The sequence below is a fragment of the Gambusia affinis genome, linkage group LG09, assembly GCF_019740435.1.
Source record: "Gambusia affinis linkage group LG09, SWU_Gaff_1.0, whole genome shotgun sequence".
NCBI classification, from domain to species: domain Eukaryota; kingdom Metazoa; phylum Chordata; class Actinopteri; order Cyprinodontiformes; family Poeciliidae; genus Gambusia; species Gambusia affinis.
In genome coordinates this window covers 19,888,898-20,016,771 of record NC_057876.1, presented here as the reverse complement: position 1 = coordinate 20,016,771, position 127,874 = coordinate 19,888,898, and the positions used below count along the sequence as shown (strand labels likewise).

Genomic DNA, 127,874 nt, shown 5'->3' with positions numbered 1-127,874 from the left:
AGTAAAATATTTAGTTTATCAATGTAAACTAAATACAAATACAAGACACACTTTTCAACTTTAACTGTAAAATAATTGATAACCATAAATCCTTTTTTTCGACTTTACAGTTATGCGCTGCTTTGTGCTGTTTTTTGCATGGATCCGATTCAAGTACTTTAAAGCCTGTGATTAAAACTTTCAAAGTGTATAGATACTTCTGCAAAGAACTGCACTGTGCAATATTTTTGAATGAAAAGGTTTTTAAAAAGAACTTCTGTGACAATTTAAAATATCAAATAACTTAGTTCTCTAAGAGTGTATTTAACAGATGACAAATAATTTTAGACAAATCCTTTAATATAAAACATTAAGAGTTTTTCCCCTGACGCAGATTTCAATTCAGATGGACAATTTCTTCTTGTCTCCAAAAATGTTTATTTTCTGTTTTGTTTTCTACAAGTTTACGTGGTTTTGTTAGGGTTGTTTGTTGAATGAGAAATAAATATGGACAATTTAATTAAGATTGGCATCTTCTTAATAATGTGTTTTAATTTTCATGTTAACAGTAGCTGAAACAGTTTCTGAATAAAGGAAGTGCTTCCGTACACCCACATTTTTTTGCACAAGAAGAAGTAGCAGTATATTTATTTCTTTTAAGTAAAATAAATTGTATGGTGGCTTTGCATTTGTTTTTAGATACCAGAGCAGCTAAAAAATAGAAAAACTAATTCGAATCATGACAGTGATTGAATGCCAGTAATATTCATCCGGAATATCTATTACTATGCCACAGCAGGAGCCCATGTATTACGAGACCCAAATCTGCCTATGGAACACCTCAGAGATTTATTAGATAACACCTAGATTCACTATCTGTAGCTGTTATATATCATCATTTATACAAGTCATGTGATCGAGCTTACTATGTGCTTATGTGATTTTGTGAGTGTGTGTGGCTAAATGCGACAAGGAAAAATTGAGAACATCTGCTGTGCTCAATTTACATGAGTATCAAACTCTGCAGTTGCTCAACCTGCACAACTACAGCACAATACTTAGGTATGTGTGCATGACAAATATGTACTTTTAAGTGTGCATCTGTATGCTTTCTGTCAACTTATTTGGAGAGCAAGAAGGCTTTATATTTTAATAGAAAGTAATTTTATCAAAAAAAAAAATCAGCTTATATTAAAGACCACTGGACAAAAAAGCTTGTTAAAACCAACATTTAAATTCAATATTTAATTGCTTAGATCAAGGCTCGTCTTCTGACAGTGCTTCCATCTGCCATTCAACGACACATAATTAAAGGCATTTAGATGTTTCTTCTTGTTTTTTTATTTATTTTAAAAAAATATTTTTTCAGAATTATGCACACCATTACTAAATATCTTTGGACATTGTCTGACCTGCTAAGATGTTTTTCTCCCTCCATCTGTTTGCAGAATTTCACAATAATAAAGCATACAGTCTTAGTTCATTTATTTCCATTGTTGTTGATTTGGGCTTTTATTTTATTAGTTTAATGAAGATAGTATCTTCACAGATGCATCTCATTTTTTTATTTTGCCGACTAGAATAATTATTGGGCCATATCTTGTGATATTTTCAGTCACCAAATAGAGGCTTAAAATGCTGATTCAGTCGGGGTTTCTTGCTGTCAGTCTTGGTGGTGGGATATTTTTACAAGTATTCTTGTCTTGGTTGCATCTACAGCACACACTTTCCCTCCTACATAATTTCCCATTCACTTAGTGTTACACTTGGGTAGAAGGTGCAATCAGGCATGCCATGCTGCTATAATTCCCAGGGCTCTCTGCAGCTCTATTACAAGTTGCTGATCAATGCTCAGTATATCAAAAGCTCAAAACCCTTTTGATGTAAATATCTCCAGTCCAGGTATTTTCACACGTATGCTCACTCAATCATTTAAAGCGCTTTTCTCTTCTACTTTTCACTTTGTCACAAACAAATGTTTGATTATCAGTAGCAATAAAGACAGAGGTTTTGAATCAGTTTACCTAGCTTTTCTCAAATTTCACATTTTAAGTTACAGTACATAGCTGATTTTATTTCTTGATGATTTTCTTCTTGTAAAGCATGTTTCTTTAGACCAAAATATTTTGATTGATATATTAAGAAGATATGTCAATGAATACATTGACATTTATTCATTGGAACATAAAATTAACCTCTGTTGATTTGATGTTAATTTTCCTGTATCATCTTTTTTTCTCCAGTCACATTTTAACATTCATTCTGATGTTTCCCTCTCTTCAAAAGTTATCCACATTCACAACAGCGATTTATATAAACATGTATTTCTATTCATGAGTTTGTCCTGCTCTTCTTGTAGTTTCATCCATGAAAATGTCAACATCACAATTGCACCCATCAGACGTGTTTTACTCAGCACACCTGTGAACAAAACACAAATCCATATTTACCAGGCTAGTCTTTTGTCAGTGCTTTCGCTTGCCATTCAACAGCACATAATTAAAGGCATTTACATGTTTCTTCTTGTTTTTTTTAATTTAATTTTTAAAAATATTTTTTCAGAATTATGCACACCATTACTAAATACCTTTGGACATTGTCTGACCTGCTAAGATGTTTTTCTCCCTCTATTTGTTTGCAGAAATTCACAATAATAAAAACATAGTCCATCTAATTACAAGCCATGACACATTTTTAAATGTTTTCTTAATATGTTTTTAACAACAAAAAAGCCGCTGCCCCTCTCATTTGGTTGAATTACAGGTGCAAATCAGGAACATGATGCTCCTACATAATTTCTTCAAATTACACATTTTGTTGCAGGAATCTAGTGTGGTCAGTTTTTCTTACTTTATTTAAAGTGTTCTTTCTGCACATTAATTTGTTGATTTTCTGTAAAATATTGTTTAGCATTGTTTAGGATAAAACAATAAGCAAACAGTATCAGAATAGAATGGGGGGAAATTTAGGTGTTGATTTTAGCAGTGTGGTGTTGTGGCAGCTGTTCCATATGAAAGCTAAGACCAATCCAGTGTTGGTAAGAGAAATTTGTTTTAGCATAGGGAACCTTCTTCCCAAAATTCCCAAAAGCAGTACTTTTTTGCAGTTTCCTGCCCAAAATGACTGCCTCATTTTGGGGCGGTTTTCAGTAAAGAATCTGAAAATGTCATAGACTTTGACAAACTGCAATCAATACCTTTCTTTGTTTCTCCATAGACATTGAAGTACTCTTGTCTACTTATATTATTTATGTTGAAACTTGATGCCCACAGACATACATTAAGTTAACGTTAATCTGCACTGTCCAACAGAAGGATGCCCTGTTTACAGATATGCTATAAAAACAAAAAATCTTGCAAGCAAATGGCAGTGTCAAAACAGCATATTAAGCACGGAGCATATTGGGTGTAAAATGCATGTGTGGTGATGAGAAGATGCTTTCAGTTCAAAAGTGTGTTTGTTCTTTTGATCAGCTGTGATTAGGAGCTACTGTCCATATTAAAATATACTTCATTTGTGACTGTATATTAGCAAAAAGTTGTCAAAATACCTGCAGTTAGCATCAAATATTCAAGTTTGGAGTGGCACTGAATCATGAGCCACTTTATCAGGGTTACTGAGCTAACACCAGGTCAAACTTCCTTTTCCTTCAGAACCATCTTAATTTTTCATGGCAAAGATTCAGTGAGAAAATATTCTTTTAAGGCTGAGGTCCATATGGACTTACTAGCACTAAAAAAGTGGCTGCAGATTCATCACCTTCACTTCCATGATGCAAATCCATTTTTAAGTCGTTCTACTAGATTACGATTTGGTCAATATGGAGGTTGTTAGAGTACAGTGAATTAATTTTCATATTAAAGAAATGTGTTAGTAATGATTTGAGCTATGAGAAATGGTAGTGTGCTGGCAGCAGCCATCAGAAGAAGGATACACTGTAGTTACATTAACAACACTCAGGTTGACGGCATTAATAAAATTGATGGTAAATCTATGTGAACAGTATATTTAAATCTGTTTTTCTTGCTCCTTTTAGTAAAGGAATATCCCCCCCTCCCATCTTTTTATTTCAAAATCAATTCAGGAAGAAAAAAACATAAATTTGTTAGTTGAAGCTTTGATCTTGATAAAACAGCAGTTTCATGTGCTCAGTATTTACATCCATTTGAGCAAATAAGCACTATGATGATATCCTGTTGGACAAGATAATAATTAGTGTCACGTACCAGTTCACAGATACAGTTCATAAAGCTCTGCATGTCCAAGGATGGTATAAAGGATAGAACCCAGCTATAGTAAAACATGCTGGTTGTTGTTGCCCCCACAGCATTAATATCTTACTTGTCTGTAAATTATTCACTGTCATTAAACTTTAAATGAAGAAAGAAAAAAAAACCTCTTGTAGTTTCTTATGTTTTTGATCTTGTGCATCAGTCAGGACATCTTTTTTGTATGTGTATATTTTACTATGGAAGCTTCAAAAGCTCATTTAATGTTTCTAGGCAAAAATTAAGAGTGGGATATCTTAAAATGAAGATATATAGTGACGTGGAATTTATTTTGTCATGGAATCAAATGAGATTAAAATTGCATTGCTGTCATTTTGCACAATCTTGTGAAGCGCATAAGAGACTTCAAAAGTCTTAAAAGTTATCACTGAAAATCAGAATGTTTTCAGTAATTGAAACAGTGTGTGACGTCAGTTTCTGATGATGATGTGCAGCTACATTTCCTGCAGCTTCGGAGGAAAGCTGCAATTTGGGACTTTGAAGAATTACATAAGACGACACCAAAGACACATGATTCTTGAAAAGGAATTTTCAGCTAAGTTGTGCCTAGGGTCTGCAAACCAGGAAATTTCAATGAGGCCTACTATTTCTGATAAGGAGAATTTCCGCCGAGGATGCTAAAAGCTTTTGATGGCTATTCAAAGCCTGTGGACTCTCTACGGTTTTTTTTAGGGATGTTTATCCAAATATTGGTGAGGCTGTACTTATACATAACGTTTAAGGTTGTATTTACAGTCATATTCTATGATTTAGATTATGGTTTCAGATGAGGCTTGTTAGTCGAAGTATGTTTAAAACCATTTCAAAAGTAAATTTGACATAAGATGGTGAAACAGTCATGTCAAAACAGTTTTCTGTCAACTGACGGTAAAAAAAAGGTTACAATTGATCCAATTGGACCTAATATAAGTGAAAAGTTACGTGAGTTATTTTCATATGTTATAGAGAACATAAAAATGTCTAATACAATCCAGTCAACTGTGAAAACTGCATAAAACAAAATATTTGGTTGTCATGGGTATTGAGAGTTTCAGTTTATGTGCAGTATGTTTTTTTTTGAGTTTGTAAGGATTTTTTTGTCCTGAATAAGTCCACTGTTTTGTGGTCACCATTATCTGGATGAAAATTAATAACAGTTTTTGCACTTGGAAAGGAAGTTGAGGTCATCCATCTCATTATCTGACAACACATTGCTCTTCTCATAACAATTTCTTCTCAGTGAAGCCTACTTTAACTATAGCAAATTCTTCTGATTAATGGGCTCTCTCGTCACTTTAATTGCTGGTGGAGCGTCCTTTGTTTGTTCAATCAACTTAGGGTTTTAAAATGAAGTTCTTGTAAAATAAATCTAACCCATAAAACAAGACAGGAAGATGTTGTATGCCCTAATTAAAGTGGGGGTCCATTTGTAGATCTCTAAACTACATATTTATATTTTCCCAAAAGCAGAAGGTTTATGATTTGACCTATAAAAACATATAAAACTCACATCATCACAACTCCAGCTATCTCACAGTATTTGGCTGAAAATGTCAGTGTTTGTAAATATTCATGTAAAGTATTAAAAGTGAACAACTTTCAGTCTGTCCTTTCCCCATCTTAGCTGGGAAAATGCTAATAAATTCCCCAAAATAGATCTACGACATTAACAAGCATTCACAATCACTACTGGGAGCTATCAACTTTGAAGCTGACACATTAATCATACTTTACACTTTAACCCACAAATATTGATTTGTTGTTAGTTGGAACACAGTGGTTCTACACACAGCTACAACTCTCCAGTGTATTGTTGGTAGCCTTTGCATTAGAGGGCATGGTCTGTAGGACTGAGCGCATTTTAAATCTGGCCGTTTGGTAGAACTGCTGCTGAAAATCCTCTTGTGTTTAACAAAATGTAAATCAGCAGCTGGGACATTTTTACTGTCTGAGCCTATAGCTTGTCTGTGACAAAACACTCTGCCAGATTATCTATGTACTACAAACTGCAACCAAAATATAAATAAAGCACAATCACATGTAAAACTATCCAAAGACGCCGTTAGCTAAAACTTTGCAAGTCTTCTGGCTGGGAATTTTGATATTTAACAAATGCATGATTAATACATACTGTAGTTTTCAGATTGTATGCTAGATCATTTTTATGGGCCTGGCATTGTTTTTCCCTACATTCTGACTTTTCTCTCTTTCCTTAACGCACACAATATATCTGTATTTGTCAAGTAGAAGAACTGGACAGAAAATGAGTAAAAGAGAAGCTTGATTGCAAAAAAACCCAACAAAAAAACAAAACAAAACAAACCTATACCCGCATTCAGAAATCTAAAGCTGTACTTTTTTTTTTCACCAAAAAGAGTACATCAAATTTTGGGTCATGGAAATAAATTAATGATGGCTTAAAATGTTTGCACAATACCAGCGAGATTGTTTGCTCCATCATCTCCTAAGTCCACTAGTTTTCAGGTAAAATTCAAGTGATTAAGATGAGTAGCTGCCAACTGGAGCAACTAGCAATTTTCATTGTTAGACTTTATCTTACTTCAATAACAAAACATTTTTTTATAATGTTAAATTTCTTTCTTGCACTTTAGTTTCAACAAAGCTTTATTATTTACATGTAATTGCACCAGCAGGTCTCAAGCAGTCATACCCCCTTCCTGCCACAAACAAACAGCATGTAAACCCAAGAAGGTTTTTGTACCAGCAAAACACAAAGAATGTTAAAACATTAATGACATTATTAAATCAAACACAGAGAACATTTGAAAAAGATGGATACATCATGCATTTCAATAAATGCATGATGTATCCATCTTTTTTAACTTCACAGTGTGAACCGTTTGTTCAACTTCAGCTCATTAGCATTGCTTTTATAGTGTGTCATAATCCCACCTTTTTATTTCAAGTTTTTTTTTTTTTTTTTGCCTTGACTTAAAATCTTATAATTGTTCTTTTCAAAAACAGGAAAAATGTCAACACTATCCATTGAAAAATAAATGTAATTGCTTTGAAACAATGTAGGACTGTATTTGCTTTAAATACAGGATTTAATAACCATATATATATATAAATATATGTTTTTGTTTTTTTTATTTAATTTATTTTGTCTTTGATGTATACTTCTTAACTCTGCTCCATAACCTGATTTACTTCTTGTTCTTGTTTTTTAGGTGTTGGTTTCTTTGTGCTTTTGTATGTAGCCTTAAACAGAAGAAAGAAGAGAGAAACTGAATCTACAAAACTCAGTTGCCCTAATAGACACAAACATTTGTGTGTGTGTGTGTGTGTGTGTACAAGGGATTAACTGTTAGGAAAACCTTAAGACTAACAGTGCCCAAAGGGAAGGTCATGGTATTTTCATGTTATTCAAAATGATTTTATATTTCTTACTAAACCAGTGATTATGAGCTCAGTTCTTGTCTCTGAGGCAAATTAACTCCTTTAGCACAGTTGCCTCAAAAATGTAAAGGACAAAAGGACCTTATTTGTAATAGAAAATTATTTAATGAGGAAAAAGTACCATTTTAATTGCAGAGCAAGGGGTTTTTCCTTGTTAAAATGTATCAACTTCATGTTGTTCTCAAACATGATGTTTTTGTGATACTGATTTTGGAAATTCAAGATGGCTTTAAAGCTGAAATACACATCTCTTACAAAAATATGCTGTTTATTCAATCTGCCACCATGTTGTGACAGTATTTTCTTTATAGGTGTTTTCATTTTTAAGAATGTCTTCTAAGGAAGCTGTTCTTTTCTTATGTGCTTCATGTGTAGATTCTGACCCAATGTTTCAACAAAAAAAAAATGGTTTCATTATGACAATAAATAATCTTGATTCTTGATTTGTCTTTTTATAGACCAAATATAAGAACTCATTTGTAGTTTTTATCATGCAATGTTGTCTCTGCCATATACTTGCACACATGCAATTTCATGCACATGGTCAATTATGCCAGTATGATAACATTGTTTACAGACTTTGAGCAACTTATTGGACAACCGGTATTTATTTTTCTTACTGAGAAGTTGGAAGTACAGTTTGCATTGACTGATAGTTAAAGATGTTGTCACACCCATTTACAACACTTTGTCGAAATAATGCTAAAAAGGCTAGTACAACTTTCAGACTTTCTGGTCTGTAGACAAAAATGTTGATAGAACTTATTAATATTCTAAGATTTCCAATATTGATCATTTCTGTCAGAACCTTTGCATGTCTGTTTTTTTTTGTTTTTAGTTGTTTGTGTTTTGACAGTTTCTTGATTATTTATTTATACTTATTAGGTGTTGCCATATTTCAGTTAGGTGTTGCCATATTTCGTAATAGCGCTCGAATGGACTTTCTATTTGAAAATTTCTGTTTACTTTCTTAGTGCATTCTTGTGTTCTGTTCTTTGTGCAACTGGATTTAGTTCTCTTCTCTCAGTGGTGGTGTTTTTCCCTGGTTTGTTTCTTGAGTTTTAGCTCAGCTCTCCTTTGTTAATTAGTTTGCCCCCTGAGTTTTCCTACCTTCATTCTGCTACAGCTGTTTTTCTTTGCCTCTGATTAGCTCATTTGGTTCCTTTGTCATTTTCCACCTCTGCCTCTGTGTTTTAGCTTCTGGTTTTTGCCATGGTTCTTTCTAGATTCCTCCGTTACTTGCTTCATTCACTGTCTGCATTCAATGACCTGCTCTCCCTGCATAATTTTTGTCTATAATTCTGGGCTTGCTCTTTTTGGTGATTTCTCCACTAATACGTTTATCGTATTTAGTTTCACTATCAAAGTGCTCAACTTTGCCATAGTTTGTTTCTGCACTTGGACTCTCTTCATGCCTCAAACGTGAGGTTTTAAAAAGTCCTGATTCTGGACTACATTTGATCACCTTTTGTGGAAAATCTTAATCTGAACGCTATCATACTACATTGTAGAGCGATTAAAGCATTTTGAGATTTATATTTGTCAAAACAAAAAAGGGCGCATTAGTTTTATGGTGTATTAGACAAGCATATTGATCACAATATATGTACTATTCTCATTATGTTCTTTGCTTTGTTTGCTAAAGCAAAAACAAAAAATAAAAATGTTTTCCTCAAAATTGTTAAAATGCTCCCATAACATCTCAACTAATGATGGTGTAATAGTAGAAGCTGAGGAAACTTTTACCTGGTTTCACCATGTGCTTTACTGGGAAATGGAAGCCATAAACTACCATACTGAGGAACATTGTGCTATTATTTGGGATAATGATTACTTTTTCCCCCGTTTGTTAAAAAATAGAAATAGTTTACACTTTCACTTAGATTTTTGTCTGACTCTTCTCATTTCTTCATGTCATTTTTTTCCCTAAGTGGTGTCAGTGCATAATACTCCACTTACAAACCATGTTGTTGATTTAGGTAATTTTTCACATTTTTAACAGATTAAAAGGATATGTGATTTGATTGAAGTTAGTAAAATGTAACTAATATTGTGGAGAGAATATTAGTAGAGAGAAACTGTAAAGAAATTATAGGCATTTAATAGCTTAAGAATTAAATGCCTCTGTGTTTTAATGACAATTTTGTTTTAACCATAGGGATTTAGTGCTTTTCTCTGTGCATGACTTTGCTCTCTGTACCATTTCTCACTGGACCAAAGAGTAAACGAAGGGGTATACTGGTCACAATCTGGTCCAAGCATTTTCTTTTCTTTAATAAGTCTGATTAAATATCAACCTCTCCTCTTCCTGACTATCAGTGGGACAAACACCCTGTGGCTCAAAAGCTAGAACTCCCGCATTCATCACTGAATGTCCGGGTTAGTAGTAAAATCATGTTTACAGATGTTTTTCTGCAGTCAGAACAACACACATTATTATATCAAACATTTGCTTTCAAATTAAATATCTTAATATAATTTGTGTACTAATTATGAGGAGCAACAATTCCCAAACATGTGACAATGAAAATAACAGCTGAGACTCATGGCCACAGCAGATTTGCAAGGAGCCAAAATGTTAACTATAAATTTATTATAAAATGACTTTATTATTTTAAAACTCAACATAAAGAAATCAAAATTAAATTTTTTTTTAATACATTCCCAAGTGTCTTAATATTTCAATAACTGATTAAATATTTAAAAATAAAATATCAAATCATTTAAAAAGATGAAACGATGTATTATATCATTATCTGTTGATTTTTTTTTTTTTTATAGTTTTTGTCAAAGTGTCTCATCAAATAGATTTTGCTTGGCTAATCAGCTCTGCAAGTGCTCTTTTCACCAAATGTCTTGATGTCAGCTCCGCCCACTAACTGTGATGTTTGACTAAGTTTGACAATTAAAAAATATCATAATGTATTGCAGCACACGAATGTGAATTAGAAAAAAAATAGCTATGAATAGATACATTAGGGTATTCATTAATTAATGATACATTTGGTAAATTATATATACAAAAATATTTCTGCATTTGTTTTTCGAACTTAATCAAATGTAAGTAATTACATATTTTGTTGTACTGAACTGTCCTTATTCGGATCCTCATAAGCTCAGAGCATTGGTTAATTAAGGAAGCATTTCCACAAGATTAGTTAAGAAATTTTCTGAAAAAACATTAAGGTACACATTATTTCTGAATTTTTACATTACATTTTACACATGAACACTTTATATCTGGTTTTTGTCTGAGAAAAGTTTCAAAATACTTTTAACGATTTTAGCAATTCTTCATATGGTCTTTTTCAAAGATACAAGTGTAATGTTTTTATTAATCCGTTCTTTCACAAATACAAGAAGTTTACTCTGAACCCATAGAAAGCATTCCACCTTTTCACAAGTCAAGAACCATACGGCAAACCAGCTTGAGAACCCTGCTCCATTTTACCATTGAATGTCTCTTGTCAGGGTTAATTCTGTTCTTTTTTGTTAGTCTGTTCTGCCCTTAGTTTTACCTGTCTCTTGTCACCTTGTCAACTCTGTTTGAGTGTACAGTACACATAGTCTTGTCTCAATGCCTTTTAAGCTGTCAGCTGTCCTTTTACCCTATCCATGTTTTTCTTCTATGTTTTTCCCCTGGGTTCCATACCAATGCTTGCTCTCCATTATTGATTTAAACTGGTAAACATTTTACCCTTTCTGTTTTTTTGTAAATTGTATTTCTGTTTTTAGTCCTTGAAAACTTATTTGAAGTTATCCTCTAACTGTGTTATATTCATCACTGTCTAGAGGCATAATTTTCACAGTGCAGTGGGCAAAGGTTATTTTAGGGTGCAGTAGGCAATCCTTGTGCTCCTTTCCCTCAGTGAGTTTTTATTCTGTTGCACTCAAACCAGCAGTGTTTAAGTCTGCTCTTCAAGAGCCAATCCTCTGCAAGTTTAATGTGCTGACAGACACATATGTACTGCTAGTCACCACATAATGTAATTCAGTTCAGGTTATTTATGTCATTTCAAGCCACGTTTCAAACATAAATTAATTGTGGTTTTGTCGCACACAAACAAAAGGATGGACTGACAAGTAATTTCTATGGGAAAGAGAAAGTTAGTGACACCACAACTTAATAGGTAAGTGGTCCTATGAAGGAGATACAGTTCAACACAGTAGGAAACAGAGGAGAACATTATCTCAATAGTATAAGCTCAGTCAACGGCCTCTAGAAGCAGAGAAAATGAACTCAAATGTGGTAAAATTTGAAATATTATGTAAAATTTTGGGTGGCCCTGCTGTGATTTAAAATGTGTAAAGTTATTTTGGATCCAGTTTAGTGAGTCTTTTGTCCCATGTGTTTCTGGTGCCCTGTTGAACTATTTAGGGTGTTTCCTGCCTTTCACTGGATGACTGTTGAGACTAATCAGAATTAAGTGGGTCGGACAAAATTAATTTTATCCTACCCACTGTTTGGAGAAGAACTGGCTGAAGGGTACAGTTCTAAATAAATAATCACTGTCATCCACATGCAAATGTATTCAGAGTTATTAGAGAAAGGGGAACTGCTTGTTTAGTAGTGTAAAGTGTAGGAGATGAGCTTCCTTCCTTAAGCTGATTTGTCATATCGCTTCATAGTCACAGTAATTTATGGTTTAGAAGAAAGCTACCCCATTATTATGACCTTAGTGCTAATATTAGATCAAGTGTTTATTTGGAATCAGTCAGTTTGCTTTTTTGTTTAATTGAATATTAGTTGTTTTCACTAGAACAGAAGAATTGCAGTCTTTAAAGACTTCTAACAAATAAAAAATACGATGAACTAAATCTTTCTGAACAACATGCCCTTGCCAAGGATGAATATAGCTCATGCACAAAATTAGTTGCAATTCCGAAAACCTGTATGCATACAAGACAATGAGATAATCATGGTTACCTGCTCACATTCTGTGTGAAAGCCTTTTGAGACACTCTTGTCGTCAGTGGGCCATAGTTCATCAGAACCAAAATCTTAATGCCTCATCAGTGCTGAGCACCAAGCTCCCTGCTTCTCAAAATGAACAAAACTGATTGTGATGAAAAAACAAAATCTTATTTTAGATTTCTTCTAGCAGTAAATTTTGTGTCTAAATCCACTTTCTTTTCTCATTCAGCTGCTTACATGTGGTGACAGATTGCTGAATTTCCACAGTCACCATACTTCCTACATGCCATCTTTACATCCCAAAGAGCAAAATCAGATTACTTAATTATGCAGGAAATAGGCTCTAATTGGACATTAAATCCGTCTAGATAGCATTCACAAGAAATATACTTGGTGGGAATAAATTCCTTGACATGCAGAGCAGCTCATTAGACACATGGCTACTTTACTGACCAGCTAAATCACCGCTGACTCCCCATTCCCTGACCAGGGCTCAATTTTCTCCTCACTTGACATGTACTGCACATCATCACTGTAATTGATGACTTGCTCAGTACTGCTGTGAAAGAAGCTGATGAAGGAGCCCATATGGTAGACTTTGTTTTGTTCTCTTTCTGTTCAACTTTTTAATTCAACCTAAATGAAGACCAAAGTCTTTAAACTTTCAATCACTCTTACTTATTCTGCCTTTGTTGCAGAGGAGATCAGCACAGGGTGAGGCAATGCTGTGAACATCAATAAGTTACCAATCTTCTTCTTTAATTATCAGCTCCTGAGAGTGAGGGGTGGATTGATGGAGCAAGAGGCAGGACTCGAGAGGAGTGTGGAGGGCAAACAGCAGCTGAAGAACCAAATCTATACACTAAGGGCAGCAAAGCACGACCGGCTGAATTCAAATGCTTAGATGGCAAACGAGAACACAAAGTAAGCAAAATAACTTTTTCTTCCAGAACTCTCAAACTCTTAATTAGTTTCACTTTACATTTTAGAGACAAAACACAAAGCAACCACTTAGATAATATTTTGATGCATTTCTGATCATGTCAAGTAACTTAAATTCACTCAGACTGATAAAAGAACATTAGAAAATTCTCCAAAAGGCCACTATTCCAAGCATCTTAATGAAAACTCAAAAAAGTCATGAGATAACACACAAACTCACTGCAATATATATATATATATTTACAATTATTGTCTATGAACTGTAGAAGAAAAGAACAGTACAGAAGAATAGCTTCAGATTTTAGTCCTGGTTGATTTGGGGACACTTGTGGTTACCATGGGAACAGCCATTGAGGCTTAATAATATGGGTTTTCAGCAGACAGCTACATTTTCTCCTGAAATGCAACAAAAGAGAAGCTGATGAAGGCTTTGAATTCAGCCAAACAAACTAATGCATATTTAATGATGGGGTCAGTTAAAAAGTCCTGCTTCATGTTTTATGCACATTTTGAAGTATCTCATTAGCAAAGTTAGATGGCAATGTCAAAGTCAAACAAAAAAAGGAAACTTTAACTAGACAAGATTAATTGAAAAGCACACTGTATTCCTAATTAACATTTCACGTTTTCAAAACAAAATAGTTACCATAGATAAAAGAAACACATTTGTACAACCAATAAACTCTAGCTATACATAACACACAAACTAGATTTATGTTTAATTATCTAACCCATATACATATAGGCCTACTGTACATAATTGCATATTTTATTTTGCTTGGCTTATCTTTAATAACTTTGTTACTGACATTTATGAAGATAAACAGATTCACTTCGTTTTGTACACAAATCTAGATCCCCTCTTTTTTTTTAAGTGTGTGAAACTACAGACTGAAACCTCTTTTTGTTTTTTTTATGCTGTGAAGTTCCCTGCTTACTACATTAGTTACTACATACAAATTTGATGTGATTTTACAAGAGAATATTTTCATCAGTAAACTTCAGAGAAAACTTTTTGATTCTAGTATTCTTGTTTTATCCTGAGGTTACAGGGAAGTTATTGTTTCCTCTGTGCCTTACCAGAGGCTTTATTAGCTTTATAACAGCGGTGAAAACGTTTTTGGGGATTAAAACTTTTTTCTGTGTTAGAGTATAAGGATGTTTTGTATATCCATGCCTCTTCTCATTTTTTATACTTTCTCAAAGCTATAAACCTTTTAGATTAATCACAAACCCTAAACCTTGATTTTACTTTGAAAAGGTAAATTCTACTTTTAGAAAGTATGGTCCAATTAGCAAATTTTCTCACTAAATAATCAGAATAAATTGGTTTAACACTTACTTTTGCTTTTCTCTTCCATCATGCTGGTGGATGGAAATATCTGCCTGGATTGTCTACTAGAATGTTGAAAAAAATCTGTCAATAAACATTTACACCTCTGTATTGGTGTGTGAAACAGAAAAATCTGTCTGCATATCTTTAGAAAAAACTAAATCAATACCCACACAAATCTTTCATTTATTTTCTACTAAGATTTGTATTAACGTAAAACATTGTGAACAAGAGCAGAAAAGTCATTTTTTGACTGATTTTTATCCATAAAGTCCATTCAGAGTGTAAATGATTTTTAAAACTTTAGGGCTGAATATAGTTCATAACTCTTTGACAACATTTTATCATGTAAAAAACTGAGAAGTTTTTGTTGGGATTTTCAAACAAAGAAGATGGTATAATCTCTGAACAGGCTACAGTAATATTGTTCTACTTTATACATTAATTTATTGTTGACAACAAAATTATACCGTTTTTTTTAATAGCATCTGTTATATGTAAAGTGTTTCAATTTCCTCTTTTCTTTGAAATATGAGTTGGTAAATACCAAAGTTGCTTGCCTGTGATCAAAATTCACAGGAAAAAAACACAAATCTACAAAAAGTGAATTTTAATGTTTTTAAAGGATGTTTTTTAGCAACCTTTATATGGCATAAATTCTCTCTCCACAGTTTGTGTAATATCTTGGATTGTGTTTGGATATTTCCTCAGGTGATGTTAAGAAGCTGACAGGCCACATGGCTATTCCTGTACTTTTCCAGGAGACAGTTGTCCAACTACAAGCTGTTCATTTCACTGGAGCAGTTTTCATGACACAAAAAACATTGCTTACTGTAACTGTCAGTATTTAATTTTAATCAGGCCCTCCCTAAAATACTACAAACTTTCCTACCACAATCAATCCCTGTCAAAATGTGGTGTAGTTTTGACCAAATAAAAATATGATCGAAGCTGCAGTTTTTGATAAAGTTTTTAAGAAAAATAACCAAATTTATGATTAAAACTGAAAGCTAAAACCTCACTGTAGGGCACTACTGGAAGCATGCAAGAAAGCTCTGTTGTCCCATCTTGTCATTTTATGTTTATGGCAAGTGGAAATGTTTTCACACACCTGCTTGAAAACATGACTCAAAATGTTATGAAAAGTGTGCATTTGATGTGCTTTCCAAACTTATCAATATTTAAAAGGCTTTTTTAATTTACTCTTCAGGTTAATTAAAATCGGGTGTGTGGTGAAAAAATGCTGGGAGAAGATTTTAAGTTTTAACCAGATGTTCATATTTAACTTCTGATGCTGTCATTTGTGAGACTTGCTACTAACTGTGAAAAAAACAAAACCAAAAAAAAAAAACACATTTTGGATGGAACTGAAGGTGGTGACTGGTGAAAGTTTGATGCTTCAGTATGGCTTTATTTAGGTGTAGATAGGAGAGTCTCTTCATAGTAATCTTAAATAAAAACATGACAATTTCACAGTATGACAGTATTTATAAAACATTTTGAAATTATTACATTAATTTCAAAATATTGAAAGTTGTATTCCTTTGGATTTTGTCATCGTATTCAAATGTTAAAAAGAAAAGTCTTGCTGAAACCAGGATTCATTGATGTTGCTCCAGATGGGGCTTGTTTTTTATGTATATTCATTGGTGTGTGTCTGAAGGAACCATGGAAGGATACGGAGTGAGTTTTGGCGTGTCTGATTGCATTAGTGGGTGACTTGTTTCTCATTGACATTTCCTCTCATTTTTCTAATGAACTCCAGCTTGAGATGTTAAAGCAGGATGACAGCAGGAGCGAACGGAGTGCTAATCAAGTCAGTGGAAGCAGGAAGAAAAAAAAAATCAGAGTCTTGCATAACGTTTGTCTTTCCTTTTTCTTTGCATATTTCTCTTCTTGTTCCCTCTCCTCTGCTCCCTGTATTGCTCCACTGACATGACATATCATTGGTGGCCAGTCATCACAAAGCACTGGCTGCACTGGTCACTGAATAAATCACTTAGACACAATTGGGTTAGGAAATGGAGGACTTTTAGTGCAGCGTAGACAGATAGGCATAGAGTAAATCTTCACACCTAAATGGGAACTTGCTCAGACTCTCTTTGTAGAACAAAACCACTCTGACCTGATTAGACAGCAACAAGAAAAGCAGACATCTTGATTTACTATTATGTTAGGCACATTGGCTATTCAAAACACATACTGAGGGTTTTCTTCTTTTCAAAGAGTACTTCTTATACCCTAGTGTCTGTATATCAGACTTTCACAAGATCTTATAAACAGCAGCTCGATTTAACATTGCTCTCTCACTTGTCTTGCCTTTTTGAATATAACCTTTTGCTATTTCATTATCTTTTTTATGTTTAACATATTTTCTTGCATTTTTTAATGTTATATATTTTCCATTTTTATTGTTACCTGCAGCAGCCCAGCTTGCATGACTGCTGTAATTTATACATGTGTTGCATGTCCATGAAGTCACCATCTGAATTTACAGACCAGACAGGTATCAATAATTCAGACTGGTGGCTACGTTTCAGCTCACAACAAGTTATCCAACACTGGCTGATTTAGTAAATAGCTTGTTATTTCTTAAACCACCATACTGTGGTCGAGGAGAAGATATAGATCTATTATAGAATGGTAAAATTATTAGCAACTATCAAATAAATAAAATATATACAAAAATTTTTGCATATCTTTTATTTGTTTGATAGTTGCTAATAATTGTTAGAGTTGCTTTAAACATTGGTAAAACCAAATTATGAAATGACATAACAACTATAGAAATCATAACATTGCTTAGTAATCAAAGTTGATGTGTCTGTCATGCCTCATATCTACCTCATAAGCTTGTGTGGTCAGTGTTATGATTACAGATTGCTGCAGTAGGTCAGGCGATAAAGAAGAATTTGCACAATGGTCCAACTCTCCCATCAACTCTACAAGATATTGGCAAAAAAATTAATAAAACTCTGGATGGGAAAAAATGTTGTGACCTTGCAGAAGCTTATTGAGCTGATGCAACCATCGGTGTGTACCACAATCAGAACTATAGTCAGTCCATTTTAAAATGATGACTTCATTAAATGAAGGGAAAAAGCTCACCAAACCAGCCTGATCCTATGACAATTACCCCTTGTTGTTTTATCATAAATTCACTGTCGTAAAAATTTAGCGATTCAGTTTCCGAGGCTAAAATCAGGCCAGATTACTGCTTGAATTGCAGAATCAAGAAATCACTTGTATAGAAGCATGTCAAACAACATAAAATCAGTCAAAAGATCTTAAAAGAGGAACAGATCATGTCACTGATATTTAGGAATAGATAAGCAAACTCAATGACATCTATCAGCATGGATAGATGTTATACTGATAATATAAATAGTACTATCAGTACTGTCGATATTATTATTTGCAGGTACTGTAAAGGGAAAAATACTTGTTCACAGTACTATAAATTAGCAATGTATAGTACTGTATAGTAATGTGATGTATAGTACATTTTATTAATCTTGGTTAATCCCATGGCTCCATTTTAATGCTTTATTTATTACCAAAGTTTTAAATTTTTTTAATTGTGTTTTGTGGCTGCTTTAGCTGTTTTTGAGTGTAAGTTCTTCCAAGGACAAAATTTAATCAACTATAAAAAATAACTTTATATCAAGTAGGTTGCAGAAATATAAAGGACTTCTCTTTGCTTTTTTAACTATGAAAACTACCTTAATGAATTTTATTTATTATTGTTTAGCAATATTTAGTCATTAATAAAAAATTATTGCCTCAGTTTCATGCTTTTGCAGTTGTCACCTGACTCTTGTCAGTCCTCACATTTATAGTTCCTTCCTACCTGTTTTGATAATTTGTTATCTCAGTCTCTTGAACTGTCCAGTCACTCACTCCCCCACTTGGACGTTGTGTGGTAGAGAGCTTGCCAGAAGAAAAGGGTAGACAGTTGTTGATCTTTTTTTTTTACATTGCATGAATGCAGTGCTGCATTCTAATTATTCAGTGAATATTCACAGTTACTTGTCACATAAACAGTGGAAAGATGTGGACATGCTAAATCTAAGGGGATGGAAAGTGCAAGATGTTGCTTTTTGGGGAGAGAAAATGTCATAGTGGCTATGTCTCCTCGTGATAGCAACACAAAACTTAGAACAAATTTGCAAATGCTTTTTAGACTTTTCTTTACATTGTTTTATATAAACTTGTACAAGATGTAATCAAAATACCTAACTAATAATAACTAAAGCAACTAAAAGTGTCACACTACCAAATAAAACCAGGTGGAAAACACGTTTAACATTTAAATAATTTGAACAGATTAGTCTTATTGGCAATATGAATTTTGAAGGCACACAGTGCCGTTCTGTAACACAAATACCATATTTCCTACACTATAAGTAAGACTGTAGAATGTGTGTTATCTTGACATTTTTGTAATAATCCAGAAAGTCAAAACAAAGGAACCTTGAAGGAAAGCTTCCCACAACACTGGGCTTTGCCTTGGGAGAAAATGAAAGTTACTGCTCTGAAAGATTGCCTGAAACATTTTCTTTTTGTGGATGAAATTGGATAATTATTAGTTTGTTCATAATTATTTTATGGTGAATGTTTTGAAGGCAAATACTGAAATGTGTAGCACTAATTAGATTGTTGATTATGCCACCCACTGCTGCATGGTTTAATTACTGAGTAATGAACTTAAACCAAAAAAATCCCACCTTGATAAATCCAATAAAGTTTAATTCTACAAAAGAATGCTTTAAAAAATATTGAATTCAATTTACTTCATAGCCGCAATTCACAACACATCAACAATGCATCCAATACTGGATGAGTATTGATGTATTGTATTGAGTATTAGATTATTAGATATGAGTATTAGATTTTGAGAACTTCTGTCAGCATAGTGGGTTTTTTAAAATTATTTTTGCCTTTTTCTTTTCCAAACTTAACTCTTAATTAGTCTAAAAAGAGTTAATGATGGTTACAGCCTCTTTAAAAGATGTGCATACTAACTCATGTCAGACTTAGATACTCTTCTTGTTTGATATAAACGTTTAGGGAACACTGTGATAAAAAGGTGTTCCAGAGACACTCTATATCCCAGAGACACTCTATGTCATTAAGTAGTGTCACTGGGACACAGACACTCTATGTCCCAGTGACATAGAGTGTCTGTGGGAAAATATTTCTTTTCTCAGGAAAAAGAGGGAGGAAGTTTGGACTCTACAGCTTTCCTTTACACCCTAACAGTGAATGCAAATGAACTGTTTCATATTCCTTTAACTTTTCTCTTCAACACAAAATGAAAGGAGAAGTGAAAAGGAAAGATGAAAGAGCTTTTTTTTTTTCCTTTGGTCGGATGACGGCAGTGGGTTTGAAAGTGCTGTTCATACATTTTAACATTGTTTTTAGCATCCTTTAGAATTTGATCTGATAATACCAATTCATATCCAGTCAACAAGAAAACATATTACAATAGCAAAAGAGCTGTGCCCATCAGCAGTGGCCATGGGTTAATACTAGATAAAACGTGTTTTTTCATAATAATTTTGAGGAAAACTATTCTAGTTGAGCAGGAAAAAGTGTTTTTCCCACCCATCAATTTGCAATGATTGGCAGTGAGTTTTAATATCACTGTAGAGGAATTTTGACCCACTATTCTTAGCAAAATTGTTTTATTTCAGCCATGCCAGATGGTTTTTGAGCATGAACTGTCTTTTGAAGGACATGCTAATGCAGTTCAATTGCATACATGCCTAGACTTTGACTACTCCAAAACGTTTATTTTTATTTTGGCCTAGAAACACTCCCACAGATTTGTCTTTTGCTCAGTCTTTCTCTTATAATACTGTTCTTTATTTCACCAGATAAAAGCCTTGTTGAGGTTTACAATCTCTATTTCAGAAAGGACCTGGCAAAATAGATGCATCATTTGGCATCATTACCATTCATACAGTTGACATGCATTGAGTCTTGAACACTGATCCTACATGAGGAAAGTGAGCTCTGCAGCGCTCTTAGATGATGTTCTGGATGAGCTTTTAGTGGTCCATTGTACTGATAATGGTAGGTTTGGCTCCGATGGAATGTTTACCACTGTTCTGTCTTTTCCCTAATGGTGAATAATGGCTCCCAGTGTGGTTCACTGGCATCCCAAACATTACAAAGTACTTTGTAAACTTTTCTGGACTGATATGTTAGTGACTACATGTTGCTAGTGAAGTTGAACCAAAATGTTGGAGTTGAACACCACAGCAGGAGAGTAAGAGTTTATGGTCAATTCATCAAGGGAAGAAATAAACAGGTGGGAGAGGTAGGACACCATTTGGAGCAAGTATCTTTGATTTTTTAACTTACTTTTAGTTTGGTTTAAGGAATTTTAAATCTTATAATAATCCTTGGATTTTTTTTCAGCGACACCAAAAACAACCTGGTGAGTTGCAGAAGAGTTTGAATCACAAAAGAGCAAATTAGTGCAAATTTCAGACGTGACACATGGGTTTTAAATGCATTGCAACCGTGAATATCAGAAAAGGGTGACATGGATATGTCTACGTATTTGTCAGTAAGATCTGGACTGACACATGATCTAAACCATGTTTTGATCTAAATCATTGCTCTGTAGTTTTTGTATATTTAAACCTACTGGGGTAGGTTATCCTTTAACTCAGTTTCGAGTCTTTTGCAATCTCTAACAAGTTCTCTTCCAGGATTGTTTTGCATTCCCTATTATTCAGCATCATCTTCCCATTAACTCTGACCAGCTTCTCTCTCCTGGCCAGACTGTCCACATCATCAAGATTTTAAAGCTGTTGTTCAGTGTTAGAATTACACCACAAAGGAATTTTGCATCTGTGTCTAAATTTTAACTTTTGGTGTCAAAATGGGATGGATGCAAATGACCACCACACTTAATATTTTTTGTTAATGATTTAAAATCTACTTTTTTTCTATCACTTCACAAAAATGTGCTGCTTTGGTTTATTTAATAAAATATAATTCCAATAAAAGCTGCATCCTGCTGAGAGGAGTCTCTTCTTCAGCCAGGAGTGGAACAGACTGCTGCATTCTAGGTGCACAAAAGAGCATTAATGCATCTAATCCTCTCAGCAGCTGCTGGACTTTACAACATCACTGCTCCAAACAAACTCGTGATATTGCATAAACCAACTCAGTAAGTGTTTACATCACATAATTGTACAATTTTTGTAATTTCTTGTAATCAGAATGTTTTTTAAATGCATTTATATTTTTGATTCATCTTACTCAGTTGCACAGTTTTGTTTGTTTTAAAAAACTGCATAGTATTTTCCTCATTTTATAAATTTGCCTCTACTGTCCTGTCACATTCTCTTATTTTTACTTTTTGTTTTTATATTTTACTTTTGTGTGAATCTGCTTGCTACTATTTTGCCTATTGCCTGCTGGCACACTTCAGTTTCTAAAACTGCTCAAAATTATTATGAAAAAGCACCTTTTATCTGGTAATGTTTTTCAAGTCTGAATGAATACATATATGATCCTGTGTGTCCTAACATATTTTTATTAGAAACCTCAAAGCATGCCCTTATTTAAAAAAATCAAACAAAACAAAACAATATATATTTAATAAAAATAAATAAGTCAGTAAGGAAAACAAGTTGGTCCACATGTTGAAGAAAAATGCTCATCAAAAATGTTTTAGCTGTGACTTCATGAGTTTCATCTTTCCTCTGCTCTTGTCACTATGATTCATAAACAAGCAGTTTTCTGCTGGATTACCTTTTTTCAGGATCCATTAAAGAGGGAAACAGATGGGTTGGATGATATTCTTTGGAGAAGTCCAGTATCCCAGAGCTTTGATGAGTAACAACAGCTTGTATTTGTCATAAAAAAGTCTGTATTTTGAGGTTATAAGAGCCTTCAAACATAATACGAGTAGTGGTATTCAACTTTAGGTTTCACATTCAGTCAAGAGGAATACTTATTTAACTGCATGTTGAAGTTAAAGATATTAGATTTGAGATTTGCAACCAGTTATGTCATATTTAGGCAATTTAATTAAAACTTTTGCTTGACTGATTTGTTTATCCTCTGGAAGCATTTTAGCCTTTCATGTCCACCTGTTTAGAGCCAGGACGGAGACATCTGCTACTAGCTGCAGTTTTTAGGATCCTAGGTAACAACCAGCTGTACACACAAACACACACATACTGGACACCATAGTGACATCAGCTTGATTTCCTGCAGTGCTGACATATGGGCCCGCTGTATGCCAGGTTACTGCTGTGGCATTTACACTTCCTGCACAACGATGACCCTGATTTATGAATAATCAGTTGTTGATTTAGTTGGGTTTTTTAAGAATATCAAAAAGAAGTAGTCTGAATCTCTTTAAAATATTTTTAAAAAATATTAAGCTTACGTCCTTTTATCAGTGCTTTAAACATAATTTGTTGAAGTAATTTCTCAATTGCCCGTAACTGCTCCTTATTTGAAAAGTGCTACAAACTAGCTTACACTACAAGCACCATGATTTAAGCATGGGATTACTGTTTTATTCAGTTTGTCTATGTTAAGGTTTGTCTGTCTCTGTCAAATACACCTAACTGTATTGAATTTAATACTTGCTGTAATTATTGAATATTTTGTGTCAGATCAAAACACTTACTTCAGTCCTGACCTAAGGGTTTCTGTAGAGCTTAAACTTGAATTCAAGTTTAAGCATTTGGTGATCATATAACCCCATAATGTCATGTTCTTCTCAACACAGTGAAAATTTAAATAGGTTTTGTCACACTAATTGTTTTAGTTCTGTTGTTTCTTTAGATTTTTACAATGTACAATTTAAATTATGCTATTCTGCAACAGTTTTAAAACACCCCTAAAAGCCACAATGTGCTGCAGTATTTTAAAGTGGCTTTAATTAAGCTCTCCAGAATTTACAACTTTATTTTTGTTAAACAAAATAGCTCTTGGATCTATAAATCCCTGTGGCAGAAAAAGGCCCTGACCAGTTAATTCCTACCGAGGAATAAACTGGTTTATGGGAGTTAGTGTTGGTGTTAATCCCATGATTTTTCAAAACCTTCAGCTGATTTGAAACTTTTATTCAAATGAGAAGTTTGATTCTGACAAAAAATGAGAAATATCCCTCAAAAATCTATTTTACTTTTGCTTTTTAATGGCTTATTAAGAATTGTTTACACCTTTCTCAGTATTCAGTAAAGAATATTTTTGTTGGAATTACTGCAATTATAATTTCTGACCAGCTTTTTATGTTCCTCCAATGGTAATTTGATTATTTGTCTTGATGAGACAATATGATAAGTTCCTTGGTATCGCGCAATCTTTAACTTACTTTTTCTCCATCAGATTCACATTGGGGCTCTGGCTGGGTCACAGTAATATTGCTGAAAAGATTATTCAGAACCTAAATTCGAGTATTAATTAGAGTAATTCAATGTAGTTTTTAGCTGGTCAAAACTAGATTCCCTAAATTCAGATACATCCTTTTACTCAAGCTATGATTTCTATGCAGACTTTAGCGATGCAGACTGCTCCCCATGGCTCCACTAAGTTCTCTCATTGCCACTTGATTTTCACCCAACCACCACATTTCATGATGATACCTGGGTCTACCAAATCTGGCAGCTCACTGGGCCCCATGTGGATGGATGGGTGTCCTAATGCTGGTTTGATGGAGTTCAAGATAACAAAAGCCTTACATTTCGATTAGTGTAGTGCTCAGTTTCTATGCTGTTTTTGGTTTGTCTAAGAGGCGATACTGAAGGGTTGTCTTCTTGCTTATTTATTACTCAAAAACACGTGTGTAATATTTTAAAAAGAGTGAGAAAACAAAAAACAATTATTATTATTTTTTTTTTTGCGATGAGTGGGTCCAGGTTTGTATAACAACCAAATGTATTTGTACCACTGATTTTCATCTCACCATTTAATAGTTTTTTGTTTACCATACCATGTAGTCTGTTTTCCTAAGGATGATGTTGAAATGAAATTATGCTTTTTATTAACCTGGTTATTTATTCAGTTTCATGGTGTGAAATCTATGAATATTCTGTCTGCTTAACATTTGTACCGTTTGCATATTTGGTCCATCTGGTATTATAGGAACTTTAATGCACATGTCACAGCAGCTGCAATCTTGTGGGATGTCTGTTTGTCAAACACATTCAGATCTTCAAACTTACCCATTTCTTCTATCAGATCAACTTTGTGAACAAAATCTTTCCTCTTTGCCTTATATATCCCACCCACTGAAAAGTGTTCGGCTCAGTCAATCAGACGTGACCACTTTTCATGCAGTCAAGTAAAAGACATATTAGTTAAGCAGACAGAAAGAACAAGACATTGTATTGGTAATGATAATTATGTAGAAATAAAAAGTGTTATTCCATTTAACTGTCAGATGTTATGTTATGCCTGGTTATTGTAGAATAGAGAGTTTCTGATTACAGTACAAGCCACAGCCACTTATAGTGATATTTTTTACTAAACATATTGCAGTAATGGCTCCATGTTGCATGTCACTCATCATAGAGGTCATGGACAGTAGCTGCAGTGCTTTGTCCTGATGCAGCACAAAGCACTGCAGCCCCTGACCTTCCCTGTGGTCAATATCTTGTTAGTGCTAACCTTTGAGGTCTCGACTGCGCTTCTGAGAACCAGGAGGTCTTTGCTTCCTTGGTGCGTCTCAGCTTCTGTCCTTCTGCTGTTATTGCCTTCTAATTATATCACGCCTTCCCATTTCCACAACTCACTGATGAGCTTATTCAGGCCCTCCGTTTTGTCGAGGTCGCCTCATTCTGTCAGTGGAGGGTTTTAGGGAATCAGAATTTTCTTCACATGCAGCTTGATCTTATCAGTCATCAGTATCCCTTGAACCGACTTTAAAATCTAACTAAGTCCTTACGTTAATATTCAGGTTTATAGGTTTTTTCTTTTATTGCATTAGGTTTTAAATACCTAATTGCTGTTAATGCAGAGCACAACTTTAGTGTGTGTTGGGTGATTTAATTTCTTGTTTTTCTGTTCCTTTAGCCCATATTGAACTATAAGTGGGTCTCTCCGGCTCCGGCTGCACATGAGAAGTTACAGCTCCATTGTCAGTAATGATACACCAGACAGACTTACATGATGATAATTCATCCTGACATCTGCGCTTGGCTTGAGCAGCCTACTTATTAATGCAAGATCCTATGTGTTAGCTACAACAGCTCGTGCAGTAGATAAGTGTCTTTGCTGTCACCTTAGCCATTTTGATTTTCGTCGGATTTTCGTCCTGCCTTGCAAAGGCTTCCTCTTCTCACCAGACTGAAGAGAACATTGAAGAATTAAGTATGAGGGTAATAAAAATGAAGTGCAAGCAGAAGTGTGAATATTGGAGGTGAGAGCATGTGTGAAAATGCCTTTGTTAATTTGTGTGTGAAAGTCCTTTTTGTGCTGTTCTATTGTTGGCTGTGTTAAGCTCAAAGGCTGCTGACCAAAGAAAGGTTACAAATGTGTCACCTTATCAACGTCAAAGCTTAAGAATTAGCAAACTCCACGTAATATTGCTGGGTATTTAAAATAACCAAGCAAGTTCACCATCTGTGATTCTAAAAATACAAAAAACTATGTTATACGGTGTAAAAAAAGTACAGCAAAAATAGTCTGCTCTGTTTTGTCTTCTCTTCGGGGTGCCATCTTCACACATACTCAGACGAAAAGAGCTTCCTTCTGATGCTGTCTCTGTTTCAGACATGCAGACAAACTCTCACACAAGGGAGCCTGTGCCGCTTTGTATGTTCTGTAATTACAGGAACATTTTTTGAACACACAGCTCTTTAGACATGATATTCTGCTCTTTGAGTGAATGTCATATCATCTCAATCTTCATATAAGCTTCATATAAACAGTTGTGAAAGCTCATCTATTTTATGCAGATAATATTTCAAATGTGAACCTCTCTTTCTTGTATATGTTTAAGCATTGTTTCGGAAAGACGACTATTTGGGGTTATTTTTCAGGACAGTTTTTAGGTCAAAGATATACTTCAGTAAACTGCAAACCGTTTGTTTAATAGACAAGGCTTTTGTTTTGTCTCAAATTGGACCACTCACCTGGCCAATGATCCAAGTAAGTCATGGAACTTTACCTCAGTTTGATTCACAAGGAATAAATTGCATTATCTTGCATAGAATCCAAATACAGTTTCTGTTTTTTCTATAACTGGTTCACACTTTGAATTATGATAAAGCGATCTGTCATTTTGGTAAGAAAGATAGATTCTATGGAGTCATGCAAGTTAATAATTATGAGCTGCTGGTCTTTATGTGTCTGGGAGAGGGAGGCTCATTTTCTCTAGCTGTCCTGCATCATCGGGCTGCGCTGACTGGTGTCAGAGGGAGGCAGTCTAGAGGAACGTTAGAATTTCTCTGACTTGAGAGGCTACCAGGGGCACACAGACTCTGCTGGTGACACCTCCTTAATGTGCAGGAGACGACAGGTAGACAAGGCAATACGGGTACCTAAAGGACATTAGAAATGTGCAGGAAAGGACTAATGAAGATGCTGGGCACTACCTGCCCAGACAAAAACACAATTTATTCAGCAGAGATTTCAGATAAGGCCGAGGTGTTCTATAGTTGTCAGACAAATGAAACTTAAGATTGCTGTGAAGGCAAATTAATTGACAGCATCTCTATGGTGACCAAGAGGTTAATGCATCCTGGTGGTGACAGTGGCATCATCTGTGCCTCGTTTTTTCCTCATGGGATTCAAATCCTTTTAGAGAACCAATCTCAGTGAAGCCATGGCAGGATTGTCTGGATTTCTCCTTTCCTTCCTGAAAATGGTTCACATTCCTGTTCAACTGAGACTTAAGCGCTACACATGAAGGTCATCATGATGTGATTTCACCCGTTAAGGCTTCCTGTTTAAACCTGCCCTTTTATTTGGATGCAGGAAGAAATTCTTCTGTGCAAAACAAGTTCACTTAAATGACTTAAATTTATTTCCCTGTGCAGGGCTTGTGGACATGGTTCAGGTTATTTCTTGTCAGGATTGCAGACCTGCATGGTTCACTATTGGGAATTGGGCAAAGGCATTCAGTGGTCCATTCCAAGGCAGCACCGAGACAGACAACACAACGAACCAGACATGTGCACATTCACACCAAAGGGCAATCTAGCAAAGCCAAATAACTAAACAAGCTTGTTGTTTTGAAAAATGAAGTCAGAGTAATTGGAGAAAATCCAGAGAGAATGTTCAAACTCCAAGTCGAATCACCTTGCCGTCCCTCTTAAAGCTGACGGGGACAACAAGGAGGCCTTCTAACTGTAGTCTACCAAGTAGATATCAGTCAAAACATTCAGAGAAAATGACATGAATTTTTTAAAAGTAAAATAAAATGCAAACACAACCAGATTAACTCCTTTTGTGTTTTCCGTAGCGTGAAAGAATTGCTTTCTCATTGCCCATCGGAAGCAAGCTTATTAAATCTAATTCTGCCAAAGATGTGTATCATTTTTATTGTATCAAAAAGTATCATCATGTGACTTTATTTCTTTCTGTGCACAAAACTATTTTGTTTACACTTCTGACTTGCTTCCCTGATGAGAATAAGCCAAATTGTTGAACAGAAATGTCTTTTTTATTTCAGTACAACATTCCAGCTTCTTGAAACATGTTGTGTTTTGATATTGTGGATTTCATTTCTCAATTTTTTAATTCAGTTTTCTCTTCCTCAATTCAGATCACATTCTAATTAATTTTCAAACAGTAATATTTTCTTTATTCTTAAAATGTTAGAATTTTATAGGTTTTTTTGCTATTTGTTTGGCATTTTACCTTTTGATACATAATAAATTTTATGCAACACTGGGTATTTTTGTTTAAGCAAATTAGTCCTTTGAATTAAAACCCTTACTTCTTGCTCTCTCTGATTGTTTTAATAGCCACTATATTGTCTCATGGCGTTCACAGTGGACAGCTTGTGAATATGAATGCTTTGAATTTTATTGTAAGTTCACATCAAACACATTTCTACATGTATATGGAAAGCACCGCGTACAGACAGTTAAAATAGAAAACAGCAGGTGCTTTGACAATGTTGATGTATTAATGAGAGTTTTGATAAAAACAGACGAATAATGCAGGTGTTGGATTAGAAAAGTGGCTGTCCAGGAAAACAAACACATGAAACAAATTAGATGTCTGATCATATAAACCTGGTGATATTTGGAAACCACTCATGCTTAATAACTGGGTGGTCATAACTTCATTATCAGCATTTCTTTTACAAGATGAAGGCTGCCATGAATATATCCTTTTCTCTGTATTATAATGGATAATACATATACACACACACACGCACACACACACGCCTGCACATGCTAGAATTTGAATATATGAGGTCTGATCCTCCACTGCCATCTATTGGTTTCCTTTTCAAATCATAATACTTGCAGCAGTCCTCCACCAAACTATAAGAGCCCTGCAGTGGGATGGTTTTGGATTTTCAGACTGGAATTGCAAAAAAAAAAAAAAAAAAATTGTACAAATTTCTTTTTAAAAATATACATTTACTGGGGTAAATTGTGTTAAACCAGTTTGGTTAACAGTTTTTTCAATTTGTCACACCCATGACAGCGTATAGTACATCATGTGACTCATCAGAATAAAAGCTTCATAACTAAATAAACATCTGCTTACGAGAGGTGATAATTTTTAAGTGTTAAGATGTTTTCTTCTGTGAAATTGCTTGTAGTGAAGTCACCTCATTAGCATGTGAATTAAAACAGAAGTGATCCTCATTTAAAAAATGGAATATCTGAATAAAACAATTAAAATTCTTATTTATTTGAAAAGTAACAAACACGTTTATCTGTGTGTATATGTGTTTTTTCTACCTATGTGAGTGCCACTAAACTTCAGAAATGCTTCAGATTGAAGCCAGTTATAGTTACAGTGAAGTTTATGGAAAATAAGTCTCTCACTAGTAGGTGCTTCAGGCAAAATCTTGTAGGTACAATGGTGACTAAAACCTTAATTGACTTGTCAGTCTGTTCCCTTCTGTTTTCCATCTTTTCACAAGTTTGACCAGCTGTCCTACATGTACTGGGAGTCCATGATGTCCAGATACTTGGCATCAATCATTCGAGGAAGCAAGCTGATCCTGAGATCAAAAAACACATTAAAAGGATTTTTTCTTATTTGAAACATATGATCATGAAGGCAACTTGTCAAAACCACAAATAATGTCACAATATTTTTTTTCTGAGTAATTTCTTCTTTTACAAGCAGGAAGTTGTAGAGATTAGGTCTGAGGTAAAAATTCAAGTATATAAACTTGTGTGTGTACATAAACATATTATGTATACAGTATATTTAACAATGTTATATTTATATAAACTTACTCCACAGTCAAAAGTAATTCTGAGTCGTATTTCAGGAGTAAAATCAAAGCATTGATCAAACTGAATCTTCTGACACTGAACCTTAGGCTTTTTGAAGCCATTCTGCCCCCTGCTGGCTGTGAATGTCTCACCTAATAGGAACCAGTAGGATCATCAGCAGAGGAAACACCATCTTCATGTAGGGCAGAGGATACATCCCAAATGCACACAAGATGATCAGCTGGATCATCTGCACTGCTGTGAAGTAGTGCACTTTTCTCTGAGGTACACGGCGTATGTAGTGGGTCGGAGGGTAAGACGTCTAGACAGATGGGAAGTGGATCACACAGTTAATATACTGTATTAAATTAGATTGAGTTCAATGTAATGGCAATAGCCCAGGGTGGAATTAGAACAGATGCACACTGGCAACCAGATGAAGTCTTAAAAAAGGAGAACATTTTTTCTCTCATTTGTGCCCCAAAGTTTTGTAATGAATAATTTCATGTACAGCTTAGTAGCATAGTAGGCTAGTTGGGTGTTGTGTAGGCCAGGGGTCTGTATCTCCAGTCCTCAGGTTCCACTGTCCTGAAACTTCTCCAACACACCTCAATCAGAACTTGCTGACATGCAGATGAGATAATTCAGCCTTTTCATTACATTGTATTAGAGCAGGGATGCACCTAAAAGTTGCAGGGCAGTAGGACTGGAGGGCTACAGTTACCCCTGGTGTAGGCGCATCTTGTTTGCTGCTGATATTAGAAGTAGACTGTTAGCACACTGGGATGCCACAACACTTTTCCCCACCATCCATGTAAGAGTATTTTCTGGAATATGATTGGTTCAGAAGGCCTGTCTGTTTAGTGTCAGTGACAGAGAAAGGGAGGTGCTCATCCAGGTAGACATTCAGGCAAAAACAATCAGTAGTGAAAAACAAATGACGTGAAAGAAAGGCTTTCTGAATTTCATATGTAAAAGATTACAAATGTTGCCATCTTTGAAGGCAAATAAATTGCTTTGTGAATTTAACAAGTGTCGTGACAATTCTGTATCAGAAATTAGACTTTAGTTGTTCTTTTCTTCTGTGCCTAATCCAAAAGTTTAAATCACATACCAACTTCAGCCATTTGCAGTTTAATAAACATTTATTACAGTGACTATGCTATGCAGAGCACTGGAGACATGCAAATAAGAAAGATAAAATTACTTTGGAGCACAAATGGTTGATTTGTTAAAAAATAAAATAAATAAAATCCTCATCAAAGTTGTGCTGCCCTGGGCAATGAGCCATATTACCAATATGAAAACTGCTCCTGACCCTATCTTATAGTAACTCTGTTATTTTACAAATTCAAAATGGATAGAGAAAAAGACAAGTCTTTGTTATAGCAAGATAATCTGGCACACACAGCACCATTGTATTACTGCAGTGATTCCTGTAATTATTACGTTATCTTTATTATTATAACCAGAAAACATAGTTCTCCTTCAGTTTTGTCTAAGGTCTTTGATGCTTAAAAATCTAAAACGACCTGTTTTTGTTTTGTCATTTCTTTTCTATGCACTATTTTTGAATCCCAGTATTTGTCATCATTGTAATTAAGCACACAGCAGGATGGAAATTAATAACTAAGTAGTAGAAAGATGTATCTTAGTTATTACTAGATGGGTGAACCAAACATTTCATGGTCTTTCTGCTCACCTGCTCCTTTAGCAACAAGGTCATGCGATCTACCATCTGATTTCCATCGAGTGAGGTGGCTGCAATGTAAAGGAAGAGGCCGTAGAGGACGGGTTTGGGGATCCACTGAAGAGGAATAGGTAGCATGAATGCAGAGAGGCCGATCAGGATGTTCGCTGCTAGTGAGGTTAGACGCGTCTCTTTGACACTAACAATCCTAAAAGGACAGAAACGGAGCTAAAAGAACCAGCTTTTCAAAGTACTGATGCTCATCTTGATAAAAATGTGGTTTATTTTTAGCAGTGAAGCAAATAAGTGAACTGTAGTGATTGGCTGACGTGTCCTACATAGTAGGAAATTTTAACTTTTAGGATTGAAAGGATTTTGTATTGCTTAATTTCATGTGCAGTTATATAGGTTAGGTTGGTACTCTGCTGTATTGTTTGCCAACGGGCTGGCAACCCCAATCCTCAAGGGCTAAACTCCACAAAAACATGAGACTGATAGGGAGCTTCAGCTTTCTCCAAGAGCAAAACCTTAAACCAATTATGTCCAAACTTTGCTTAATTTTTTCATAAAATTGCAAATCCTTAAATCTCTGCATGTTTCAGTGCACTAAAAATCCAACAGAGGTGTTACATGTCTTCCTTGGATAGTGAGAAAAGCATTTGGACTGTTTAGATTTTTCGGGGGACCTTGTTTTAACTTTACTCACGTTGTGTAGACATGTCCGTTCTCTACGTGCTGCTCTACTTTGGCAAGCTGACGGGCGTGTAGGGAGGAATGAGGAAAGGCAGCGTGCATCCATGGCAACCCCAGACAGGACATGAGGATGTTGATGAAGCCAGTCAGCATTAAGTCCCAGTGGAACGCTGTGCCTTTTAACAACCTAGTGAAAATGTGCATACACACACATAAAGCTCCAACTTGTTTGGAAGTGTAGAAGGAGGAGTTTCTCTGTTCTAATTTGAGAACCAGAAGCTATTACAGAGAAAAAGGATAAGACATAATTTCTGTCATACTTTCTTGTCTTGTTGCTGTAATCAAACATCAAACTGGAGCCTTACTTATGTTCTGGTACATGTGTAAGTGAGATGACGATGTTCTGGTCGATAAAGATTAGCAGTGCAAGCAGGAAACCAAGTCCGACCGCAGCAAGTGAAGTCAGTCCTGACAGCTTTTCAAATGCAGGGTACTTGAAGATTGGACCATCATGGACACTGAATACAGGAACTTATAGGAGAGAAAATATGTTCTAAACACATGCACAGCACAAAGAAGTCAGGATAAAATGTGAAATTAAAATTAGGATCCTGTCTTGCATGCAGGTGTTGTTTAGGGAACATTAATATTCTCATCCTTTGAATACATCAAAAGCCACAGAAGCGTTGAATCACAAAAGGTGTTATGTGCCAAGGTTGCGCGTATAAACCTCAAGGGTAATCTTCTATCAATGCTTTGATTTGACGGCTCTGTACTCACGCTGTATGTCAATGAAAAGATAGGAGCCAATGAAGGAGAATATCACCACAGCGATAGGCAAGGCACAGTCAGACACCACCTCTCTGATTTTACCATTCAGGTACGGGCTGCATGGGGAATAAAGCATCACATAGTACAGCTTTCTATAACTTTTATTCAGTCTGTTATACAAGACTGCATGGTACTCACACTGGTAGCTGCTGTACTCACTCTTTTAGGATGAAAACAATAACAAAAGATGTCAAGTCATGACTGGTACTAAAAGTTATGAACATAACATTTCCATGTTGGTAATGTGAATCTTTTTCAAATTTTATTTTACAGGGAATTGGTTAAAATCCATAAATAGCTTGGTGCTTCCCGCCTGCATTATGGAATGTGACTTTTATATATTTATTTTTTTACTAAAATGGAATTCTTTTGCTGCCTCTAGTATCATGTTTGTCGCAAAAGTCAATTTTAGTACAACTGCAAAGTAATTTGTCACTAAGACTTTCTGCTGACAGAACAAATGTGTAAATGTGTTTAATAACTTAATGGAGCCAGAGTAGTAGCATAACAGATGCTCTTCAAACTCCCCAGATGGAGAGTTGGGAAGGAAACTTGCAAGCCTAATGTTTTAGTGAATGTTGAATTTATTTAACTCTATGATAATTCTTCAAGTTGCTTTAGAGTGTTATTTAAAAGGAAGCTAAAATAAAAAAAAAGTGTCTACCATCCTGACGTGAGCAAAAAGAGATCGCTGAGATGCTTTGAACTGAAAGTGAGTGCTGATGTAATGCCCCCTCCTTTTCTCATGGCAGACTAAACTGATGCAACATGAATGAAATGTTGCCTTTACTTAGGAGGCATTTAAGGGGTGGTGTGCCCTGTTTTGACATCAATACCTTCTCTTGTTAATATTTATTCAAGAGCAATATCTGCACTAACTTTAGAGCACTATTTCTCAACCCAGTTACTTCAGGGTCCACTATCCTACATGTGTTAGGGTTTCTTCCTTACATATACACATTACTTTAATAAGTATGATTATCAGGTTTCTTCAGCAGTTAATGACATGGAGGTAATGTTATTATTTGAAACAGGCATGCTGGAGAATAGTAACATATGAAAGATGAAGGACAGCAGATTAACACTGCTCTAGAGAATGCAGTTTGGTGTCATAGGCATTGTTTAAAATGCCTTTCACAACAGGTTGTAGATGTTCACTCTGGTGGCTTTTAAGATTTACTTTTGCAAATCTTTTTTTTTTTTTTTTCTCCGAAGAGTTTTTGTGGCGCTAGTGGCTCGTATTTTTTGCGACAGTAGGCAGACAGGAAAGAAGGCGAGGAGAGGGGGGGAGACATGCGGCAAAGGTCGCCGGGACCGGGAATTGAACCCGCGACGTCCACGACTAAGGCCTCCAAATGTGGGGTATGCTAACCCCTTGCGCCACCACAGCACGCTCACTTTTGCAATTCTGTTGTTCAGAAAAAATACCACTCAGAGAGGAGACAGACAAAGCAGAAGCCATAACTCCAAAATCAAAACCTTAAGTTTTGGAGACATCTGATGAAGCTAAAACTGAATTGGCTGACCATGCTGAGAATGTTAAAATTTGGAAGACCAACAACCCAACTATAGCATTTGTGGAGGTCACTTCATGATATGTGGATATTAAGTAGCAGGAATCACATCACAATTTACAGCAGGAAGACAAAATGTTATGTACCAATGTTGAAGTATCATCTTAGCCAGAAAGTTATTTGGGGGAAAAAAATGGTCTTTAAGATACACAATGATCCTAAGCATTTGACGAAATTATTTCGAAGGCTTAAAGACTCCAATTTTAGTAACAAAGCCCCAAAATCACAAATTTTCAGGGCAGAGGCAGAAAGGTGGAGGTAACCTACAAACCTGACTCAGTTACACCAGTTCTATCTGGCGGAATGGACCAAAACATCCATTTTAGGAGAAGCTTGTGGAAGGATGCCCAGAACATTCAGTTTAAAATCCAATCTGAATAAATACTAAGAAATTGTATGTAAACTTTTGTATTTAAAGAAAGTGCTTAAAAAATACTTTCCCTCATTCTAACATTTACTAAATATAAAGAATTTTGTTAACCCTAACCAGAATAGAAGAAAGATTTTGTCTTTTTTAAATAATGAATAAAAATATCTCATTTAAGTTGTATAGGGTGTCACAATCTAGAAATTATTGGTATGTTCAAAGAATCAATGCAAACCTGGCTCATTTAGTGATCAAATTGTATTATGTTAAAGTGTCAACAGTGAAAGACAATACTGAAACTTTATTCAAAATTAAGTTTGTTTTAAGCAAAGAACAAGGCCTCAAAATGTGAAATGGAACCGTACCTCCTCTTGATGAGGTAGAGTGCGTAACCCAGCCACAAAGTCCCCAACATGAGCAGCAGACAGAGAATGGGCCTTTCCCTTGTGCATTCCACCAGTGTCTCTTCTGGATGTTCAAACAGTGACATGTTCATCCCAGTTTCATGCTCCAGCTTGGTGGTTGTTTGGTTCTTGGTCCTATTTAGAAACTCATTTATCTGCTGAAGCACCACAGTTTTGTTTGTGGTTGCCAACTTTGGTCCGTAGTAAAAGTGTTCAAAAACTGTGGGGAAGAATGTCAGAGGTTAGTAAAAATATCTGGGAAACTGCCATACAAACCTGCTTATTATTTGACATTTGTGTTTTAAGGAGCGTTCCTTGTTTTCTAATCAGCCATAAAAATATTTGTACATTTTATGTGAGCAATCACACATATCAGTATTTTTCAATATGTCAGAAACCATGTTTTCTAGTCAACATTATCTATAATGGACAGATTCACAATGTATTCTGACCTTTTCTAGACTTACTTTTGACAGTGCCTTTCACTGCATCCCCAACAAAAGCTATGGAGATGAACAATGCAATAACCTCTTCTGTTGAGCTGTGAGATAAAGATAAGAAAAAAAGAATAACAAGCTATGTTATATATTTTTATTTATAAAGACACAGACATAATAACCTATTCAAGGCAACATAACAGAAGACATACCAACAAAGAACACAATTAATATTGGTGAAGCCAGAACTTTATAACAAATAAAACTTTTTCTTCTTATTGATTTCACTTCAGTAAGTGGCCCCATGGGTCAATGCTTCTTTTAATGTGTTACAAATCAGTCTGTAAGGAGAAAAGGAGCTATGTTGTGTATTCACCGTTTGAAGAGTTTCATCATCAGGCTGACATTGAATAAGCCCCCGAGGATAAGGAAGAAGCTGTTCCATAAACCGATGCAGGCATAGAAAGCATCAAAGTCGAGGTCGTAGTCATCACAGATACCCCTGATCACTATGAATTATACATACAAGACACACAGGCACCAACTCAAAAATATATTTTTCTTTCAAATTCAGAGAAGTTTTTTCTGTAAAACTACTTGGAAAATTATGTAATTATCTATTCGGAATATCAAAGCAGTGTTTCAGCCTTTCTATTAAACTTTGTGTGTGTAAACTGAAATGTTTTGTTTTTCTGTTGATTTAATAAAAAAAAATTAATTTCCACTTGTAGGTTTTTCTTTTTTTTTATATAATTAACGGAACGACACACACCGCTGATGAAAATGGCCAGTGGTGCAGTGGTCAGAGGAATGACCAGAGGGGAACCAGCAAACAGAGAGTAGATCACTCCTCCAATGCTTTGGCCAACAATGGTCTTCTGAACATCTATCCAGGCAAAAAAAATAAAAAATAAAAAAATGTGCATGTGATATATAAAAATAGTGACGTATCAGATAATAATAAAGACAAAGTCAATACCTATCTCCCCTCTTGTGCTTTCATCATTCAGAGAACCGAAAGCAATTGCAGGCAGGAGAATGGCAATGTAGAGGAAGATAGCCGTGGTGGTATATTTCAGTAAACAGCGATCCTTCCCTGTTATACCTGTTAATTGGGTAAACAAAGATGTAAAATCCTCAAACAGAAAGTTATCCAAAAAACCCCCCACAAAACTTTACAACAGGGGTCTCAAATTCCAGTCCTCGAGGGCCGCTGTCCTGCAACTTTTAGACGTGTTTCTGCTGCACCACACCTGAATAGAATAATTAGGTCATTAAGGCTCTAGAGAACTGATCTACACAAGGAGGAGCTAATTAAGTAATTTCATTCCAGTGTTTTGTACCTGTGGCACATCTAAAAACTGTAGGACAGCGGTCCTTGAGGACTGGAGTTTGAGACCTGTGCTTTACGACATTGCCATACCGTCTGTGAAGTCTGAAGGATAAAGAGGCAGTCTCCGACGAAGGTCATCATAAACACCTCTCCCGGCTCTGAAGAAATCTCTGCACTGTGAGACACAAAGCAGAATATAGTCAGCAATTGAAGCCTTTTGTTTTTCTTTACTATACAAAGCACCTCTGGCCCAGTGCTTCTGTGTGTAGCTATGTTTCTTTCCTGCAGTTAAGCCAAAGACAGATCTATTGCTGCCATTATCTTTGTCTACTTTTAACATTTCTTTCTCATGGAAAGTACAACCGGGCCAGTGCCTCTGTGTTCAGCTATTTCTCTTTCCTGGACAAGCTCAATTCAATAATTTGTTCAGCTAAACTTTAACAGTGAGATCTTGAAAAAGATCACAGAGACCTTTTGTAACAGGTCAGATATAAGCTTTCTCCTCAACGTTGGGTTTGATTATAATCAAAGACAGTTGTTTTTCTTTTCATTGTTTACCAATTGCTTTTGACAGAACATTTTCACATCCATCTAAGACCTTTTTTAATACTGACTAAATTTAATACCTAAGCATTTTAAACCCACTTGGTAAAACTAGAAGCAATTCACTGAAGTAAAGTTATCTAGTCAAGTGTGTATAAGATCGTTAATAGAATCTGGAATAAATTTTTGTCTCCTGAATCAAAAACTAAACTGTTTTTGTGAAGAGAGGGAAAGCTACAACATTGCTTATTGTTGACACAGTGTCTATATAAAACATTAGGAAAGACATGATGCAGGATTGGATCCTCAACATGTGCCTTCAGAGTATTATGTTTTAAAAAGTTGAGATAGTTTACAATTCAATTATCAAGGAAACATATTGCAAATCTACCTTTTCTTTGGGTAAAAGAATGCTAAATCAATCAAAATGTGGGTAATTTTCTTCATTCCTATGATGAAACGTAGACATTAGGTCAGGAAGAGAACACAATGATAATTTGAGTGCATGCTAAATAAGGTGTAGCAAGTATAAAATGACCATAAAAACAAATGTACCAGAATATTTTGTTTGGTTTGTAGTTTACAATACTGGCATTAAATCACAGGTTAAGAGGCAGCTTGACAGCTCCAATCCAAAGTGCTGTTTTCAGTCCAGTCAGATCAACAGCCTATTGGGAGATGCAGCCTTTTTACAACCCAGGCCATTATGTTCTCTCCCTTCAGTCTTTGGGTGTTCCTTCTTCTTCCCCTGCTTAACACAAACATTTCCTCCAAATTTAAAATCTGCATATAATGAAGTAGTTTATTGTCACACTGAGCTGCAGACATTTTGCCGTCAGCATAGTGAAGGGGTTGCCAGTTTTTGCCCAGCTGCTTCTCATTCTACAAGTCTAGCTAATAGAGTGTACAAACAGGATACTCAGATAATTTGGTTCATCTAGTTTAATGATCCACATCTTTATATGCCTGGATAGAGCCAGAAAACACAAGGGTGGTCTCCACATCTGGAGAGTTTGAGAAGTCAGTACAGAGTGTAGACGCTAGCGCAAATGCAATAAGGATGTTCTATCAGACATCTTTTTGTTCCTTTGGTTAATGCGTTTTGGCATTCATTTATGACCCTGTTGTATATACGGTCTCCTATATCAGTAAATTCTAGACTGATTACACACAAAACTGCCTGTATTATCACACAGTCTACACTTTTATTACACACCTGGAGTGCTTTTCCTCTTCGTGGGTCCGAGTCCTCCACTTCCTCTATGACTGTCTTCTCACTGGCTACAGAGAGCTGGTGTCGCTGGAAGACCAGCTCCTGTTTGAACTCCTCTGGAGTTTTGGTCTCCAGAAGCCTTTGCCTGAAGTCAATGTCAGAGAACATCGTGGCAAATGTCCTACCCAGTTCCACGGCTGTCTTGGTGCTTTTCTACAAAACATTGTTCATAAAAAGGAATTTAACAGATGCAAAGTGTCCTGTTTACATAAGCCTTTTCAATCTCACATATTTTGCTAGATATCATCCTTAACCTCAATGCTTTTTCAAAAATCAAAAAAATGTCTGCTCAAATCTGAGTTTGTTTTTTTTCTCCAGTCCACACATGGTCAAAATTATTCATACTGACTCTAAAACAAACATACAGTTCCACTGATACACAACTTCACCTTGCAACCTAAATGTTAAGCCACACTTTTTGTAGTCATCAACAAATTTCTAGGGAGTTTTCTGGGTTGCCATTTGAGTATGATTCTTGGCAGAATTGTTAGAGTTAATTTAAACTATTTTTGATAGTGTTGAGGTGAAAGTTAACCTGCTTCATTAAATAAAACCAATTCTTGTGTTTGCATTATATCATTGCTGGAATTTGTTGGAACATTCAACTATATCCAAGTGATGACCATCTACCCTTAATTTGGAAGAATAATGAAGCTTCTCCATTATTTTATCTACTGGGTTCAGTCCATGAGTACCTATAGTCACAACATGCTGCTATCACCACCATGCTTGACAGGTACCATTCTAATTTGTAGTCATTATGTACAATTTACAATGTACCACAATTTCCAGACTATAGAGCGCACCTGATTATAAGCCGCACCCCCTACAGTTTTAAAGGAAACACATTTTGTACATACATAAGCCGCACTGGTGTATAAGCCGCATGTGCCTACATTGAAACATGAGATATTTACAAAGAAAGACGGTACACAGAAGGTGTTTTTAAAGTTTTAATAATATGCCGTAGCTTTTCTTTCTGAACAGCAGCAATATAGCAAAACAACACTAACAGGGCTGGTTTAAATAACATACGGTTAAAAGTCACGGAGAGCCGTCATCCTCTTCCTCCTGTGCACTGAAACCATGGAAGTCTTCTTCCTCAGTGTCTGTTTCCTTCTTTATCGGCCAGCTCGATTGCTTTTAACTTGAAAGCTGCATCATATGCATTTCTTCCTGCATTCTCCATGATGAGGGTCTCTTCAAGCTAATTGTATTCACGCACAAAGCACGATGTTACATTAGTCTCCCTCTACAGATATATTCCAGGTGTCTCACGCTTACCTTTTCTGCTCCAGCGCCCCTACTGGCCGTTAGAAAAAATTCATAAATAAGCCGCATCGTTGTATAAGCCGCAGGGTCGAAAGCGTGAGACAAAAGTCCCGGCTTATAGTCCGGAAATTACGGTACATAAGTTAGTTTATTAGAGTGACAGCTGCTTCAGCTTTAACTCATTTGACCATAAAACTTTTCTCCAAAAGACATTTATTTGGTCATGGGGGTAGCTGCATTGTTCAGTAGAGCCTCAATGTGTTGATTAGAAAACAGATACTTATTTCTCGGTCAGCAGCAGCAACGTACATTATTGTGAACAGTAACTCATGTTGTAGCCGATTTTACTTCATAAAAACAACAAACCTTTTTGGTTCTTGGATTTTTCAGGAAATCACAACTTTCCTAACATCCTCCTTTCCTTCTGATGGCGATAGTTTATATCAAATAGTTAAAACTGATCTAAACTGAAATTCACTGGTTAAAATAAGGTTTACAGTCGCCTTCTCAAAATCACAAACAGAATCATAACATGCCAGAAGCTGGAATCTTTGATAAATATAAAGCTAACCAAAGACTTGTGGAGTTAAATCTACTCAAATAATCATTCCAGCCTGATAAAAGAACTGTTCAAATTCATCATTAAAGTAATGGAATTATTAAAACTTTTTTGCTCAAGCTTGTTCATACAAAGTTTTATTTGGTTATTTGGTTTACAGTTTTTGCTTTACCGTTCTAGGCGGTGCAAGGATCAGGATAACATAACGGGCCTCGCAGCAGTTGACTCCCCAATTTTGTGGCCTCTCCAAGCGGGTAATACAAACATGACGCCTCTGTAGGTTTCTCACATTGGAGCTGTACAAAAATAAAAAAAGATATGCTGTAGCATTTAAAACTGACAAGTCTGAATGATCTGACACCACCAAATAGAAATGGTAGAATGAAGAAATTCTGTGATCATAAACATGGTAAGAAAGGTTAATTGTCACAGCTTAACTCACAGAATACAAAGCCAAGACTGCTGATAATGAATGCCGGTTGAAGTAGCAGTCACACCCTGAATAGTCTCCGACAGAAGGTGAACTGGAGAAGCAAAGCAAATGAAAAGACAAGACAATGAAGGTTTTAATCTTTATTTTGCAAGAAAATAATTGTGAAGACTTCCTTTCTTCACTCACCATTAATATCTCTGCCTCCTGCATCTGTGAACAGTGAGTTCATCACCTCTTCTACATTACAGTTGCCATAGCCGTCCTCCACCATGTGAGCAATCATTTGTCTCAGAACCTCATCCAGAGTGGCAGCCTTTTTGTCCAAAAGGATGCTTGCCTGAGAAAGGAAGCTGTCCAGATCTCTGTGGGCGCGCACTTCCTCTTGGAAGTTCATGGGTTTTACATACTGATAGGAAGGAGAACAGAATATATGTGATTAGGAACTGCAAAAGGAAATTGGACATCTTATGGGCCTTATATGAGAAACTTCACTTTACTTCACTCTGACTTTGTTAAAATAACTCAGATGTTTTCAGGCCGTTACTACAGCTATCTCGCTCTGAAACCCCCATTTATTTTCCACCTGGGCTTTACACAGTCATACATTTATTCTGCTGAAAGCTGATGTTTTTTGTGGACTCTATTTTTGTACCTTTAACTATTTGGCCCTTCTTGATTATCATTTTGTGACAACAAAAGTTTACTGGCAAGCTGCCTTTATTATGTTAATGGCTCTTTGTTGTGATTGTTTACCTTATATAACTTAAACAAATTTGATCTTGGTCTTTCCAAGCTGTTCAGTTGTAATAAAAATAAAATATGCCCTTCTTCAAATTCCAGATTCCTTATTTATGTATTGTTTTGGAAACTATTCACATTGAATCAATGTTGTACATGAGAGGGGATCGAAATTCTTCCAAAACAATGCAAAACACAAAATCGACTACAGAGCGGTGTTACTGCTGAGGGGGATTCTACAAGCTTTTGAAGTACAAGATGTTCTTGGGTTTTTTTTCAATACACAATTTTTATTTTGTTTTTGTATAAGCAATTCATTGTGTTTTTGGAATCTTAAAGTTAGATTTAAAAAGTTTTCTATTTTGCAGTTATTTTGTGTTATTCAATAAAAACCAAACAAACAAAAAAAACAAAAAAACACCTGAGAAATAAAATCTTACTTTTCTTGTTGTGTTTAAAAGTCCATATCCAGGACCTTCAGCAAAGAAGAAGAAGTACATAAAATGTTTAGATTATGCCATCATATCCAATTTTTTTCTCAAATATCCAGTTTATTTTAATGCCTCATACAAAGCAACATTACTCTGTAGTTTCTGAGTTGACCTGAGTTGCTAAATCCATAAATGTTGACTTTTCAGAAGAAACTCCATGTCTTCCCCAGGCACAAACCTGCAACACTGAGATGGATGTCATTTTCATAAATGTTGTCTGTAATGATGGTAGGTGAGTCCTGATCTGAATCTTCCTTCTCTCCATCCTTCAGCTCTGTGGATTAAAACATTAAAGGGCAATCAAAAAACAAACAAGTCAACACATCTCACTCTGTAGTTTCAGCCTTGGCACAAATAATTTGTTTTACAACTGAGGTAATCACATAAAAGTAGCTGTAAACGTCATTAGAGAGCTTCCAAAGCTGCTGTGTTATGATCACACTGAGATAAAACTGCTTTTTGAATCAATGGGATGCTCGCCACATTAACAGCATCTCCAGTAAGGGACAATTTATTCTGCCCTTCCTCCACTTTGCCATCTGTTGACAAGAAAACAGCAAGAGGGAGAGAGAGCGAGAGACCCAATAAAAAATCCCCCTCAAACCAGACATGCTGCAATATAACAACAGCAGCCTCTCGTAAATTCCTTCATGTATAGAAGATAAATATGGGTTTTTGATTGCGGGTTTTATGGGAGGAAGAGAAACCGCCTCAGAATTAGAAAATTAACCCTTCGCAAGCACAGCTTTGTGCAATGATTATTCCTTCAACTCATCATTATCACTTGCCTTGTTTTTCACCTGTTAATTAACCTTCCAGCTCACAGAGAGTGGACCGGCTGTGCTCAGCAGAATGTGAAATGGGCCATGAGTGAGCAAAGAGAAACTTTGATATTAGCATAAAGAACCAATTACCGTAAATATATTGATGCATGTATCATCACACAGGAAAATACCTCAAATAATATTTGATGAAATGTAGAGCACATAGAGTTCATAAGAGGGGAGGACAAGGCTTAGAAATGCAGTCTCAGTAAACATTATGTGTGGATGCAGCTATATACCCATCTCCTGGAAAACATATCCATTCTCAGACCTCCCAGTGGATGGAGCCTCTGTGGAAGTGAAAAAATAAACATGTTTACAAAGCTTCAGGCTCAGTTTCAAGCTGGCTGTCTCTTTTATTAAAGATTTTTATTGTTGTTTGTATTGTCTAGAAAGTCACCATCCCTCACCTCAGATATGGAAAGGTTAGAATTATATGAACTCTAAGCAGAGGAGAATAGTGAAAAAAGTTAATCATCCAAAAGTTTGAGCAGTATAAGGACCTGTACTGCTTTTCCAGAGTAAACTTTAGTTTTTTACCTTCTTTATGTGCTACAAATGGCAACCTTTCTGTCAGCAGATAAAGTTGTTCATTAAAAGTTTTTCAATACATGTTAAACCAACTTTTTCTTAAAAGGTATTCAGGTTTTTTAGCTGTTGGTTGTATTATTTTCTATGAAGCATTCTTAAGAGCAGTTTTATGATATTCAGCTTGTACTTTGGGGTTAATCAAACTTTTTTAAGGTAACAGTCACTTATAGGCTGCACAGTTTCTAACTGATTAAATTATTTTCTGTAAAAGGCTGGACACCATAACAGATTTTCTCCAGTTGTGTGTGCAACAGAAACCTGATATTTACATGCACTAAAAAGAGAGACATAACTTTTTCTTTCGTGACTGTCACAACATGAAATATTTTTGATCATTTAGGTCTACCATAACATTTTCTAAACTCCAAAATAATAATATTTCCTTAAAATAATAATAAAATAAAAATTATATCTATAATCAATTGAGTCCCGTACTAACAAGAGATGAAAGCCCACTCTGCTAAGAAGTATCCATTACTTCAATAACAACGTAGAAAACCTAACTTGTAGTTTGCAAATGCAGCAGAGGAGATTTTCTGACTGAAAGTAGTAGATTAATCCTCTGAGGTTTGAAATTGACCAGTATATGTAAATCAAAGTGCATCAGTGTGACATTTTATTGTAAATTGAACTAAAAATCACAAGAACCAATTAGCCTGATCATTGCCTACTTTTGGGTGAGGTATAAGAATAAGATGTGGCTTCAGATAAAATGTCACTGATAGAAGGATGTTAAATCTTTTAGTCTACAACTGTTAAATAGATCTCAGCTGGTCAAACTGCATTTCACCAGTTGAAGACAAAAACTGCAGACATAAAGAGCTCCCATCATTCAGTGACCAGTCGCTGAACCATCAGCCCCAGCTGAAAAATACAAAAGAGGGATGAAGTTCAACAATCTATTTTCATAGTTCACTATGCAAAGCATGAGGCTGACTTACTGTTTGTGTAGATGAAAACATAGTGGGATTTAAGCTGGCAACAGGCATCATTTTCTATCTTCCTTATTTATTTTGATTGGTCAACAGTGGGGAAATGCAGCATAAATAGAGTGTAATAACAATATTTTCAAGTAAGTTTCTTTAATTCATCTGACTGCAATAGGGGTGGATGGTCTTCTCTCTGTTGAAATCCTAAAATCACCTACAATAAGGTGTTCTCTCTTAAAAATGATAAAATAACATGTTCACGTACCCCAGAAAAAATATCAACCCTTCTCTATCTTGCACACAAGTGAAAAAAAATTCTCATTGAAAGGTTTACTAATTACCCATTACCATCTGAGCTTACTGAATAATTTAGATCCCACTGTGACAACTTGACCTTTAAATTTTCTTAAAAAGCGAGTGGTGGGTGTGGGTCAGGAAAATATTTGGGAGGCTAAGAAAACAGCAAAATTCTTCCACATTTAGTTACAAGAAAAACCAGATGCCAGCTGTGTGCAGTGTTTGTATAGGCGAACATGTATCTTCAAGGTGCTGCTGCAGCTGTGCAGAAGGGATTTTTTATTTTTTTGCCTGAGGCAGAGTTTGGCTGCAGGGGCTCGGAGCAAGGCTATATCTCAAATCTGATTAGACAGAACATTCCCAGGCCTCCTCCACATCACAGGAGTCTGGAGACAACAGGGGACCCACGGCCCTTTTGCAACAAGCAGTTTGACCCTCGCTTAGCTGCGCGGAGGATTTTGGAGATCTTTTAAGTCTTGTCTCAAAATAAGATCAGCTTTAATATTAATACTCTCAACGATAGATGCAGCAGAGATTGGCATTGAAATACAATGTCTTTTAAATTGTTGTGCTGACAAAAGTGGCATTTAGGCTTTAAAAGAATACATGCAGGACAATTAGAATTAGAAAATCACAGTTTTATCTCCTCTACCTGCTGTTGTCTGGTCTGAAGAGAGCACAGGAAGTAAATTAAATTGTTTCTGTTTACCTGCTGTCCTGCCAGCTTCTGCCAGTGAGTCTGCTAGGAACCTGGCCCACTATCTCAAACATGATGCTGTCTTGGGACAGAACAGTAAGACTAAGCTCTGACTTTTTCCACAAAGGAAAGCTGAAACCAAAACAGTCTACTCTCTGCTCCTTTGACCTTGTTTATTAAAGGCTTCACAGCACTTTCTTGTCATGATACCAGAAGGTTTAAATTCTTATTTTCCTGTTCATGATTCTTGCCTCTTAACATAACGGATGCCACAAATTTAAAAGTAATAGGTTAGATTCATTGAGGCATCATAAATAGTTCTCAGAGAGTTTTGTCTATGTAGGTAAGATAGCATCACACAGTCAATGCAGCTTCATGGCCAAACCACATCCCACAGGTGTTCTGCTATATTGAGCTTTGGTAACTACTACAATGAATTCTTGGTCATGTCATCAGAGACGTGATATTAAGTTTTTGATTAAGTGGTTTAGCCTGTACTATTCTCTACATTGCAATATGGATAAGCTGTTGTCTTAAAAAGATGGACATTTGACCCCAAAACAAAGATGATTCCTAACCCCTAGGTCTACTGCTTGGCTGTTTGGATACATTAAACTTTCTCATTCAGCTACAGCGTAGCTAGAAAAAGAAGGCAAACCAAACTACAACTTTTTATCCAAATTTTTTGATAATGATAAGATAAATTCACTTTGAACTTCATTGTTCATTTGAAACAAAGTCAAGCCAAATGTAAGCATCACTGATATGGATACAAAAAGGCAAAAGTCAGAATCTAGCTTTCAACAAGCCTCAAATACCATGGAAGACTTAGTAGTACAGACATGCAATCACACCAGTTCTGTGCATAAATGTAAAAAATAAATAAATTAATAATAATAATAATAATAATAATAATAATAATAATAATAATTGTTATTATTATTATTATTATTATTATTATTATTATTATTATTATTATTATTATTATTATTATTATTATTATAACAATGGTTTATTTCTAATGACCTTTTTGTCAAATTTGTATCTCAACGGCCACACCAAAAGTATTGTTTGGTAAATGGAGGCATGTTTTCTGTGCTTTTTTGTTGTCTGTTTATCAACAAGATTCTATATAAAAAATTGGATATTTGACCAGACTTGATAAAAGATGAAGTTTGGGCAACAGAAGAGTTAATAAATATTAAATACATACCTAGATAACCAAACTAAAAGGAATCACTAGTCTTTGATAAATTTCTGTTTGTTTAACTTCAAATCTGAGATTATGTAACCCTGCTAAGCTATTGAACATGACTGGATGTCTGTACTGAGGGTATTTTCTTCAACAAAAAGTCCAACTTCATAAGGATTGTTTTATTATTCACAAACTCTCTGTTATCTGAGGCTGGAAAGTGAATGCCCTTGAGCAAAAACAAAGAGAAGAATGCTTGTTCTGTCTCTGGGAAAAAGAGAGACTGATACTACATCAAAACTGTAGGTTTAACTTAACAAAGCATAAAAATAACTTAAAATTGACCTAAATATACTTAAAGCAACCATAACGTAAAAAACTCAAGACAGCACTCAAATTTCAGGTTTCTCTAATGTACCATGAAAAGTTTAAAATTTCACAATGTACACATTCATATGCTTTATTGTTAAAAAACAAATACCAGGAAGCAGGAACTGCAGCTCATTCCACTTAAACACCTCAAAGGATGCTGATAAGAACAGACTAATGTGTGTTTGTCTGAAGCCAGGAAATTGACTGCTGGACTAACTTTAATCAGTGACACATCAGATGCAGTATAATAGCTAAAGATCATGTCTGAATGTCTTTTTCCCCAAACTAGACATCAAGGGGATTAATTTGACATGTGACATGTGGCACTAATCCTTGAAATCCTTTAAGGAGCCATTTCTCAGTGATTACAGGGGTGACTTATAAATAGCCTTTATGTCTGATCATAAAATCAAGTAAAAAACATGGGACTGATATAGGCTTAAAGTAAATAATCTAGATTTTTTCATGTTGAACTATTATACATACATCAATGTTAGTCTTGAAATTGTCGAAATGAGAGTTGGACTTCACCAGATTAGATTCTGCCAGTTAATCTTCATAATCCTTGACCAGTGAAAAAACTAAGGTGGGTACTACTTTAACTCTTTAATGGAGTAGCAGAAAGATGGAAATATAAATTATTTTTGTGCTTTAGTCAAACTAACATAGACACATTCCAACTAAGAGTTCTGGGAGACAAACAACAAAGAAACGTATCCTCCTGTTCCAGCTGAGATACAAAAGAATTTGCAGCTTGGCATTTAGAGGTGAAACAATCTGAACAAAGTACTGCTTTATTAAGAATAAATATTAAGTCTAATAATCAAGTATTTAAAAGCTGCTTTTTTCTGCAGTTGTAGTGCATTTGTACAGAAGGAAATTTAGCTCCTGCCTGTTTTTAAAACACTTGATGAAAGTGCCGTTTATTGCTATAATGTAAATATTGACTCATGTGCCCTCCTAGCAATAAGAAAGGGGTGTCTAAATAAGGACTGAACAAGACAAAAAAAAAGAAAACAGTAAATAAAAGTAATTACAATTTTTTTGACAATTTATACCATGCATAAGGTTTTGTTTAATGAACATTAACAGCTCACTCAGACAAAAAAGCTGCGTTCTGCAAACAGGCTTTCTCACACACTTGACACAGCTGGCTCAGGTTGCATTATGAAAAGACCTTCTCGCCCCGTTAAAACCCCTGTGAACTCACCAGATGGAACAAAATGGAGAACTTTTTTGGAATTCATGTTCTTCAGGCTTTCGATAAAGATGCTTTCCAAAAGTCAACTCATCATCTCTCTTCCCTTCATCCACCAGTTTTTTTTGTCGTTAATATTTTTCACACACACACACACACCCACGCACACACACACATCATGGGCTTGGACACTGAGGTAAAGTCACCACCCTGTACCTCCTCCTGGAGAGCATGGGAGGGGAGGGCAGAGAAAAAAAGATTGAAAATGAGAAATGTTTTTTTTTCTCTCCCTTTAATACTTGCTTCTTGAGTTTAAGAACTAGGGCATTTCAATAACATATTTCTAAAGACAGACAGCTATTTTTTTTATCTCTTTTTTTTGTAACATTTGACTTAAGGTTCAGATGCCATATTAGGAATCTCCTTTTAGGACCTTACAATGAGGATTATAACATTAGATGAGTGTTAGTATTGTGGTGCACGAATATCATAACTTACTACATTTTTAGCAAAATGTTGTTATTGACTCAAAAATTGATGACGTTACAAGCATGATGAGCAAATTTGTTTGGAGGGATACCTTGCTGCTGCTGACAGAATGTCCAGGCACCTGGACATTCAAAACTGCCAGTAAATTCAATAAACATCAATAGGTTTGTCGAGCTGTTAAGCATTACCTGAAAAGTGATAAGTAAACAAGCATAGTTTGAGCAATGTTTGCCAGCCCACCTTATTCAAAAGAAAATCAATCTAGGTGTAATCTAGCATGATGAGCAAATTTATACCATATATTATATAGTCAATTTTTTCATAGCAACATCACTCCATCACTCTGAGTTTTCCTGTTAACGTGAGAACCGCAGATCAGACTTATCTCTTGTTTGGGTACATGTTCATTAAGAAATTACCTTCAGGGATTGCTGCAGAAAAATGCCACTAAGAAGCATAAAGTTGCTCACTCAAGCCTTTTGACACACTGGCTTATTTGAATGCAGTAAATATAACTCATTTGTCAATTCTGAAAAATGTGGAAACATGAATTGTTTCTCATAAATGTTCTGATCTCAAACTGACTAATAATATGAAACCTTAGCTTTATCTTCGTCTTACACCTCCCTTGTACCTTTTTCACATTTTGTTAGATTGCAACCAGAAATTTCAGTGTATTTTTTGAGGATGGAATGTCACAAAGTGTAGAATTTTGAAAGAAAAGGAAAACTATACATGCTTTTTTAAATATTCTTCTAAAAGTGAGAAATGCATTTGTATGAAATCCTTTTCTTTCTGACAGAGACAGAGGTAACCTCGAGTCCATTTGTGTGTAGTCAGTGCAAATGCAGCTGTTCTCTCTAAATAAATATAAATATATCCTTCCATCCATCCATCCATCCATCCATCCATCCATCCATCCATCCATCCATCTTCTTCCACTTATCCGGGGTCGGGTCGCGGGGGTAGCAGCTTCAGAAGGGAGGCCTAGACTTCCCTCTCCCCAGCCACTTCTTCCAGTTCCTCCGGAGGAACCCCAAGATGTTCCCAGGCCAGCCGAGAGACTTAGTCCCTCCAGCGTGTCCTGGGTCTTTCCCGGGGCCTCCTCCCAGTGGGATGTGCCCGGAACGCCTCACCAGTGAAGCGTCCAGGAGGCATCCTGACCAGATGCCCGAGCCACCTCAACTGACTCCTCTCGACGTGAAGGAGCAGCAGCTCTACTCTGAGTCCCTCCCAGATGACTGAGCTTCTCACCTTATCTCTAAGGGAGAGCCCAGACACCCTACAGAGAAAACCCATTTTGGCCGCTTGTATCCGCAATCTCGTTCTTTTGGTCATGACCCAAAGCTCATAACCATAGATGAGGGTGGGAACGTAGATCAACCGGTAAATCGAGAGCCCTGCTTTTTGGCTCAGCTCTCTCTTCACCACGACGGATCGGTACAACGCCCACTTGCTGCGCCTAGAAATTCTGGCCATAGAAGTAAGGAACAGAATCGGTGACAAAGAGCAGCCCTGGCGGAGTCCAACTCTCACCGGAAACGAGCCCGACTTACTGCCGGCAATGCGAACCAGATTCTGACACCGGTCATACAGGGACCTGACAGTCCGTATCAAGGAGCCCGGTACCCCATACTCCCAGAGAACCCCCCACAGGACTCCCAGAGGGAGACGGTCGAACGCCTTCTCCAAGTCCACAAAACACATGTAGACTGGCTGGGCGAACTCCCATGCACCCTCCAGGACCCTGCTGAGGGTATAGAGCTGGTCCAGCTCTTCCTGAATCCAAGGAATAATATATGAGATTCTAAAAATGACAAATGTTATTTATTCTGATTTCTGTGTTGGCTCCATGCTGCATTCAGTACACTAGCACCATCAGCTGAACTGTTTCAGCATTATAGAGTTAGAAACATGAAGAAATCTAAGTTGGACATTAGATTTGTAGTGCCAATGTGGTTTAAAAAAGGATGCAATAAATAAATAAATATGCATATATATTCTCTGAAAACACTCTTGATAAAATTGATATTTAAATAAAAATGAGATCTAAAAAAGCACAAAAGTGTGAAAGAGCTGTAAAATTGGAAAGGAAAAGCAATAATACTTAATCAATGAAACTAACTGAAAGGATTTCATAAAAAAAAGTATTGCTTTAAGTAAATGTTCAGATTAATCTGAGGGAAAAACGTGGTGTAAAAAGAGAACTGGTTTGTGTTGTTTTGGCCAAGTCTAATTATCCTATAAATCCAAAATAGCCATCAGCCTTACAGAAATAATAATTTTTCAGCAGGAAAAAACCCCCCATCACATTAAACAAGAATACATGAAAGCCAACCCTGACATTCTTGATTATCAGACAAACTCGTTCTCACAGACATTGCTGTGCAACAAGTTAAAACCCTTATAAAACCTTTACAGGTTGGTCGTAACCAACACCAAAGGTAGTTGTGGAAAACACCTTAGGTAATCAGTTGAGTTTTTATTTTATGCAGGGCAGCTTGAGATTTATTGTGGTGGTGGATGCTAACAAAACCAAAGAATCCTGTTTTAGTTTATGACATGGTGGTGGCAGGTGCAGGAGATCAGAACAATGAACAACACAATGTTCTTGTCAGATTAATGTCTAAACAAACATAAATAATTGAAATAAAAGTGGACGTGAGTCTGCTTTATGCCACAAGATGGCAGCAGAGTCTGTACTTAGGTAGCAAAGAATCCGCTTCCCATTATGTAATGCAAACAGCAATACAGAACATGTTATCTAATTTTTAATTCCTAAACCTTTTACTGTGCAAACTTTCAGTTTTGGGTGACCTTGAGAATGCTCTTTAGAGAGATTAATCATAAACTAATCCATATGGAAATTTTTGAAGAGAGCAAAAAAGTCTATTTTAACCCATAGAAACAACATGATTATAGATGAGCAATTACTGAATGTTTCTTTTTTTAAAGAAACATTCAGGGTATTTACATATTTACTCAATTATTCTTTAAACCATATTAATTGGGTCAAATGTAACGAGTATCCTTTGTCAAGGTTTTTGCAATAATTTGTTAGAATTTTGGCCTGGTCCTCCACAACGGGATTCAGTGAGTAAAATTTGTAGACAACTTGACAACACTGAACTAAACTCTGAAGATATATGGGACTGAGATCAAGGCTTCATAATGGTACTTTGTTGCTCTAAAGCCATTTTGTAAACAATTTTGCAGTATACCATGGTTATTGTCCATTTGGAAAACCCATTTGAGTCCAACCTTAAATTCTTAACTGAGATCTTACACTTGTATTGTCCAAAATCTTTCATTATGATGTTTTGTGAAAGTCTGTCTTGCAGCAATATGATATCATCCCCATACTTCCCAGTTAGGTGTTGTAAGGCTTCCTTTGTCCTTCAATTGTAACACTGTTGATTATGGCCAGAGGTATAATCTTAATTTTTAGCAGTCCACAGGACATATCTTCAAAATGTAAGGTCCCTGCCCCTGAGTGCATTTGCAAACCATAATCTGTCTGTTATGTTTATGGCTTCTTCATCACTTAGTGGCATTTTAGCCCTGGTTGCTCAAAGCAACTGACTGTGAGCCCAGTTGCTTTGTTGCTGAAATGTTCTATAAAAATAAAAATGACTTGACTTAATTGGAGACATAAAATGCCATAGCATCGCCATATGGACTTTTCCAAATTACTTAATGGTACAGTAGTGTGAGCTCAGTGTGTTTATTCTTCTGAATTTCACTAAAAGTAATGAAAAGTATTAAGAAATACATCACTCTTATTTCTAAGACCTAAAGGAGAACATCTTGGTAGTACCGTCTGACGTAATACAGAAAACGTTTAGTCATTATGTGTGGGTCATGTGTGTTTTTCATGTGTGTGTTAATATAAACTGTATGTAGTCAGTTAGTCTCTGTGAAACATTAATGAAAGCAAACTCCACAAGCACCTGAAGGCATAAACTGGATCAAACACTCTTGTAAACCCCTGAGAGGCTAATGTTATTGGGGTAAAATAGAATAATACAAAGGAAAATAAATAAAAATACTTCCTACATATTTCAGCTTAAATCTATATCTGCTCTCAGGAACAGCAGACAGATATTAAGCAGTGAATGATGTATAAGAGCAACTGAAGTAATTTCTGACAGGAAACTAAATGCGTAACCGATTGAATGTCAGATCTTACAGTGATCCTTATTGCAGTCAAACATTAAATATGAACACTCGTGTGGACAAACTGTGCTTGGTGACTTTCCATATGAGAGGTCAGTCAATTTTACCCTCTGTTGATTCTGAGCCTCACAGAGAGAACACTGCAGCTCACACACATCATGAACTGAGTTTTTAAAGCTGTGCCATGGATTAATAAATATCACGCTAAGCCTATCTGATATTCCGCAGTTCTGTAACTCTAAGCCTTAAGGAATCAAATTGATACATCATTGGAATACTGGGCCAAATTGTTTAAAGAAGGACCAAGTATATTTGTGGAACTTATACTTATCATTAACACACTTTCCTCTCCCAGCGCTCGCCGCTACATCCACAACCATTAACTAATCTATTTCAAAAATTAAAAGTATTAGTTGGAGGCACAATAATTATTTAATTGTGTAGCTCAGAATGAGTAATAAATACTGTAGAATGGTCACCATGTCAAGCTTTATATATAAAACAAAACAACAAATATTTAGCATTAAACATCATTGCATAGCCCTTACCTTCGGCAAAACGATTTACTGTGACTCGTGGCATCTCCTCTACTTCCATTTTGTTCTTCATCAGGCTTTTTATATTCAGTTCAAGAAAGAAGTGAGAGTGGTTATTTAAGAAGTAGATGGAAATTCAAAATTCTTCTCTTGTAAGAACTGCAGCCGGAGTGGACTCCCAGACAGACATCCCTGTAAATGGGAACCAGGTCACTGCAAATGAGTAACACCTTAACGTCTTTCCTGCCAATCACAGACGATCTGACCTTCACAGATTAAAGTAATAAAGAAGTTTAAGGTGGGATTTGGGCAAAGTAGAATGATAGAGATGCAGGGGGGTTCAGGAAAAAGGTGAGCAAACTATTTTTAGCACATGCTGGCCATCATTGATGTTTGATTTTACTGTTTTGTGACTTGTTGACATGTATGAATCCTTCCTGCGTTTAATTATGAGTTCCACCTCCTTACTTTTTACATCTCCTTTCTGATAGAGACCTGCTGTTATTAGTAATAATAGTCACATTAATGATTATAGCAATGCAAACAAATTTAGAGCACTTTCAATATTTTGAGTAAAACACAGAACACTGTTGCAACATTGTTGTGCATTTTTTCATTTGTTTATGTTTATCTTTGTATTATATTTCCATGAGAGTTTTGACTTGTTAAAAAAGCATCTAAAGATATTATTTCACAAACAAGGTCTTCCTTAAGATCTTTTAAAAATTAGTTTTTTAAAAATTGTGTGTATAATTCATTTAGTTTTTGTATTTAATCAGACATTTATATGCATGATTTGTTTTTGTAAATGATTTTGTGATTGTTACCTATGTAAGATTCTTTATAAACAAAATGTATTTGTTTTCTCACTTAAATATATGCTTTAAAACCAAAGCAAATAAAATAAAAGTAAGGTTCCTGAAAAATCAGCACTTTTTCACTACTGGTATGAGCCACACCCAAAAACATTCATCCATTCATTTTCTGTTCACCCTTGTCCCTAATGGAGTCGGGAGGGTTGGTGGTGTCTTTCTCCAGCTACGTTCCGGGCGAGAGGCGGGTTCACCCTGGACAGGTCGCCAGTCTGTCGTGGGGCAACACAGAGACATACAGGACACACACACTCACACCTAGAGAGAATTTAGAGAAACCAATTAACCTGACAGTCATGTTTTTGGACTGTGGGAGGAAGTCGGAGAACCCAGAGAGAACCCACGCATGCCCAGGGAGAACATGCAAACTCCATGCAGAAAGACCCCGGGCCGGGAATCGAACCCAGGACCTTCTTGCTGCAATGCAACAGCTCTACCAACTGCACCACTGTGCAGCCCACACCCAAAAACAATAAAATCAAAATTTAGAGCAATCATCTACCTCTTTGTGTAATCTGTCACTGATTATGTCAGCTTTCAAAGACAAACACCACAGTGACACGTCTCCCTTTCCTCTCCGGCTTTCTTGTGAAGGTTTGTGTAGAGATGTAGTTTATAGAGAACTTTTTCTCACTGATGATCCATCTTTATTTCAAACTGTATTTTGATTAGCCCTTTTAATATGCTTACTTCTACATTAGAGTACAGTAGCAGAGTTTTCCAGATGAGCCAAAAAACTATATGGGCACTGCTCTAAGAATTACCCATTAACAGATATCTTCTGTTTTTACGTTTTTGGAGCACCTAAATACTTTAGATCATTTACTCAATTTAATATCAAGGAAAACTTGAGTAAATACAAACCAGAATTATTAAGACTCCCCTTTCCTCTCATCATTTTGCAGAATATTTGTGCAAAAGTCTCAGGAGTTAAGATGTTATTTTTGGCAAATGTAAGCGGTGCCTCTGTGTTTTCTTTGGCAGCAGGAATTTTGGCTTTTGAACTCTTTTATGGATGATATATTTTCCCAGTCTCTTATTGTTCAGTCATGAACACTGAACAATGACTTTCTGTAAATGTGTCCTCTATTCTTGAATGTCTGTAGATCAGAAAATTGTGCATGTACTTCTGAAAACCTTTCATCTAATTTATGTTGTTTAAACTGGTTCTATTTGAAGAATTTCCTCTTTCTACAGGTCTGGCAATAGCATCCCTTTGACCTGAACTTTGCAAAAACCATGGTTAACCCACTGTCAATTAAAATTAACATGGAGGGGAATTACCTTTTAGCATATGAAATCCTTTGTTTATACAGAAAAAATCTCTTGAGACTCATTGTCTCATTTATAAGAGTGACCGGTTACATACATTACAAAAACATGAACATAATAATGCAATCTGTTTAAAAATTCTCTGAAAAAGCATTTTGGTATTTACTGAGGTTATTTATTTTTTATAATTTGTTTGATGATTTGAAAACTGGGTTAGGGTATCCAAATAAATTATAAAGAAATGAAAGAAATCTGACAGGGTGCAAATATTTTCTCAGTGATCTGTTTCCTTCCTTCCTTCCTTCCTTCCTTCCTTCCTTCCTTCCATCCATCCATCCATCCAGCAGATGCTTAAGTTACATGCTGTAAGATGTGCAGAAGCGGTGACCGTACTTTGAGCTTTCCCAGATGAAAGAGCTCATCATCGTATTTCTGAGAATAAGCACAGCCTGCACACAGCAGGACCTCAGTTCAGCACTGGTACCTGTCATCTTTTGACTTTCTCCAATGTTGTATCTTATAACGTTCCACATGAGGGTTAAAAGGAAGGTAGATCAGTGAATAGGAAAGTGAGTTTTTGTATCAGTTCTTTCCTTTCCAAGTCAGACTGGAGCAGTGCCCACATTAATGTGGATATGGCTTGTTCCATCTATCAATTACACACACCACATGTTCATTACTCTTGAAAAGAAACCAGCATATTTAAACTCCTAGAGCAAAAATCTAATGTGTCCCCATGAGAAAGAAATACACTCAAATTTGGTTGAGATCCATGGCCACAAGGAGGCAGTGACTCTTATGCCAGGTGCTTCTCACTTGGCTGAGCCTCTGAAGGCTATGGATTAATCCTCCTGTTATGTTGCGGGTCAAATTGACCCATTTTAAAGTTATTTATTTATTTTTTTTAAGTTTTTTTTTTTTTTTTTGCATGAAACTTTTTCTATTTTTCTTAATAGGTGCACTCTACATATAAATTGAAAATGTATTCATTTTACACATTTGCAATCCACCCTGCATCTACTTTTTACATAGATACTGTTTGGGTCAATTTGACCTGGCAGTCAAGTTGAAGGGTAAAAAAGATTTTTTTTAAAAGTCTAATTCTATATCTCTTGATTTTAATCAGGACATTTAGAATTGTCCTGATTCTATATGTCCTGTGTGAAATTGAATTGAATACCAATTCAATTTCACACCATTACTGAACAGTACATGTGTCTCAAGTTCAGTTATACCAATTGAAAAAAAAATAATCAAAATTTAATAGAAAAAAATTTACAAAAGATCAATTTCAAGGAAATTATTGTTTTTCTTGTGTCTAGGTTTTTTTCAGTGAACATAAAAAATGTAAATTCCATTTTTTTATGTCCAAATGAGTAAATGAGTAAATTGTTGTCATTGATCCTTTATTTGTAAGAAATAAAAAAAACATCATTGCCCAAATACTGATTGAAATGGTTAGTATTGGAGTTAACAATTAGATACAAAAATGTTTTGGAGGATTTTTTTTTAACTTCTGACACTTTTGCATGATTAAACACTCCATTGCTGCACCTCAGAAACAAACATAACAGGAGGGTTAAGATACAAGCAGAATCATTTTGTCAGCAAAATACAAGCGCTTTTACACCAGGCACCCTTTATTTTTAAGATCTTGTCCTTGAATGCTACAAACATCACTGACCCAGCAGGAGTCCATCCTGCATTGAGAACAAGCTTGACTTTACTCAGACAATGTGGACACAGACCTTGCCTAGGTTTTCGAAGGACCTGATTGTCTACAAGGATGATTTATTTATAAATAATAGAAAATGTTAAGCTGATGAAAATGACTTGGATCATAGGTGAAGCAAGGGAAACTGATATATCAATTCAACTTCACACCATAACTGTTTAATCATATTTGAAAAAAATTGCAATCCATATGTGATGTAGTCAAGGAATGCATCTCCACAGTCTATCCTTTCTACTCCATGACTTTGTTTTAGTTTACCTTTCTGGGGCCTCCCTTACTTTTTACTCAGTGTTGGCCTCTTTCTTCTGTCAGACATGAAGGTGAAGGATATTTAAAAAAGGATGTAGGAAACCTTTTATTATGTTTATTAACCTCTAATTATTCACTTTGTCAATATTTTGTTAGTGAGTAGTCACATAGTTATTAACTAGCAATCAGCCATGGTTTAAAGTGCATCGCTTGAAGTGTTATGTACACACGCTAAATGTCTTTTTAATGTGGTTGGTTTCAGCAGAATGAAGATTCTTTTCATTGAGGTAAACTGCTGCAAAGGGTTCATGCAGGTGCTTTGGGGTTAATGAAGGAAAAATAAGGTAATAAGTGACTCTGTGTTTTGTTGACCTTGCTGGAGATGTTACTTCTCTGTGTCTAGCAGTAAAGTCTGAACAAGATAATAAACCACAGTGAGCCAAAGAGGTGAACTAGGAGCTTCAAAAACAGGGATAATAACTCAGATGGGGAGCTTATTTTCTGCTTGAGTAGACCTGAGGCACTCAGGCAGCAATAATAAGGGGTGAGGGAGGACATGGATCAAGGTAGCTTAATGCTGCGATGTACTGTTATGCTGCACAAGGGGCATATGAAATCCTGCCAGTTTTAGGATGACATTTATAAAACATCAACTTCTTTCACTGTGGCTCTTTCAGAAGCAGTTCCTGGACCAATCTATCATCTCTAAAGCAGTGTTAAAAATCTGATTAGCTTTACTGAGGAGGTCACTTCAGTTAGTAAAAATCTCTGATCATGATGAAAAAAACATAGGAGAAAGAAGAAGCATATGCCATATGATTTTCTGCTGTTTGACAATTGAATGAAAACCTTTTTAACTTATATTGCATATATTGCATGGAAACTAAACAGTTTTGAATTTAATAAGCTAGACATTCAAGAGAAACCATGAGCTCTGATCTTTTTTTACAGTTTTAAAAACAAGTACTACCGTTGACCTGAAAGCTCAGATGATTCAAGCTGTTAACCTTGGACCATTTCCATAACACTAATGTCTCAGAACATTGAGACTAATGAATCAATACATATTAATTGTCACGTCTTGACTTTATGTATCTCTGTAACTTAAAAACTAAAAAATTAGACACCATTTTACAATGGTCTGAGAGAAACTCTGAGTATAATATATAATTTTTTGGCCTTCCATATACTGTATATTACATTGTTGTTGCCATGACAGCAGAAAGAGACAAGTTGTGCAAGTTGTCTTTCTGAAAAAAAAAAAAAAAAAATCCCTGAATGTCTGAGCTCAGAGAGAAGCATGAGAACGTTTGGATAAGACAATGAATCACCCTTAGTGCACTTACAACAGTCATTTCAGTGACACTGATGTGGATGTTCTGAGAAACTAAGTGTGATGGATGTGTTTTAAAGACATTTTTACAGCTCACCAACAACGTTAGGGGGCAGTATAACACTGAATCAGTTTCCTGCAACAAACCATGCTGTACTTCCTCTTGTTCTTTATATTTGTCATTGTTGGATTTTAAATGAAAAAGAGAAAACGTAAGTAGAATAATAAGATGAAAACAGCCTGTAAGCCTGTTGTTGCAATCAGCAAAACATGTATTTTTTGGACAGAATCCCTTACCATAAACCTGATGAAAATGAAATGTGGTTATTAAGAAACTTTGCTTATTGGCAGGGACTGTGTATTCTTAGGTAATAGCTCTTTTCACATTTGTTTTTAATTTTTCACATTCCTAAACTAACAAGCATTTTTTTTAAAGTTTTACTAAAAGATCTTCCAAGAAATGACATTTACATAAAAATTCACTGCTTTTGCCAATGTAGCGCAAAATTAAGCTGTTTCCACTGATTGTACTTGAGATCTTTTTTATCGACTGAATTGAGTCCACCTGTGATAAATTCTGTTGATTGGACTTGATTTGGAAAGACACATGCCTTTATATATAATGTCTCTCAGTTCATGAGAAACAAAATGCTCTACTCTGATGAAACAAAGATTGACCTCTTTGGTGTGAATGCCAGGTGTTATTTGTAGAGGAAACCAGGGCAGGGCTCGCCATCTCCTGGAGGATGGTGGCAGCATCATTCTATGGAAAGGTTTTGCTGCAGGAACTAATCGGGACAGAGGGAAATATGAATGCAGCAATGTCCAGAGACATCCTGAATAAAACCTGATTCAGGATGTCCTCAAACTGAGACGATGGTTCATTTGTCAGCAGGACAACAACCCAAGGCCCATGGACAAGATCTTAAAGGAAAGGCTTCAGAACTGTCCTATGAATGTCATGGAGTGGCCAAGCCAAGTCAGAGTTCAGACTTGAAACTGACTCAACATCTCTGAAAAGATCTGAAAATGACTGACAGATGTGTGTCCATCTCAGTGTGATGGAGCTTGAGTCGAACTGCCTTAAGGTGGGTGTGCTAAGATTGTGGCATGTTATTTATTTATTTAATAGTTATTTAACCAGGAAGTAAGTGCTGAGGTTAAAAATTTTGATGCTCAAATTAACAATTTCTTCTTCAAGGGAGACCAGGCAATGATAGGTAGCAGCATAAAATATTCAGAAAGAGTGGAGGCTATAATTTCTGCCAGAGGTTTAGCAAAGTGTTCGGCAAAGGCTGTGAACTCTTACTTAAATTTTAATAAATATTTATTAGTTGGTGAGATGTTGTTTATCATTACTATCTTTATTTCAGTTGTTTGTAATATATCTTTAATGCTCTATTTTTTTACTAGAGGATAAGAACTATTATTTCTTTCAGGTCTCACTAGATCAAGTGAATTGCTGCCAACGGGCAGGTATTGACATGATCTGCATCTGGACCTAAATCTGCAGAAAAGTTGGTGGATATCTGCAGGAAAGAGGAGAGACGGAGAGTCTTTTGCCCAGACCAAGACTTCTCTTAAGGCTAAATTGCTGCTTGGTCTAGTCTGAACAGCTTCAATGCAGTGATAGTGACTGAGTGAGGGCAAGCCTAGTATGAGAGTTGGATGTGAAATGACATCTCCATACACCGAACCCACCAGCCCGTTGCCTTCAGAATGTCTCATTTAGCAGCAGAGCAGAAATGCAGAGAGAAACGTTCTGAGACATTAGTGTTATGGGAATGGTCCAAGGTTAACAGATTGAATCATCTGAGCTTTCAGGTCAACAGTAGTACTTGTTTTTAAAACTGTAAAAAAAAAGATAAGAGCTCATGTTTTCTCTTGAATGTCTAGCTAATTAAACTCAAAACTGTTTAGTTTCCAATTCATTTAATTGATGTTAATCAGGAACTTTTTATTTGATTACTACTTTGCTAAAAATATAAAAGGGTCCTTTTTACTCAGGCCGTTCAGTTAATTGCACTTAGTACTATGTTCACCATGAAGCTGAAGTGTAATATCCAACAGATTAAATTCGATAGGAATAAAATATGATTGCATAAGGTCACTTATATAAAGGGTCTTTCTTCATGTTAATAGATACAGTATGAATGTGGTTTTACAGAAAGAGTTGAAGTGAAAGATGAAACTTCATAGGTTCCGCTGCAAACCTCATTTATAAAATCCCATTTAAATTGATCAATATATTCCAGGAGAATTTCCGCTATTCTTGAAATGTGCTCGTCAGAACGTCTGTCTGTTTATCTTACATGAAAAATTGGTTATTGGAACCATCATTACAGACACCAAGGCTCATTACTTAGAAGTGCTGCAATGGGTGCTTATTTGGTTTTCAGTGAAGATTGTTCGACCAAATTGAGAAAACCTTGAAATAAACTCTAGTACTTCTATCAAACATCACAGTGTCAGTTTCAGGCAGATGTTTCCTGAATTTGTGGATGTGTTAATTATTGACATGCCAAGTCTTATCAGTTATCATGAATAAGTTTCAAATTAAGTTCTTCTGATGATGCACATGTTGCTGTACGAATCATATTACATAACTCCTGGAAATAGAATTTATATCTTTTGATGTACATTGCTGATTGTTTTCATCTGGATAGGTCCTGATAATTATCCTATTTCACAAATTTCATCATGCACACAGAGTGCTTCTTACATCTAGAAGGTTCTCCGCTAATAGGAAAATTATTCCATAAATTGTTTCATCTAAAAGGCATGAGATTAAAAAATGCTTATAAAGCTATGCATATATACAGAAATGATAAAAAATGAAAAGGAAACAACATCCAATCCAACTTTGTTTCCAAAATTGTTTTTACTCAGTCCTAGTTATGTGTTTTGTATCATTGTCCTATGCACAATCTAATTACATTTGAACTTCAGGTCATGAATGAATGGCTAAACATTCTTCTTAAGAAATATCTGATTCAGACTTCTGAATCAGAATCACAGCTGTCACCACCATACTGTCAACATGATGTTGTTTTTTTCTGAAATGCTCTGTAATGGATACACTTTTAAAAACTTCTACATTTGCTTCAAACAATTTTGATAATGGATTTAAAGGTTTTGAGCACAACTTCACCTTCTTCCAAGGTGCATGGAAAAAGACAAAGATATTGAAGTGAAGAATGCTTAAGCCAAACGTGTTCCTCTGTTAATAATGTTGGTTCTTCAGTACATAAAGTGTTGCTGGAATCTTGAGCTTAAGCATTAAGCTGTGCTAAATGTCTTTAGATAATCAGGGCATGGAGTGTTTTTGGGGGAGAGGAGAGGTAAATCCTGGACAGGCTGACAGTCCACCACAGAGTTGGATTTCAATACTGAACTAAAAGAAATGTGGACAATCACAGTTAGGTCATGATTTATCAAGAGGGAAAATTGAAAACTGCTGGCCTTTATACAAATTTGTTTTATTTTCAACATTTAAATGTTAAAACAAGAAAAACCTGACAAAAGGTTTTGCCACATGTCTTCAGTTCCAACATTTTCTTTCTGACTTATTCTAATTATAGTAAAATATTTTACCTACTATTTCTACAATACCTTCATATTTTTCTGATTTATTTCTTATTTTGGTATACAAACTTGCAATCAGAAGTATTAAAATCTGTCTCCTTTAAAGGCATTGTGGTGATGTGGATGAAGTATTAAGTTTGTTAAACTGAAGTTTAAAGTAAAATTTTAACTCTTGTGTAACAGTGTTACATACTCACCTTCAAGGCATCTTTTAGCTTTTACAAGTTTTTAAAGAAGTGTTGTAAAGCTTCAAACACTTCAGAGTCAGTTTCTTTTTCTACCTTCCCTCTTTAAATCACACAAACATTTTCAATCACATTTATATCTGGTGACTGGCCAGGCTGCTCAGGTCAAACGCTTGGCTGTTTGCAAGGCACACATACCTGTGGTTAATAACTCCAACAAGTTCCAGTCTGGTTTCAGCAGCCCATAGAGCTGTCTCCCAAAACCCTGTACTCCTCTTCAAATCCTTGTGGTCCAAAATGGTCTGGGATTTTGGAGCCCATACAAGGCGCTTTTTCTGTAGTGCATGTTTTATAGCTGCCACAGAAGCCCGTCTATCTGCCCTTATAAAGTCATGTTGTAAGTGTTTTTCTTTTACATGGGTGTTTCTCTTACTTGCTAAGAACTCTTGATTAATTATTTTCTTCCGCAGCCATCTCGGTTTGAATGAGTTGTACATTTCCTAAAAATTGTCTCAATAGTCTTGAAATGTTTTTGAGCTTCGTATACCCAAGGCACTTCCATTATGATTAAATACCATCCTCTCCCAGTTGTTTTGGCTCTTTCTTTGACCTTCATGATTTCAACTCACTCAGACTGTCTTCATGGATTTGTTTGTAAACTATATTGCCACAAATTTAAGTCACACATGTTAACTTCTTAGACATCTCAAGAAAATTTTATGTGACATTGGCCCAAAAGTCACCTCTAAACCCCCTAACCTTTCCAGGCAGGGATTTCTCAAGGTTTAAGAATGTGTTCATGAAACTTTTTAACCATTCTTACAGATGCACATTTGTGAGGTCAGACACAGATGTTGGACAATAAAGCATGGCTCAGAGTATTTACTTTAATATAAACCTAAAATGGAGGTCAGTTAGGTATTTTTAAGAGGGGTCCAAAGTGGTTGTGGATTTCAGCTTTACCAGGGGTCCAATGTACCTTTATCCAGAAAATTTCCCTGAGCTCCTGAGAGTAACCCATTCTGTCACCAATGCTTGTAGTTGGCTGTTTGCTTCCTGCTGCTAGATTTTATATTTAGGTGGACATGGAATGATTGAAACACTTGAAATAAACTGATCTGCAGGGTGGAGCAAAAATATTTTGCTTTTCAGTGTATATTATCCAAAGCACATGAATTCCTTAATTGTATTTCAAATTCTTTTTTGACAATTACAGCTGTCAAGCAACTTTAATTTAACTAATTCAAAATATTTTAAACAATTGTGGAATTGCAATGTTGAAAAATTTGCCTCCGTTGGCCTTATGTACCCCTTAATTCTAATAGATATTAGCCAAAGAGGAATTATGTTCTTTAAAAAGGACTTGATGAGTCCCTAAAATTTTAAAGAGGAGGTTAAATATTTCAGATTGTATTTCAGATTTTCTCTGCAGACTTTGGAACTGTAATCAGCTTTATTCAACTGAGATTTTACAATCCCTTCCTTCTTTTATCTTACAAATTCCAAACAGATGCCTCACAAAGTCTTGTGATGGCCATGTATTTTTGATTGTTGTACGAGATTTAAACCAGAGTGCTGACTGAGGATGACATTTTGGAAATGTCAGAAAGGGTAAGGAGTTCAGAGCTTCGGGTTAGCTTATCTTTTGTTGGTGTTCTGTATTTACCTACTATTTGTACCATACCATAAAGTCTTTACCTGTCTCAGGTAAAGACTTTATTTAACAGGGAACTGTGTCAAGGTTCTTCCTGCCGGGCAGGGAAAACAACAGCAAATTACAAAGTCTATGGTTGTATTTGAGCTAAAACTGCATGTTTATGTAAAACTGCTTAACGCTACAAATGGCAAGGCTTAACCAAGGCTAAATCTTGAAACCGAGGGATCATTTTCTAAAGCTGTTGTAATTCTGAGTTTTTTGGCTACTATCTTATCTAAGCAATATTGAGAAGATTATCTTGTTATACTCCATGTGGAAGGTTCTGATCTTTATCAACGAAGGGAAAAATATTCCTATGTTTACAGTTGAAACCAGGATGTTTCTGTTATACATATAAGGAAAAGTCAGTAAAGTCCATACACTGTAGTTTATGTCAAAATTTAGTTCCACAATACCTGCACAATGCAAAGCATTCTACCTTAATATCACAATATGTATGAGATGATCAAGACACATAGATAGGACAAGACATTCATTTTGCTCTGCAAAGCCATATTGAATTGCATTTAGATCTTTCATATTTCTCTCTGAAGTTAGATCAGATGATTTGAGGAGAAAATCGGATGATTTTCTGATTTTGTTACTGAGTGACAAATCTATAATCGCCTAATCCTTTAGTTGTCATAAGACTGAATCAGAGAGAGGGTACAGCCTTCATAGGTCGCCAGGACATGACTAACACCCTTGCATATAGATATTCATACCTAAAGGCAATTTTGACAGTTAACGTAAGGTTGATGTTTTTGGAGGAAAAACTAGTACAAAAAGAGAACCCACTTGAATAGAGAGAACATGCAAACTCCATGAAGAAAGCTTTGGCCAGGACTTCAAACCAGGACCTTCTTTGAGGCAAGAGTGAATACAATCACCACCATGCAGCCTGGGTTCCAAATTTTAGGAATAAAAATATTCCAATGCAGTTCTTCTTTCTTCTGGTGTTTCCATCAGGGGTAGCCTCCATCTCACCTGGTCCTTTGCTTCTTCAGGTGTTTTATCATCATTTCATCTTCAGTATGTCTATGAATCTTTTCTGGGGTCTTCTTCTTATCCAGCTCAATTTTCAACATCCAATTTTCCAATGTATCCACTATCTCTTCTTGGAATATGTCCAATCCATCTCAACCCCTTTGACTTTATCTCCAAACCACCCAACCTTAACTCTTTCTGATCAGCTCATTTCTAATCCTATTCACTGACGTTACTCCTAGAGTTTATCTCAAGGTCTTCAAATCTGCCACCCAAAGTTATGCAGCTCTGCTCCTGTCTGAGTATTACATTGGCACAAAAAGGACCCTAATTTAATTTGATTTTTGTTGGGGGTTTTTTGTCTGTCATACTTTATGAATTCCAAGTTAAATTAAACTCATGTTGTTTACAATTGTTGGCAGAGCTGATGCTGACAGTAAGAAAGATATCTCAGCTAAGCAGATGGTGTTTTCTTTCATGTTAGTCACAAGTTTGTGAAATACATACTGAAAATCTAATGAACAATGACCTAATCCTTTCGCCTCCACAGTACAACAGCTTTAGTTTAGTTTCTGAACATTATTGTGTCACAAATGGATACTTTTTATGCCGCAACGCATTGAAACAGCACCTTTGGACTTGGGATGATAATCCTCTATTTCTTTATATTTACAAAGCAAGTGAGAGTCCCCAATGGAAGGTAAAACAAAAAACATGTATGTAAATGAATGATGTCTCATTCATTTAAAGACGGCAGTCTTAAAGAGCAAGACTATGGTTAAAGCCCAGATCTAACCATGCTTGAGTTTGAGCTGTTCTATCCTAAAGACTGATACAAGTCTTTCTACTTTTTGGCAGTGGCCACAGTGAACACATGAATACTTTCTGTTGAGGTGACATTATACAAATACAAATAACTGCCTGTTTTTTGTTTTTTTTTTCTATGATTTTAACAAGACTGTGGTTAAAGTCTTGCTATTTAACCATATTAAAATATCTTGTCCTGCCATAAAAAAATCCCAAATATTGCTACTGCCCCATTGTTTTGGTTATTTTTTTTTTTTTTTTTAAAGGAGTAATCTTACTCTCTCAAGATTAGTTGATAGAGTAAGTAAGGCTACTTACTCACTAGTAATTAATTACTAGAAAATAATTCTCTGAAAATCTCTGATAATTCTGCTATTATGTAAATAAAAATAACTTTGGTAAACCTAAATAACATTTCAATCTCCCTGAAATAAAAATGGTTATTGATTTTTTTATTATTTTATTTTATGTAAATATCTGGTAACAGGCAATCTCCCATTTATTTTAAATATGTATTTAGATGTATATCTAAATGAACATCAAGGAAGTACAGAATTTAAACTTAAATAGTTGCATTTAGGTGGAATAATATGTTTGGTTAGGGAATCATGCTTTGTTTCTTTTTGGTCAAGCCCCTGTTGTTAGAAATTTAATCTAAAAACAAATTAAATTTCCTGAATGGCTGTGAGGAGGTGAAGCATTGAGAAAATAACAATCTATTAAAACTTTATTTGCCTGCACTGGTAATTTATGGCTCTTGAAATGCATTTTCTCTCTCTTTGTCTAAGAAAAGAAAAACATCAATATAATCAATTGACGGCTTGGTTTTTTCCTCCCGTCTCAGCGTCTTAAGTTGATAAGTTATTTCAAGGTAAGCTTCACTTACTGCCAACAAAAAAAAGGTCTTAAAAAATAAGATGTTAGCAGCTTATGAGTCTGGGAAGCGATATTTCACTGTATCTTGTAGAAAATAGAGGACAACCAAAACAATTGCTGGCATCCCCAGGTCTGGTTTTCCAAACCAGTTCACCCCAAGAGAGGATTGTAAGGCTCTGAAAAAAGCTTCTAAAATCACTAACTTGTCATCACAGGATCTGTAACAGTATTGTGCCACTAATGACATGAAAATGCATCACTCTAGACTGCAACATGACAAGAACCCAAAATATTCCACTAAGGAAGAAAGCAAGAATAAGACAGTTGAGGTTGAGGCTATTGCCCTACTGTCAAAACCCAGATCTTCATCCAAAGTTATTTTGGAAAAGATTGGTAACATGATCTGCGACAGACTGGCGACCTGTCCAGGGTGAACCCCGCCTCTCGTCCAGAACGCCCCAGCAACCCTCTTGACCCCATTAGGGACAAGGATTAACAGAAAATGGATGGGTGGATGGATAGTAACATGATTTTTTTTATATATAAAAGAGTCCTAAATTTCCTTCAGTTCAGATAAAATTGTTGTTTACATCTTTCCTTAGATCATCCCTGCCAACAGCCATCGGCATCTTCAAATACTCTTTAAAGAATCTGAATTAATGAGCTACAACAATATTTAATTTCCCTAAGGATTATTAAAGTATTTTTTAATTTGAATTTGTGGAAAGAATAAAGAATATATATGAGCATTTTTAAGTGCAATAAAATCACTTAATTTTCAAGAAATAAATATAAAGAAGTTAATTATATAAATATTTCTAAATAAAATGCATTTAATGGAATGCCTGAAACATTTCCAAACTGTATTTAGTTAGTTCTTTATTATCAACAATTAATAACATAATTAATGCAGCAATTTATTATTTTAATGGGACGCACCCCTTTTAATTAAACTGAAATTTGTAGAAATTAGTTTTATGAGTTCTACAAAGGGAAATTATGGCATGAAATGTTTCTGGAGGCCACAAAGTGTTATTGCCGCAGATTTTTCCTTGAATCCTTCCTTTTTTATAAGGTTATAAGAGGCCAAAACAATACCTATTTATCTAAACAAAAACCTTTAAGAAGCAGATCACAACAGAGTTCAATGGTAAAATGGTAGACGAAAATTTATTTTAAAATTCAGAACATTCATTCTCAATGGATTTTGTTTTCGTTTGTCCTGCTTGTTTTGACCCAAGCAAGCAAAAACAAACACATTTGCTCAGTCAAGAGCCAGGGCATCATCTTTTTGCAAGCAGACTACACAGGATAAATTCTGAAATAAATGGTGTGTTAGAATATTGTCCCTTTGCATTGCTCTTTTCCACTAGCGGAAAAGGTCAGAGTCCGGCCGGGGGTCAGGGCTAATGACCAGGCACTTTATACTCTAATTTAACTTTACAACATAGATATGCCTGCAACAGTGGAGCTTACAAGTTTCACTACCACAGAGAGCGACTATGTCATTCTGAAATCTATCAGACATGAAGTACCATGTTTTTCGGACTATAAGACGCAGTATGAGTGAACGGATCTATTTTCATATATAAGAAACACTGGGTTATAAGGTGCATAAAGCGAAACAAAATAAGGTAGTCGGATAGGTCAGACTTTATTCAAATCCTTAACAATAACTGTCAATATTACACAAAGAAGTACACTCACTTTTTCAATCCTTCATCTTCTACGAATCCATCAAGTTCTTCGTCTTCGGTGTCGGAATTTAACAGTTGGGCGATAGCGGCATCAAGCAAGCACGGATCCCTCTTGTCATCATCCGATTCAATCTCATTGCTGTTGCTTGGCTGTTCATTGATGATTCCACGAGGTTTCTGACCAGGAGCCATTATGCTTCCACAATCAAGGGGAGTGGCTTCGTCGCTTACCAAACAGCACGCGTTAAAGCTGGTTCGCAGGGGCACGTGCCGCATGCGCAGCGTATCACAGCACCTCGTGCACCTCTGGATGTCTGTAACTGGGTGCGGATCGCGGGCACCGCCATTCACAAAACCGGACGATCTGAAAGATGCTCTTCCAGGCGGCTCTAATGTAAACCTTAACTATAAATGCCATACTGCTGTCTTGGCTCAAAAACGCGCTCAACCCGAACTGTTGAAAGCGACAATAACTCAGCCTTCTGTACATCACAGCTGTACCACTGACAGAGAGAAAAGGGGATGTAAGCTGGACAGCTGGGCTGATACAATTTACTATCAGTCTACAGTTTACTCACACATTGTGAATATTGTCAGTGTTGCTACCTGTAACTAGTCCGGCTCAGCTGGCTGGCAGTTTTGGCGGGTCTACGACCAGTTTTTGGCTTTTCTTTGCTTTCCTTTTTCCATCCTTTTCACTTTGCCGCTCCATGAAGATCCACTCATGTTAACTTAGTCCGTAAAAACATTCTAGCTAGTTTGCCATCTGTTGCCAACTGACTGACGATGACGTTGGTAGACGGCTGGTGAGTCGTGACAAGCTTTACCTAGAATACAATATAGACAATCTACTTGTAATTTTGTGTGTCATAAAGTTAAATGTAAGAGTGAAAATAAAGCCAGTCATGTAGCACAACATTTTATTCAATATTTTACACCCACTATGTCACTAAAATTAATTGGTTTTGTAAAGTTTTTAGCAACCATGAGTCAACAGTGACTGGGGCACCTTACTCTATAATCTACTGCGGCACCATCTTGAATAATCTTACGTACACCATACTCAACAGGAGAGGGCCTGCTTTCTCCATCTCTCATCCGACATGATAAAGGTTTGGATCTCTGAAGTCATATTCTGCCTCCCATCTGGGCCCCCTCTAGACCCGGTCGCTGGGAGCCCGCTGCCCCTCCCGACCCTCCTCCCCCCCTCCTTTCTAAAAGGGAGAACAAATGGTTATACAAAAATAGCTTAAAATAACCAAAACGGGTGTTTGTAAGTATCTGAGAACTTTTATTTAATACAACTCTCCGTCTGTTCAGAATCCACTGCAGGTTCCCGAACAGAAACCCAGAATCATTCTTTACTGTCAAATATCTAATAGGTTCCATTCTGGTGTTGGTGAAAACTAAATATGTCAAATTTGTTTACTTCCTTCTTTGGCAGAAAAAAACCCCAGAATGCAGCTGATAGCAATGTTCATTAACACAATGAGAAATAAAAGGGTATTACAGTCACAAACACAAAGCACAGCAGCTACAGGTAGACCTACAGCTTTTCTGGTTATTTCCTTTCAAGTCCAACAACATGTCTTTGCAGATAAAACCAAAGACCTATATATTCTATAAACAGAGGTGTTATCGCTAAAGCACAACAGCCTTGATGGAAAGTCCTGTTACAAAGCTCTCCAGTCTTGACAGAGATGGCAATAATTATGTCCGAGTTGTTTATGTACTTCAGCTGGAGGCATCTTTTGTAGATCTTTCTGGACTTGAAATCTGTGCTTTAGTTCAGGATGTGTAAATAAAATCTATTTTACCTCTACTCCAGAAATAAAGCTCCTTATTGAGCCAACTAAAGAGAGTGGGTAACTCCATCTTCTCCAGGACAGTTAAAGCACTGAGAACAGTGCAGACACAAAGTTCACTGGTTTTCTTCAGATATTTCCCTTTTCATTTCAAAAGACAAACAAATTTTTACAGGTATATATTCAATCACATGGTACATTATCACACATATCTGTGTTATATGTAGCATTGTTACACAGCTGGGTTAGTCCATGAAATTGTATTTTAATTTCATTTCAGCTTGCTTAAACACAATGTACAAATGTACACACTGCTGCCTGACTGCAGGAGGTTGCCCTCATATGTGGAGGCAGACTGTTTTGACACAGAAATTAAGAAAAAAACTGTGCCACTGTTCATGTTTAGAAGAAGGAATAATAGCCCATGTCAGTTTTCTTCTGTTTCTTCCATCTGCTTAAAGGGTCCTCAGCGAGTTTCCCTGCAGCGTTTAATGTCCGTAGAGGCAATGGAGGAGCAACAACAGAATGCTGAAGGCAGCCTGAAGCATTTGGTTGAGAGGTGGGGCCAAATTTGGGAGACTATTGGAGGGAAGAGTGTCATGGCCCACCAGCAGTTCATTTCCCAGAGCCTGAAATAAAGAAAAATGTAAATATAGTATAATGTTGAAGGGAACAAATCACATAAAATTCAGATTTTGCATGTTTTTATACTTCCGTTTGGGTCTTTACTGCTTCTAAAAACAGCCCTAGTGCTTCAAAACTACTCAGCCAATTTTTGGAGAAAGGAACGGTTTCAAAGACTCCTGGAATGTAACGTCACAAATCAGCAGGTACAGAAGCCCCTGGGAAGCCCAGCAGGTTACTTAGCAACCAGAGCAAAGCTCAATCCGTCACCTAGCAACAAGAGCAGAGCTCCACAACATTTGGTCAGATGGTTTTACTGCTGTATGCACAGTACAATGGCTGCTGGAAAAGACAAGTGTGCTATTGTTGATTTACCATCCAGAAGCCATTAATTTATACGGGTTATTCGTTTTCTGTATTGAAACAGAGTTGTACAACTACCTAATATGTTTTGCTTAATAGTTTATTAGATAATTATATAAAGGTTCCATTAACTCATAAGATTATAAAAAAGTAATTAAACAAGATATTCACTCAGTAATTTGGGGTCAGCTAAATTTTTTTCCTAAATTTCCACATTTTCTTTCAAGTTGTTTGTGTGGAAACAATTTTAGCGCTGTGTAATGCAACTGGAAAACTGTCACCAGTGATGCTAAAGTTGCCATCTATTCCTGAGTCTCCAATCATTCTAAAGTAAAGTGTTATTTCCCAGTTTTTAAACAGTATAGACTGCATTTGACTAAGTGAACATACAAACACTGACCAATGTTAAACTATATATTTTAAGAGAAATTCTTAAAAGGTACTCAAAAATTTAAGATTTATGACTCTTTTTAATTTGACAGGATTTAGTTTTGAGCATTTTCTCAGATTTTTTTGGCAAGCATAGACTAGAAGTCCATAGACTTGTCTAACCTGGAAATAAATATTTTAAAGTAAAGCAAATGCAGATTATTTTATAGACATTTTTTTATTTATTATGTTTTTTAAACTAAAATTGTACCTTCAGATTTAAAAAAAATATATATTGCTTTTTTTAGAAGGTATTGCAAATTACCTTCTAAAAAGCCAAATCTATCAAAACACAATAAATGTCTTTATTGGCGATGGTTTGATTTTGAGTATTGGAATTAATTTGAAGTACCATAAACAGTATCTCATACACACAGTATGTACAACTTTGGGTGCTAAAAGTATTAGATATGTAAACCCAAGATCAAAGGGGACTTTTGAGGATATTCAGAGATGAAATGTATGCTTTGATCAACAGATAACTTAGCAGCAATAATTTATCATGCAGCAATGGCTAACAACATTTTTGCTGTATCAGCCAGGATGAAAACAAATTTATGTAAATGCACTACCTGTAATACATTTGTTGAAATAGGTTTATGCTTTGTCTAGAACTGTGGGTTATAGATCAAAATCTAGAATTATTTTGCATTAATCCAAGATTTTGGTCATGACTTGGTGAAGGGTTGCTTTGCGTGTGCACACCTGTGTAGGTATTATGGATTCCAGAATATTTCCCATAGTTTCAGTGGTTTGTGGTTGGGAAGTGCTGCTCCATCTGTCTCCTCCACTGTGGCTTGGTGTGCTGAGAGGAGTTTGCTGCTCTGATTCTCTTCCAAACATTTTTAAAGCATTTTCTGAAACAGAATATAATAAAACATGTATTATCAGAGTTAATCAATTTATTCTCTTATTTACTCTTTCCCTGAAAGTTTAATTCTATTATTTCTCCTCCAAATTTTGCCAAAACTTCTAGATGCCAAAACAATTTTGGACAGGGTCAGCAAAGGAGAAAAACAGCAAGTACTCAGTCTTAAAGTGTATAGACTGCTTCTGCATCTTCACATTGACCTCCTTAACTGTTAGACCACTGGGACTGGCTAAGTAATGCTGAGATCCCTCTTTCTCTGTCTTTTCCAGGCAGGAGGCCCGGAAAATGAGTTGCCAAAGATTTACCATCGCAACACAAGCAAGGAAAAAAAAGACTCACATAGGTCAGTAAGATGGACATTAATTATTTACACTTTAGGGAATAGGTCACGAGAGGTCTAAAGCTAAAGCAACTAAGAGGGAAAATTGAGGTGATGTAGCAGAAGAACAGAAAATGCCATCAATTTACAAAAGTATTTTAAAAGTTCAATAATTAAATTTAAATTTACCTTTCTTTGCTAACTATGACATCCTTTGAAAATAGTTTTTCAATTGTGATAGCTAATAAAATGTTAATTAAAAGTTTATTGTCTGACAAATTAATGTTTGTTTGATCTTATGACATTATGTGTTATTCATAAATTCTTTTTAGGCCTTTTCTGATCAGTCTTTTCCTCCATGCTCTACGAGATTGTTAGTTACAGCTCAAGAACAAGTGAAAGGTCACAACAAAGAATATCACGGTCCACTCCACCTCAGTAGGTAGCTATACAGCCGAAACCACAATAAACTGTAAAAGGCAAGTCTACTGGAGCTCACATCATCGTCAACCATTTTCTTCTCCTGTGATACAGTTGTTTTCAATTAGAAAGGCAAACACTGGATTTTTCCTGACTAAAAAAGACAGTTATTTTGTAAAATAGCTCTTGGTTTTTCACACTGAAGAGAGAGATTTATCTCTTTCATCCCAATTGAAAGTTACTTGCATGAATGAATAATGGCTGCATCACCTGATGATAAAATGACGAAGGTAGTCAAATTACTTCAGTGACATAACAATGGTCCCATCCTTCATGTGAACGTTGTATAGTTAAATCACAGGAGCACACATATCAGATGACCTTGATTACAGGACGCTGTTAGTCATCATGAATGTTTTTTTTATAGCACATCAACTATCTGAGACTCCCAAAGGTTAACTGAGCTAATGGAACAGGTATGGCTTAAATTGCAATATAAAGATTAAAAGCAGCCTGCAAAGTTGTAATACAAGGCCATATTACATTTGTTCCTTTCAAACATGTAAAATGAGACCCCATGGTTTGAACCTATTTCAATCATACATATCTATTAAAGTTCTGCAGCTAAGCAGAAACAGATACATATGAAATGAACAAAATGTTGTTTTTACACTGAACGCCTTTCATTTGTGGATCAGTTTGGAAATGAATTACATCTCATCAGAGCACAAGATTCTTCAGCAATAAAACTTTTAACTGCACATTCATATTGATGGTACTGACACACACCACCTTCCTACAGACTGTGGCAGACAGAGTTTTCCCCAATTCCTGTACCTTCGAGGCACCAGCCAGGAAATAATCTTAATTTTAAAAAAATTGCCAGGGCTAAACAGCAATCAACAGCATAAAGTGAAATGGCTTGTTATTTATACCAGTCATTTCCAGCCTGCAGTTCAGCAAAACAGAAACCAGGGTTTAATCAGACAAGATGTCTTTGACTTAATAAATGAGGGTAAAATAATGGCCCATTTGTTACTGCAATCATAAGTTTTCAAATCAAGAGCAACACCAGCTTTTTCCAGTTTTCAAACAGACAAAAGATAACAAACTAACTCAATGACTGAACTGAAAAAGAGTTCAAATCACCAGGGATACTCCTCTACTTTTTTTTTTTTCAAATAAAAAAGTAAAATCAGTACTTTTGGTTGGAAAAAAATATGCAGTGACCTCACATTTGCATGGCCACTTACTTATAATTCATAGGAACCGACTCTGTGAACTCTCGGGTAGCATTATCAAGGTAGCCAGACAAGGGGCCTACTAATAGTGAGGACAAACTGGGCATGTAAATGGAAACCACAGTAAGCACATGCTGATAATCCTCCTAAACCCACAAAATGCCTGATTTAAATATATCTTGTTTTGCTTCTGTTGAAGCCTGCTGGGAAACATCTGTCTAGCAGAATCCAAACAACTTCGTCCTATCACTTTTTGCAGCCACAAAGTGCTCTTTGATTTTCACATCAAGTCTATTTGAATCCTTCCAGTTTCAGCTTATCTGTATGACTCACTCTGATTAGTGAATATGATTTTCCTGTTTCCTTCAAAAAATGAATTTGCTCTGCAGTGCGATTATGCATTGAAAGAATATCAGACAAACAAAAATCACAATGAGCTGTATGTCACCTCTTGTTCCTATGTAGCTGCTTATCATACATAATAATACAGTATGTCTAGAAGCTACACAGCATAAACAAATTAAATGCTTCATGCAGCTTTAAGTTATTTCTTTGTAAAATCTGATTAGGATAAAAACAGTAGGTATATTGTGCCAGTGGTAGATTGGATTTCATTTTGCTTTCAAAACTTGCCTTACTTCTGTGTGGTACAGATTGACTGAGGTGTTAGAAACATTTCGAGTCATGACGTGATAGCAGCACATCTACTACAGAGTTGTAGCTGCACATTGTTGATACAAATCTGTTGTTCCTCCACATCAGAAAGGTGTTCAATTGGATTAAGACCAGGTGACTGCGGAAACCACAGGAGCACAGTGAATTCATTGTCATACTACAGAAATCAGTGACATGGTGCATCATCCTACCAGAAGATGAGCATACAGTTATTACAAAGAAATGGCAGTTCAGCAACAACCCTAAGATTACCTATGGTCCTCACTTGGCACTAAGTGCATCACACTTTCAATCCTCAGCCTGAACCACTGATAGACGAGCTGAATGTTACAGCTTTAATCAAGAATGACCAATCTAGGTAGTGTTTTTGCTGTCTTTCATAGTCAACTTTTGGTGAATCTGTTTGAATTGTAGCTTCAATTTACTGTTTTTCTCTGCCCGTTCTCATCTGAACAGTGACAACAAAATATGACATGTTTGTTCAGACATCTCCTGCTTATTGGAAGCTTTCTCCTGACCATGCTCTGAACAGCCAAGATATGGATAAAAATTTCAGCAACTTCAAGTTTCTGAAATACTCAGACCAGAACATGTGGATCTCACAATCATCATGCCATTAAAGTAATCTCATTCCTGTCAAACTGGGCATCTTCGTCCTGATGGTCAGTTTGACTGTGGTCTTCCCCATACCTTGATGCCTGAATGCATTTCGTTGCTGCAAAGTGATTGATCTGAAAAAGTGTTTAGTCTGGAATCACAAATTTGGGCAATTGAATTATACAATTAAATATTTTATTGTTATAAAGAAACATAAACACTCTAGAGCAAAAATCCTAAGTTTGTGTTGCAGTCAGTAAGAGATTACTTTGAAAGAGAAGCCCAACTGCCAAAGAGAATTAGCAAGATTTTTTTTTTTTTCACAGATCCAGACCAATTCAACTAACTAAGGCTGCAGAGCATGTCTATTGTTGGATTGTAAAGTTGTTCAGCACTGTGTCCTTGAATTTGAATGATCTGTTTTCTGCACTGTATAACTGTAGAAGATGCTATGCCTGTAAAGACAATTAGTTGCTTAAAGTATCTAGTTTGAATGATTTAGTTGGATAATGATATTTAATCAATTTTATGCAATACATGACAGTCAAGTGATAAACTTTATATATAAATATATATGTGTGTGTGTGTGCGTGTGCGTGTGTGGGTGTGTGTGTGTGTGTTTACAATACAACCTTATGTCCCATTTGTTCCATACAAGAAAAGTAGCACAAATGATAATTTCAATTAATGTGATTCTTAGTTGGTGTGCATAAAATAATTAGAATTAAATTATTTCACATTTCTGAATAATAGAATTTTGATTTTGTCTAATTTAGCATTTATTGTTGAAGGGCTAATTATGCAATGATCAGCAGCAGATGTCCAACAGGATTGAAATAATAGTGTCTCAGTAAAATTCTTTGTGGAAAAATGTCTGACTAACTCTGCACAAGTCACAAAAAGTTTAGTAAGTCATTCAGTGTGACTGCAGAGAGCTTACAATGGAGTTCCATTAAAGCAAAGTTTGTGAGAAGAGCTTCACCTTCAGATTCAAGGTCTTCTGAGTGTGGAAAAACTGAAGCTTGTCAAATATTTTATGCTCATAAAGTTGTAGTGAAGAAACCTGCTGCATATTTAAATCAGTTCAGGGTTGTTTTACAACATTTTTCATCAAAATATATCCTATGCCATTCACTTTGTCAACTTTTGTGTCTAATTAGGCACAGTCAGTTAAAGCCAAAGGGGTTTAACAACCAGGGCCCGAGGCCAGAAAATAAACAGCAAGAGTCAGAACAAAACAGAAATAAACCATGTGCTAAATTTCTATAATTCATGACAGAACTAAGCTGTTTATGATTGAAAGAAAATGCTAAAAAAAAAACAGGGATACATGACTAAAATCAAATGGCTATAATGGGTCAGTCATTAAGGCCAAAATTCTGTATTAAATATGGTTATCTAATGGTCTGATGTAATAATATAATATTAAATATTATGTTTTCATTACCTGTAAGTGGAACATAATTATATTTAACAGAAATAAAGGTTTTCAAACATGTGTGTATAATTAATACACGTTCCAGAAATAAATAGGCTTTTTCTGTAATATTCTAGTCTATGGAAGGTATATGTAGTCTAATTTCTCACCAAGATAGACAAAATGAGAGTCTTAAAATGTTTTCACACCCTAATAATGTTTTTTCCAATTTTGTCATATTAGAAGCACACATTATGACAGACAATAGAGATCAAAAAGATCAAAATCTGAAAAGCCTGACATTCACATGTGCACATATGAATGGCAGGCTCCAGAGTCAGTTCTTTGGGTCTTTGTCTATGTTTCATTGTAAAACACCTCAGACTCAGTTAAATCGGAAGGAAAACATCTGTGACAAATTTTTTTAACTGAATTTAGGTCTGGACTCTGTCAGAGTGTAGCCTTACTTTATGTAAGACTTTCACATAAAGTCCCTTTAAACTCACTGTAATTTGTGGTTGTGATGAAGAATGAAAAGGTTTCCAAAGCACTCTAGATAGATGGTAAAAGTGTTCAGTTGCTGTGGACTCACGGAGACAGCTGTTGCCTGTGAAAAATCCCAGGAAGCGATCGCATTCATCCCTCGTGCTTCCACTTGGTGAGCAGGAGCACCATGGAGCCACGTTGGATGTAGAGTTGTTAACATAGTTGGGAGTTATGGTGCTTCCTGCAGACAGACAGCACCAGAGTTCGATTAGTATTAAATATTCATTATTCTCAGAATTGTTACACTGCATTCATACTGCTTTATTTTTTTCTAAACATTAATGGACTCTGCATTTCCTGTTCTGTCGTGAGGAGATAATACCATTGTAATATTAGGAGTCTGAGAGAGTGTGCACTGGTTTAATACTATAATTCTTTTTACGTCTTGGTTGTGTTTTTTATCAGCATGGTGGAGGTGGGTTTCCAATTGCTTTAGTACATACAAGGCAGGATTGAAAATGCCAAGTGAGTGTTTCTGCCAAGGGGCACTATTTAAAGTTATTGAAATGCATTAGGTCAGTGTGGGAAATGAGGCAGTCATTGTTTTCCATTCACAGAGTCTCATAAAAGAGATTCCACCTTACATTATATAAAAGACCTTTCAATATATGTATATATATGTTTACCTAGAGAGATGCTCACCTTGAACTTTTGTTTTGGTTTATTTATTTTTTATTTTTTTTATCGTCTCCCACTCACTCTTAATGTGTTTTGTGTACATTAATTTTTCTTCAAGCAAGCTTCTGCTCATTCCTATCTGTTTGCCTCTTTCCATCTCTCACACGACATATGTTGCACACCTCCATTCACACATCACCATTTTCTCCTGCAGCATTTCTTATATCGCTTCGTTTTGCACATGTTTTCCTTCTTTGAGTAACAGCTGAAATGTCTGCCCACCTATAAGCCCTGTGTAGGCGAGGAGACATGCTCCATAGCTCCCCTCCTTGCAGCCACTGGCAGATGTTTTTGAGGGTTCGCAGTCAAACTGAAACTGTGCCAGACGAGACCTGCAAAAGGACAACATGGGAACAAGTCAGCAGGAACATGACAGAAACTTGTTAAGTTCATATAGAATCTTTCCAGTTTTTAAATGAATTATGTCGCTCTATCTTTAATTAAGATGACATGAAAGATATATTGTTTGCAATACTAAAGAGACTGAAACTACTGAACTGTAGACAGAAAGTGATAGAAAGAATAATATATTTCATCCCCCAGACCTGGGATCATTAGTAAAGCCCTGTGAGTGTAATGGGGCTGAGTAAAAATAATGGCCATGCACAGGAGATAGCAATGAGCAATAACTCTGATCCATCTGCTTCTCTGTCTGAACTAAATATTTAACAGGTTATTCCAACAGTCTTTCTCTGGAGAGGTTAATGCAATGGTGGCAGAAAGCGTTAAGGTAAAAATAGTTATCCATTCTGCTGATTGAATGACTCTTTATTCATTTATTGCTTACTAAAAACAGCTGGGAATTGCAATTCTATTACAGCCTAAAATGTATGGAAAACACTAACATGCTCCAATTTAGCTTTGCTCTAACCTGCAAACATAGTCTGCATCACACATCTTCTTCTGTGTAATGCAATTAGGTTTTTCTCCACTTTCATAGGAACAGCTTGGCACAATGGTCTGCCTCCGACGCTCTGCGCAAGCCGTGTCCGTACAGGGGCAGAAGAGAAGTTCATGCGTGTAGTCGGCAGGAACCCGGTCAAAAAACCTGCGTAGGGCCTTGTTGCATTTAGGCCGGTTGCACAAGCCAGATTTGGCAGTAAGTTTTATGCAAGCTGAGACGTATTCAGTGCGCAGCTTCTGGCACAAATCGTCCACGTTGCAAGCCTTGGCTGCATCCAGGCACCGATTCACAGTTGTCATGCCAACGTCTGAGTCTGTGGATGAATGCAAGCTCAAAGTCAAGAAGTCAGTGGAAAAGTAATTGCGATATATTAATAAAGTTTTGTGTTTATGTAAATAAGTTCAACTTGTGGCAGCTACTCAAATTACTCATCCTTTGTGCTGAGATATTTTCCTTGACCTAAATATGTTCATGCAAACTTTCATTAACAGAAGAAAAACCACACCCATCCAAGACTGAGACATATATGAGACCACAAAAAAATTATTTCAAAACGTTTCCCACCATTGTTGTGAAATTTAATCTGCACAAGGTATATGGGCAGGATAAAAATAAGACAAGTATGGACAACCTTAACAAAACATAAACTAACACTGAAAGTAAATCCGAAGCACTTTCTGATTTACTTTCAGCACGAGTTCCAAAAAAGTCCTGCTCAATTGCCATCTTCCTTCAATGCTTTCTCTGGGATTTTTCCAATTGAGTTTGATTTTATATAAAAAAAAGTCAAGTTTACCATGCTTGTCCTGTACTTATGAGTTACAAAAACTCCAGAGATTTTTTATAAAAAATCTTATTTCATAGGAATTAATTCCTCCTGAACAGGAACTTTTATTAAATCAAATCGAGAAGAGACGCGGACAAAACTGTTTTGCTGGATGAAAAATTTGTATGAAACCATCCAACTTATGTCTCAAAAGGAAAAATGACATGGCATCTAAAATTTTTTGATTAACTTGACTTCAGTGTGAGCATTTGCAAGGAATTTATTATCACACAAATAGTTGAGAAGGGCTCTGTATGAAAACTGGACTAGATCTTCATATCATCATAGCATTTTTAGGGCTGTTCGAGGGTGGGAAGAAGAACTGGCTAAAAGAGCAGATAATCCTTTTTCTTTGAGGAACCCAGATATTATTGTAAAATAAAATGAATGCATACTTATCTGTCTGCAACCTTTGTCACTACCAGAAATGGAATGTACAAAAATTCTCTATTTTTGTTTTGGTTTCATTAATATGTTGTGTGATCTTATTGTTTAGAAAGCCCTAAGCTACGAAGGAAACACAGGATACTGCATGACTAAAAGCCTGTTGGTTATACCAAATTCCCCATTAGCATGCTGTAACACACAAAGAATATTGTTGGGGTTTTTTTGAGCCTGGAATATAAAGGAGCTTTGTATCCAAAAATACTCAAAAGTCAAACAAATAACTTTGGTTTTGGAAGTTATACAAATATTTCCACATTTTCTTACATGACTGGAAGTGATCTTTGTTTGTCTTAGGCATGTTTCCAGGGAAGTCAGTGGATTATGTGCCTTATTCCCACAACAAAATATCTTTGAAGGATGAAATGCTATAAACAACTGGGGGAAAGGTAATAAGAGGAAGTAGCTAACCTGCTGTAATCGAAGCCAAGCGAACATAATCATAATCCCTCTGCACTGTCTCGTAGGGATAACTCTCCACAAGGTTGAGTCCTGAAAGAATAACAGATGGCCAAAATTAATGATCAGAGGATGAAGCAAAAATGTAGATAAAAAATGTTTATATTTAGTCACTGAAAGATCCCAAAGGATGAATTCATAAATTAATCATTTAACTTGGTCAGTCTCTGTGTCTTTGATTTATTAAAACATTATTTCTAAAACAAAACAAAACAAACAAAAAAAACAGACCATGAATGATGGACTGTTGAAGACTCCAGTAGATGCTGAGGCAGTTCTTTTCCTTCTTCATCCCTCGTTTGCACTGGCAGCCGCGTAATGGGCTGGACAGGAGGGCGGACACTGCGTTGGCACACTGGCTTCTGGCACCGGGGCCCAGCTTCATGCTGCCGTTGCCGGCCACACACTGCCGCAGAGTACGTAGGCGCGGACTACAAGTCTCATCACTGGAGCACGAGTCTCCAGCCACCAAACAGTCAGTTCCAGCCAGTAAAACGTCTAGCAGAGCTGTTTCAGAGGAAAAGAAATCATAGCAGAGAGCAAATGGATTAGGATATTTGAGGTCTGAAGTAAAATAAGATTAACTTAGGTGAGATGAAACAGAAAAAGTGAAAAGCCTTTTAAGGGATCAAATATGATCCCTTTCTATGGAGATGCTGAACAATTTGTTAAATAAACCAGCAGCTTATTTTGAAAATGAGCAAATCCTGCAGCGATTAAGCCACTGCTCTCATACAACATGCTGAAAATGTAATGTGTGCTGCTCATCTTTAAAAGCTGGAATATATTACAGTTTTTAAACTTTGTGAAGCACTGACTCACCACATCCTATTGGCTTTAGGTCAACAACAAAAAAGATCCTGCAGTACTAGTGGGATGATGAATTTTTAAACAAGAACAGCACATTATATACTCGTAACAAGTGTCTCATAAAATTATTGGTTTTAGCCATGCACTTTTCTCATCCAATTTCAAAAAAACTTTAACATTGGCAAAGATCTTAAGTGGAAATTGTGTCAAAACTTGAATATACTATCCTCTTTGATTTAATTGCATCATGCACCAACTGAGAGTAAGTTATACATAATGATTCTAAAAAATATTGGCTTTTTAAGGACTAAACTTACAAACAAAATCAATGTCTTTGAAGTTATCCAAAGTGGACTTATATAAGAAATAATAAATCTTGTATCATTCATTTATTTTATATGTTTCACTGTATCATCTTCATTTGCGGCTAGGAGAAAAAGGGCTAATTCTTAGGTGAGGTCTTTATTATTTAGTTTTTCTTTCCTACATAGAATATGTTTGGGCAGCTATAGTTTTTTACTAAAAAATAAGAGAAATGAATAATGGCTTTGAACAACAGTTCAAAGAGAGACACATACATTTCTTTGTCGGTCTTTAAAGGCCTTTAAAATTTAAAGACCTTCTCCATTAATCTCTCTTTATTGAGCTGTTCTATTGACTCCTGAAAACTTCATCAGTTTATTTATTTGTTTGTTTAATTTTAGGTATGTCTTACTGGTATCGTGGACATCAGATTGGTCCTGATCAAGGCATTTTATAAATGGCTCAAGTATTAGGAGATTGACTCTGTTTTCTGTGCAGAAAGATTCTTTTGTGCATGCAAACAAAATTGATAGTTAGAAACACATCAACGTCAAGGTGTTACATGCCTTGTTTACATGGAAGTTGGCGTTTTCCAAAATGAGTATTCTAGTTGTCCTTTGTAAAAAGAAAAAAAAAGTTGCTTAAACATTGTATCATTCCTGGAAAATAAACTTTACCTATACAAAACAATAACCCCATAATATTTTGGTCCATATCCCAGGACTGTATGAGACAATGAAATGCAGAGACTGAAAAATACCAAATTCAAAGATGACATGGAGCATTTATTTTCAGCTTCCTGATGTTTGACTTTTCAAGCTCCTTTTCAAAAGGATAACAGTATTTACATAAAAATCCACAGCAGCATACATACAAAACAACAAAAACATTCTTTGGGGCTCCTGAAACCTTGCAGCCCTTGTGTTCCTGCATCTCTATGTCCTTTCTAAAATCTGGTTCAACCATCTGTGAATTTACGTAAGCTGCATTGATTTCCACCTTTATTTTAACATAGTACCAGGAAAATGTAACTGTAATATACAAACATGACCTAAGACAGAGGAAATTAATTTAAAGTGTCATGTACAAATATTTAATACAAAAGACAAAAGTAACTAAATTATTGCAAATTTGGCCTTTGTGTTTACAGAAAATCATTGTTTACTATTTAGCAGCTCATTAAAGGTAGAAACATTTATATTTATGACTTTACTATATGACTCCTTTAAATTTGTTATGATATTAATAATTCAGATGTCTGGTCTGGTCCTTGCAGTCAGCATAGCTCAACACAGAGACAATTAGCCACCACAGGTTTAAGGGAAAGCATTAATGCATTGAGTAAAATACTTTCATTAAAAATGTATCATCTCCAAAATCTATATAAATCCTCCAAACTGATATTGTGTTATTAATTAATAAAAATAAGTAGTAGAAGAAAAAAACAAAGTATCAAAACAAGTCAAAAAACAAGCAAAAAGACATAAAAAATTGCAATACCATTGTAATAATAAACACACAAATAAACTACTTCTACTTCTTGCCAAGAAGAAGCTCTAACAGTAAAGATTGTGCACATCAAGGGAAAATTAGGTTACTATTAGGTCACAGTAAAATAATTAATCTTTGAACAATTTTAATAAAGTTTGATCTAAGCTGTGTCTTGCATGACACAGGTCAAAGAAAAACCTTAATTAAGTGAAATATATTCAAAATAATAGTGGAAATTATTAAAAAAAATTTAACATCCTGTGGTGCACTTATAACTTCACCAGGATTAGTCGGTTTCTGTAAGACATAGCAATATATCACACAATCGCTTGCCATGCATTCATCACTCATGTGCCAACAAGTTGCCAACTACTAACAAGATCACTACATGTCTGAAACATTTGCAAAAAATACAGGTGATATTTAAATCTCCTGAGTGCAACTGTTACCAATCCTTCATCATGGAGGTTTGCATAAATACATGTAGAATGCCTTTACATCTTTCTAGTGAGTTATTTTGTTCAAAGAGCAAGAAAGAATTTTTCACTACTTAAGTTATTTTGGATAATTGGAACCTCACACTTTTTAATCTGCAGTACATTTTTATCATTTCAAATCTTCAGATTTTTCTTGCATCGAGTTTCATTTATTGTTAAGGTTGATGGTCAGACATTTCTCTCGTGATTCAGAACATGAAGAGGTGTTTAAAGTGTCTGTTAGACTTGGTGAATTCTTGCTGTGACTCTGTTTTGCTTTAATCTATTTTGAGTCATTTTGGCTCTGTCCCTTATTTGCCCTAAACCCCAGCTTTCCACACTTGTCTTCAATATTTCCTGTAGTTCCACAGTCAAAAAAGTAATATCCCACTTATTCAAATAAGGCATTAATTAACTTTACTGTTAATTATTAACCATAAAGGCACAAATTAAGCTGACTCTATTTATTGTTACTACTACTAACATGTTCCACTATCCAATAAGTAGATCCTGAGTCAAGATTGCTGTTGCTGAAGAAATGCAGCTTTGTGCATTACCCACACTCCCGCAATTCTAAAAATAATTCTCGTAATATATTCCTAGGCATGATCTCCCTAAAGCTGAGCAAATATTGAAATTTCTTGTTATGTTTCTGTTTACTTAAGATATACATTTTTGCTTACCATATCCATGTATAAAGATTTCTGTTTTACACAAATCTTCCCCATGATTACACTGTGGTTATTTCCACAGAGACATTCCTCTACTTACATTGCTTTGGATAAAAATTCACCTCCTTTGAATATTTTCACATTTTGTCAAGCTACAGCTCCAAATATCAAGTATTTGTATTTTATGTGATAGACCTACACAAAGTAGCCCATAATTGAGAGGTCAAAGAAAAAGGTAATATACTTTTTTAATGTTTTTTTACAAATAAAAATCCAAAAGTGTAGCATACATTTGTACTCAGCTCTATTTCCTCTGATACCCCTAAATGAAATTATTGAAACTTAGGAAAGAAACTGTTGTGCAGAGATGTGACCAAAATACTAAATGCAGAAGGAAACCAACACTGCACACTATCCTGCACCCACTGTCTGCCCAACAATGCATGGAAGTGTCAGCATCATACTGTGGGGTTGTTGCTCTTCAGTAAGGATGTAGAAACTGATCAGAGTTGAATATGGATGGAGGGAGTTAAATTTCAACCTCTGAACAAAATCCAGTTGAGGCTGCAAAGCCCTTTTGACTGACGCAAGGACTCACCTTCCAGCACAAGGATTTAGATTATAGCATATTCATGTGTTAAATTGGCCAAGACTTAATTTAATTGAGAATCTTCTAGAGCCTGATGTGTTTTGTAGGATGGGCAAACAATTCAGTCTCTGAATGTGAAGCAACACACCCAAAACATTTTCAGATGCGACGTCAATAAAAGGATGAATACAGTGGGGGAGGGATTGTTGGTATCTAAGCACACAATACTTTTTAGATTTGAATTAACAAAAAAATGCTAAAACTATGTATCCTTTTCCTTAGATTTTATAATCATGCACTACCTATCATGTAAGTCTGAATTAAGTACATTTCTAGTTTATGGGTGTAATGGGAGGAACAAATGATTGGACCTTTAACTAAACCACAGGGGTGTTTTGAGTCAGTGATAACATAGGCTAGTTTAGCATATCCAATCCTGACAGAGAAGGAACCTATGCAAACTCGAAAGCCAGACGGTCGGATGAAAGTCCCTGACAGAAATCAGAGATCCTTCTTGTCTGGCTATATGTGTGACACGTTGTGCTGCCTGGGCAGATGCTGCTATCAGCATCATACATCATGAATGCAAATGAGTTGCTTGATTTGACATTTCGAATAAGATCGACTCAATCTACCAGTGGGCTTAGCCTATTAACTGTGTCAGTAATCGTTGTATATCAACAAGGTTCAGTAAGTCCTCAGTCTACCTGCCACATAAATCACTGCAAGATTAGCTGATCAGTTACCCCCATGCACCAACTTAATGATCCACTTCACCACAGATACTGTCGAATGGTTCCTAATGAAGTCAGCTGGATTAGTACCTTCATGCACTCTTTGCCTACACATATCTTAAGGTGTGGATAAAAATTGGGTTTATTGGTGCATATGGTATTTTTCTTTTTGTGCATTAATTTGTTATTTAATGGGGATAAATGGATCAAAGCAGACAGACACATATTAACTGGTTATAGCTCATTAGTTCAAGGTCTTATGGATACTTAATATGTTATTGCATCACCTTATAGGTGAACAGTTTCCCATTTTGTTTAACTGATTTGTACTCTTAAGTTGGTGTGATAAAGCTCACAAATACCATGATTTACTGCAAAATAAATATTTTATTTCGTATTAGATACACATTTAAAGACAATTATATTAAACTACATATATATGTTATTTAAATGTGTGTGGGGAAAGTTTTTCCCGATGATGAAATCTATTTAAATGTAATGCAGTTTTACAAGTTAGCTAAAAGACAACAAGTTGGATGTGTGTGTTATCCACAGTGTTTGAGATAAGTGAATGTGTTTATTTGAACATATTGCAAGGTATTAACAACATTTCTTACTTAAATTATAAAATATTGTCAGTATTTTTTTTTATCCGGTAAATGTAGATCTTTAGCAGAAAGCAATTATTTATTTATTTCAAACTTAGTTTGAGGTTGCCTCTAGCATCACAGACTGACAACAGATCACAATGCAGCATGTTGCTGAAATTAACAAAATAATTAGGGTAAATATTTCCATCTAAAATACTTTAATGATGTGTTTATGGTGAAGAAATAAAGACTGCAGTGTAGTCATCTTTAATAATCTGCAGAGCTCTGAAACTAGATTCTACATCTGCGACTTTGATCCAACACTAAAACCATGTCAGAGGCAAAATGATTTGCATGTGTTGTGCATTACATAATCCTGGAATGGATGAAACACAATCTGTTTGTTTGAAATAATTAAGTTATTAAAGTTTTGTGGTTTAACCAACTCCCTGTTTCTCATTAAAAAGACTGGCAAAACTTTGCAAACAATTGTATTTGTTACATTTTTCTGTTTGTTCCTTACTCCTCACCCGATTTCATACAAAATAATTGCAAAATTTTTTAAGCAATTATTACTGCAAACTACAATGAAAGATTTTCAGCATTTTAAATATTTCTTAAAACAATTTTATGTGATATACCAACACACATTAGCTCTTTACTGGTAGTGGAATTGAAATGATGCAGTGATGAAGTTACTTGTGCACGCATGTGCGTGTGTGTGTGGGTGTGTGTGTGTCATGTGAAGGCATGTGAAGTTCATGGGCTATGAATAACTACAAGGCACTGTATGTAGAAGCATTTTGCTTTTGAGATGCAGAATTCCTAAAAACCAAAATGTAGCTTCGTTTGCAAAGACACATTGCTCCTGTTCTCTGTGTAGGACAATATTGCGTTTTTCTAAAGCATAAATAAGCAGCTTTACAGATCAAAGTAAAGCAGATTGGGCTTGGTGAAATCTAGATCCAGCAATGTCAGCTCTACTCTTTCAACAAACATCAAACAAATAGACGACCCAGATATCCTCTCCAATTTAACTTCAAGGTGTTTGAAAAAAAAAAAGCATTTGCACTTTCAGCAGAATATATGGTAACACAGCTTTTAAAAAAGTTGATTTTATTTCCTCCTCAACAGTATTTTATAAAGAGGTACAATGTTCTTTATGACACAAACAAATAAATTATTTAAAGTAAGCCTTGGCAAAACCAGCTGTCAAAATGTAAATTGAAATATACAAATATTATGAGCTCTAATGTAGACTGAGGTTTAATACTAATGTAATTCAACTCACCACTCCCCAACATACTTCATGTGTACAAAGAGGAAAAAATAAAAAATTCAAACAAACTATTTAGAGCAGGGACAGGATGTCAGAGGAATGACCAGTAGAGCTAATGAAGTAAATGAGACACAGCATTAGCAACCTGAGGGGTTTAATGTCATTTTGTATCCTGAAGAAGACTGACTGGTTTAAATGGATGATTAAAGAAGTCAGCTAACACTCAGGGCTGCCCAAGATAATGTGTCAAATACTGTCCTACTCTGACTGCTTCAATCCAAATGGTCATTTCTGCTTTTCTTCATGTTTTCATTGATTTAGCAAAAAATAATACTTCAGCTTCATCAGAAATTTATGATTATTTGTTTGTACATTTGGATCATTTCACATATTTATTAAATGCGCTCGAGAACAGTGAGTCTGTCCTTTCCTGCTCTTTTCTAATGGATTGTTAGATTTTACTTCAAAGGCAAATTACACACCTCGTCTCAATGACAAACAGCATCAATTGTATTTCAAAATGGAAAAATAGGAGACAGTGGGACATCAGCTTTAGTTCATAAAGAAAGAAGTTCCCATTTCAATTCTACAATTCAACTTCAGTTTGTTACTTGTTGTATTTGTTTAACTTTCTTAATAGTTATCAACATTCTCATTCTTTTATTTGTCATTAGCAATAAATATGTATTATTTTATACTTCATGTGATTGTTTTTTACTAAGCCTTTAGAAAAAGCAATTTTATTGCTAAGCTGTTAGACTTGCTTGTTTATGATTAACATCGAGATTGGTTGAGCAAGAATTACATTAAAAGTCATTTGAAGAGCATGAAAATCATTATAAATGATATTACTGCCATCACTGTTTTCACAATGAAATCACAGCATTCTTCCAGTTATTTATGATTAAACACAACTTTTAACACAAAAGCCTAGTTTTCATGTTAAAAATGTATAATATCCTATTAGGTTTGTTTATATTTTTTACTAAAAATATATATCTCATCCCTACAATCTCAATCAGTAAACAAATAAAAATCTTGTTTCCCATTTTGGTAGGAGTGATTAATTAAATGCTTCTCAAAGTTTGCTACAAACCCTTTTGGTTTTCTGTCTTTTAAGTATTTTCATATGTACTTACTTGTCAATCTATTTTGGCCTCACGTTCTCCTAATAACATTGATGAAGTTACACCAAACACCTTGTAATTAAACTGTGAATAAGCTGAGCTGTGTTGCACTTTCAAACCAGTAATGTCACAGTTATGTAGTATCCAGTTCTCAGCAGTTTGTTCAGAAGCGCAGTTGTACATGCTCCCCATGTTGGAAACAGTGACAGATGTGCAGTGGATCTCTTAAAATGCCTTTATTTTTCTAAGAGGTTACAGGTCTCCAAGATGGCATCAAATCCTAGATAGTAACAACACTGATAACCATCTCCCATTTTCACCCAAGACCAGCTTTTCAGAAATATGTGGCTATTTAACAGAGGCGTTCACTCAGAGGAGTTGGAGACTGAAGAGAAGACATTTTAACTCTCACTGAATCACTATCACTTCTCTAAAAATGGCCTTTAAACAGGATTATTTGAGTTAAGCACACTGAGTATCTGCTGGGAATTCAGCTTTCCTGAATTTAGCACTTCAGAGCTCTGAGGAAAAAACAAGGCAAATCATAATTTTTAAAAGATTTTAATCTCATGTAAAGAAGTTGGTTTTACATAAAAACAAGGGCATAATAACTTTTTTAACTGCTGTGTACTTTTTAAGTAAAACAATTTTACAATACTGGGCCCATATTTCGCCTTAAGTCTAGTCCAGTCTTTGAGAGCCAGTCTCCTGAAACATTTATGTAAAATAAATAAATGGCTCGTTATCAGGCCTCTGCAAAACTGGATGACATGCTGAAAAGAGAATTCACCTTGTATCCAAAAGTTGCAGGAAAGTAGTTTGCAAGGACTGCATTTTGGCATCCAGTCCTTATTTCATTTTATGGATTTTGTCCCAAAAAATTTGATAAATCTTCACAGCTATGAGAGTTATATTGTGTAGTCCAGATGTCAGTGGAAAGCTAAGATAAATGAGTTTTGTGATCTTTGAGTTTTGTTTTATTTTGGTATTTCACAGTTGTTTACTTTTTGCTCCATTGTTTCCTACGTGTACTTCTCCAATATCCTCAGTTCAGCTTCAAATACATGTTTACCTCAAAGCTGCACCCTTTTTATAATAAATCACCAGCTCCTTGTTCAATAATAAACTCAACCATTTTAATATCGCTACTGATAACATCTTTTTTATTTTCCTTCCCATCAGGCTGTTTCTTTGAGACGTATTACTTTGAATTCCCTTTTTGAAGTAAAGATTTTTCTTTTATCTGCTTCCTCCCTGCATTTTATGAGCGAGAGATTTTTACTGAGGTCTCAATGTAAAGAAATATATAACTGATAGAGAGAACTGTCTTGGAACATAAAAGAAATTAAACATTTCCTTCTTTCTATAAAAAATGCCAAACTGAGAACGGAAACTATCTTTAAACTGCAAGACACCAGCACTATTAACGTAGAAATTGGTAAAGAAATGTCTGTTGACAAATTGCAAATTTAGAAGCTAAAAACGGAACCTGATTCGTATTGCAGATTCTTAGCAAAGGCTTTGTTCAAGTGGAACTGCAAAAAGTATTTTTTAACAAAATTCATGTAAATGTCCCTAAAATTGAAGACTCCAGCAACTTTTAAAGTTATAGGAAACAACTTGATTGAAAGCGTTTCGGTTTATGGCCTTCAAGTTGTGTCAGAAATGGTTTGAATTTATGTAAATTACCCTAGGGTTCTTGGTTTTTCTCTACTGTATGAACGTTTCCACCATTTTTGTGTTTAATTATCCTTTGAGTTACTTTAAATGTGGTCAGAAGCTTTTGTATTGACAGAGATGTTTACTTTCTGACAACTATTCTTTGCAACATGGACATGTTTCATGCTGTGCTCTTTCTCCTTTTTCACATTATTCATCTGTAAATCAAGAATTTGCTAACCCAGATCCAGACTGCAAAAACAAAGAAACATGCAAATTGATCCACAAACACAAAAAACTGCTCTGTGAACGGAAAGAATCAAAAGCAAAAGATTATATCTGAATGAGACAAAGACCGTGGTTGGTATTCATGACTTGCTCTGCTGCTTCAGGTGAGGATCTGTGCCACTTCGATCCAAAGATCCAATGCTGTAAAACAGATTGATAGTTGTGAAGGTACCTTAGCATTATAGTTTGTTTGGCTTCTTTGAGGTATGACTTGACTATTAACAGCTTTTTTGCTTTAGCCTTTAGAAAACCAGAGTGTGGTTTAATCTCTAAAAGTGAACATTTTAGCATTGGAGAGTTTGCTTCAGGCAAAGTTCGTTTTATTTTATAAAAGCTCCACAGCTATGTAAGGTATGAGTTCCATCAGTGCAAGTCATATTAAATCATATCATTGAAACAATGTCACTGCTACGTAGGAAATATGAAGGCTTACATTACTGTTAAGCTGTTGCAGAAAGATTATGTCATCTGATCAAATCAAATCACAGTGATTTTCTCCTGCCAAAGTGTTTCCCATGTTTTACAGCCTTCCATGTTTTAATTTGTTCTGACTGAGAAGGACTGGGGCGGTGTGGTGGCTTGTGAAAGTATTTATACCCATTTAATGTAGTTTACATTCTATCATTCATGGTACAACAACAATAATGTTACAGGCGTTGTAGTGCATAATGGTGAAATAAGTGGAAAATTATTCAGTTTTTTGTTAAGTTGTGTGTGTGTGTGTTTTACAATTTGTATTCAATCCCCCTGAATCAAAAATTTGTGGAGCCTTTTTAATGCAGTGGACATGCATGTTTATTGAACTAAGTCCCTAGCAGCTGCACACATCTGGAGACCATCTTTTATTCGCATATTAGTTCAAAGTCAGTCAGATTAGATTGAAAATGTCTGGAAAGAGCAATTTTCCTGCCTTGTGACCTATCCTCAATTGGTTTTAGGTCTGGACTTTGACTGGTCCATTAACAACACATGAACATGTCTTGATGTAAACCATTCTATTGTTGCTTTGACTGTAGGTCTCTGGTTATTGTTTTGCTGGAAGGTGAACCTCCACCCTAATGTCAAATCTTTCACAACCTCTTGAAGGTTTTAATCCAATGTTACCCTGTAGTAGGCTCCACCAAATTCCTCATCAATACTGGCCAGGGTTTTATGTGATGTTAGTTTCTGACCATATGTAGCATGTAGAGAATACAGTCAGACGCTGGCTCCTCCATAACTTGTAGCAAACATTAAGTACTACTTCTTTCAAGATTTCTAAATAAAGGGGATTGAGTGAGGGACACTTTTCAGATTTTATATTTGTACTTTTACCTGCCCCTTCAGTAGCATACATCCCTTTGTTTTTTAGATGTTTTAGAAAATCTAAAAAAACAAAAACAAACAAACAAAAAAAAACTATACCAATAATGATTCATATATACAATCAGAACCAGTAGAATAAGGGAATCATGGCATTTCACTATGCAACCATGTTTAGATGAGGGCAAAGAGTAAATATGCTGTCATAGTAATATTAGTGAATTGAAGCTAAGTAAGGATAACCGTTTTTGGTTTAATGTCAGTAGTTATATAAAGTGTATATAACATTATTAAGCATGTTATGACAGTTTTATTAAGAGTATCACGTTTCAGACCTCTTAAGATGATGCTGGAGTAAATATGTTTTTCATGTTGCTTCTCAAACTGACTGGATATCAACATTTTGTTTAATTTCTGTTATCCAAATTTGAACTAACATATAAAGTTACTTGGATGAGAATTGCTACTGAAAACGAAAATGTAACAAAAAATTATTTTAAAAGAAGTATTTCTTTTTTGGCACAGCCTCTTTCAAATTGAAGTTGTTTCTAAGATATGTCATGGCACAGAGTGCCCTAACAACTTATTGAGAAAAGTTATCGTAAAATGCACTAATACATTTTCTGTGATAGTGATGACAATGGCAAAAAATGACTTTCTAATAAATACTAACACATTTGTTTGAAGTATGGTAGCTGCAATTATCAAGAAGTGAAAAACGTAATTAAATGCAGACTCTATTTGTCAGTTTTCTTTTCATTTGTCAGTGCAGACTTTGGGATGAGTTCCCTTATAGAGGTGTTTCTTTTGCTTTTCCAACAAACTGTTGGTCAGTTGTTAAATACACTTCCATTTAAGCATCAGATAAGTTTCTTGAAAATATAATCAAAGATTTTTGAATTTTTTTTTATGTAACATGAGTTCTTAGAAGCTTTTACCACCCCCCCATCTTTGTCCAATATTTCTGAATCCCCTGAGGCTAAATTTCAGAAAGCAAAATTGTATCACCACCAACATGCTGACAAGAACAGAGCTACTGACATAAAGCCTGTTATCTCTAGATGAGTCAAATGAAAGGCTAGAGGACAAAGACTCTGTGGGAATTTGCTGACTTCACTGGAGATCTTAATTAAAGGCAGAATGGTACCTAGGAGAGATTATTCGTATTTCGAATTGTAATGTTACCCAGTATGAGATATGATATTTTTGTCTAAGGACGGGGAGAGAGAAGAAAACCTGAACCCAAAGTAGGACAGAGAGAACTGGATGCCTGCTGAGAACAATTAAGACCAAGCTGAGGGGGGTTTAGAATAATCTTTAGATTCTGTCCACAGCTAAACAGTAATAAATGAATGTCTCTACTGTTATTTCCTTTTTCAAACAGCAAATGTGTGTTTTAATGAAACTGAATCTGAGTTCCTTATAAAGCCATAAATAGACCCTGCTAATAGTTGTGAATTCTTAAACCTAATTTTCTGCAGAGGAGACTTTTTGGTTCCAAATCAAACGAGAAGCTTCAAGGATTTATGTGTAGGTCTTAGGGCCACCTTGTTATCAGTAATGAGGAAAGAAATTATGAAAGGACTCTTTTGATATGCAAAGTAATTTTGATCAGACTCACTCCGAAAAGTTAAACACTATTAATTTTCTTAGATCTCCTCCGTAAAATATAGGCTATGATTACTGAGAGGCAAAACTGAAGGAGTAAAAATGTGTGCGCTTGTGTATTTTTATCCAGAATTGTGACACTGGGTACATCATCTTGTTAACTAATCTATATGTGATTCATTGGAAGTATAGAGAGAGAATCATTCATCACTTTATTCTTCCAGTGTTGAAGTGTTGCCTGTCTGCAGCACTGAGCGGGACTTATGCCTGCCAGCAAGTGCATGCAGAAAAATGGATCTTATCAATTAATGTGAGCAAAACGTAGCACTGGAGACAGCACTAATCTTATTCGTAATATATGTCACACTACAAGACGGCTGCCAATTAAATCTCAGTTTAACAACAAGATCAGAGAGTTTCATAAACAGCCAGTAGCTAGATAAATGTCTGTATTAATTAGTTCTCAGTGATACTAGATTCTCTCTATGGGTTTCACAGGAATAGATGAAACAACTAAAGACTTCTTAATTTAAAATTATGTCAGAAAGGGCACAAATAAAACTCAGAAACTTGATATTTTCATGTCACTTCTACCATACCAATTTATTTTTTATGTTGCACTTTTTGATAAGATGTGTCAAGTTTTGTTGTCCTCAGTATATGTTGCAAATTCTCAAAAATCAGTAAAATACTGAAAGAGTGGGGTAATGTCTCAGGTCACATTAACACTTCTTCAAGGATGACCCAGTAGACATGAATAATGTCAATGTTTACCCACTCTACTGCATTCCAGTACTACTATAACCTATACCGTATTCATATGTACAGCAGTATGAACAATTTATGATATTTAGTGGTAAAAGTCAAAGTACATAAGAAACATAAATGATAAATCTACTACAATGTCAATTTTCTGCTACAAGTTTATCAATTGACTCTTTATTGCGCTTCAACAAAGTTTTTTATGTCTGGTCTGTCAGGCAAGAGAAGATTGCCTTCTGATGCCATCATAAAATTACAACATGTTACATAATGCTGTGTTTTGGTCACAATGTCATGATCAGTTTAGTTGAATGCCTTGTTGGATGTCCAGTACAGATCTGTTGTCCTAAAGAGAAATTACCCAATGAGCAGAATTCACACTAATGATGGCAGAAAATTTCAAAGAGTGAGGAGGATTTTTCAAATGCAGCTATGAAAAAGAATATAAATATCCTCCATTGTCCCCAATGGGGACATTTCTGCTATGGTTCCAAACTGAGTTTTAATTTGTAGCACAGTTTGGAGCATCTCAAGAAACTTCATTGAGTTTCATTTCTATATTTAAGCTGCATGTATCCAACTCTGTGTGTGTGTATACTCCAACAGGTCGGCAAACACTGCCTACATGACTCCATCATCCCATCCCAGACTTACCACATAGGGTGTTTGTGTTTTCAAAATACACAGAACATAAAAGGAAACCTATCAGCAGTGTTATGCAATATGTGCATAAATAATTAATCTTATTGATCGGTTAAGATCAATCTGTATAGGCTTACCAGAAAAGGTTTATATATTTATTTTTCTCTGCAAAATAAAACATTTTATAAAGTTTCCTGAAAAAAAAAAAAAAAAAATTCATACTAGCTCAAGAAAATACAAAAAAAGTCAGTAATCGCTTCCTGTGTGTTTAGCTGTCTTTTTAAACCATAACTAACCACCAAATCAAGGTGTTTCTTTTTGCTCAGGACTTGCTCCAGTGCACGTCCACTGTTTTCAATGTAAAAAGAAAAGGTGCTGGATTTTTTGCCAGTGGCTTTTTCAAAAAAAAAATTGAGGAGTTTGGAAAACCGCTTAGCATAATGACAAAGTGGATAAGTTGGCAACAGTGTATTTTTCATCCTAACCACAGCCCCACTCAACCCCATCGATCACCTACTATTCCCCTCAGTATTTCTTTGAATCACCCACTTTGTGGGAAGTTTTTCAAAATTTGTCAAGGGTGTTAGTTACACCTTAAGTTTATTTTTATATATGTGTGTTTTATAGCACTTCACAAAAGTGCTATTACACTTATTCATCATTGTTACTGTTAAGTAGCAGACAGTCGCATTTTGGCTCAGCTCTCTCTTCACCATGTCAGACCAGTACAATGCTTTCATCACTGTAGACCAAAAACCAATTCACCAAAATAACTCAACAAATTGACATATTGCCTTTGTTCTACAACATGTTTAAGATAATAACAATATGGTTTTTGACGTTTTACTTTTTAGTTTATTTGTTATAATATTTGTTCAATTCAATAGTGAAAAGAAAATGTTATTCTCTGAAATTAGGGACTACTGGTTTAATCGGTGCATCATACAACTTTTACATGCTGTTTTCTTGTTTTGTTTTTTTTTACAGTCCAGCAGCAGATTATATCACAGACTGATTTTGAGGCTACATTTTACTTACAATAGAAAACATGAATTATTATTCACCTAAAGCCCATGACAGGATGTGAAAAATGGGTCAGCATGACCCATTATTATAGACTCTGGAGCTGAGGACTCAATCATGCAAGCCCATGGGGAAGACAAGGAGATCTGCAATAGTTCAGCAACACAGCTTAAATGAAAGCCTGCAGAAGGATGTGAGACAACAAAAGGCATAGCCTAGAGATCTGAAAAGACATAAGCCTTCAGTGAACACACAAGCTTAAGATGGCACAAAAATAACACTGGCTACTCTAAGGATCTGTTTCATCCTATGCCTCACACGTCTATATCCTACTTATTATTATTATTATTATTATTATTATTATTATTATTATTATTATTATTATTATTATTATTATTATTATTATTATTATTATTATTATTATTATTATTATTATTATTATTATTATTATTCATTGAGAAATGTAAGAGTTCTTTCTAGAACATACTTGGGAAAGCTTCTTTAAAGTTGCTATCCTTACAATACCTTTTGAGATCATTTAAATAACCTGAACTAACATGCAACAGCTACAGAAATACCACATAAGCAACTGTTGTATAAGTTTCGAGATAAACCCATTTTTATATCTGCTGTTTCACAAAATTTTAAATGAGAATTAATTGTAGTTGTTTTTATTGTAATTTTAAGTCAACATTTTTAATAGATTAATATTCTGGTCGCTAGCGTGAAAAATATTCCCAGAGAATGACAGAAACAGCCATCCATTGTTCGAACAAAATTTCTTTTCTTGCTTCAGGAGCAAAACCACTTTGTATGACATGATTAGAAATTTCTTTTTCAGCCACTTCAATTCAACTTCCACTTGCAGTAAACCATAACAACAGTCTAATTAATTTTAGCTTTGAAATTTCTAGTTATGCTGTCAAACAGACCATCTGAATTGTAGCTTGCAGGGCCAATCAGCAACCAAAGCTGAAGGATAATTAAACAAGTGACTTCCAGGAGTATGAACAAGCAGTGCATGAGAAAAACAGCAAAATTAATAAAACAAAAAAGTGGCATCTCTAAAAAACTGGTGATCCAATAAGCCACATCTTTTAAATTAATACATTTTCTGAAGTGTCATAATCATTAGCTGAAGTTTGAGACATGACATTTAATTTATTTCTTTTATATTAAACCTTTTATCTATTTGCAAGAAATTGTATGACCAAAACTTTAATAGAAACTCCAACAAAAGCTGGAAAGCCGCATTCGGATGAGACAGATTCTTTTTTTTTTCTTACAGAATGTGAAAGCAGGCCTATATGATCATGTACTTCAGTAAAAAAAAAAAAAAAAGTTTTATCATCTTTCATCATCATTTGAAAACTATATTTTATATCTACTCATCCTATCTTGTTGCTATAAAATGTTCTTGACAATATAAACAGGTTTAAGTGTAAGAAAAAAGCACCTATTTAATTCACACTTAAAAAAGTCGTAAGAACTAAGAGTTACAAAGAATTAAACCTCTTGGCTGTTGTGGCACCGGAAGGATACAAAATGAATATATTAATAGGTTTTTCATTAACAACATTCACAAGTTTTTTTGAAAGCAGTTCTTAATCTATTTTAAACCAAATGGGTGTTATCCTTTGCCTTTTTACAGAACAAAGACTTTTCAACTATCTTTTAGAAAAATCTTACTATTCCAACATCTTTAATTCATGACTGACATCACAGAAGATTGTTTCCTGGTTCAAAGCATTCAAGACAAAGCTTAAATAAGTGAAGCTGAATCAAAAGCTACAAATCATATGCCAATGTCAGCTCATAAAAAACAATGGCTACTTGCTAATTGTAATCAACGAACCTGTAACAGAAAAAATATTATAAAATTATAATTGGCATTCACTCTTAGAGGGTTTGCTTAGTGTAATTAAGAAATGTAAGATAAATCTAAATGCTGATTAATGTAAACATTCATGCTTGTGTTTAATGCCAACTTTAACTGTTAGTTTTGACAGAGTAATGGACCAGCAGATTCAGAGTTACTTTAACACACATGAATAAATGAAATCAGACAACAAAGAATTTATAAATGTTTTATACCCCGTTAGATTTGCCTCCTTCAAGGGGGTCCAAGCTATAATTAGGAGATACAAAAACAACTCTGTGATTCGTCTGGTGTTTAAGATACACTTAGACACTTATTAAACTTGGCAATAAAATGAGCTGTGAGTTATCCTATCGCAGATGGACTTCTTTTCAGTGGATCAGTCTACATCTGGTAGTAGCAAGTCCCAAGGGAATGCTTTAACTCCTCAAATCTGAATAAACATGTGGAATTTTTACATTTCTAAAAACCAAATGGTGGAGCACTTCAAGTTCCTTTTTTGCAGCCCCACACCAGATTACAGTCTTAAAGTTTTACAGAATAACTCAAAGCATATGGCTCTAGTGAACATTTTTATTCTTTGTCATATTTACCCAGTATCTGCAAAAACCTTACAAACTTCGCTTTGTTTACACATTTGCACACAATCAAAGAGACGATTTGGACTTGATGGATTTCTGAGATGAGCTACAATTAATTTATCCTCAGTTACCTACCAGATTCTGTCTCGACCCAGAACTGCTGTTATTGTTAACTCAAAACCATTGAATTAGCAAATCCCCTGCATTGTGTGAATGTGCACAACAGAGACAAATTTGAAGAGAGTATGAATGCACTGATCAACTAACACAATGTAAACAATCTTGTTGAATTTTGCAACTGTAAAATTAAAAAAATAATGTTGTTTTTTTTTTGTTTGTTTGTTTTGGGGGGGGTTTTCAGATAAAGAGCCCCATAAAAACAGTTTTTACCAAAACGTTTCCATAATTCTTAGTCAAACATAAAAGACTAGCAGCTTTTTTCTAGTAATAATTAAACCATGTTATTATAACTTATACGTTTTTTGGTGTAGTCAAAGGATTTGATTCTCTTGTTTCCAATGTCTGATAGGTTATAATCAGAATTTGTTTGAATTTAGCCCTGGGTATAATAACATCACCACATTCTACCATGAATAACATACAGCAAACAGTAGCAGATTAAACATGAACAATACCCTGTAGATAACATGGTGAAGGTTCATGTATCACAAAACCTATTGTAAAGAACCTTTTATTGGTGTAGAATGATGCAGCCCAGGGTTGAAATATGGATCCTCAACTTCCCCTCAAGAGGTCAGAAATGTATTAGCCAAAACAAGAGAAAAACTCAGTTTGAGTTTCAGTTTAAAGTATCCTGCCTTCAGAGCTGAAAGAAAATTATTATTGGGTCACAGATGGAATATTTTAATCTGAGTTGCAATGATTCCATTGTACAGATGTACATGTGTTGGCGATCCCCCATTTTCCTCTAAATGCTGGTGGTCAGCAATGGTCATTTTGGTTAAACACCTTAATCAAACCACAAGACATGTCTCCAATAATGGAGGTCTTTGTTCCGGGTTCGTTTGCAAACTGCAATCTGGCATTTTTTATGTTTCTTTTGGAGAAATGGCTTCCGACTCATTGAATGACCTTTCAGCCCAACTCAGTACAAAACATGTTTTACTGTGGATAATGACGAATCTTCAAAAAGGTTTGGCTTTTCTTCTAGAGTTGATATGAACCGTTTTGGACCTAAACTGCATCTGTATGAGCTCAAACTAGTTTGCAATGATGACAACAAAGTTCCAGTCTCTACATTTGCAGTTTTTAAACTAATACTTCAAAAGACTTGAAGTATTAGTGAGATGGCAGTAAAATTGGGTTCCACAAAGTATTGTCAAATGCGGCTGGAAACAAATGCATGCCACACTATTTACATTTCTATTTGAAGATTTTAAAGAAGTAATTACAGAACTTGAGAAACTTACATTCTTTTTAGGCGTGAAGGACTCTTTCTCCTTCACGCCTAAAAACAAATACTTGTTCAGTCTTTTCCTGATGCTTGTAATCTGACCTTCGAGTACATCTACTGGAACATCAGCTGCTGAGAAGATTGGTAAATGTCTTAAATGTTTTCCTTTTTAAAAAAAAAAAAAAAAACATATCCTTTCTGAAGAATGATGGACTGTAAATCTTTGAAAATCACTGTGTAACTCTTCCAAAATTGATTGGCAGCAACAATTGTTTCACTTGGGTAATTGTCTCTCTGCCTTGGCAGCTTCAGAATGAGCATAAAAATCACGACTGTGTATCCATTTCCTCAACTTCCCAATTATTCACTACCTGATGTTTGTCTACCACATAAAATATCAATAAAATGCAGTGAAGTTTGTGAATGTATCAAAATTTGAACAAAATATCGAAGGGGTGTAACTACTTTTGCAAACAAAGTGATATTTTAACCCTGGCAACCAAACATTAAGTTGACATCTATTCTAAATGAATGCCTACATTGTGACAAGTGTGCCTGCAGTAGGAAAAAGGCTTTTAGTGACTCGAAGGGAAAAATTCAAGAGTTTGTCGAAGAAAACAAGGTATGTTAAATTACATGGGTAAAACCGTTGAAAGTACTCTGCAACAGTAGCTAACATTGTTGAGTTATAGTGTGTGCTACATTACCATTTGTATGATAATCACATAGATTGCTTTTCCTGCTTTCTTTTGTCCCTGAATACCAAGACTGTCAAGGCTTGCTCATACTGAATGCAGTGGGTGTCACCTCCAAACAATCTGTTCAAGGTCTCCTGGTGTGTTAATCTGCTGAAAAACCGAATGTATACTCTCACATAAAGGTGTTTATTTGCATGCATAATGAAAAAGCTCTTTTCTGTGACGATAGACCAGATTCAAGGAAGGTTAGAAAATTATATTTTGTAAAGATTGTTATGTGTGCAAGGGTTGTTGTCTTGTGTATTGGTTTATAGATTCAGTGACAAGGAAGGTCACCTGACACTTTAATATTAACACACAGAAACCCCTCAAGGCTGCAATAATTTAGAATTGGCGCTTTAATAATACATTTATTGTGAAACCTGCTATCAGTATCTGCAATGGAGGCAAGATAATCACATTAATCTCACGTTAATTTCCAAAACATTCCCATAAACAAATCGAAAATAAAGGAGAAGAGGAAATACAGAGGGGAAAACCTAACTTGGGTGGGGATAAATAGAAAAACAATGACCATCTAAAAAAAACAGGATTTTATCATTTTTCGAAGGTTTATTTGTTCAACAAGAAGCTGACTACATCAATGAATGACAAACTGAAAATATTATGTTTGCAGAAAAGTACTCTTTAACAGTTTTACCAGTCTTTTGGAGAGGCAAATTCAGTCACATGCACAAAAATAAGACAACTATCCATCACCCTTTTTTAATTTCTATATTCTTTAATCGTCCAAGACAAAACTCATTTTTGCTCTTCATACTAATATTTATTTTCAGTAAGACATTTTTTTTTGTACCCACTAGAGCCCTTTTGCAGGCTCTAGTGTCCCTTATATGAAAGTAGGCTGACAGGAAAGGGGGAAGACATGCGGCAAACATTGCCAGATCCGGGAGTCGAACCTGTGACAGCCGCATCGAGGACTCAAGGCCTCCAAGAGTGGGTTGCGCTATTCCCTACGCCACCACGGCACGCCCCAGTAAGACATTTTTTGTGACATTTTTGAGGAGAAATAGGTGCAATCTTAGTTCACTTGATCTACAGTTTTGGGATGTTTGTAGTTTTTTTGGAAGCAGACAATTTTGTAGCTTTACCTTTTATTGATGGTCAAATCTAGGGTAGAATAAACTAGTTAACCATGAATAATCGGGTAGAGACATTTTCTTACCAATTAAATATTTACAGATAAAGTGGAATATAAACACAATTCTTTCAAACATATTATTTTAATCATAAATAGTACTACGTGGAAAACAGTTTTCCTATAATAAATTAGAAACATTTACTATGAAACATTTATCTGGATGTTACATCCAAAAAATGCTTTTTAGAGGAATACTTTTTCTTTTACAACACTTGCTGCCAACAGCACCCATTAAGAAACAGATTCAACAGAAATGCTGACACAATTGCTATTACAAGCATCATGTAGTAGCTTCTTATTGAAACTTTTCCTCAGGCCCCTAAGGAAATTTTCTATTTTTACATAATAATTAAGTCCAACCCCATATTTTTAAGATAAACACCAATATTGCTAATTTCAGTGGTGTCCATTTCCAAAATGAGGCTCATTAATCATCATATTGCAAAAGTTATAAAAAACAATTTAATGTTAGAAAATGACTACTTCTTCAAGTAGTATCTTACACAAAAAGTCCAATAAGAGAATGTAGGATGTTTTGTTTTGTCCAAATGCATAACGCAGAGTTCTGATTTTATCTGGCTCTTGGATTATGACTGAATCCTGAAGCATCTTCAGTTTTGAATCATGTTTGTGGCCTTATAAGGAGGAAGATCAGCTTTTCCTGATCTCATGTTTCACACATCATCACCATATCCCTTCACTGTCTAAACAGGTGTTCAACCTTCTCTGAAGGATAAATCTTTATAAGTACACACACCAATCCACTAGTTCTCATTCTTCCCTCCTCACACTCCCAGCTTATTAAGAAGCTTCCTTCCTTCTTCAAAGCCCTGGTGACTGATCCAGTAAGAGATTTCATGCTGTGACTTGTAATGATGCAAGCCATCTGAAGCGCAGAGCAATGGGTCAACATGAAAAAAGTTGAAACAATGCTGTTGACTGCATAGAACTGAAAATTAGGAACTTCTTGAACACTTTTAGCAATAAAAACAGACACTAATTTTTCCACACATTAAATCAACACTTTTAATTGATTCCTAATTTATTATCATAACTAATCAATGCATTCCAGAATATTAACATCCTGTGATTCAGTAATCATTACAGGATGCAAAGGTGCAAAAACAGCTTGTTGACTAGGATATAAATTACTATTAACCAAAATTTTAAATATGCAAAAAACACATACTGTATATCTGTTTAATGCAGTAAATGATAGAAATACAACAGTTTAGAAGTTTTGTTTTTAGATGCTTAGTACAGTGACAAATTCAATAGTTTTCATACTGACACATAATTTAGGGGAGGGAGGGATGGATGGATGGATGGATGGATGGATGGCAATGTTAGCTAGCTTGATTAGCTAGCTAGTTTCAAGTAACGTGCTCTTTCTATCCCCTCTTCCTGCCCACACACACATAATGGACGCTGACATTGTTCCAACATTGCTGTTGCAGAATTGCTGTTGTTGTCATTTTGATTTAAAAATGTTCTACAAATTATCACAAATGTTCCACAATTTCTTCTAAAAATGATTATGAAAGTGAAAAATGAAAATATCAAGGTCTTGGCAGCCTCCCTGACCGCTTCTATCTTGTATTTTCAATAAAGAAATGTCCAGTGTTATTCATGCCACAGTTAGATATTTTTAGTGTATCAGTGTGTGTACACTTTTCCTGGCTGATACCTTCGTAGAACGACTGACTTCTGAGCCTGCGTAACCTCTCTACAAACTCTAAAAACATTTCCAAATTAAACAAGAAATGATTCACAAGGAACAAAGTTTTGTAGAGAACTCATAATGTGAGTGAAAAACGACAAATTCTCAGAAAGGACTCAGAATTCTGCTTGACCTAAAGAGATCAGTGTAAATCTGGTAATTGTTTTGAAAATCAGCAAAATCTGTTCTTACACCTGAGGGATAAATGTGCTTAGGTTACAGATTCCGATGTCTTTTCGTTTCATTTTATTTTATGTATGAAATTTTACAACTCAAAGAAAAGTCTATTTTAAAGTAAAGGTTATGCATTTGCTGGATACTGTATGTCTTGGAACATCAATTTAATGTCTAAAATAAAACAAATTAATGTATTATAAGGTTGCATTTTTCCTTTTTTTTTCTCTGAGTTGTGCTATTGCAATAAAGCTGAATTAATTTTAAGATTATTTTTAGACTTCTTTATCAGGTCTGCCAAAAGAAAACAAAAAGACAGAAGTGTACTGGAATGGAAATAACTTCAAAACATAATCTCGCACACACACACACCGTTCTATAACAACAGCAGTGTTGAATCCCTCAGGAACCATTGCAGCATCGAGTCAATGGTCCTAATATGGAGTGCTTCCTCTCTTGGGGCACATACATATAAAATTGGCTCAGGTTTCACTGCTATCACTCACACAGACTTTCAGATGCTTAGTGCATTCTGTTGATCCAATTAATTAGCTCCTAATAAGACATGGAGAGGAAAGGGATTTGCTACTACTAAGTAGTGACAGAATCAAAGTCCTCTTCAAATTAAGACAATGTGTTATCACAAACTGACCATTAAAGAGATACATTCCTTCTGAATCAATTCTACTATTTCTGCCAAGAAGACTTAAGCAAAAACTCCTTAACAAAGATTTCCTAACTTTTATTTTCTTGGTTTAACTTCTAAATGAGATCTATTTGCAATTTGCAGCAATTTTGTCAGTGTCACACCCTCGTCTGAGACGGTTAATCAAGCGGCGCTGAACGGAGGTGACATCCTATCCTGCATGAAGCAGATGTTGTAAATCTACTGCAGCTCACTCAGACAGGTGCCCTCCAGCTGGTTCCTCTCTGTTGCTTTGTGTTTCCTTTTTGAGCAACACTTGGTCCAGCTGTTATGTTCTCCTCATTATAAGGTTGTACAACAAAGTCTGATTAATGACCAAAAGAGGACTCTCTGTAGAATAACAGGTTTGTAGCCTAAATGTGCTTTGAATATTTTGATAAAGTTTAGAAAAGGTTTTGTCCCCTAGATGTGACTTTCAGATACAACTTAACTATTTAAGACAATAAAATGTAAGATATTTCGGAAATATAGACTCAAGATAAAAATTAGCCACTGGAAAATTAAAAGTCAGCATACATGGAAGAATAAACTGAAACCAGACATGCACCCAAATAAAATAACTAATCCATTTTGATATGAGCCATAGAGTAAGCAAAACTCTATTACTTGTTAACAAGAAAGTCAGTCAGAAAATCTCTTGGTAGCAACTTAGAGTATTTAGAATGGAAATATAGTTTAGACTACTTCTGTAGTTGAAGTGGGATGGAGTTCAAACCTAAAATCAAAATGCTGAATAGTTGTTGGTGACAGAGAGGCTGGTTCAAGTGTTTCAGGCATTGAGGATCTATACCTTACCAAAAATGCATGTAATTAATTATTAAACTGGCTTTTCACAAAGTCATAATCTGTTAAATCATATGTGATTACATAAACCTGTTCAGGTGGAAATTGACATTTTTTGCTATAACCTATAACATCTCTCCTTTTAAAAAGTTAATGAAATCCTGTACATTGAGTCTGCATAAATAAATAAACAGTATAAACAGTGGGAATTTCACATATTGTAATCTCTGGTTTACAGCAAAAAAAAGAAAGAAAATATCCCGCGTGCAGCAGTTGTGTGGAAAAGCCCTTGTTATAATTAAGTTTTATATAATGTGCAAACAACCATCACCGGTCATTTCATCTTCTTTTTTTACCATCATGGTGAAGATAAAACCATAAACTGCTTCCTCTGAAGAGATCCTTCCAGACATGCCACACCAAAATTACTCATGAATTAATTTTTGTATACAAGCTTCTAGCTGCCATAACTCAGCTGATACATACTTCAAAATGAGAACTATGATAACAAAATATCCAATTTGCAGTAATTCACTTGCCTGACAATGTAAATAAACAACTAAATATTAATTAAATACATTGCAGTGCCGTTGTTTGAATTGCGTTAATTGCAGATGTATCAAACAGTTCAGAGCTCCGCCTGCCTGCCAGCCAGCCAGAAAAATAAAAACAGCATCCCTCATGTAAAAGCAATGCTATCATAGCTCTTTTATGGCCTGTGAGACATGCTTTTTGCAATTCATGCATATGGATATACTGCACCACAACACTAATAAAAGTGAATAGGAATGTATTTTCCTTCTCTTTCACTCACTGGAAAACAGAAAAGGGGACATAAGATACAAGAATCTTATATTTCCCAGCTAAAAAAGAAGCCACTGTTAATCAAAGTCAAATTCAAATTTGTGTTAAAAGTATTTCAAAATTAGAGCAGAATATGATTTCAGCACAACTGCTGTTTTTGGTCCAAGTCACCACAAAGACAGTGCACCAAAGAATATTTCACATGAGAAAAAAATCCTATTAAGTCAGCTAAATAGAGCAAATATAATGACTGGGTTAGCGTATTTCCAAAACCAGAACTCCTGTGGGATGTTACCAGTTTATAAAATGTGACTCAAAGAAGAAAAATGATCCACAGATATTGTCATGGGGAAAAAAGACTCACTGATGCTCAAAGGGGGCAATGCTTGGCCTGTGTGGTCCGATCCACCGGATGAACTGCTGAAGCTTAACTTGCTGAACGGTTTAATGCTGGTTCTGATAGAAAGGTGGTGTCAGAATACACACTGAATCTCAATTTGTTGTTTCTCCAGCCCAGTCAGGGTGTCGGTGCTGACCCTGAATTTAAAATGAGTATGTTATGATCACGACTAGACCAAAAGTAATGGAAGGAGGTTTCCTAGATTAATAAACTGTATGTTACATAAATGGCCAGGTGTGTGCATGGGGTGTGTGGGGATGGGCGTGGGGGCATGTGTGTGCGTGGGTGTGTGTGTGTATCATTTAGCTGGGTAACAAGGCTGGACCATTGAAGAAAGACAAAAGCAGTCTGGCAACATTCGGATAGGAAACCTTGGGCGGTGCCATTCATAGGTGTTTCTTTAACACACCCCATCAAAGCTTTGTATTTGTTGCAAACACTTTTCCATGGAAACAGTGTTTTCTGATGGCCTCTATCCAATTAGATCTAAAATATGAGAGCAACTACTGTATAGTTTTTACCTTCTGTTTGAAACATTTATAATCCTCAGGCTTTGAATGGTTTGTTGGACAATTTGAACGATTCAAATGTAAGTGTCAGCAGTACCTGAATTTAAAATGCTAGCATCAAATCAATGCTTCTTGGTAGAGCGGGAAATAAAATTTCTTCTTTATAAGGAAGAGTCTCTTCCCTTCCGCTGATGCTACATCATTGCACAAGAGGGATTGCTGCAAAATCAATGACTCAATAGAATCACAAAAATGTGCTGTTTCGCATAATAAACTAGACTTAGTTGTTTTCTAAACTGAATGAAAATAGAATACATGTAGATTATTTTATATCTTTCTCCATGGTTGCACATCTCATATATTTATGAATATTAATTACATATTTTTAAATTAGATTTCTTTTGAACTGGTACTGTATAAATACACTCAATTGTACTTATACAATTGAGTGTATTGGCTTCACACAATTGTGCTTTTAGGCACAATTAGGTAAAGGCAGTTCTAAATTTCCATGAAATGTTGCAATATTAAATATTTATTCTCAGTGTGTATGCCTGACGCTTCACTGTTTTATTATACTAAATCTCCACTATCTCACCCTGCATAACAACTAGGAGTCCGAGGACATCAGCACGATCAGCATTAGAAGGAAATCATGCAAACAAAACAGAATGTGCTTTTTCAAAGATGCATGCACAAACCACAGAATGTTCCGTCTGTCCTACACAAACAGAACATTTCACCAGGAGCCCGACTGCTCTTCCAATTTTAACCACAGTAGCTTTTCTGGCCAAAACCTTTGTCAGTGGTTGTTGTTGCATGACCCAGACTTGATCCAACAAACTGCTGGCTTTGTTCACAACCAGTCAAGGTTTTCAATATTTAATTACAGGAAAATCAATGTGACTGAAAGATCTCACTACAATACAATAGACAATGTAAGAATATGTGGTATGCTATTTTTCTGCTTTGGTGAACCTCATGCAGATGCTCAGAAGTGAATTTTTCAAAACTTGAACAAAACAATTCATGTATCGTCAATGCTTTACAGATTCTAATTTTATGCACATATATCTAGGCTACCTGTTCTGTAATCAACTAAATTTGGTAACAGCAGTTTATAGCTGAGCTAAACCCGAAACTACACTTTTTGCAAGTATTCATTTACATTTCCTTTTTTTGTCCTATGACATCCAAAATTTACAGTGACTTTTATGTGAATTTTATGTAGCAGAGAAACACAAGGTAGTGCCAAATTGTTATGTACAAACAAAACAAAAAGGTGCCATGCAAAAAAGTCAGGTTTCTTTACTCTGATATCTCCTAAATAACAAAATTACAGTATAAAATATGTGAGCTGATCTATTAGCAAAATTGTTGAGGCTTGGACAAAATGAATGAATAGCTAGCTGAGTCTTGACACAAATTTTCAATTTGAATTAGGTCTTGACTTTAGATAGGTCATTCTCACCATTAAGGCCATCATCCTTTTGGAAAGTGCACCTTAGTCTGAGTCAAGGTCTTTTGCAGCTTGGAACAGGTTTTCTAGCTCCTACAGAGGTCAGAACTGGCTTTTTGGCCTTTTAGCTTTTCTTTGATGAATGTTCTCCTTTCCTGCCAGAATATCCGTTGCAGTGGAAGGCCTTGCATTGGTAGGTTTGTAGTAGTGCCGCAATCTTTCCTCCTCAAAGGGTATCGATGCTTTTGTAAGTGACTGAAAATGACTCTTTTGCTAATCAACTCCCCAGTGTCTCTTACAGCAGGGTAACATTTCTGTCCCTATATTTTATAGAACTGCAGAGGCTAATTTTTGACTCCTGAAAGAAAGAAAGGGTTATCGAAGGTTACAGAAGGTTTCTCATAAAGGCTGTGAAATAACATTTGCATGAATAATAATGTGTGCATCCCTAATATTCAGTGCTGTGAGGGAAATGAGCTCCTAAAACTTTCCACTGAGCTGTGCTTTTGTAACTTTATTGCCTGGTTTTACAATCCCACAAGGATTATAAATGCATTTAGTAGATACCAAAAAACAAAGTATTTAATTTGAAGTCTAGTCTCTGTCAGTCTGTTAAATGTAAATGGAACCCCAGCATTTAAATCACCCTCAGTTCTCTATATTTAAAGCAAATCTTCTGGTAATATCTTAACTCCTTTATAATTAGCTGTAAAATATCATCTTAGACTTTTTCTTTTTGGGCTAGAAAACTAAAAGACAGGCTGGGAAACTATTAAAGTGCTAATATAAAGCCTTTAACACATGATTGTGTATGTGCTAATTTTTCAGAAACAGTTTTATGAATAAGGTTTAATTGTTTTACTAAATGAAAATATTGGTTAGAGCAGATTTAAGTAACATTTAAAAACCTAATAAACTATCCTTTGTCCATCAGTTGCCTATCATTTTCTTATACTACAACATATTTGATCACATGAATCTCAAAACAAAAACACTCTCACTGATTAGCGAACAATGATTTAACACTTCACTATGATAATGGATTAGGGCAGAAAACCCATTTATTTTTACTACCATGCATCACTCCCAGTCAATAGCATGTCTATGGCTTTCACACACGCACACCCCAACAGTCTGTGTGTTTCAGACTGAAAACGTGCGGCAGCTTCTGACTTCCAAACTTTATCTGTCTAAAGTTATATTTTAACATCACACGCAGACAAGAAAGTGAGAAACTGAAAAATGTCACCATTATAGGTCAGAGACATCAGACTGATTGATATCAGCTGAATCTCAATGTGCAGATTCTAACATTTCAATAATTAAAGAGAAAGGTAGAAAAACATGAGGTTCTGCAGAAACACTGTAGCAGCCAGACTCTTTGGCAAGACATTTTTTTTCTTCGATGTGTCTTACAGAGGATTTAAATTTCAGTTTTAACAAAACACTTCATGTATCTTCAATGCTTTACAGATTCTAATTTTATGCACATATAAAATGCAATATAATGTGTATAATGCAGTTATTTACACTATGTAGTCAATTGCTTAAAAACCTTTACCAAAACAGTTGTAGGAACTGCTTAATTAAACTGCAGTTCCAAGTATTGTTGCAGAAATACATTTTTATACCTTTTTCACTCTCTTTTTAGTAAAAAGGTCCTGGAGACAAGCTGACAAAGGCTTCACCATGGAGGTTACAGTCACAGCACATTTGGACACACCAATTAGCCTGGAATGCAGCTGTTTGGATGGTGGGAGACCACTAGTTCTTGGAGAAATCCCACACAGGTAGACAGAGTAATATGCATAGCACACAGAAAGCCCCTCAGCCATCATGTCAATTTTTCAGCCACCTCACTCCCCAGTGTAGATTCTACTTATCCACAACATGTTAAGATTGCTCTTTATTTCTGCACTTACTTGATATTACTCATCATAGTTTTTTTTTTTATAAACTTGCTTTTTAATGGAGAACAAGACAGGTGTTTCCACAAATAAGAAGAACAATGCAGTTTTTGTCTTGGAATATATCAGGATACAAGGACCTAATAAAACAAGAGCAGCAATGCATAATGTGAGGTCCAGGTGCACACATGGCCTGTAAACTGGCATAATTAAAGTAGGAAATTCATCTTGGAATAATGATATAACACAGAACAAAGACACAAAGACGAGGAACAGTGGAAAAATGAACCAATCATGTAAGACGACAAATTGGCAAAAAGGAGAAAAACAACTGGGAAAGAAGTCACTAATGAATGACAGGTAAAACCAAGGAGGGAAGCAACCAACTTAGAAAGCAAGACTAGCTGCAAGAAAACAGCAAAGGAGTTACAAAACAAAAGAAGTCAAGCTAATAGAATTACATACTATTCAAACCCTACAAAACAAACCAGAAACCATCATTTCTTGCATTGGTTCATAAGTTCTGCTAATTTCAATCACATAATCACTGAAATATGCCTTCAGGAAGGGAGCTGTGGCATTTGTTTTTCATAAGGTCAAAAAGGAATCTTTAGAAATACAGTTTACCATTAACACAAGTGTGGTAAATAATGGCAGCAATGACTTATAAACAAAACACATTTAATCTTTATGTAAGATGCTGCATAATCAGCTATTATGTGCAGATTTAAATTAAGTGCATTTCTGAAATTCAAATGTTTACATATTCACCATAATGTGGTTTGAAGGCTGAAAATGCAAACCGGTGTCATATGTCGTAGTTTTATAAAAGCAGGACTCTGTTTTTTCCCCCACACACTGCATGGGGATGTATTGGGTTGTGTGTGTGAAACAAAATGCATAGTTTAGATTTTGTAACAGTTCCCCATGCAAGAGTTAGTTTATAATGACGTACAATACTAAACAATGCATATATGTGTTTATTAAGGGAAAAAAAAGTTTAATCCAGCAACACCAACAACATTCAGTGAAATAAATCAGCAGCATGGCTGAAGCAGAATGCAGTGACAAAGCCTTTTGTTGCAAAAACATGGGGTTAAAAATAGTAAATATCATATCCTTAAGAAACACTAAAAGCACACTAAAAAGCTCTGACAACACTTAATGAAAAAGCTTAAGAGTAAAAGGACTAATGATGAATGTAAATGCTGTTGGCAACTCCTGGAAGATATTCCCTGGTTTTTGTGCCATTCAAATATATTCACTTTGCTTTTAGTTTAGATTATTGTGGAGTATAAATGCAATCAGCTTTGTGCTACGAATAGGTCTTACATGATGTGAAACATGATCTGACTGGTGAAAGTTCTATTAAGTTAACGTTGCACAAAAATGCTACGTCAACCATAAAAAATGAGGTACTCTTAACAGTTGAACTCGATTTTAAACAATTATTAGCTTCAGTGTGAATCTGTCAAAGTGAGTCCCAGTGTAAATTTATCATGCAGATAAGATCAAAAACTGGGCAGTCCACTAGTTATCTCAGATTATTTGCCATTATTTCCTACAACATTGGATGCAGCATTGATTCAGTTTGACACTACGTCTTATTTAAATGGACAGATTAACCCTTCAATGTCTTCTTGAGGACCAACAAACCTGGTCTGAGCACCATTGGTGCTAAAGTTTTCATCTCCAAGCACATGACACCAGGATAAAAACAACTTTAACAAAGCAAATAGAGGCTCAAAGGGATGGAAATAAAGCACAATTCTAGATGATTTTCACTCCTTTCTGCACCCAATTAAGAAATTAACCTCTATAATAAAGAAGTGCAGTTTGAATGCAGGCTTAATGGATATAAAACTGGCATAGCAGCAAATTATTTTATTTGATAGCTACATTGAAATATAAATATCTCTAAACATAGAGAATGATCTCATAAGGTGTCCTACATGTGTTTGTAATCGACCTAAATTAGTTATGGAATTCTCATTTGTTGACAGCATAACAACAGTTACTGAAAAACTGAAAGGAAATAGTTTAAACATATTTTGATTCAATGTCTACTGATGTGAAACTAATAAATCATTTTTAGGTTATTCAATATCATTTCTTTATTTATCTTTGATTGTAAGACAAAAGATTAATATAAATGTACCAATTATTTGGTACATTTACCAAATGGGATAGGAATGATTTTTTTCTGGCACCAGTTTAAAACACTTTAATTAACAATGGGAATAGCATCATTAAAAATTAGAATGATACTACATCAAAACTGGAGATTTTTCTAATTTTTGTATAACCTGAGTTAGTTTATTCCTAATTTTAATTTAAATGGCAACAATCCCTGAAAATGTTTTCTTTTGTTGATTTTTTTGGGGGGGGGTCCTTCAGCAGCATTGTTGGCACAAGTGAACACAGAGAAATCTTTGACTTTGTGCTCTCCTGAAAGGCAGTACTCAATACCAGCATTTAATGGACACTTTTTACAACAGAGGTCTTGAGGTGTGCCTTCAGAGGTGTTTCTGGAAAATTGTGGTCATTCTGTTGTGGCCTGCAGGTAACTGCAGTAGTTAAGAGAGTGAGGGTAATGTGTGATTTTATTTCATCTGTCTAGATAAAATATAGATTGCAGAGGAACTCCACAGAAAGGTGCAAAAACAAGTTTGGTAATCCAGACAGGTTATACAAGCTGACCATTAAATGTGTGGTCATGGTAACTGATCCCAGTAAACGGCTGAATAAGCAGGATCATCATATCTACTGTGATTCAACAAACATTGGCATGTTTAAAAACAAATACATAAATATGCCTTCCAAAGCTATTCATAACTTTTGATTTTTTTAAAACTTTTTGTACGGCTTGATGCTTAACAAAGTTCAAGCATTGCCACAGTTTCTCAATTCAACTTTATTGTGGATTTTTACTGACCTATAAATATGTTATAATCTAAATTATTCTGTTTTGGGATGGATCAATCTAGTTAGAGAAACTATCACCCTAAGATTAAGGTGATGGCTAAGAGCCCCAACAATCAACAATGGAAAAAAGAAAAAAAAGAAAAAAGCTGGTAAATAATTACAAATAGGATTTAAATACTGAAATGGTAATTTAAAAAGTTTTATTTTTTGTTATTCATTTCATTTATAATTGTAAAATTTCCAATCAGAACCAAATTAGCTGGCTAAATGAAAAGACTTTTAAATCTAAATCTGCCAAGTGTAAGAATAATTTTGCGATTAACTGTAAAGGAGACTTCTCGTGGCTTTCTTTCAACAATCATTTTCATCTTTCCATGTTCCTATGAAGATTAAATCTGTGGGGAAAAGGACTGATGTGATAAGCTGTGGATCACTGCAGCTCTTCCAGGTCAGTTCAGGTGGATCCCAAAGTCTCGGCAGGTTTAAAGTTTTGTCATACTCTTCATTTTCAGATGATGGATTGAACGGTCTTCTGGGAGATATTGAAAGTTTGGAAAATTCCTTTGAAACAGTTTTCTCTGTCTTCATCTGTTTATTCAATATGTCCAAACAAAGCTGATGCATTCACAGGACATAAAAGAAATTATATGTAGGTGGATTATTTTTAAAAACTTCTGAAGGCCATTAGCTGCACTGGCATTTATTAAAAGGTATCTGAGTGAAGGGTGTGAACACAAAGGCAGGTTTCATTTAATAATCTTAAAATGTGAATAAAGACACAGAAAAATTTAGTGAAAGTGGTTAACAGGTGAGAATACGTTTTTAAGGCCTAAGCATATCACCAGAAATCATTTGTGGGTCTATCTTTTTCAAACTATTGGACAACAATGCAAAAAAGTTTTTAATTTGACTTCATTTCACAGAGAGCCGCTGATTCAAGAAGTAAATTCTTCCATTCAGCATTTCTTGGAATATCCTTTCATTTATTTAATGAATGACTTCCACAAACAAAAAGCTTTAATAATTAATGACAAAGATTAGAAATACATTAATGCATTTTCCAGCCTTTGTAAAGAAGGAAAGCTGGAGCCAGGTAAAAAGAGAAAAGAAGCCATCACAGTGGTCAGGTGGCTAAAACTTTATATTTCCAAACAAAATAGATGAAAATATGAACCAGCTGCATGTTTCTCTCCACCCAAATGTACTGTTGCCGCAAAAATCAATATTCTAGCTTCATTCAGTTAGAGAGCAATATTTCACAGATGACTGATGTACTGCTGTCAGTGGTCGCTTGTGAAGGACTTGCTAAATAATAAAGCAATTACACCATAAATGTAAAGCTGCGCACTTGATATTTAGTTTGAGTATAAAGAATGACAGGAACTATATTAGGACAAATATTTCTTCGAGCAACTCATTCAATTCAACAACACACAGTCAAACCATCCCTGCACACAAGCACCCGAGGCAGACTTGCCCACTCTTCAGCATATGCACTTGCAAGTAAACTATTTTGTGTGGTTTCCTATATTAGGCTGTGCCATCGGATCATTATCACAAATTCCTCGTTTTAGTGACGCATCTCAACGCCTTAGCTATAAATTTGCATTAATACAATTTTAAGCTCATGTTGCAAAATGTTGCCAAATATTTTTCATTACACCCGAATGGAGCGGGTTACAAATCAGGCCAGAAAAGAGAAGTTAATACTTACCAAAAGTTAGGAGCATAGACAGATAAACTCCCCAATGATCCATTTTTGTCGGAATTTCAGGTTATACCTCAGAGCTTAAATCTACAGCGGAATATTCCTTATGCGCATTTGGGTATCCTTGTTTGCGCAAAGATCTTTTTTCTCTCTCTCTCCTCAGCCACTCTAATGCAGTTTGTCGCTTGATTTTGTAAAAATCGTTTTATATCTCAGAGTCCCACCAGTTCCTTCCGAGCCGCTCTCTCTGTTGCGGTTTTGCGCAAAGGTACAGCCATGCGTGATGCTGCGAGAGAAAGTTGTCCTGTGCGCTGAACAGTCCGCTGGTATTGGAGAGTCTTCTGTTGCGCGTCTACGTGGTCGCTGAAGTCCTTGAGCCCGCTGCTGAAGAGAAGCCGAGCGCCGGGAGCAGCCGAGAGGGAGGGGGCAGAGAGGCAGGGAGAGGGGGTTGTTTGTGCAGGAGAGGCATTAGGCATTCTGGTCACACAATGATTGGTTAGCCGCGATTTTCTTTTTGATCCAAAAAGTAGCTTTTCTTAAAATTCCTGAATTCTGCAGTTCCGCTTTAAAGAATTCCAACCTTCGACATGTGCTTTTACTGGATTTACCTGAGATTCTTAAAGGACGTGGATAATTTTCCAATGCCTTAGAAGTTGTCATCTACAATTAAGTATTTTCCTCTTTTGAGAGGCGTTTTTTTAAATCAAAGTAAAAAAAAAAAAAAAATTAAAAAAGTACGAAAAAGCTTTAAAAACTGTGCTTTTTGTCAAAAAAGTCCCAAAGCAACTTTTGACAAAGTCTGTGTTGATAGTTCTGCTTTATCTTGCGTTGTCATTAATCATCTGTTTAGTTTTCTGGGTGCCCTGTAAGACCTCTGTCAGCACAAAGTGCAACATTGGGGGCTTGGGGTCAAATAACAAAGGAAAACAAATGTGTACAAAAAATGATGTCATAGAATAAGGTTTTTGACCTTATGTATATCCTTATCTTTACAACGTACCAACCCTTTTTTAAATTTCTTTTGCAATTTTTCTTAGCAAAAAGTCATTTTATGTAAGTGAACTGAATGACTTATTGTGGACCTTGAGTTGAAGATGGAGATAAAAGAAGGAATGGCAATGATAATGAAAAGGCAAGCCTCTATTAGGGTTTCAAAACATGTCTGAGATGAGACTACAATTGCAAATGTTTGTGCAAGAGCTAAGGTCAGATTGTAAAGAGCTGGAAAATAGTTTTCGGTCCCTTTCACGTCTTGTGCTTTTGCTTTTATGTCACACTTTCAGATAATCAAACACATTTTAATATCAAACAAAACTAAAATGAATAAACGGTTTACATTTTTTATATTTATTAAACGGGAAAAACATCCAAACCAACTCTAGCTCTAAAAGCTGCTTATAAGTGCAGCTTTTAGTCAATTCAGTTATGCCTTCAAGGCATAACTGCTTTCAAGTGTGAAAACTGGCAATGAGTTTTTGGGGCCCCCATTTTGCAGAGCTGTTTCAATTCAGCCTCATTGGGGGGTTTTCAGACATAATGACTGCTTTAAAATAATGCCACTTGATCTCGTCCAGACTTGTATTTTATTCAATTTACTTTAAAGAACTTTAATAAAAAATCCAATAAAATTCATGAAAAGTTTTGGTTGTAAAGGTACAAAAAAGTGGGGGAAAAAATTACTTGAGCAAAGACTTTTGGACAGCACTGTATACATGAATGAGCATTGCTCTCTGCAGGCCTCTATTGAGAAGGGAACAAATCTATTGGAGAAGCAAGAAAATCTTTTGGACACAAACTAAATGATGATGCTTCCATTATTACATAGGCTACATATTTTTGTTATTTCACACAATGGTTTTCGGTGTTTTTCTTTATTGCATCTCAAAAAGTTGATGGCCAGTGGAGTTTGTAAATGTCAACAAAGCTGCTGAGGAGCAGATAACAGCTGGTCTCCATGTTGGATCACCCAGGCTCAGAGTGTGTGCTTTGCTGTATGCATGTGCATGTTGCCTGCAGACCAACCCAGAGGCCCAAAAGGATGATCCAGCTTTATCCAAAGACAGACTGAAGACGGTTGAAGAGCCATTTTGGCCTGTCATTTGCATCTTTATTCCCACATCCTGCATAGCTGCTCTGCTATACTTTTCCATTTAACAACTTTGGGTTCTTTATGTCAAACCATTTTACGTCTCTTATCGTTTGAAGTTTTTGTTTTACTTTTTGCTGAGGAGTCAAATTGGGAGGACTGTAACTGCACAATCTTTTTACGCCTCAGTAGTTGTAATTTTCACTTTAACAAGCTCTCTGTGAGAATATCAGAAACAATATATTAACATCTCTGTTGGGACTTGAAGTGCTTAAACAAGGGGAGATACATTCTGAAACTGCTCTTTGAATCTTAAAACAGCAACTCAGTCCCATTGGGGATCTCTCAGAAAAGCACATATTTGCACTGTGCATCTGTAATTCAAAACATTGAAATGTGCAAAACATTGAAAACGGACATATAGTGAAAACTAAAGAGGAAGTTTTCATTTTCCTTCAACCCCTTTAAAAGACTTTGGCATCTTCCCACTGGATTTGTGTTGCAGAGCGCTGCAGAACAGACGTGGTCTGAATAACCTCAACTTCAAGCTTTTTTGCAGGATATTTATTAAGCAGGAAATGTGAGGGTTTTAAAATAAACATTTTGTTATTCATATGCCAGCATATTTTCTTCCTCTCCAAATAATTTCTCAATTAAAAAACAAGATGCTCCATAAATGAGGGAAATAGACAATTCTCAGCTCTTGCTTTAGGCAAACTCACATTGATTATCTATCTCTCTGTGAGCCACAGCAATAAGGAGAGAGGATTAGTAATTTTACATATTTTTATGTGTTCAACCACCAGAGCAGGAAACAGTAAATCTTCCAGTGTTTTCATACATTGATACCTCTGGAAGGTTTGACCATTTCTATAAATCAGTCACTTAAAATAGTTTTTCAAATTTGTTGGTCTTCCTTGTCAGGATCCAAATATTTTCTTCTCCTTAAATGAAAGAGTCACATTTTTGTAGAAAATGCACTCTTTTTTCATGAATCAGGACATGATTGGGATGACCTGATGCAACATATGGCTCAAGCTGTAGATCCACCTGGAAACATCAGTATTTAGAAAAGAAAAGACAAATGAGACAGATGAAACATCTTTAATAAAAGTCACTACGGGATGTAAAAATGGAACACTGGAGATAAAATCACTGAAGAAAGAAACTCTTCCAATGTGTTTTATTAATTGTCTTTTTCAATGCAGAAGTATGGCACTGACTGATTTAACAATACATTTATCCTCGCTATTTCTTTTTTTTACCATTTATCTTTAATCTTACCATCTATTAACTTCTGTGACTCTGACTTGTACAACAACCAGCTTGTTACATTTCAAAAGGGCTAATTGTGCATAAAAGGTCAAGGACAATCTGTTTTTGTAGAAAATGGATAATTCTACCAACCAACAGATGGTTGGTCACAAATTGCTTAACAGCTGAATCACATACAGTACCATGGAAAACAATCCATATCTTTTGAACTTTAAAGTATTACAGCTACAAACTATAATATCAAGACAAACTTGTGTATCTTATGAAATAAACTGTAAAAATATGATTATTAAGACATTTTGCAAGTCAAATATCACCCAAATGTGCTGTGGATATCACATAAAGTCAATTCAGCCTCATTGACTCAGTTACTTCTAAATAAAATCAACAACAGCAAGTGATTGCTGTCAGAAGTCACCTGATTAGTGAATGGAGCCCACCTGTAAAAGTACATTAGTGAACAAAACTGACAGGAGAGCATTAATTAGAGAATCAGCCAAGAAGACCATGGTAACTCTGGAGGAGCTGCAGCAATCTAGAGCTCAGGTTGGAGAATTTGTTGACAGGATCTGTTCCTGGTAAACTCCACAAATATGACTCTTATGGTAAATTGGTAAAAAGAAGGACAATGTTGAAAGTTAAAAGTAGTTTTCTTTTTTTCCCACCTACATACCACATAGTACCATATAGCTAGAGCGTCAGTGGAATGGATTAGAAGTTTGTTGTATCATGTCAATATGAAAATGTTCAAACATATGAATGTTTTTCAAATTAAAATAAAAGTAAGAAAAAAGCAAAGATAAAATCAATAAAACGCCCACCTTAAAAGACGAGTTTTATTTTGCATCTCTATCTTTTGAGTTCATAGACAGTAGATGAAATGGTAAAAAGTTTGAAAGAACTAACAACAGCAAACATTCTGTCAACTTCAGCTTTAAGACTTAATTTCAGCACAGATTAAAACATTCTGATCAGTTGATTGCAGGGACCTGGTGATAATACAACTAGTTCAGAAACGAATAAGAAAACAGGACAGGGCTATAAAACTCCAAATCAGCAAATGAACCTAAATTATGCACTGAACAGAGAGATGGTTCAGATAAATCAGTAAAGGTGTAACATGGGAGCACTTAAAGGGCCTCAACAAAAGTGTATCAGCTGCCTTTGGATATGCTACAAGGGACCCAGTGAAGTTTTATTGTGGCAAATAAAAATTTTATTACAATAACGTATGCAGGAGAAAATAAAAGCATAAATAATACTTTTACAACCCTGTGTTGGCTTTTGTAGCACTCATTTGGCCAGTATTTCCTAGCTGATAAAAACAAGAACAAACAATACTTTGGCATATTAGTCAAATGATGAATTACAACCAAAAGTCAAGCCTTAATTTTGATTGGTAGTTGTATCTTGTGCACAAAGCAAACCTATGTTTCCAGCAATGTGTTGCTTTAGTATTACAGAAGAAGTGACAGCTACACCCCCCCCGAGCTAGATATAGTTTAGCCATCGTAAATGTTGCATATCATCCTTTTAATTAGTCAGACACAAGAAAGCAGCGGCTGTTGTTGTTAGCATGAAAATGTGTCTCTTGAGATAACTGCATGGAGCAGCAAGCCCACACAGTGATCCAAGAGGCACAATAGTGCATCTTCAAATTAAAACACATAACACCTCTTCCTTTAGCACTGCACCACTGGCAAGTTCCTATTTTGCAGTGTTATTCCCACCTCATCTGCAGTTTATCACTTAGTTGCATTTGCTATCACACATATAATAACATTTGATTTTAAGTTATAGTCAGATATACTAATAAGATGCAAGAATTGTTATATTTCTTTGGGGGTTTCAATGGTTTATTTTCTAAACAATTAATTTGACCTGATTTAGCTGTTCCAGAAGCAGTTTTGAAGTGAGCTGTGGTTGTCATGTTAAAACATCCAAAGGTGTTCATATTCCAACTATAAAGTCACCAATTTCAGAGGGAAAAACGGAGGTAGCTCTTCTTCAATCAGTATTCTCTCAATTTTATGCAAGCTAACTGTACAACCCGCCCGTAAGCATGACGCTACCACCACCATGTTTGCAAAATAGCCTACTGGTACATGAGTCTTAAGATTTCAAGTCTCGCCTTGTCATCGTGACGAATTAGCTGAATCTTTGTCTCACCTGATAACTGAGCCTTTCTTCAGGAGGCAGCTAGTCGGCCCAGAAGATCAGCTGCTGTTTTCAGTCAAGCTGGAAGGTTTTGGTTTTGGAGCAGGAATCATCATCGTTGGATATTTATTAAAATTGTGGACAGTCTTAATGGTTTTTACTCCAACGATAGCCTTTTAAGTGCTTTTATTGTAACTGAAGCTCAATATTCATGAAGGCACAAATTGCCTTGTTTTGTAGTTTTACATAAACTACTGTATGTAAATTTTTGTACATAGTATACTATGTAAATAATTGTGGTTTCTTCAGGAAGAAGCCATGTTGGCGACAGCAATCTATTAGGATGCACAGTAATGTTTTCATTAGGTTTATTCATTTGTTTTTAATTTATAGTAGCTGTTGTTAATGTTTCTCTTCTAAGTTTCCAATAATTCTCTGCATGACAAAAGATGCAAGTTCATCAGCTTTAATTTCATCCCAAAATATAGCACATCTAATATATTTTAGAACTTAGCATTTATTGTAATCCTTCAACTTTGCTGTGAGGAGAAGTTTTAAATGATGGCGGCTTTTCCACTGTCAAGTATCTGATGTTTATTGGAAAAAATGGGAAATTTCAAGCTGGGAATTATGTACCAAAAAAAATGTTACTTCACCTTCTATTAGTTAATCTTGCTATAAACGAGGCACCTCTGTTGGCTGTCAGGGAAAGGGAAAAAAGCAGCTCAAGGACCATTCTCTTAAAGATCTATAGGTGGGTTACAAGTGATTCATGCTGCAATAATGACGCCACTGACGTGTCCAGAACTTGGCTCTGCACTCCGAAACATTCACAGCGCGTGCATGCAGCTCCCAGGGTGGTGACGTCTTGTCTACGCTTGATTACAAACAGAGTGGTAGTTGTTCCCCCAGCATCCATGTAAACTCCCTCTTTCCCATTCAGTTCAGACGTGTAAATAAATGGTTGATTTATGGAATATTAAAAAGAAGTTTAATGTGGCTAAGTAGGAATTGATGTGGAATTAGGTGGAAGTTGTTGCTGCGATCAGATAGGTTCCATGCCAAGCAGACCAATGCTCAGTTGGAGCTCGCCTGTGGGGTGGGTATGTGCACAGACAGCGACTTGGTTACTTCTCACAGCAACAGATGGTGATGCAGACTCTGTGGAAGAATGTGTCATTACCCTGTGGATTCCTAACTTAATTTGGAGCACACAGGTGCAGAGACACAATGACGCAGATACACAAATTGATGCAAAAGTAATAAATGGAAACATTCTATATATTTGCATTAATTAGTCAGAGAGATAACAGGAAAAAAAAACATGTTTTGTCGCACCAACTGTGTGAGGTTTAACCCTCAGCCAAGCCCATAAACTCAGATGTATTGTTTCGATGGTGTGTTTACATGCATTAAATAAAATTTTCATGTCACATTACATTTCAGGCATTACTGTTCAAGTGGAGCAGAAGAATCGGCTTCCTTTGACTTCAGCAGAATTTATGTATTCATTCCCACTTTTTCAGACGAGACCATCCATCTCTGTAGTGGGTTTAAGGGGGTGATAAGGTTATCCGGGAACATCTATCACTGATTTCCTGACACTCCCAGTGGACAAAAACAATTAGACAGCACCTGGATCAACAGCTTTCTGTTTTTAGTTATCTCCAGGGGTTTAGTGAATGTGAGTGAAAACAGTAAAATGTGTGGGTGAGTGCAAGTGCATGAACTGAAGTTTCCTCAAACTTTTCAGGGTGAATTTACAGCGCTTGTCTTTTCAAGTTAGAGGCCCTCAACAGATGTTTATAGAAAATGTTGGTGTGGAAATAAACTGTGATATAAGCAACATATTGAGACGATCTTGAAGTTTGTGCACTATGTGTTTGGGATAAACTCAATAAATGCTCGCTACCACATTCAAAACTAGGAGCTACGGATTTATACAGAATGAAAAGCTTAAATTGTAGAGCACAATTCAGCATCTGGTTAAAATGAACAATTTTTGTTTTTTTAAAACTTTGTAGTGGGTGTATTTGGGTAAAGATTTTACTTGTAATGCTCATTCAAATAGTTCGACTAAATAAAAATATGATATTTAAAATACTATTTTAAAATTCTATGGTTCTATGCAAAACAAGATGTTTTCTCATGTTGTTGTCATAAGTGTCAATATATTTTATTAAGATTTTATATACCAATACAAATAAAAAAGAATCTGTCTGTCAAACTTTATGCGGTTCTGCTTAAAAAATTCAATTTGCAACCACTTCTTTCAGAAGTCACATTGAGTAAACAGTCAACCTGTGTTTAAATTAAATGATATGTAAATTCATTAAGGCCTCAGAGGTTCATTACCAACCATTGGTGAACAATGTAATTCACAAAGACAGAGAAGCACACAATAATGATCCTCATGCTGAAATGGAATGTGGCATCATTCTTTGAGGGACACAGAAGGTGGTTGGAATTGACAGAAGGATAGGAAGAGGTAAATACAGGGAAAAACCTAGAAGAGGCTGGAAAAGACTTGAGACTTGCACAGAGGTTCACGCTTCCAGGAGGACAGCAGATCTAAGCATAGAACCTGTCTAGAAGAAATGCTTTACATCAAAAAATGTCCATGTGTTAGAATGGTCCAGTCAACATCCAGACCCAAAACCAATTTGGAATAAATGGCAAGAGTTTATGATTCGTGTTCACAGATACTCCCCCTGCAATATGATAAGACATAGGCTATTTTGCAAACAAAAAGTGGAGAAAAATTTCTAAATCTTCTTTTCCATTCACTTCACAATTATAAACTACTTTGTGTTGGTCTGTTTAATAAAAACCCTAAAAATACACTGCAGCCTTTAGTTGTAATGAGAGAAAATGTAGGGGTGGGGTGGGGGGGGGAAACGTTCAAGCATTATGAATATGTTTGCAAAGCACAATTCTGCAAGTGTCATTGTTTTTGGTCAAAAACAACAGATTTGTTCTTTGATTTAGGATTCTATTAGTACTATTTACACAACAATTCAAGTTCTTAAAATGTGCAATTTATCAACTAAAAGTATTGGAATTTTTTAAGGAGTTAATAGCATCTTATTCAGTAAAAAAAAATAATGCAATATCCATTTCCCTTTCACAGCCTTCATTTGGCAACACTTTGAAGTTACGCAGTTTAGTGATACAAGGTCTTTTCATTTCTCCTGACATATTTGCAGCTGTCCTAATTTTGTTCTTGCCTTCTGTCTGTGGGGGTTTGCTTGATGTCTGATCATCACAGAACGCCATAAAAGATGTATTCCATCTTTTGACACAGTTCAGCTTCCAGACGGAGGCATTCTGCTCATGCTCTAACATCAAATTACAACATATAAATCCAGCAGACAAGTCCATATGGTTAGAACACATTGCAGAACACGCTGCAGCAGACAGAGAGTGTTGCATGCATTTTGCTGATAAAACTTATGCAACACGGGCCACACAGGAATCCCATAAACTCGCAGTCATGCATGGCTCAGAAAACATGACCATAGTTCTGGTTTCTTCCATAAAGTTTCACTAAAAGTAGGATTTTCTTCAAAATGTACAAACTGGCAATAATCAAGAGCAACGAAAAGTCGGGATCTTCGTCATCTACACTTAACTTTGTCTTAGCACAGTGGTTGCATCACATGGAGAGGAATTTTATTGCATACCAGTTTAAATATTAAATATCTCATTAAAAAATTCAAAATGGCAAAGAGAAAATCTGGTAATATACCTTCTAATACAGTGAAAATCATTGTTGTTGTCTTCGTTTTGTTTGCTTGTTGCTGATGGGATACTGGTACACCTACTTTATACAGAGTCAATTTTTTTTTATCCACATAATATTTTCTTATTTTTCCAATCTCCTTCTTTATGTAAGTATTCTTTGCATATTTAACAAAAATAAAATAAAATCTTTGCTTTTTTCTGTCTCTTTTGTTCAATTTGACATGTTTCAAAACTTTACACTGCTGAGCAAGTTATAATAGACATTTTCAGAATTGCTGAAATTTTTTGACAACTAAACTTATCTGTGTTAAAAACTTTGATGTCTTGTTTTCTGACTTGCAGAGTGAACTTCACGTTTGGTGCTGTTATTGTGGGTAGAATAGGCTTAGAAATTAAAACTAATGTGAAGAATGAGAAGAGATGTGCTTCAGCACAAAAGCACCTCACTAAACTTGATTAGGCCGAATTTAAGCTTGGACTTGTCATCTCTTCGCCTCTGGCTCTGAAGCTCAGCTGCCATGTTTCATTCTAGTAATGCCAATTGATGGGCCACTGAAAGTGACTGACTTATTTAAAGGCTGGTTTCATTATAATTTCATTAAACAGAGTGAAAGTTTTTTACTTGTGGGAAAGTTGAAGTGACAATAGATTGGATAATTTAAATGAGATAATACGATGTTTAATCTTAAGGTTTTTCTTTAAAGTAACTAAACCTGAAAAACTTTGTTCTCATAAATTTTCAGGTATTTTCTTCTCCTCTGTTGGAAATCAGACAGAAAACACCTGCATGTGTTCAACCATGTTGTAAATAATCCTGAAACAATGAAATATAATCCAGTGAGCTGAGTTAGAGCGGGGTGTTTGAAGTTAAAGAGTTTTCAACACTGTGAAACTGTATCTGAAGGTACTGAACTCGAAAACACCAAATACTAAACTATACTTCGCTGCTTCACAGAACAAATGGGCTAAGGAGCAACTAAAGACCACATGTTTTTTTAGGAGCAACCCTCTGAGTTAGAAATTTCACTGGAAACATTTTTTCTGCTAAATGTCCTTCTGAATGCAACCTCAACTCTTTTGGCTTATCCACTCATCTTGAAAGATGTGAAAAATACTGCCATATTTTTGTCAGTGCTGCATCTTGCCAAACAGCGTCTTAGAGCAGCATAATATTAGTTTTGACTTGTTATTTTTTTGATCATATCCCGTGTCTTTTTATGCCTCCTTGTGTTAGGATAAAAAGTTGTTTTTTGTTTTACACACATTGCAAATCTTTGTAAAGAATACTTAAGGGCAACAAAAAAACTTTAATAGCAAGTTGTCCTAACATTTGCAGTTTTAGCAGGATATACGTTCCCTATATTACAATAACAGTCAAAGTTTTTCATACACTCAACATGTAGTCAATCTTATCATAGGTCTGGGCCTTTAATTTCATACTGAAAAATAGATATTACTTTTTTGGCTTCAGTATCATGCTGAAAGATTCATTAATTTAAACATTTTACTTCTAAAACTTGAAGAGTCACCACAGATGAAAGAATATCGAATTAGGTAAATTGTGTAAAGTGGATTAATGAAGGCCGTTCCAGAGGCTTGATGTTAGTCTTATTTACCCAAACCAAAACCAGTTCTCATGTTTGTTTGAGATCATTGTTGTTTTGAATCCTCCAACTGTGTCCAAGATTGTTTCCTCTAGCTATTTGAGGAGAAGCTAAAGAATTTGGAGCTAAACCTCTTTTTTCCATTATTGCACTTTAAGTTGTTGCAATCCACCAAATACCAACAGCAGTGGCACACACAGTGTTTCTCCATCCTGGTCTTCAGGGACCACTGCCCTGCATGTTTAAGGTGTTTCCCTTCTTGCCACACACCTGACCTGAATAAATTGCTGATTAACAGACTTCTGCAGCACTTGATGGCATGCAGGACCTAATGCTATCATTTGAACCAGGTGTGCTGGAGGAAAAACACATCTAAAATATGCAGGGCAGGGGTCCCTGAGGGCCAGGATTGAGACACTGCAATGATTGACAATTGGTAAGACACTTTCTTAGGTTTGAAAGTGTCATAAGGACTCCAAACTAACTTCTTTATCACCATAACCAAAAAGTTAAATCCTTGTCCTAGTTAACCAAACAAACTTTTCTCCAGAAGGCATTTGGCTCATTCATGTAGAAGCCATGCATTTAAGTCAAACCTCAGTTCTGTAGCAGATGTTTATTTATTAGGCAGTGTTCTTTGAGTCATTGTGAATTGTGTTCACTCTTTAGCCCTGAACATCCATTATTAC

At 35.6% G+C, this 127,874-nt stretch overlaps 2 protein-coding genes across 2 annotated transcripts; both read right to left on the bottom strand.

Annotated features, from left to right (window-relative positions):
• Positions 1 to 29,760: 29,760 nt before the first annotated feature.
• LOC122837067 (sodium bicarbonate transporter-like protein 11) lies at positions 29,761 to 49,159 on the bottom strand. Its single transcript, XM_044127138.1, has 20 exons — positions 48,997 to 49,159; positions 43,948 to 43,998; positions 43,063 to 43,158; positions 42,834 to 42,868; positions 41,842 to 42,061; positions 41,665 to 41,746; positions 41,395 to 41,518; positions 39,335 to 39,544; positions 37,666 to 37,750; positions 37,222 to 37,347; positions 37,015 to 37,128; positions 36,619 to 36,751; positions 36,273 to 36,346; positions 35,767 to 36,025; positions 33,410 to 33,516; positions 32,995 to 33,160; positions 32,643 to 32,816; positions 31,949 to 32,144; positions 30,399 to 30,568; positions 29,761 to 30,026 (listed from the first exon to the last, which is right to left on the bottom strand). Exons 1-20 carry the CDS (start codon positions 49,031 to 49,033, stop codon positions 29,960 to 29,962), a joined length of 2,526 nt encoding a protein of 841 aa, XP_043983073.1. The 5' UTR covers positions 49,034 to 49,159; the 3' UTR covers positions 29,761 to 29,959.
• A 21,590-nt stretch (positions 49,160 to 70,749) lies between these two features.
• Positions 70,750 to 116,682, bottom strand: gfra4b (GDNF family receptor alpha 4b). Its single transcript, XM_044127139.1, has 8 exons — positions 116,326 to 116,682; positions 82,329 to 82,604; positions 82,050 to 82,130; positions 80,336 to 80,681; positions 79,687 to 79,796; positions 78,833 to 78,967; positions 73,406 to 73,557; positions 70,750 to 71,913 (listed from the first exon to the last, which is right to left on the bottom strand). Exons 1-8 carry the CDS (start codon positions 116,366 to 116,368, stop codon positions 71,773 to 71,775), a joined length of 1,284 nt encoding a protein of 427 aa, XP_043983074.1. The 5' UTR covers positions 116,369 to 116,682; the 3' UTR covers positions 70,750 to 71,772.
• Positions 116,683 to 127,874: the final 11,192 nt, after the last annotated feature.

Coding starts and splice junctions, on each gene's coding strand:
- LOC122837067 (XM_044127138.1), bottom strand. CDS start 49,033: ATGAATTCCAAAAAAGTTCTCCATTTTGTTCCATCTG. Junction 37,129..37,221: donor AAGCACAAGAGGGGAGATAG/GTATTGACTTTG, acceptor TTGCCTGGATAG/ATGTTCAGAAGACCATTGTT. Junction 33,517..35,766: donor CTCTACCTCATCAAGAGGAG/GTACGGTTCCAT, acceptor TTCCCCATGCAG/CCCGTACCTGAATGGTAAAA.
- gfra4b (XM_044127139.1), bottom strand. CDS start 116,368: ATGGATCATTGGGGAGTTTATCTGTCTATGCTCCTAACTTTTG. Junction 80,682..82,049: donor CTTGGCTTCGATTACAGCAG/GTTAGCTACTTC, acceptor ATTCATCCACAG/ACTCAGACGTTGGCATGACA. Junction 78,968..79,686: donor CGCCTACACAGGGCTTATAG/GTGGGCAGACAT, acceptor GTCTGTCTGCAG/GAAGCACCATAACTCCCAAC.